This window comes from Poecilia mexicana, unplaced genomic scaffold, assembly GCF_051168715.1.
Source record: "Poecilia mexicana isolate PSO_F unplaced genomic scaffold, ASM5116871v1 scaffold_4, whole genome shotgun sequence".
In the NCBI taxonomy this organism is placed as follows: domain Eukaryota; kingdom Metazoa; phylum Chordata; class Actinopteri; order Cyprinodontiformes; family Poeciliidae; genus Poecilia; species Poecilia mexicana.
Genome location: NW_028263373.1, coordinates 25643683 through 25787861, shown reverse-complemented (window position 1 = coordinate 25787861; position 144179 = coordinate 25643683). Strand labels below are relative to the sequence as shown.

Genomic DNA, 144179 nt, shown 5'->3' with positions numbered 1-144179 from the left:
ATCTTTGGACAACAATCTTTGAAAAACAAACTGTTTAGTCAATCACTTAATGTGGATGACAGTAAATTGACCTCCAGTAAAGAAAGTGCCTACATCAAACAAGTTTCTTGAATTTCCTTCTTTCATCTCCGGAATATTGCCAAAATCAGAATTGAAAACATGTCACCCATATTCCAAAAGTTATTTCTAATTCTGTGCTTGAAGCATTTTAGGCAAGAGGAAATGAGTAATAGGAATATTTAGTAATATGTGTAATTTAGGCCAAAATTGTATTGCAGAAATTGTACATTTATTTCAATACTTTAGCTTATCAAAAAATGGTAAATTTAAATTAAAGCTACCGGTTTAGCACTTTAGCATTAGCTTTTGCTAAATATGTGCAATGTTTTAGTGTTAGCAGAACTAATGTTTAGAAATAGTGCTTTAGATGTAGTGCAACTACCTTTTTGGTTAGCGTTGCCCGCCACTGGATTGTGTATACATTTCGATCTACTGTCTGTACCTACTTTGCCATGAACGCTTACTTAGCTATTATCTCCCCATGACCTAACAGTTATGTTTCTGGATTACAGGAGGAATCTGGAGTGGACTGATCCCACACATGCAGAGAGAAAACATGCAAACTCCATGCAGAAAAGATCCAGGCCAGGATTCCAACTCAGGATCTTTTTGCTGTGCACAACAGCTACTTAATGCGACAGTGTGCATGGATACATTTGAGCCTGTATTTTGTCGGTAAGAGAAAATCAACAAATTCTGACATTTTAGAATGTTTGCCAGTAGTAATTCATATAGTAACTGTCATAATGTGGGGTTGTTGGTGAGGAGAGACGCCGAGACCCAGGTTATAGTGATGATGAAGGTTTTAATGATGAAGATGCTCAAATAGTCCAACACAGGCAGCACGGCAGAGAGACAGGCACATAGCCAAATACCGGTAGCAACTGGTAAACAGGACTTAGAGACGAGCGCTAACGTAAACCAGGACTTATCAGTTCAACTGGCGCGAACACAACACGTTAGACAATGACAACAGACTACGACGCATACGACGAGGATCTGACAAGGAACACAGACAACAGGTGGGTTAAAATACACACGGGGTAATTAAGGGAATGAGAAACACCTGGGGAGCAATCAACGGGGAGGACAGGACAGAGACTCACAGGGAAACAGGACTGAACACAGAAAACTCAAAAATAAACACAAAAACACGGATCCTGACAGTACCCCTCCCTCAAGGGCGGATACCAGACGCCCAACAAAAAACAGAAAAGTCCAAAAACACAACAACCCAACAGGGTGGGCGGAGGGGCGACGGAAGGAGGGCAAGAGTCCAACAAAAAACAACCCAACGGGGTGGGCGGAGGGGCGACGGAAGGGGCCAGAGTCCAGAAACAAAAAACTACCCATCAGAGTGGGCGGAGAACCAGGAGGCTAATCCGGCGGACGTTGCCGGCGCAGGAAGCGAGGAGACGGGTCCGGCGGTCTCTTCCGCCGGCGCAGGAAGCGAGGAGACGGGTCCGGCGGTCGGCGTCTCCGGCGCAGAAAGCCGAGACGTAGAGGCGGGTCCGGCGGTCGGCGTCTCCGGCGCAGAAAGCCGAGACGTAGAGGCGGGTCCGGCGGGCGGCGTCTCCGGCGCAGAAAGCCGAGACGTAGAGGCGGGGCCGGCGGGAAGGCCGGCTGGAAACTCGGGGGGAGCAGACTCTGGAAACTCGGGGGGAGCAGACTCTGGAAACTCGGGGGGAGCAGACTCTGGAAACTCGGGGGGAGCAGACTCTGGAAACTCGGGGGGAGCAGACTCTGGAAACTCGGGGGGAGCAGACTCTGGAAACTCGGGGGGAGCAGACTCTGGAAACTCGGGGGGAGCAGACTCTGGAAACTCGGGGGGAGCAGACTCTGGAAACTCGGGGGGAGCAGACTCTGGAAACTCGGGGGGAGCAGACTCTGGAAACTCGGGGGGAGCAGACTCTGGAAACTCGGGGGGAGCAGACTCTGGAAACTCGGGGGGAGCAGACTCTGGAAACTCGGGGGGAGCAGACTCTGGAAACTCGGGGGGAGCAGACTCTGGAAACTCGGGGGGAGCAGACTCTGGAAACTCGGGGGGAGCAGACTCTGGAAACTCGGGGGGAGCAGACTCTGGAAACTCGGGGTCGTCCGCAAACTCGGGGGGCGGAGCCACAGGAAACTCAGGAAGCCCGGGGGACTCCCGGAGCCGGGGAGGCGGGGGCCGCCTCGGCGCGGGGACCGGAGGCGGGGGAGACCGACGCCGCCTCGGCGCGGGGACCGGAGGCGGGGGAGACCGACGCCGCCCCGGCGCGGGGACCGGAGGCGGGGGAGACCGACGCCCAGGGGCCGGGACCTCCGGCGGCTCAGGGCTGCGGCGACAGCGGGGTCCCTCCTCCGGCGGGCGGATCGCCAACTGCGATCCCCAGAACGGTCTCAGGTGTACAAGCGCCCCTCCACAAAACTCGTCCAGGGAGACCGCTCCAAACACCCGCCAGGGGTCCCACCGTCGATCCCGCATCATGCGTCTCTCACCTCTTTTGTGGTCAGATCCTTCTGTCATAATGTGGGGTTGTTGGTGAGGAGAGACGCCGAGACCCAGGTTATAGTGATGATGAAGGTTTTAATGATGAAGATGCTCAAATAATCCAACACAGGCAGCACGGCAGAGAGACAGGCACATAGCCAAATACCGGTAGCAACTGGTAAACAGGACTTAGAGACGAGCGCTAACGTAAACCAGGACTTATCAGTTCAACTGGCGCGAACACAACACGTTAGACAATGACAACAGACTACGACGCATACGACGAGGATCTGACAAGGAACACAGACAACAGGTGGGTTAAAATACACACGGGGTAATTAAGGGAATGAGAAACACCTGGGGAGCAATCAACGGGGAGGACAGGACAGAGACTCACAGGGAAACAGGACTGAACACAGAAAACTCAAAAATAAACACAAAAACACGGATCCTGACAGTAACTTCTGCCTGTAAAAAAAGGGGTGTTTGAAATAAAGTATTACAAGCCAAATTACTCTAACATGGATGCAAGTTATGTTTACCTTGCATAATTCTTTAGGAAAAGATTTAATTAAGCAATTTTAATAATAGTGCACAGTTTCACACAATAGCAAAAAAGTGTTTTTTTTTTCCTTCAAAGAAGCTTTGTAGGACTATCTTTGAAATTCATGCATTAATTTTATTAGCAATCAAAGCTGTTAGTCCCAGTGTGCTTCGAAGTCTTCTTCCACCTCGCTTCAGTCGAAGCATCTGATTTGCACTCTCCTGTTTGGAAAGTGTTACCGGCAAAGTTTAACACAATCTTGTGTCTTACGGGGGGCTATTTTCACATACAATACACCACCTTGGAAAACCACAGAGGAATCATAAACCACACTCGCATCCACACGACGGGGAAAGAAAAATCACAGATCTTTTTCCTCTATGACAGAAAAGTGGCAATGATGCCGCTGTGAAGTGCTGCCTTTTAAAAAAACACAGAGATTCAGGTTGGTTAAGTAGATCTCCCAAAGGATGCCTCACAATTGTCTCTTTTTTCTCATTTTTAATTAAACACAAAAAACTAACAGCAATGCAATATGCTAAATAATGTCTAAGGAGCACACATTTTACATTCCTTTTATGCCAAATTAGAGCTGAGCTTGAGATTAGAGGTGATTCCAATGTACGTTGACAAACTGTTGCCCTCATGGTGGCTTGAAAAGCGAAACGTTAAGTCTCTTTTTGGAGGAAAGCAGCTGGCAAATTTCCAGTCCTTTTAAAACAGAATTCATAAAACAAAAAAAACAAACAAAAAAAAAAAAAACAATTTGATTCAAAATCCTTTCCAGCATATTTCAAAGTACCTGACTGAAAGTTTGATTTGGACAGACATTAAACAAAATTGTGCAAACGCTGATGATTGGCTTCAAACTCGACATCAAGAGGACCTCATGATTTTTTTTAACGTGAACTTCAAAAGCACCTTGGCAATGTTCTATCCACAATAGAATATTTGTGTGCTTTTTTTTTTTCCATTAATCATGCAGTGTTGGGCTGAAGTGTAAAAATATGTGCTGAATTATTGATCGTTGGTCTTCCGGTAATGAAAGGGGGCGATTGTGTGAATGCAAACAGAGCAAAAATGCATTCCACTTTCAAAAAGGGTAACTTGTCTGGAGAGGCAACTTTGTAATGTGGTGCTGTCTCTATCATGGTGCGTTTAAAAACATATGCGCAGTATGCTAACACACCTGCTGCCGTAAAGATGGCGGTGGTGTTTATCATGGAACTGGCCTGGTCTGAATTGTTACCAAGAGGCTTTTAAATGCTGCAGGCAGCTCAGTTAGCTCGTATGTTTACATTTAGATGATGCCGTTTCAAGTGAGCAGTTCACATCTACATATATATGCTGCGTACATAAACCACTGCTGGACAAAGGTGAGTAAGTTTATGTGTATCACTTTTTCACAGATAAATGTTAAAAATTCTGTCACAAAAAAGGGAAATCATACCGAAAACAGTAAATAATATACCCCATACATGAGTAACAGCTTGCTAGCATAAAAATGCTAGAAAGCTAGCTGCTGTTTTAAAATATCCACAAAGTCGAATCTCTGTATCAGGAGAAGAACTCCACTGTTTGGGTCCCACAGTTTGGAAAGATAGCTCTGCTCGAGTCCTGAAGTGGAAACAAATACAAGCTTCTGATTGGATGACTTCAGGCTATTGATTAGAGTCAAAATAATCAATATTATCAATGCAAAAATGATACTAATTTGAATCAGAATTGATACAAATGGATTCACTTTTGTCCTCCAAATTGCTGCCCTTCTTCATATAAAAAAGCTGCAACAGCACAGCCACCTCTCTCATCTCATAAACGTCATTAGGCATAAGTAACACATTAACAAAAATGGTGCACAACTTTGCACTTTAAAAGAAAAAGAAAATACAAATAAATGTCTGAATTGTAACGTCAACAATTTTTCGCAATTTCGCAATTGAGGAAATTCATGCACCTGCAGGAGGCAGTATTTCTTACTTCTATGACACTGCCGCCTGAGCCTTACTTCATGTCAAGTTATGGTCCGTGGTAGATACAGCGAGTAACAAAAATTGAGCTGTTTAAGTTCTTTAAAAATAAATGTTTGTGTCCAACCTGCTTTTTATTTTTCTATATGTTGATTTTAGAAATATCGCAGAGCTGCAGGGAGCCACAGCTCTGATGGAAGAATCTGTTGACAGGACAACTATTGGTCATGCTCTCAAACAACATAATGATTATAGCAGCAGTAAAAAGATTTAAACAGTCAAGGAAGTGAATAGTTTTTACAGGCACTAAATGTTAGGTTTACTCCCCCAACATCAACAGTACTTTGGCATGTGGGGAAGTTTTAAGCTGCAACATTAAAATACATTCAGTGAAACAGAATTTTTGACATAAACACCATAGTTTAATAAACATCTCTAAATGTTGCTTCAAACTGCTGCCTCTTCCTCTCCCTCAGCTGTGAGAGCCTCAGTGTTTGGCTGAAAAGCTCTGCTTGTTTCTGAACAACCAGAATGGTTCCTTCTAGTTTCCCAGTTGCCTGTGGCGTTGCCGGTGTCGTCCCTGAACTTAGCGCCACCCTCCTAAACCTTTTTCTACTCGACAACCACGCAGTTTTCTCAGCACTTCCTCACTGCTTCCCCATGGGAAAGGTCACTTTACCACCACTACTAGCTCCAACAGTTTTACGCAATTGAGCTGACTTTTTTCTTAGCAGTGCAGAATTTTAGACCGCTTGCACTTGTGAACTTCAACTTGGTGGGTCGGTCTTGTTTACCTAAAAAAAACAACAACAAAAAAAACTGCTTTTCTTAAAGCTTTCTAGTTAAAGGTAGAAAAGAATCTGCACCTACAAAACATTCTGCTTTGAGCTGCCAAAAGCCCTGCAGTCATTGTTTCCAGCATCCTTTTCTTCCATACAGGTGAGATCACTTGACATATCCACTTTTTTTCTACTGCTAGTCATAATTTTCAGTGTTTGTCAATTCTACACAAAGACAAAGGTAAAGGTTGTCTCCAAGCCACAGAAATGAATTTTTTTCTGGGTACCTTGTAATCAACTTGGTCTGTATTTTAATTAAACAAATAAAAAAAAAATCAGGCAGACATTTCTAATGTGAATGAGATATGTGAATGCGAGCAGACCGGAGAACGCTCTAAAAGCAGGAAGCAGACTGCAGAGCAGGGCATTCTAGGTAAATAATAAAAACAAATGTGCAAATCTGTGCTAATGGGAGAAGTGGCTCATGGTCTTTTGCCAAAGACAAAAGAGAAATCTTACAGCCGCTAAACTTTTGTTTACACCACTCCATCAGTTTTCATTTCGTGAAGGAGGAAGTTGCGCTCAGTGTCTTCTTCTGTGGTTTTTGTGTCTTTTCCTTCAATGGCTCTTGGTGGAAGGTAATTTTTGCCCCTCCACAACCTTACAGCCTGCAACAAGTTTTCTTATGGATTATCTGGTATTTAGCTCTTCCCATCATCGAAGACCAACTGGAGGCAAATTTAAACTGGACTTCTTTTGGTTTTCTGTTAACAGCGACTTTCAAATTCAACCTGTGGATCTCTGCAGCTCCTCCAGAGTTACAACGGGCCTCTCTGTGCGTTTCTTGGGTTTCACGATGCTTTTTGTTCACTAAAGCTCTCTAACTAACCTGTGAGGTCTTCACAGAACACTGAATTTTATTAGCGTGTGTTGCAGTAAAAGAGGACTGAATACACACAACTCTTTTCAGATTTTAATTGCAAAAAAATAATAGAAAAGGAAAGTACATTAATACTTTTGCAAGGCACTGTAGTGCATTCCTGATCCTACATTGTCTAAGCACTTCTCCTTTGTGTCTGCTGCTGGAAAAATCCATCTCAAATGAGAGCTGAACAAGGTCCGCCCTGTTTGTGAGTCACTCTGCTGAATCAAGGCCGGTGCGTTCAGGTGTGCATGCACCACATTTCATGTGCTTAAAATCTCTGCAGCCTCAGTGTAGTTGCCAGATTTTTGTGCGCTTTGGCGAACTGGTCAAGATGTTTGAGGCAGTTAAATGCAAAGTGAGTCCACCGCTCTGCTTCAAATTCAGACCTTTAATAGAACTTCTTCCTGCCTGTCTCGGTGAATAATGATTTTCCTCATCAGGGGAATTGCTATCACAGAGCAAACGCCTACACTGCCTGCATACAAAGGGCCGTGAAAGATTTCCACTGTTGGGCTGATTATGCTGGTCCTAAATGATACATCATATGACTATGGAAATTTCCTTTTTCCTTGAAATTAACATTGCATGTTCTGCATTAAAAGAAAAAGAAGATCTCGCACAAGTTGCTCTCGCTCCAACTGCTCCACTTTTGGACTGGCATTGTTTTCATCTTCAGGGTCATTTCCCTCATTACAGCCTTCCTGCACTGTGCTATAAATACGCTGCTGGGAGACTAAAGCTTTGTTCCTGGAAAGGTCTTTGAATGGCATTTCTACATATTTAATACGAGACCGCGAACCCAAAAGATGCATCTCTGTTGCCTGTGTCAACACTTTCAACATCATTACCAGAGCAGAAATATCTGCGGTTGTTGTTAACCTTTTTTTTTTTTTCCCTGAATGCATGGAATGCTTTTTGTGTGTGTTTACTGCACCTCCTGTCTGTTTGGTGCATCACTTCGGTCTCCAGCCTTATGTCACTGGGAAACAACCGTCGTTCTCGCTGAATCCCATCTGATTACTCGAGCATTATCATAAACAGCCGCGGAGCTTCCGGACCGTTCTACGTCCCGCCGAGATCTCGGCTTTTTCATTGTCTGTTTTTGTCAACGGTTGGCTAATGTGCCCGTGCTCCGCACCGTCACCTGACAGCGCCCAACAGGCCGCTTCAGACTCATTCCGTACCGGGTGAGACGGTGGCGCGTTGACACCTGGCTGTGCGGACCAGTGTTTTCCACGGCGGGCCCCGCTGTGTTCTTCCAAGCGTCTGATTGAAGCTCGCTGGGTGGCGGCAACACCTCGGGGGCTCATGTCCTTCTCCACTTGCCACGTGGCGTCCAGGACACGGCTGGGTAAAACAGAGCCTTTGTTCAGGACACGGCGTACCTCTGAGGTGGGGTGTGAACCAGGTCCATTAACAAGTGCTCCTGAAGGCAATGAATTGCCTGCGTGGGGAACAGCGGGGACACTGCTGTATACAAATGGATTCGGCTGGGTTCCATTTAAAGGGTTTTCGTGTTCATCTGAGGACAGACCTGCTGCATTGTTCTTCGGGGAGGAAGTGTGACTCTGTAATGGCTCCCGAGTAGGAACCGGGTCGTCAGACGCTGATTTCGCGTCTTTGTCCTTTTGTGCATTTGGCATTGGGTCAGACATGCAGAGAAAACTCCCAATTTACCAAACACACTTAATTCAAGCTGTAAAGTCTTGTGTTTTAAAAGAAAATGCTTGTTTATCATTTCTGAAATAAAAACATTTGCATATCAAGCCATGCAACATTAGTAACAATTTATTTTAACCATATTTTAAATTATACTGATGCATTTTATTTATGACTTAACATTTGTTCACAGGTCTGTGGCAGTAAGCAATAGATAAATTAATCGCATGATGAATCAAAACAAGCTCAATAATTTCCATTTGCATAATTTATCATTTTCCTTTTTCCTCTCTACTAAAAACTGGATCTCAACCCTTTCATTTTATTTCCAAGGACAATTTTGTTTCTAGAGACTTTATAATTCATTTATTTATTGTTTCTGTGTCATTTATTTATTTTGGATATTTAAATGTCTTCCGGTTCCTGTATTGTATGTTCATCAAAATTTAAAGCGTATTGATCTTGCATCATTATGCAATCACCGTTATATTAATTGAAAAGGGTCTCAAAACAATAACATTATTGTTTATTGCAACTAATTGCGATAAAGAAGGAGTAGCATAATCCACATTCTCAGTTTAGAACACATCAACTTTTCAAACCACAAATCTTAGTACAATACTACGCTCTCACTAAGTTGATGTATTAGTTCATAACACAACATGCATAAACAGTAGGGGTACACCGACTGCTGGTCGAACGGAGATTACCGACGTTTAAAAAGCCTGACCTGCAGATTCCGAATATTAACCTGTACCGTGTTTTTGTCTGAAATGATGCTAAACATAGCAAGAAAATCGCTGAGTTGGCAACAGATGGGTGACTTTTGTTAACTGCAAATGTGGGCCGATCTGCCAGTCAAACCCTCTGTCAGGGCAAAGCAGAAGAGTGGCTGATTTTTAGACATTTGTAGATTTAAATAAAATTGGTTTCTCAAGTAGATCGGCTGATCACTGATCTCCCAAAATTAAGGAAATCGGCACTGATAAATCGGTCTGTCTCTGTGTTGGCCTGCGACAGACTGGTGACCTGTCCAGGGTGTGCCCTGCCTCTCGCCTGGAATGTTAGCTGGAGATAGGCACCAGCACCCCTTCCGAGCCCACCAAAGGACAAGGGTGTACAGAAAATGGATGGATGGCACTGATAAATCTGCTGCCTGATAAATCGGTTCACCCCTAATAAACAGATATATCATTCTCTGCTGGATGCTGCACACATCGAACAATAACCACTGGCCCTTTTTGAACAGTATATTTGTGAATTGTTCTACATCTAAATAATTTTAATAGCTAATATTTAATACCCTTCCAAATTCATTTTTATAGTGTGGCAATAGGGTATTGTTTTTTTTTTTTTTAATGTGTTTTTCAGGGCATTCCCATTGCTCCACAAAATGAGAAAGGTATTATTTTGTGCTGCATTATGATTTTCCAACACCCTCTTATGCCACCTCTATTCACAACAAACCCTGCTGTTAGCCCTGAATACCCTGGCGAGGATGCTTAATTATGTGAACGCACCTCTGGGACACAACCTCCCTGATTCTGCACCGAAAGTTCTCAGTCGCCTGCTAAAATTGACCAATTTCCATGGGAACAAAGTACACCTCCAATGAGATCATATTGCGTCTTATCACTCCGTGATGGTGCCAACCCAGATCCCAGCGTGAGACTGTTGTTGCTTCAATCCTGACAAATTGGCAGGAACACAATCTGTCTAAAAACACAAACACAAACCCCCACAAAGAAGGCATGCTCTCCTGCACGCACATTTAGACAACATGCAGATTCGTTTAGGACGAGGGATTGAACCTTCAAATCAACGTTCAAACCAACCAAACTGATACTTTTGAGTGATTAAGTAGGATAATAAGTGAAAAGTGTACATAATCTCTGATACCCAGCTACACTATGCTGTCCAAAGCTGATTTAGTTTAAAACGTATGCTCAGAGGACTTAATATCCCGGGCTGGTTGCTCTCTACGGGAACCTGCATTGCTAACGAAGTGGTAAATTCAGTGTTAATGAGTGGCTTCACTGTTACCACCTCAGAGGTAAAGCCTCCTGAGCTCCATATTCTCCCCATCTGTTGTGGTGTTGGGAGGTTTGAAGGGAGAACAGACGCTCCACATTTAAAAGCAAACTTCACTGTTACTCCCAAACAGCAGGGTGGCAAAAACCATCAAAATATGTCGGTGGAAAAAACGTGTAAGGCTCATTAGCAGCCAACTTGCACAACCTGTGTCTATATATAACGAAGAGGGCTTGAGCAGGGAAGCGATTTTTAGAAATGTATTTGCTTCTATTTACCTCATTTAGTCAAAGTTAAAAGGCTGACTTTGCCTTGCCTGAAGATATTTACAGGGATTATGGGCTTTAATACAGCTAATCCGTATGCACAGATCAATCTGCTACAAGCTTTTACTAACCCTGCCCAGTATCCTCCCCAACACACTTTTTTATTTTTTTTTTTTGTTAGTTTGGAAAACAAGATTTATGGGAAGCTTATGCATTCATTTAGACAATGTAAACAAACATCTCTTGTTCTTCTAATGTTAGAAAGTAGGTTTTTATATTCTAACTTCCAAATCGAAAGAATCCAAATTTCATATTGTACACGTTTCTCTTATGAAGACAATTTACAAGAGTACACTAAATTAAAGTGGACACAAACAGGAGCGCAGTGATTGGTTGTTCCAGTGGGAAGGCGACTCGCCAGCAGAACATGCAGTTCCCTTCCAAAGCAGTTGGTGTCAGCAGTGATGCGGACTTTGACAGCATATATTTAGAGAGATAGATATGAGAAAATATTTCCTGTCTTTAATAAATTATTTGGAAAATAACGAATATTTGGAGTGCGTTTATCAAAATATTTGACCACTCTTTCAGAAGCTCACATTATATTATCTGCTCTTAATAATCAAAGATTTTCTGTTGGGTTGAGATCAAGAGTATATCCAGGTCATTCATGTTCTTCAAAACATATCGTTATTGACCTTACTTTGTGCGCTGATGTACAGTCATGTTGGAACACGAAGGTGTGTGGTCAAACTGTTTCAGACACATTCATTTGTCCTAAATATGTTGGTATGTTTAGGCATTAAGAGTTTCCTCAAACCCAATAATGGATAAATATCTCAGTAATAATATCAACAAACATTCTAGCCACATATGCACTATTTTGTGCTTGCAAATCAAACGTAGTTATGAATTAAGTTTTGTAACCTTGCTAAATAAAAATGCTGAGAAATTCAGCAATTTGCATGTGCAGAAATGAATGAGAGTGTAGAAAAGATTGGTACTTATAAAAACACACAAGTTAGAAACTATTTTTTGTAAAGATCTGATACAAAAAAAAATACATGCAAAAAAGATGTGATCAGTCCAACTCACAACCGCAGTTAAAAACACCCTAAAATCCTTCAGGTTTCTGTCAACCTCAACTGTGAACAATAAAGATAAGCACGTCTTTTTATTTCATAATTGTTTCACAGCAGAGTGAAATCGAGAATTTCATATGAAAGCAGGTGCAAATAGTTTGACAGTCAACAACCTGCTCCTATTACGACACGATGAGTCCAAAGATCAAACGCTCTATCAGAACAATCTGTCATCATTTTCTCTGCATTTCCTGAAAGGCTGCAACCTGTGGCGGATCGAAGATGGCATCCTACCTGCCCAGTCTTTTCTAAACCATCAATGTAAGTCACACAATGTGACTGTAGTGAAAAAAGTGGATGAAGGATTTCTATTGGATAGAGAGATAGAAACAGAAATTTAAGCTCCTACGACTTTTCTAAAAGTAGTAAATTTAGTTCCGAAAGATATTATGCAAGTTATTTCTCAGAAAAAAAAAGAAAAAAAGATGACAGTGGGTGTTTAATGTGTAGGTGAACACTACTTTCAGCACATTGTGCAGCTACTAGGAAAGAGTAAATCTGCTGGAAAAACACCAAAACTTACAAATAATTGGAGCTACAGTCGGGGAAAATAAGTATTTGATACGCCATCGATTTTTCATATTTCCTCACTGTCAAACAATGGAGAGGTCTGCAGTTTTCATTTTAGGTACAACTCCAGAGAGAGACAAAATCTAAGAAAAAGACAGAAAATCAAATTATAAGTTTTAGATCATTAATTAGCCATTTTATTCCATCAAAGTATTTAACACGTACCAATCAGCAAGTATGCTGGTTCTCCCAGACCTTCCAGTTCATTAGTTAATACTCATTATCTGTATTAACTGCATCTGTTTGAACTTGCTGCCTGTATAAAAGTCACCTGTCCACACAATCAATCAGACGCCAACTTCATCACAATGGATGAAACCAAACAGCGGACTAAGACACCAGGGACTAAACTGTAGACTGGGATTGGCTACAGAACAACGAGCAAACAGCTTGGTGAGAACACAACTACTGTTGAAGAAATTATTTCCAAATGTAACAGTGCGTTCATGCCAAAAGCGTTCTGAGCGTCAGGTGCGTCTGGTTTTCATCAGATGAGACCAAAACAAAACTTTTCACTCCACTTGCTGTATTTGGAGAAAGAATGAGGAGCACAACGCCACCAACACCGCATTGAGGAGAGGAGGGATGGGGCCATGAATCACCAGATTTTGGGTAACAACCTCCTTCCCTCAGGAAGAGCACTGAAGACGTCTCATGGCTGATGGTATGCCATCATTGTCAGCCAAGATGTTTCTCAACTAAGATGGGCAGAGCTAAAGTGTTTCTCCATGAGAAATATTGAGGTTCTGGAGTGGCCTGGCCATTCTCCAAACCTGAACCCAATAGAAGATCTTTAGAGGAAGCAGAAACTGTGTGTTGCCCAGCAACATCCATGAAAACTGAACATTCTGGAGACAAGCTGTATGGAAGAGTGGGCCAAAATCCCTGCTGCAGCGCAAACCTGGTCCAGAATTAAAGGAAACCTGTGACCTCTGGAATTATGAGCAAAGATTTCTGTACAAAACATTAACTTCTATTTTTATATTTTATTAAATACTCATTTCATGCAAATAATTAAAAAAATATAATTTGACTTTCTGGACTTTTTTTTCATAGATTCTGTCTCTCACAGTTGAGGTGTACCCACAATTAAAATCACAGATCGCTCCACTCTGTTAGAAAATTGGTGTTGTGTCAAATACTTATTTTCCCCATAGTATTTTCTGACAAACGTCAGAAACTAATGTCAGACAACTAGTTTTTATTAATTCAGTTGAAAAAAAAATTAAGAACTGGATTTAATACAGAAACATAAAGAGTGCCAACAACTCTATTAAAGCATCCTAGAGTTTGGTTTTGAAGAACATGAATGGCCTGCACATACTCCTGATCTCAACCCAACAGAACATCTTTGATTATTAAGAGCAGAGACTCGAAACCAATTACAAAATAACAATAATAAAGCTATCCAGTCGGACAGCTGAAATATTTAAAGACAAATGCATTAGCATAAAAAACTGTTTTCAACAAGTGAATTACACAAACTACTGTCTACATCGTTGTCTTTCAGAGCAGGTTAATGTTTTACATGTTGTAACTGCACATTTTTAAAAGTGAACCAAACCAAAATGAACATGGTAAATGTCTGGTATTCCAAGCCGTGTCCACCTGGAGCACCCTGGTGTTCACCAACACTGAGAACTATATGGAGACCTTAAGAATCTGGATGTTTGACTTTACTTCCATTCTTCCTGTTCACCGTTGAAACCCCGTGTGGCAGCACGTTTGTAGACCAGTCTTAAAAGCAACCGGGACAAATCAGTAAAACCATTTAAACCACTGAAGCTGTCTGTGTGGATCAAGAGCAAAACCTGAAGTTCCTCTGCCATCAACTTCACAGGAAAAAAATCCTAAACAAGCGGAGGGGGGTGGAGGAGTTGGTGGGCTGGGGGATTGGTGGGGGTCGGCATCCCTTAAGTACTGCACTACACAACTTCCTCAGTTAATAGGATCTATTGATTTATTTGACACAATGTGAATTTATGAAGCTGGCCCCTTTAGTCTAAGAGTATCAAAGCGCACCTTAAACAAACACCACAGTAATCCCAAGGTGAGGCTGTTATTTCAATGAAGAGCCACTGTGGAAAAAAAGTAAAAAAAGAAAAAGTTTTTTTTTTTTTTTTTTCCATTGTGCTACAGCAGCTCTGCAGTCATCCACAGCATCAAACAACAGAAAATTGGGTTTAAATTAGCAATGTTCACCGTCTCATTCTTCAAAGTGACCGACTGAGAACGCAAAGCCGCAAAACACAATCACACATTCATAAAACACCCAAATAGTCTTAAATTTGCTCAAGAGGAGATGGAGGGAGCGTGGCGTCACCAAACGTCTTTGTCAGGATTACGTTCTCTTTTATCCCTCTGAATCCTCGTCACCCAAAGGTCATTTCCATAATAATGGTTTCTGCTTTCCCTAATGGGATTTCGCCTGTGATTATGTATGCCAGTGCCTTGCGCCGACACCGTCAGCCATGTCGTCTTGAATTGCACAAATGTAATTACATAAGGTCTTTGATAGCTAAACAATATAATTTACTGCTTGAGTGGAGGCACATATTGGAGCCGTAGATGCCGGGTTACAAAAATAAGAATGGAAAATACAAGCAGCAGAGGTGGCATGATCCCCAGAATATTATATTCTTAGAAGGAAGAGGGGAAAAATGGGGATGCAACAACAGGAATAATCCTGTGAGCATCTGAAAGAAAAAGAGTCTCATCCAACTTACTTCTCGTGCATCTTTCAGAAAATTTCTGCAATATGGGGAAAATGCTCTCATTTGATTGGAGATGATGAAACCTTGATGATATTCTACTCAATGTAGAAGGTTGTAATACACTTCTACATAAAAGGCAGTAAAGACAGTGTTATCTATGAATTCAAGCACATCTGGATGTGATTTCTCTGATTACAAATGGTATGCGGACGTTCAAAACGTAAATTTTCCTCCGTACTTGAATGTGCAGGATGATTGTGGAGGACCCTTGTGTTCCATGTGGCTCTGGCCTCACAGGTAGACTGCACATTTTGCTGCTACATTTGTATTGTGTTTCTGGTTTTTATCTGCTTTTCATGGGCCTGCCACAATTTTAGCAAAGAAATGAATGAGATAGCCATGGGACTGGGATTATGCCATTTAATTGGGGGGTTCGGGGGGGGCATGAGACAAGCTTAAAACACAATGAAATTCTTAAAATGTAAAGTCTTTAAAAGACTTAAATTGTAGCTTATTAATGCAAGCAGCTGCCATGTTGTAATGAGAAATCGTAACTAGCAGTACTTGGAATGTCTCTCACTTTCCGAACAGAGTCTGACTTTGCAGGATGTTCCTGTTGAGTTTTCTGACTATGAAGTTGGAATTTCAGAGTCCAAACAACAAATAGAAAGCAACATTACATCATGACTGATGTCAACAGAAACTGAGTCCATTTTAGTTTTGATTGTTTTGTTCACCAGTTCCAGTGTTAAATGTTCTTTTGAAAACAAAGTGTATTTACTGTTGGCAGGATGTGCTTGCATTATTATGTCATTACCATTACATCAGCTTAAAATGGTCTTCAAACAATACTATCGTTTATCAAAATCATTTTTGAGACAACAAAAGTTAGTAAAGTTTGTTATGGTGACAGGTCTGGCCTCATCTTCTAAAAGAATTCCAAAATCTTGAATCAGATTCAACTTTGCAAGCCTGAGTCAAGCTGCTATTGTTTTTTTTAGAGAAGAAGTTTATTTCTGTCAAAGCTTTCCAACAAATTCATATATCTGTTTTCTATGCATTTCCAGTTACAAAGTGGGCCCTTATAAATACACAGTGCTGTGAAAACCTATGCCAATCTTACAGATTTTTTTCTGTCTGTTTCTTTATTACACCAACATTGTTTTCAAATTTCATGCTTGTTTAATTAGTTTGAAGTGGTTCAGCTTCTTTTCACACCAAAAGAAAAAAACAAAAAAAACTCTAAACAAACCAAACTTCTGTTCACTATAAACCACATGAGAACCTTTATGTCATTGGCCAGATGTGTCTGGGGCAGGAGGACCAAATGTGCGTCCTGTTTTGAGCTAGCAGAGCACAGGCTAATGATGATGGACTCTCATCATCAGCTTGTTTCTCAGTGCTATAGAATAGTAATTAACCAACCAAGCAGCAGAGTCTGTGGACAGGGTAAAACAGTCGGTAAGCTGTCAAAGTGTGATGAAGCTGAGGATGATGACAGAAGGTTCCTCGACGTTTATTAATTTATAAGAGTGGAGGTAAACTTAGACTGAATCTGGACCACAGAATGGGCTGTAATTAGATCTGCACAATCAAATCTGTGTCCAACTAGTACTGTAAACATCACAACTTCATTAAACCAAACACAATCTCTTCTTTGGCCAAAGTTCAACACAAGTGAAGAAGAAGAAGAAAAAAAGAAAAAAAAAACCCTCCTGAAAAACTGTCCGTAACTGGTTTCCCCTCGGCCCCCGCTCCCGAAAAAAAAAAAAGGGAAGAAGTGAAGCGGCTGTGATGGTAGATTTACTGATGAAAAAAGGTGAGGCGAGAACATTGGGAGTGATAAAAGGGGACAGGGAGCGAGTGACAGTTGGGTTAAGACAGAAGTCATGTTCAATAGCAGGTAGAAACATCAAACAGAGAGTTCACAGGAAAACCATGCAACCTCGTCTTGAAGGAGGATTTTCTGTTGTGTGGAGTAGATTATATCTGTTCAAGCTGCTGACACGGCCTCATTTGCTGCCCGTAGTGTTGGAGGGGGATTAAACGATATAAACTTTAAAGCTTTAAACAATACCTTTCAAAATTAAACGGATTAAGGGAGGGACGTCTGATGGGGATTTCCCAGGGCTTTGTTAGTTCTAAACTCCACTCCTTTTTTTTTTTTTTTTTGTTTAAGAAGAAAAAGGAGGAAGAAGGCAGCCGGGGAGGGGAAGGAAAAAAGAAAGAAAGAGAAAACACAGCAGTTAGAAATTTCTCAGGCATGTGACCGTTTTAATGAGGCTGCTCTCACGTTTGAGGAGGGCAGTGGGCACAGGAGAGCTGCCGAGCAGATGGCGCTAGTAAACATCGTCTCTGCTCTGTTTAGATACACGACTTCTCATCTCCCGACGCCGAGAGGAAAACAAACCCGGAACGTCACCGCGAGCGCTGCCCACTTGCCTGCTTTCTGGCACGCCGCGCCGGATCGTCCAAATGGTACATTTCCATTTCCCGCGTTTTCCCCGCCTCATAACCATATGGATGAGGCGGCCAATTGATATACGCAAAGCTCTAATCTGTTATAAGTATGCAGAGAGGACGCGGAGACACGGCGGCTGCTATTCTTGTTTTAGTGGCGGTTAGGATGTTGACTTTTAATAAATGTTATTATTACCATCTATCTGGAAGTAGATAAACACCAAAGCGAGACAGGAGTTGCTGCTCTGATGCTTCTCGCTGCAAGTGATGCGCGGAGGAAAAATTAAATATCAAACTTTGCTGCTTTGCCGCAGACATGTGACCATTCAGATGAAAGGGAGTCGATGTCAAACTGCTCTCCAAATTGAGGACAGGCTCCACATTACCGAGCAGACATCAGTGAGCTGAAATTTCGAGGCATGTCAAGCACAGCAGCTGTTGGGATGAAATCTCTCATTATCTGTCTTTAAAACCTAATGTGAGCGCACCGTGGCAGGAGAGAGGAGGAGAGGAGGGGGGAGGGCCTCTGTTCTCTGGAATGATAACCGAGTGATTGAATTCAACACTGGAAAAAAAAAAAAAAAAAAAGACTTTCTGATGGGACCAAATAATACTGATGAAAATGATTTTGATTTTCATTTGGCAAATTACTTCTCAAATGCACTATTCAAATATGGTTGGATGCAAATGATAATAGCTGCTTGGTTTTGATAAATATTTTGGTTTCAGTCTACATAGTCTACATTAACCACTTAAAATTTCCATCAATCAGCTTTAGAGACTTGTTAAAGGGGTAGTACTGTGTATTTTCCAGGCACATAGTACCATTTTATAGCACAATCATGTAACTATGTTACCTTCAATTGTTATAAAGATGCTATGTATAAAATATGCCTTAAAAAAATTTAATCAATATTTAGTGCCTTGAAATTGGGATCTGAAGGCTGAGTTCCTTCCTTTTCAGGAAGTTATCACAACATAGAAGTAGATTGTATAATAAGTCCAGCACATGAGCAGCTCCGCTAGGTGTTTTGCTAATTGCTCCTGGCTAGTCTGAAGGAGTTGAATGGAGCTGCTGTGCAGTGCAGAAGCTTGAAAGTTTGGAAAATGCCAGATCCACCCAGAGGTTTTGCACAGCTGAATAGTCGACATGGGAGATTAAAGGATTTCTCAAATATGTATGAAAAAATCACAGCAACATTCCAGGTGCTTTTTTGACGATGGAACAACATTATAATATGACGCAAAGCCCAAGAGTCGATTTTACATAATTCTGCTTTTTTAAAGAAGGTCTGTAAAAGATGTGCAAAATTTTTACAAGTCACTTTCAACAAAGAAATAAACTCAATTTGTCTATTACAGTTATTCATTCATATTTCTGTAAATAGAAAAGTACTTTAGGTCACATGCATTTAGGAAAACATGAAATAGTGAATACTGTGATTCTGATAAAGCCACACTTTTCTTGAAACTTATTTTTTTTACTATCATCTTTTTCCCACCAGTGTCTCTGAACTTTATGATCTTGGTCTCAGAGACCATGTTGGCAGTAAAACACATCAATAAGCAGAGTTTCAGTACATGAAGTCAAACTACTGAAATATGGAAGTGGGAAGAGGCAAAAGGATCAGAATCCATTGCTGACATTGGAAACTGTGCTGATTTGATCTCGACATGTCATGGTCAGTTATTTCTCATAAAAAAGCAGCAGTGTAATGTTTGGATTATTCCCTGACTTGTCTTGAAACGGTTTGCTTATTTCAACCACTGACTTTCCACCAAGAATGTTGGCACTATATCACCATTTACTTCTTCTACTGTTAAAGGTATTTATAGCAGATTAGTGGCAGGTTTACATGCAGAGCTGGGCAACACCGTATGGGGCCCCTAAAGTAGAATTTGACCAATGAGCCTCCACAGCACCACTAATGGCATTAGTTCAGCTTGATGGCTTTTGAGTTAACCACCAACTGATATAGCCATAAACAACACTTTTAATTTGACTCTCACGTTAACCAGATCAAAGTATTGATTAAAGTAAGACTTATTCATTCATTCATGTCCGATGTACGGTTTTTCAATTCAGAAAGAGGTTAGTTGGTTTTGCTTACAAGCAACAGAAAATCTGTCCCTAATCATGTCAAGACTCCCGTTTTGGCCAGGAAACTATCGTTTTTACCCCCCGTTCCCACCGTACCCCCGTATTATTTTCCCATAAATATGGTATAAAATTCCCTCACCCTGCTCTTATGTTAGTCTCCCAGTCTTATTACGTTACTCTGTGTTCATGTCCCCTGCTCTTACGTTTATGTCTTTCAATCCCTCACTTTTAACAAATATTTTTCTTTTTATGGTTATGGCTATTAAATTTGTCAGTTCTTTTAAATCCAAAATAGTTATAGATTGGAAAGAAAATAGTATTCTAAATAATATATGATGATGACAAACATAGGCCCCTTCTGATTCTGTGCTCTCGCTACATTAAGTTCGGTGTAAGAAGTGAATACTCTTTTGGGCCCCCTGCTGGAAGAGGAGCCTGTAGCAGCAGCTTATTGTCTTTGCCACTATGTTAGAATAGAGTTGCAAAGTTTATTAATATGTCAGTGATTTTTTATGTGTTTAATGGCATCAAAAATAGGTAAACGAAACTATTTTTGCTTAAGTGTATAGTATGGAGGTATTCTTCTATTATACAAATGTAGTCCAAACATATAGTATAGAAATGAAACTAATTTGTCTTAACTGTTACTCTTATGAAATGTCTATGCTAAATATCTTTAGCATAGAAAAGTTTACATTTTAGCAGTTTGTTTTATCAGTACACAACTAGACAAGGCGTCAGAAATCTGAATAAAAACTGGAATCAGATGTTGGCTGCAGAGTCCTGGGAGTGGCTAAAAAAAAGAAAAGAAAAACAGCATGCCTGTGATCACAGAGAGGTCAAAGACGACACGAGTGGCAAACAAAGGAGAAGAAAGCCTCTGAAGACGAGACGACAAAAAAATAAAAAACTGCGGCTGTCAAAAAGTGCAGAGGAATTCCGAAGGGCAACAAAAGGCTGTTTATCCAACTCTATCAGGAGAAGTGGACAGCTGGAGCACGGCAGCCTTGACAGCAGAGGGAATCCCCTGTCACTTCGCAAGGCCTGCACTCGTGCACACACGTGTACGCTCGCACACGCATGTGAGATGATTAGCTGGTGCTGCTTGTCAATTGCACCTTTTCTAACCTGGATCAATGAGTGGTCTTGCACCAGGGGGCCTGTATCGGCGCCTGTCATTAACATGTGAGTGGCACTCTATCAGCCCCTGCTCTGCACGAATCAAAGGGTCGGCCGGGGAAGAAAAGGCGCTAATATTTCCTCAATAACCCCAGAGAGACACCATGGAGAGATGCAAATTGCCTCCCAGGAGACCCCGGGGGATGTGAAGAAGAAACTCGCTGGGAGGCAACAGGAAGCTAATGAGTATAATGGTAAATGTATACAAGGAGAGTGAGAAAGCCCTCTCTATTCATACCAATTAATGCAATCTCATCAATGGAGGTGTACTGTAGGAGGAGGGACTGCGTCTAACCCCCCGACTCGCACCCTCGCCAGCGTCTGTATTATTCAGCGCAGGCTGGGCTGCAGTCATTAGCCCCGTGGGAGGCTGGGCTCGGTCGGGCCGGGCTGGGCCGGGCCTGGGGAGTTAAGGAGATTTTAAAAAGCACTCACTCCCAACATCAAAACAAATCATGGCGAATCAAAGGGGCTCAAAATGCGTCCCTTTCTCCGAGGGACGAGGGAGGGAAGCGCCATTGTTCTGAAAGGCTTGCTCTTCCTTGAGCGTCGCCGCGGAAACGGAGGTAAAAATGAGCCAGAAGTGGCCACATCAGTCAAGCTGAGAGGATGAAAGTCATATAGTATCACTTAAACACTAATTGTGTTAAATAACCCTGCATAGTAATAATTAGAAAATGATGACAGTGATAGATTTAATCATTTAAGTGGTGCTTAACAGCTGTGATATTTTAGCTTTCCTTTTTTCTATATCATTAGCACAGTAACAGTTTTTTTCCCTTTTTTTAACCATTGGGTAATGCTGCTAACCTGCAGCAAAAACATAAAAAAAGATGTGGGAAGGTAAAAATTATGCTTCCTAAATTTGAGCAGGAAATAAATTAGAGATGCACCGTTCTGATATTAATATTGGTATCAGTCCCGATATTGGAAAAAAAAAACCTAGATTGGGTATCGCAACAATGTGTCTATAAGGGAAGTCTAATTCTATGCTTTTTTAATTTTACATTATATCTAGAATTCCTAATTTCTCTTTCTGAACCCTTTGAAAGATTTGTTGCAGTTATTTTTTTACACGTTTCACCAAAGTAGCCTATTATTTTTATAAGTTTCAGTTTTTTTATTATTTATTTTACATTGGCTGTTCCACTTCTACATTTGTTTGTGAACCTATTGGTGTATTTAAGTGAGCTGCACTGGAGCAGAGCTAGATACATTTGTAATTCAGAATTTAAAAAAAACATTTTAAGTAAATTCAGCACTGATACCGATCCGATACCTATATTGGAGCAGTCTCATCCGATCCTAAACCTCCGGTATCTGTATTAGTATCAGAAGTGAAAAAAATGCATCCCTAAAATAAATATCAAATTCTTCTTTGATTTCTCTCAGCTATTTCATCAGTTGTTCTTAAATTAGTTGATGATATCCACTGATGCCATCAACTATCTAGCAGATAGTTAGTTATTCTATAGATCCTAGGCCCCTGGGCCCCAAAGACAATATTTTTTTTATTTGTTTTAATGTGTGTTTTCCATTGTACTTTACATCTAATTTTATAAATTGTACTAATATTTTGGGATTTATATATAATAAATAATACTCGAGTACTTGCAAATTATGACTCTATAGTGATTTTTTTTTTTAGAACATTAAGCTACATCTCAGGGGCCATATTAAACTCATGCATTGATTTATGTATAAGGCTGCCTATTAATATATTGTAATTTGCATTAGTAAGTTTTTTTTTTGTAGTAGATAGGGCACCAAATCTAGCTCCAGCCCAGGGGCCTGCGTCCTTGTAAAACCGGCCCTGGTTATCCATAAAGTGTGACAAAATTCTTTATTCATGCATAACTATGACATTACTGGTAAAAAGAAAACAAGAGAGCAAAAACAAATCTGTACTGGGATGTAGTGTAACAAAGTGTTAGAGCTCCTAAAAGGGCAAAGAAATGCTTTAAAAGCACAAGCAGCAGAAACGGCGCCTCATTTCCCCATCGAAGGTCATCGATCGGACGGAAAAACAGCACCGATTGGAGGAGGATTTACCTTCAGCAGTTCGAGCGGGAGACCGAAATGAAGGTTAATATCTATGTAAGTTTCTCCACGTTTAATCCCATACTCCAGACGTCGTCAAGCGCGCCGGTAAAAGCTCGGCGTCGGCATAATTGGGCCTAACCTGTGCCCCTCGCGCTCAAGTCTCTCAAATATCACATCCGGCTCGCAGAATAAAAGAGGCAAATTAATGAGGAAAGTGCTGAGCTCAACCTGAGAAAGGTATCACAGAACAGGTTAGGTGCTGTGCACTTCAGTAACAATAGGAGCCCCCACCATCCAGAAGTACTAGAACAGAAAATCCAGACTGTTGTGCACAAAAAACACTAATAATCTTTTACACCTGTGTGCTTTGGTTGAAACCACATCATTTTTAGACAAAAAGCTAAAAACACAGATTCATTAGATACAACTGGAAGCTCACTTAGGTTCCACCCACATTTTTGAACACAGTGACATCAATGTTTTTCCTTTTTCATTAGGAGATTTTGTTTGAATTTCCCGAGTTTACACATAAATCATTCAGTGTTCACTCGGGCCATGCTACCAGATGTTGCCTTTCAGCGTGGGAGCATCAGTGATCATATTCTGCCCCTTAGTGGAGAAAACGAGCCACATCCCGAGTGAAAGAAGGGGAGCCAGCAGAGGGCCGGTGGACAGCAGACAGCTCATGACTCGGCGCTTCACTCAGCCTTTTGATGGGCCGCGTCAAGCTCGCACCCCCACCACCCCCAACCCCCCGCCAAATAAGATTCAAGCACCTAAAAGTCTAAAAGGGAAATTTCTCCCTGGAAACAATTCACTTCTGTGCACCTTGAAGGGGGAATGCCATTCAATATATATGTAAATTTCAAATTGAGAACATGAAAAACATCCCAAAGTTGGAAAACAAACAAAGAAAAAAAACACCCGTGTTTGCATGTTGACAATCTGAATTCAGTTTAAGAAGCAGCTCGTCTGAAGCTTCTCATATAATCAAGGCGGCGTCATGTGTCAATCAGCCGTAACCTCGGCGATGTATTCAATTATGTTTCTGGGAATCCATCACAACAGAGCAGCCATTACAAATTAGGGGAATGGAAACGCGTCTTTATGCTGTTCGCTACGGCTGCAGCCATGAATATTTCCTGGAGTGTAAGCAGCAGAAACACAAAGGAAACGCCAGTAAGATGAGAGATATTTCATTCACAAATGATTTTGTCAGATATAGAGCCTTGTTCCAACCACCAGCATAATTTATTTGATTTGCTCAATTCTGACATGGAAGGAAAAGGGGGAAAGGTACAAAAAAAATATATATGTATATTTTTTAATAAATAAAAATATGAAAAGTGTGGTGTACATCTCTACTTACAGATTTTTTGCTGCAATTACAGCTGTAAATCATTTGAGGTTTGACTCAACTAGTTTTGCAGTTGAGTAGTGACAAATATTTGCTCAAAGCAACTCAGGTCTAAACTGTGAACATTCTGCCATTATATCACACAACGAAGTAACTATGCTACCTTCACATGTCATGAAAATGTCGTTTGAAAAAGAGAAGGAATTTGACTTTGCATCATGACCATATCTGACACCTTTAAGAAGCTCCTACCTTTCCTGTATCCATTGATGTTGTTTACAACCGTTCTTAGGAGCTCAGCAGACACAGAGCTCCACCAGGTGTTCGCTAATTGCTGCTGCCGCTAGTCTGGAGGAGCAGTCATTAAGGCACCTCTGAATGGTTGCCGGCAGGAGATTCAAGGAGTCCTCAAACATGCATGAAGGAATCAAGGCAACACTCCAGATATGTTAATGAGGGAATAACATTGCAACTTCTCGTAAAGCAAAAAAAAAAAGTACATTTTACATAATACCCCTTAACCCTTGTCTTTAAGGCCTATCAGAATAAAGGGAGCTAAATAGAAATTCATACCACACTTTTCAGATGTTTTAGCCATTTCATTTCTACTTCACAGTGAAGCACTACGCATGTTGTCTGCTACATAAAATGCCAATGAGTTTACACAAAGGTTTGTGGTTGCAACTTGGAAGATTTGACCCAGTTCAAGGGGTGTGAATACTTTTTGCAAGGCACCCTAATTCGTAATTTGACATTTTCTGATTGCTAAGTCAAAACATGTGCTGTGTTTTTACAGTGATCAAGCGACAAACAGAAATGTGTTTCCATTTAGGCAAAAATAGCTGCTTGCATCAGAAGGCACATTGTTGAAAACAAAGCAGAGAAAAGCTGATCGGATCGTGGAATAACGACGTTCTAGACTATTTAATGATGACACGATCCAGAGCGGTGGCAGTTTTAACATCAGAGAACAAAAAAAAGTTTGTTTTTCAATAAAAAAAGAACAAAATCAAACAAAGAATATGGCATCATAAACAGTAGCTGTGTGTCAGTGATTCGCCTTCACACTGGAATATAATCAACAGCCTGCTTGTCACTCCCCTACAAACCTGCCAAGTGTAGGGGTGGAAGCACTGACACATGTAACTGACATCTCAGGTTTAATTTGACTGGTAATCACACCCACCTTTAGTTTCAGAGCGTTTCACACATCTGAGCCACAGTTTCAGGTGTTAAGCTGGTAAGGAGGCACGCAGCCGTGACACTGAATGATAACACCTCTTCACACACAGTCACATTTTAGCTTTATGTTCTGCCATTATGGTTTTAGCAGCGACGGCAGAGGAAGAAAGTTAGACTCCACACTTTTCAGTTGAAATGCAACTGGAGCTGAGGTCATCGTTATCGGCTCGAGGAGCTTCAGCTCGGTTCAGTGGCTGCTTGAAACCAAACACAAACATGCACGCTCGACTGCCTGTCAGCTGGGGATGCTGGTAAACCGCGAGTAAATAATATCTCTTAATATGACGCTACAGTCTAATGATGGCACGGAAAATTTCCAGGTGTGGGACTGATGGTGTGAAAATGTGTGAGGGACACAAATCACAGAGATATTGTATTTTTTCTGCTACACAAATCATTTAAAAAGAAAAGCACAATAGTGGTTGCATTACCGAAAACCTGTCCAGGGTGTATCCTGTCTCTCATGTAATGGCCGATGAAGGTAGGCTCCAGCCTCCCAGGGACTCTGCAAAAATAAGCTAGTTTAGACAATGGATGGATGACTTACCCAAAGTAAACAGAGAAGTCAAGAAATCCTCAGAGCAGAAGGTGCAAAAAAAAAAAAAAAAAGATTTATTGCAAGAAAGAGGACCACAAAATAGTTTCTAATTAATATATTTAAACACTGTTTTTCTGATCCAGGACTGTTTTTTTGGTCACACAAAAACTTTCTCCCCATTCTACCTAATTCACAGCATCCCATGCAAAGAGAGAGCCCTGTTGTTAAAATGAAAACATGTGTTATACCATGCAGCTATGTGAAAACAAAATCACATTGATTGGTCGGAACAATTGGTGAGCTAATCTGCCGGATAGTTATTGATGCATGTTATCAGTTAAAATAATTCCAGACATATGGAGTGTGCACGTGTATAGTGCTGCAGCAAGAATCTTGCACTGAGTGTAACCTGCACCGTGTAAAAAATGCTGGCTCACACTGATTCTGTTACTCTGCTTTGGCCTTCTCACATTTGTTTTGTGCCTCAGTTCAAGTACTATTGGCACCTACTACAGGAATCCACAGAAACCTTCTGAAAACACTAGTTTTTTTTCTCCCTAACAAAGACTAACAGCTCATTTTCACTACTGAAGCATAAAATGTTCACATCTGCGGGATAGAATGCTATACTAGCACATATTAATATCTACAGCTCTATAAAATACTGTTCAGGTTTCTTGCCGTGTATGATATTACACTAAAGTTAGCTTGTCTACCAAATTAAAGTTAGCTAAAGTTAGCTTTTCCTCCAAGTTAACTTTAGCTTGGTGTACACTACCAAGCTAAAGCTAGCTTGTCCACCAAACTAATTTTAGCTTGATGGACACTACCAAGCTAGGTTTAGTGTAACAATTATAAAAGTTTACCTGATCCGCTCTCATCAAAGTTTTTTAGGCAATACTTAACATTTAAAACTAATGCAGCAATGTAATCCTATGGAAACAAGAGATTCAATCAAATATTTTAAATTTATGGCGTTTTATATTTCCAAAACCATTCAAAACGAGGCGACAGGGTTCATCTGACTCGCTGTTAGCCTTTTATCGCATTAAGGATTTACGCTTATTTTTAAACTTGGTGCATAACCACATAATTCTTTAACAGGACAGGAAACTGTCACTAATGGTCACTTATCAGACCCTCACCTTAAAAATCCAAACTATACCTTAAAGCAAGGGTGTCCAAAGTGTGTCTGGGGAGCCATTTGTGGTCCATGGAATGATATGATTTTCAAAATCCATATGGTTTCTCTTCATTGTTTTTGATATTTAGAGCATTTAGGTTAATTTCTGAAGTGGACCTTCTCCGTTTGATTTTACTGGCAGCTGGCAAACTAATTTAGGTGCATTACTGCCACCACTAGACTAGAAACTAAAATGAATCTGGATAACAGGCAAAAAGTGGGGGGGGGTGGATGGTAATCAATTTCAGAAATTTAATAACCTTGTTGCATACAGAAGAGGACCTCAAGAGTACATGTTCATGACCTCATAATGGGGTCCTGACCCCTGATTTGGGAACTAGTGTTCTGCTAAACTTCCAGCTGCCTAGCATCATCTGGAGCTTTCAGTGCCAGGTGATTAGTGACATGGAAACCAGGTGAGTTCAATTAATTGCATCCACTGCAGTTGGGTGAGGAACATGAAAACCCTGAACACAAGGAAATAGCTGAACAGGATGATCACAGCAGGAAAAGCAAAAGATTGAACCAATTATGGGATACCAAATATGACAAATGAAACCTATTTTCTACACAACATGAAGAAAACATTACAGTACCTGCATGAGAGAATAGTTATTAAAATTAAAAGTAAATAATTACTGTATAGCTTACAATAACTTGATGGCAGATCAGCAAAAACATAATTACATCCCCCATCTAAACAAATCAAACTGGTGTAATTTATGTAGCAGAATATATACAGTCATTTTATTTTATACAGTTAAAGGTAATTGTGCTAAACATTATTTGAAACACATCACCTCCTTTTCTTAAACATGGTGGTGGAAGCATCATGCTGAGTGGACATTTTGTTCAGCTAGAGTAGGGAAGTTATTCAGCAGGACGGGTATAGCTACAGTGAAGCTAATTATTAATTATTAATTATATGGCAGATTGAAGATATAAAGTTACTTCCATTCTGGAAAGGAGTTTCTGACAGGAAGCCAGCCAGGAGGCTCATGCAAATAATAAATCAATGACTCCATTGATTTATTCCATTCTTTATTGGCATTACATAAATCAAACCCTTCTTGTCTTTTGCATGTTGCATAGTTTTATGAAGATTCATCTTTGGTCAGCTTCACATCTTTGAGGCTGAAATACTCTCATCTTCTGCTCACTTCACAGATTCTACATCCAATTTAATTCTGGCCCTTTACTGAGTTACTGCAAATGTAAAAATAACCTCCAATCAGAAGAAACAAATTAGAAATATTCAAGGATTACTTTAAAATTATATCTGTCACAGAAAAACAGAGTATCAGACGTTTCCTCAAATTAACTGCAATACAGACTGCTACAAGAGATCCTTCCTTCCCACAGACATCAGCCTCTACATCAACTCTGAAGAAGCTTGAATGTTTCTTTTTAGGATAATTAAAGTATTTTTGGATGTAATTTAACTGAATATCTGCAAGTAGTTTCAATCATTTTGTACAATACTCACATAAAGTTTGCATCTCTCAGCACAATCCAGGGTTTTCTTGACTAATGTTAGAAATCAGTCAAGAAATTGATTGATTTCATCCGTCCAGACTAGCTGGACGGACGAAAAACTCACCAGGAATCAAAAACTATGTACAGTGAAACAGAAAGTGTTGCAAAGCTCCTGTAAAGTCATGTTTTTAGTCTAAAATCCTACTGCTGGGTGGTGAAAACAACCTTTCTCACAGATGTCTCATGGTTTAATCAAACTTTTTTTTTTAAAATAAATTTAGAAAAGAAAAAAAGTTCAAAGCACTGCTCTTGATGGAATCCTTCACGCTTGCCCCGAACCGTCTGCCACCAAGAATAATACATGTGAACGATTTAAACACGTAGTTTAATAGTGTAACTGCTCCTTTATTGCCTCACATCCAGGATATTTCTCCAGACTGTAGTGTTCCTGGTTGATGCATCTGATTACTGAAATATCTCATGGCTGCAGCTGTTCCTGAGCAGAGCTGCTAATTCAGGCCAGTGTATTTCCACTTAAGTAGTCCCAGGTGTGTTCATTTCTAGCTGTGTAAGCAGCCAGCCGGGCCAACAGAGAGCACGCTGCTGTTTGCTGTGCAGAGCTTTCAGAGACTTCAGGCATCTTGGTTAAAATATTTGACCTTGTCAAGAGACAGATAATCAATTTGTGGACAACGTGCCTGAAACGCTTGATTCATTTGGCCGAGTGGTTGGCTTCCGTCCTGTCTGTGGCGTACTAATGAAATCAGACTAATAGTGGGCGCGTAGCATGTCCTAGCCTGCTTTCAGGAATCGTCTGAGCTCATCCTCAGGACACCTGCAGAGTCAGATGGGCCCATTATTTAGGTCCATCCTTTAATTTAACAAAACCTCCACCTGGAGCATGGATAACAGGAATCTGATGCAATGCAGAGCCACAGTGTTACTGAATGTTCTGGAAAGTTATCACCAGTAATAGATCCATTAGTGGTGGAAGGCTAGCAGTCAGTGCTAACCGCTAAGGTCAGTGGCTAAGGAGCCAAACCTTTCAGTGTCTAGTGATTCAATTTAATTCAGGTTTTAGGGTCACAATTCTATTCGGAAGCAATTTTTGATTCAGAAACAATGTTTCTATTCAAACAGTGTAGAGATTCTGATTAAATTAGTGACCGAGAGGAAAAGACACTGAGAACAAGCAGAACATTTACTTGGAACAATTCTATAAGCTTCCATACTGTGTCAAATTACATCAGTTTATATTCAAACAAAAATAGGTTTGTGCATAAAAGTTTGCCTGACTTTTTTCTTAAATAAAAAAAAAATCAAAGAATTATGTTATATATTTTAACAAAAACCTAGGCAGACTCAAATTGATTTTGGAGCATCCTGAATCGGTTCAGAATTCCCAGGAATAGGAAATGTTTGGAAAACAGTGTAATGAAACTCTAACCTCAGCTTGTCTAACTCACTTCAGTGTAACATCTTTGTATTCCAGGTGAAGCTCACTCTGTCTTTGAGGGATCATATGGAACTTAAAGCTCGGGTTTGTAACTTTTATTTTTTTTATAAAAAGTTTTTATACATATTTATTAAAACTGTCACCATATCTGAAGAAATGCACTGCTCCTGGTCAAAAACAACCAATCAGAGCCAGGAGGAGGGGCTTAATGCTGTCCATCAAGCTCAGGGTATGTGCCTCTAAGTGTGCTAATAGTGGAAAAACAATTCACCATTACAAAAAAGACATCTATCTGCTGTCATCGGTTTTCATGATCACACCATACTGTCACGATATTGAGACAATTCTAACAAATATGTAAAAAACGTTTTTTGTTTTTTTTTTACAAAATTTACGGTGCTGATATGAAAGAGAGGAAGAAAAGGAAACAGAGACAGCCAGTGGAGGCGTTTAGATATCTGCATAGTTTTCTAAGAAGATATCTGACATTGTTTGGATTTATTGTAGGTATTTGGTTGTGAGAGGCCTAAACCAGAGGTCTGTGATACTGAACAAGCAGAAACTGCCAATTCAAACTCCCAGCCATCGATTTTCTTTCACAACTAAAGGTTTCTCAAAGGAAATTATGAAGGTTAAGTTCAAAGAACCTCCCTTCGAATCATTGAACCTGTCTCTATAAAACCAACTGTCTGGGTTATCTCACAGCAAATCAGGTACTGGTTCTGCCGCTTTTCACATTTTCATTCCTGCACTAAAAGTAGCAGCTTATAGTCCAGAATTTATGGTAATTCAGATTGCTATGGCTGTTGGTCAACGCCACATGAGCATGGGGACCAGCAGGAAACATACGGCCCCTAGTGGCTCCCCCCAATTTGTCCCCTGGATGGATCCCAAAATACATGGTTCAGACCACTGTGAAAAAGTCAGATATTGATTGCATGTGGGCAAATGAAATCTGATTTTGTTGCATTTACCTGCTGGGTGAACATGGCCTCGGCGTGTTTGGGAGCTAAAAACAGATCAGAAACATATCAGGTGCTGAAATTCTTGAAATGAATTTGAGAAAATAACATCTGGTCTACTTTGTACAAGTGAAGCGTTTAAACTGTGACAAAGAATGTATGCAGAGATGCATTATTAATGAGCCTTCATATAAAAACACATAGTCAATACATTTTGATGCAGATATTTAATTACTTCTTTCCATTAAACAACCCAACAGTAACAGACTTGGTGTATTGAGCACAGCCTGTGTGTGGCTGCTGCAGCGCCACTGGAGCTGATTGGAGTGGTAATTCTAATTTTCTCAAAGATTAAATATTCGTCGCATTATGCAAACAACAAACAACTCTTGTAGTGCGTCCTGTCCCACTGATTGCTGTTATCAACAAGAAGGAAAAAAAAGAAAAAAGTCTACAGACAAAAAAATTCTGCAAAATCTGTTGAATATTTATAGTGTCTGCATAATTTGACTTATTTATTTTTACTTAATTATTAAAAGTGGGGAATGCAGACAATTAATTATTAATCCCGATATATTGGAAAACTGTAAGACATAAATATTTGTGCATAAATATTCATCTCCACCACGCCAGTGCGGATTAAGTCCCGGTTCAGGTCTGTTTGCTGCGCAGAAGGTTCCCTTCAAAGCCGTTTCCGAGTCACTTACTGTATTTGTGTTGGGCTGGCTGTGATCTGAGCTCATCATTGTACTCAAAGCACAAAGCAATTCCGAGGAGCCTCTTCCGCAGCAGATATAGGGACTGACACGTTCCCTCTGTTTTCCGAGCATGAAGTAATTCTTTTAATGGCCTGCCAGCCGCGCACTCCAAAGTTTGATTTTGCTCTGCAAAATGAGAGCAAAAAAAAGGAAGATCTTGAACAATTTATTATGCTGTTTGTACCTCGCCTCACTAGTTATCGCCTGCAATTTATTTCCTACCTTGGGGTACTGCAAGCCATACCCCCCTTTCCCCCCAATTTTTCAGTGGCTCTTTTTTTCTCTCTCTCTCTCTTGATCCTGCATGCTGCTGACTAAACTCCTGCCCGCAGCCATGGTGTTGGAACATCACAGAAAACTACATCATTATGTCGGAGCTGGTTAACAAAGACGAGGCAGAGGGGCGGCTGGAATCGCAGGGGCGCGAGGCGGCGCGCGAATTACGGTAGAAAAAAATGGGCTGTCGCGTCTCGTGGATCGGCCCGTGGATCGGCCCGTGGATCGGCTCGTGGATCGGCCCGTGATCGGCTCGTGGATCGGCCCGTGGATCGGCTCGTGATCGGCTCGTGGATCGGCCCGTGGATCGGCTCGTGGATCGGCTCGGCGGTGTCAGGTGAACGTCTCGCTAATGAAGCCACTTCCAGGCCTGATACTCACTTCAAGGTCACCACCTGACCGCTCCGTGATATTTTAAATGGGATATTTTCTGTTATCAATTCTACTAAGCCTGACCTGGAGGGGTGGGGGAACCTGACCTGTTAAAAAAAAAGAAGAAAAGGCCCAGTCTTTTATTTTTCCCCATATTTGGTTGGAGTTTTTTTTATTTTATTTTATTTTTTTCTAGCAGCGAACTGGTCGAAATAGTCATAGGTAAGTTTGTTGCAATTCCATTTATTGCTAAAGTTGTCAATTTTTTCCACATTTGGTTAACTTATAAGCACAAGTTATAAGGCAGAATTTCAGACAAAGCAGAAATTGTTAAGGAGACCAACGCAAAATTTCAAGGCAAAATGGTAAATGGACTGAATTTATATAATGCTTCTCCAATCCTTTTAACACTTTAGTCACATTCACCCATTCACACTCACACATTTACACACCAACATTTATTGCTATTTATACTTGTGCTGTCTATTTGTCAGTGATTTTTTGGTTTTGTTGTTTCCCTTTCTGCACTATTGTTAATTAAAAAAATAAATTATATTTAATCTGCAATAAATAATATTTTTGCTCTCTATCCATCATGATTCTACCACCACCGTGCTTCACCAAGGGGTTGGTGTGTTCAGGATGATGTGCAGTGTTGGAATTTGGGGTGTCATCTAACCGGAGCACCTCTTTGCCGCTCCTGCTAGTTTCACAGACTATGTGAATAACAATTCTCCTGTCAACAGATTTGCCTCCGTAAGCGGAGTCTCTCTGCAGCTCCTCCTGGGTTGCCATAGGCCTCTTGGCTGCATCTCTGATTATCTGCTTCCCAGGGCCTGCTCTGCTGTCCTTTATTTTTGCAAACACAACACTGTACCATGGCTCTGTAAAGGTCAGGGAGAAAAACACGCTCACATCCAAACTGTGCTCTTTAACATGTCTCTACCACCCTGACATATGCTAATACAGTCGTTCCCTCGCTGTCTGCAGCAGACTTTTATCTCTAGGCTTTGTAGCAAAAATGTAAAGATTACAGAAGCTGAGAAGAAATCCTCCAGGGCTCATGTTGTTGTAATGACGGGGAAATTTCCAACTTGCCCTCTGACCTCCAGCAGCTGAACAACGAGTTCTTGACAAATCTAAAATGCAGTCTTCTCTCTTGTCCCCGCAGTTTGAAAAAATGACCACAAGGTGGCAGAGAGAGACCTGCTGTCTTCATCCCCTCATGTACTTCTTGTTAAAAGGGTCTTATTAACTCCCATTAAATCACTGCTCACAAATTGTATTTTGATATGCAAAACGATTTTTAAATGCATATTATATGCTGTTTTAATCCCTAAAATGAGTAAATATGGCACATTAGGGTTTTTAATATTCTTAGGAGATTATCAGGCACTCGTTGGCTGTGTGGTTATGCAGGGTTTGAGCGTTATCAAATATTAATTCTTCTAAACTTTCTCTTTTAAGAAGATCTTCTTTGATGTGGATGTAATTTTTCATCGGCTAAGCAGATCTCACATGGTGGCGTCTTTTGGAAAGCAGCGGGCCATAATTCATTGATGAGCCTAGAGTGGAGCACAGATTCACATTCTAGTGCTGGTGCGGGATCTTAAGCAGTTCTCAGTCGGAGTGAAGAGCTGCTGGCCTCACACATGAGAGGAGAGAACTGTTCTGTGTTTCTGTTTGCACAACTACCCTAATAATGCAGGTTGGCTGAGGAAACCACAATGGCCTGCAAAAGTATTCACATTTTGTCACATTCCAAGCAGGAACCTCTGTGTTTTTGTTTGGGATTTTAGGTGACGGACCAGGAGTGTTGAACTCGCTTTCATTTTGGCCCATCTCAAAAACCTCAATGTTCTTTAAGGGTCAGTTGCGCCGGAATGTACTGATCAAACCCATTAAACTGTTAATATATCAAAGCTGTTTCAGCATTCAGTAAGCATTTCTTAAAATAATATTGAATATATTTTTTATACTGATCAGTCCATCCAGGATTTTGCGAGTTATTTATTTATTTATTTATTTGCAAATCAAAATCACATATTTTGTGATGCTAATTTCGAAATATTTGTAAGTAACTTTTACAATATTTGTGCTAATGTATGATGTTAACTATGACCTTTTATTAATCGCTGTATCGGTCACAAACTATAACTTGACATCAAGTAAGGCTGAGGCAGCGGTCACTTCAACCCAATGTTTTTGGACCAATTTTGAGAAAAATTCAGTAAAAACAGAAAAAATGTGGAGATCTGTTGATTTTGTGTGAATTTGGCAGATTTGTGCAAAACTAAAGGGACTTATTGATGTAGTTTGGAGTCTAGAGGGCCACATAATAAACTATGGAGTGCCAAATTTGGTTATTAGCTTATTACAATAAAGAAGCTATTTATTTTAAGCACAAGTTTAATTAAACAGCGTGGTGAACTGGGCCAGACTTTAGAAAAGGATTACATGGGTAGTAACTCGGGGCACCAATGTTTTTGTGCGGGACCAGAATTTTCCTTGTCTTTTTTTTTTTGTAAGCTGTATTTTAACTCATATGCCCAAACAACGGGAGCTGCATTAATATTTTGGGATTTTTATGACTATTCAAGTATTTGAAAAATATAAAGTTATAGTTGATTTCTTTGGGAACAACATGGAGTTATTGGCTAGGGGACATAATCAACCATGGATCACCTTCAGTGAAAGAAAGGATGTTAAATGTATTGGGCAATACTCTGGCAATTTTTTGATATCTCCATAGTTGTTGTCTTGACTGTCCTCAGCGTCTGACTCAAGACAAACCGCGAATGCGGTTGATTCCAAGACGAAACCGTCAACGGTGGTACTACAACGATACCTGACACCCCAATGCTGTAATTCTGTAGCTGCAATAAACTCTGGTTTTAGAAAGCGTCCATGGAATGCTTGTAGTGCAAACTGACAATCATGTACTAGTTTTCCTTCCAGTTCAGAACTCTGCTCCACATTGTGCTGACCTGTCACATAAAAGTCCCAATAAAACGAATTGTCGCTTGTGGTTGTAATATGATAAAATATGGAAAAGTTCAAAGGGTTCCAAACATTGTTGCATTTTGCTGTAAATCAAGCTTTGCAAACTTCTGTTCCCAACTGAGGGTCAGAGTTTCTTTTGTCGTTACTGGGATATAAACAAGCAGCTCTGGCTTTGATCCTAATTGTGCGTTACTGTCAAGGAAGAAAAGAACAGGGAGAGCGTTGGAGTCAGTGTGGTGGAATTATTTGATTTTGACAACACTGACCTCTGGTGTCCCTGTAAACACGTTAAAGCAGGCAGGATTAAGATGAGCCGCATCCTCTCGTCGCTCCGCTTCCTACTTCATGTCGCCTCGCTTTGGGGTCAGAATGCAGCTAATAAACACTGGAGAGGGCCCTGCGCCGGAAACACACACTGATCAGTTTCTTGCATTCTGAAGATAAAAAGCTCTTTGGAGTTTGCAGTGATAGTATTTTTTTCCCCAAACATATCTGAGGAAGAGAATTAAAAAGGAAAGCTTAAAGTTTCACCAATATATTTGTTGTTCTCTTCAAAGCAGAAACAGACTTGGTGGGTTAGATGTTGCACGCCTGCGCTCATTATTTTAATAAAACCCATTTTGCCTTTCGTGATTGCTGCAGAAAGAGAATAGAGGATGACCTCGTTCTTTGGGGGGGGTTTTGCACAAAAGAAAAATACATGCTCGTTTGAGTAAAAGCGAGGTTACGGCGGGGGGAGGGACCTCTCCAGTCCTGCCTGTTATCAGAACCACCGCCTCCAGTCGGGCCCCCTCCTACTACACGTTTGAGTTAGTAAATCACACAAGACAAACCAGGCTCTTCTGCAAAGTTTTCCACTAATGGGATAATTGATTGACAGTCTTTGAGCTGCCATGCAGCTGGATTATTTACAGTTGTGCCCTGATGATAGAAACTCTTTTTAGTTTAATTGAGAAACAAATGGGTATAAGGACGGCACAGCCATGGGGGGCGCCAAGCAGCGGGACGGTTTTAATGACCCACAGTCGGATCTCATGCTGCAGCAGGACGATATCAGGGAGTTTCTTGTTTGCAGTGATCACCAGTTGTTTAAAATACCGTCCCAGTCGGGCATTCAGTTGCTGTGTGTCAGTATCAATATGACACAAACAAATCTTTAGTTTTTTTAGATGGCAGCACAAGTTCTAGAGATCTTTCAGCTGCAGCTTCAGAGTGTGGGCCACATTTATTATTAGCACCACTGGTGAAGTCGCACAATCTCACAATGACATAATGAGGAAACTTCAGCCTGATATTTGAGTGCATTTATTCTGTTTCTCTGAGGTATACTGTGTTTATAAAAAGTGCTAGATGGTTTCCCTTTTATTGATTTTACAAACCAACAATTTTTTTTTTTTTTTGACAAATAAAATGTGAGACTACCAGGACCACTTGACTGGACCTTCACTGAATTAGGTCAGTCAGTTCAAAGCGGTCGAATGTCTATGCAATCACTTATTTTATGTTAAATATTTGCATATAGTTGTCATTATTTTGTAGAACTCAGTTGTCACTTTGACAGTAAAGGGTTTTCTTTGTTTTGTCAAAAAAAAAAAAGCCAAGTTATGTTGGTCATATTTGATTTTTAATAGCAAGAAGAGGGTGAAAAAATGTCAAAAGGAGTACATGCCTTTTACAGGCACTGTGAATATGATAAGACAGTCATTTCTCTTATGAAATGATAACCCACATTTAATTTGTCACCTTAAGGAGGGTGGTGAACCAGGTGGAAAAAAAAATCTTCAAAAAGCTCACACATTGATTTTTGGGCAATTTTGGAGTAATCAAGTCTCCATAACAACCTTCAGACTCTACCAACTCTACCAGCCAAAGGTTGGGTTGTCGGCCTGCCTGGGAGATCCAAACATCCTCTCACCTGGCAACTAACAACTTTATAAAAGCCTTATTCCTTAACATGGAATATTTCCACCTCCACTGAATGAACATACTCAAACTTAAGTTTGGGCATTTGTTGAAATATCCAACAACTGAGCTGCTGAAATAAACGTCCAAAAGTGTCCTGTGAAACGATTGGCGCTCTGTTCACCAGTGGAATGTAGACTTTGGCTCTAGGATGCAGTCTGAACTCCTCCACAAACTCATCCTTCCTACTTCAAAAAAAAAAACAAAAAAAAAACTGTCTGTCTGCGCTGTAGGGGTCCAGTCAAGTTCAAGTCAAGTTCAAGTCCAGATGCATGGCTTTCTTTTATTTTTTTTCCTTTGCTGTAAAGAGAAAGCTATATTTAAACGCTGGTGCAGTTGACAACGAATCCAGGAAGTACACAATGGGATGAAACCGATTTTACTGCAGGCAAAATAGAAAAGAAAAAAGAAGGTTTGATGACTTAAATTATCACATTATAACAGTTTGAATATCGTTTTAGAATTGATAAATTTCCTCTTGTTTTTATCTTTGGGGCAGCTGTGTATGTACTGTCTCACTATGTGAAACCACAGAGTTTAATGTATTAAATTGATTCTGTTTTGTTGTCAGTAAATGTATATATGTTAAAATGATGAATGTGGACTTTAGCAGAGGCAAGAAAAATATATCTTTACAGCCTAAATAGATGAAAAGTAAACTTATCTTTCTTTCATATTGTCACCTTCCTAAATAATGACATAAGTCATTTTTTTGCCAAGTGATTTTTCGCATAAATAATTTTTTGGCAAAAAAAAAAAAAAAAAGAAATTGTTTTTATCATAGGAAGGTGATGAGATATTTCTGGAATTAAAAATACATCCAGTATCACTGACTGTCACTTCCACAGAAAAGAGAAATAATAATAAAAAAAACTTTTTAAACTGCTAAATGAAAAATAAATAATTTAATTAAGTGTTTTCAATTTATTATTAATTCCCATTACTATTATTCTTAGTTCCCAATAAAATCTAGACATCATTTTACACCAAGTGGAAGAATTTTCTATCATCTTGCTCATCGTCCCCAATATCCGTTGATGTCCACAAGAGGGCGCTGTAGGTGAGCTCATGCTTGTTGTTGCAGAGTCTGCGGAGGAAGGGGTCCTTGGTTGGGTAAAAAAAGTCAAATAAAAATAAATTTAAAATAATTAAAGCAGAAAATATTTGTCTCATTTATTCCAATCCAAACATCATACTCAACCGGACTGAATTCCAAGCCTATAGGTGGAATCTGGCCCAAAACCACCTTGTGGGAGTTCTGCTTTTCAAACACTTATGAACCAACCAGCCAAGACTTATACCACAGGCCTGACTGTTTAACTGGTAACCCAGTCATCAGCGTGCATGTTTGCTGAAAATGCCAAAGTAAACTTCTTTTGATCTCAAAAGTGAAAGCTAATTAAAGCGAATATGTGAGGAAAAGAAAGAGTGAGAGACTTCCAGCTGGAAGGACAGAGAGAGAAACAAACAAATTCAGCTCATTTCTTTGGCCTCCTTCACAACAAATGTCATCTCAAGCCACAAGTACGACAAACAGGAAGCACAAAAAAGGTCAGAGTCGTATCAGAATATAGATGACACGTTTATCGTTAAATATGTTCAGTTTAGTCCATTCTGTCCAGATCGAATCCAGCTAAATACGACACAGTTAGGTTCAGTTCATGATATAATGGTACTTAGTAAATCTTCACTTTCATTGGTTTTCCGACCCTGAGCAAGAACAGGGTGACTGCAGAGAGGGGAAAAAAACAAACTTTTTTACTAGGTAAGAAACCTCCAGCAGATCCAGTCACAGAATGGTTTGACACAGTTTGGGCAGGCTAAGAAAGAAACAGGCGAGGTGGGTGGTCCAGGATTTTTGTGTTGTTTTGTTTTGCTTAATGCCATTCCTCTGGAGATCAGACAGCAGAGAGAGGTACACTGGGATAATATTGAGTGTGCAATTAGAAAAAACAACAAAATATTGTTTTTAAACATAATCTTTCTTGCAACTCGTCATAAATCATGTTGAAATTATTTGGATCAGTTTATAGTTAAATATTTTTGAGTTTCTAAATAACAATGGTCCAACGTATAAGCGCCTGGAGTGTCACTGAGATCACATCTTCCCTGAGTATATATCACTGTTGGGTTGACTGAGCCAATTTTAAGATTTTGCTCTTAAAAAAATTAAAGAACTAAAGTTTATCAACCTAGCATTACTACATTAGTCTGTCTGTACCTGGAAACGTTGGCCTTTGAACTAGAAATGAACTCTTATCTCCTCTTGGAGCAACATTGGAACCCAACTCCAGCTTCTCCTGCCTACATCCAGTTCCTGTCCTCTCATTGCCTAAGATTCTACCCAGCATCCAGTGGGATGCATCAGCTTTTCATTCCAACAGTTTGTCTTCTCCCTTCCAGCCTCCCCCTCCCCATCATTACATAGTGCGCTCTGCCTGATGTTGTGCAACCCTCCCTTCTGGTCCCCATCCAAGACAAATATTTTCTGCCTCTACGGTGCGTTACTGTGAACTCTCACAGTGCCAATGAACACAACTGAAGAAGCAGCAGAAACCCCGCTCTGTGCCATCAGCGATCACAGGGAGCTCTGTCTGAGCAGCGATGCCTTCACAGTCTCCTTAAAATGAGAACCAGCAACTGATCTGTGAACAAGAGATATATGTGGTGATGTAGAACAAAGAAGGCTTCCTCTGAGCCTAACCTAATGGCGGTAGATAGTCTATCATATATTTTGTTTTAGGGTGTTTAGTTCACTTTAATCAAGCTCCAGCTCAATCGCCTAGAAAGTCCAGTTCATTTGAGAGGCCCTGAACCGAACTCTGATTCAGACCAAAGAAGCAAACTCTGGTCTGCTTACAAACCTGGGTCTTGGTTCGGTTGAGGTGAACTCGAATGCATATGTGAACAGCAAGAGAGACCAAAGCAGGAAGTGAACTATGCTGCAGGGCATTCTGGGTGAATACAACCAAAGCAAACGCATGCTAGTGGGAGAAATGGAGACAAAAGAGAAATCCTACAACTGCTAAAATCTGATTTCACTCAATTTTGGTTTATGTTTCGTGAAGAAGGAAGTTGCGTTCAGTGTCTTCTTCAGAGGTTTTCATATCGTTTCCTTCAGTAATTCATAGTGCAGCGCCACCACAGGCGTAAGCAAGTTTTCAGCAGTTTTGATTTGTTTGATACAGTGCAGAGTGAAAGCAAACCACACCTACTAAAAATTTAACAAATGCTATGATAGGGTGTTCAAAAGACCATATTCATTATATGCTGATGATGCATTAGTATACATGTCAGATGTCTGATCAGCTTTACCTGGACAGCTAAAGTTCATAGGTAATTTTGTGCATGTATTTTCAAAGCTGACTTAGAGAGGGAACAGTTAGTGAACCACCAGGCCTTCCTGGTCTAAAGCTTTATGCAGACATTTTGTATTAACCTGAACTGGACATGTTGTTTCCTCTCTATTGCTAGTGGAGCTTACCTTTAACATTTACAACCACATAAGCAGCATTGCACAATCTGGCCAATCAAATCACCAGACTGGTTACATTTCTGAGGTGTAGAGTGATTGTTGATACATTTCCAAATATCAGCACAAACAAATGTTGATTGATAATGCATAACATATCATTTCTGTCCACTTTCTCATTTGATTGTTCTGTGCGTCAACCGTTCCAAGAACAGTTTTTTTCTTCTGCTCAGCTATTTTGATTCATGAGGTCTTGTGCTGACTTCTATTAGTATCTAAGATCCAAATCTTGGATCAAGGAGTGATGTCATGCCCAGCTTAGCAAACTTTTTGACCTGACTAAGCACCAAGTTGGATTAAGACACAGTTAGCTAATTAAATATTTTTACCACTGTGAAAATCTTGTATGGATCTTCATTACATCCAGTTAGCCAAGTTAGCAAATATTTGCAAAATAATTAAAACATTTTGCACTGCATTTTTATGTAATTAAATGCTTTCCCTTTCTACCTGATAATAGATTTTTGTAATTAACATGATTATGCAAGGGACTTTAGAGGCATTTCAATGCAAACGTTTCCATCAGTATATATATAAAAGGAATCCTCTGTGTATTTGAATGTGTTTGTAGCCTGCTAGCATAAAAAATGTACTTTCAAAAAAGCATCAGCCTTAATACCAGTTGGTTCCAAGACTTTCCAAATTGCCAACGTTCTTCCTCGTAAATATACCAAAATGTAATAAGTCAGTACTGCACTACTCACATCAGAACCTTCTTCTGTGTTTTAATATTAAGACCTGCAGGAGAAGTATAACTGAAAACATGTGTGGTTTTGATCCATCACTTTTAGATATCATGATGTACATAAAGAAATGTAACTGGTCCATGTTTAGTAAGTACAGGGGAAGAACTGTACTGTCTGTGTTAGAGAGAGCAGAGAATTTAATTTAGAGAGAGAAATGATGTGTCAGGGTGCAGATAAAGCTATCAGGGTGAGGTTCTGAATGAAGGGTAGCCTTAAAAAACGTCTGCAGTAATCTGGTGCAATTTAATAAATAAAATGAACTTGACCCCTGAAAGGAAAGCAGGGGAATGGATGGACCATCTGTGGTCCAGAGTAATGAAAACAACATCCTTCATCTGTCAGTTTTTTTGTAGACACAAAATTCATATGGAAACGTGTTTTACTTTTGTCAACATTTTATTCCAGTTATTTTATTTTTTTTTTGTGAAAGCTGAATAAGAGCTGTTATTGCGAGCCAGATTAAACTGTGCTACTGTACGCTCACGCCGTCACTTCAGCCAGCGAGTTCAGTTATGTGAATAATGCAATCTGCATTCAGCACGAACCGGATTTGGCTAGCTCACAGGTAACACTGGCTCCGACTGCAGGAAACATGTCCAAAGCTTAAGCTGCTAAGATAAGGCTAAGAACATTTTCACTTTTAGTAGAAGCAGTTTCCAGTTGGGAAAACGAAACATTATGGAGAGCGTGAAACACTGAGCAGCAAAATTAGATTTATCTGTGGCCGATAATCGCCCATACGCAGTGACCCGCTGGCCCGAATACGATGCAAACAGGAGTCTGCAGGACCAGGGATGAATTATGCCTGTCTGTCCCGTCTGGAGGAGACTCTGCTCCTCTGCCAGGAGTTTCCCCCGGGGGACGTCTTCCTCACATCTGGATGAACGAGCTTTTTTTTTTCCCTCCCCCTTCTTCCCATCATTGCAATAGGATCATCAGCATTAGTTTAGGACACAACATCTGCGAGTCCTGCTTTATTTCTTCATGTTTTTGCCACATGCTTCTGACATGATTTGGTGTCTGCTGAATGAGCAGAAGGCAGCAGTGGCAGCCATGTCTCTGCAGGCCCCAGATGTTTTTGGTGCTCTCGTTGGGTTGAGCAGGTGGCTTCCCGGCAGCAGGTAGGCCTGGAATTTACAGGAAAACCTTAGAGTTTAACAGACATTGTATTTCTAGCTGTGGTTTGCTTTTTATATTCCTTTCGGTTATTTTTTCTGAAACAAATGGATCTCGTTGGAATGAGTGTTTCCTGTTTACTTGACTAAACACGAAGATGAAAAGTCAAATCATGATACTAGAGTTGCGTTAAATTCCTGCTTTTTGAGAATCTGGAGTGTACTTGATCATCTAGTTTGAAATCTAGAATGCTTAGATTGGCCAGATCTAAATAGGGTTATTATACACTGAGATTCTTGTGAAGTATCTGTAGACATTCCACTCCAACGCAATTCTGCTCGATTCTCATCTCCCTTCAGTGGAATTTGTTCCATTGAGGTGGATTTCTCAGGATGAATTTCAATCAGTGAACAGAGGGAGGAGTTGTGAACTATGATGTCGATTTTCTGTGTCATTTTGGAATTGTAGTCTGCCTGTAGTTTTTTTTTTCCCCAAGATAGTTTTATTAGAATTTTCTGCTATACAGACATACAAAAACAAACAAACAAAAAAAAAAATTTACAAAAAAAAAAAAAAAAAAAAAAAAATTACATACAGCGCATTCCCTCCCCCCACCCAAAAAGAACACTGAACCCCAGGGCTCACTCTATCTACACAAAAAAAGGAGAAAAATTAGCTTTACATATCACAGTATTTGACAAGATGTAAGAAAGGAAACCAAATATCCTTAAAGTCTTCAAGCTTTCCTTTTGTTAAATATGTCAGCTTTTCCATTGCCAGGTTGTTGCTCAATAGTTTAATCCATTCATTTATCTTTGGTCTTTCTGTGTTCCTCCACTTCAGAGCAATCAAATGTTTAGCCTGCAAGAGGCAAAAAGTCACAAGCTTCTGTCTCTTTGTAGGACCTTTAAATCCATCTGGGAAAATATGCAGTAAGCAAAGTTTACTGTCCATTGGAACATCCTGTTCGATCAAACGAGAGATGAACATAATAACCTCCTTCCAGAAAGTTTGAAGCTCTACACATTGCCACATACAATGGAAAAGAGTACCCTTATCTATATTACATTTAACACAGATATCAGGAATATTTGAATTAAAATGGTGAAGTTTTACAGGAGTGATATACGTTCTAAATAACCATTTGTATTGCAATAGTCTAAACCTTGTGTTAATAGTTTGCGTTTGTGCCAATAGACATGAGTTATTCCATTCATCCTCAGGGATTTCCGTTTGCAGATCAGTTTTCCAGGCTTGTAAATATGAGAGACTATTTTCTTTTGAAGCTAAAAGTAAAATATTATAAAATTTGGAAAGTAGGCCTCTACTCTGATTATGGTGAACAGCTACAGTGGGGAGAACAAGTATTTGATACACTGTTGATTTTTCAGGTTTTCCCACTTGCAAAGCTTGTAGAAGACAATAAAATGGAAATTAATTATTTAAAAATCATACATTGTATTTTTCTGGATTTTTGTTTTAGATTCCATCACTCACAGTTGAAGAGTACCTATGATAAAAATTACAGTCTTCTACAAGCTTTGCAAGTGGGAAAACCTGAAAAATCAACAGTGTATCAAATACTTGTTCTCCCCACTGTATATTCTCTATGGTAGAGAGTGGAGGTTCAGTCGTAGATTTCAGAGAGGCAAAAATAAAACTTCTAATCTGTAAATACTTAAAAAAATGCTTTTGGGGCAGGCTGTACTTATTTACCAGTTGTTCAAAGGACATCGAAACTCCTTCACTATAAAGGTCCCCTATTTTATTTAAGCCTTTATTCATCCATATTCTAAACCCCCTGTCTGCTCTTCCCGGTTTGAATCTATTGTTTCCCCAAATAGGCGATAGACATGAGATCTTGGACACCTCATCTAAAACTGTATGGGAGTAGTGCCAAACTGATATTGTGTTTTTGAGAAAAGGATTTTTGGTGTTTTTTAATAGATATTTAAGTTCAGCTGAGTAAAAATAGGATGTCAAAGGTAATGTTACCGAGTTGTTTTCTATTTGTACCCAACAGGGTATGTCACCGGTTGAAAAATAACAGGAAGCAGCACAAAGCTGCGCAGCACAATAATACAATTTAATGTTCGGCACTCTAAGCCCACCTCGATCGTAGGGTAGATAAAGAAGAGAGAGTCGCAATCTGGAGCGTTTATTGTTCCATATAAATTTGTTAAAGGCTTTATCCAAAGAAGAAAAGAAGGAAGCTGGAATGTGTAAAGGAATGGACTGGAAAAGGTATAAGAACTTTGGGAGAATGGACATTTTAATAATGTTAATACGACCTATCATTTAGATTGGCATCTCGCTCCATCTTTCTAGGGAAACTAATATTTTCTGCACTAAAGGATCATAATTTATAGAAACCATTTTCTCTATATCTCGGTCAACCTTAATTCCTAGGTAAGTAAAGCCCTCATCGGTACATGTGAATTGCGTTTGTATTGGAGGGTTATTTCTGTTCAGCATTAATAAGGAGCTTTTCTTTTGGTTGACTTTATATCCTGAGAATTCTCCAAATTCCTTCAGGATTTTATCAACAGCTTGAATAGACTTTTCCAGATTAGCTAAAAACAAAACAATGTCATCTGCAAAAAGAGACAGTCAGTGCTCTACATCCCCAATTTGAATGCCGGTGATCTCAGGGGATTTACGTATTGCCATGGCAAGCGGTTCAATGGCAAACAAGAAAAGAAGGGGGGACAGTGGGCATCCCTGTCGTGTCGATCTACAGAGGTTTATACATCTTGACAGTTGACCGTTTGTCGCAACTTTAGCCACTGGCTCAGTGTATAATAATTGAATCCATTTTAAATATTTTCCTCCTAGGCCGAATCTCTTAAGGGTATCAAAGAGGTAACTCCATTCAATCCTATCGAAAGCTTTTTCAGCATCTAATGACAGAAAGGCATGGTCCATAGCAAACTGTTTTGCATATAATATGTTAAGTAATCGGCGGGTATTGTGAAAGGCTTGGCGCCCAATAACAAATCCGTTTTGGTCATTTGAGATTAAATTAGGGATATGCGTTTCAATCCTTCGAGCCAAAGCTTTGCATAGAATTTGCCTGTAGTTTTAATAATGGCATTGGAGAAAATGAACAAAGCCGTTCAGTCCGTGTTGGCCACACTTCCAAATATTTAGCAGCTAAAGTTAGAGCAAGAGGAATGTCTAAGACATTTTATTTCTGATAAGGATGTTGTTCGGCTTGGCACTTCTCTGTTTGCAGTGGGAGATGGTTGTCTACATTGGAGGCAATTTCGGGTAAGCTTCATAGTATAGCTTTTGACACCACAGCTAAATATTAGTGATTGGGTAAAATAAGATCTGAATGTTCAAAACTTCAACTGAGTCCACGCCTCCTACAAACAATTATTGGTCAAAAGATCAGCGTCCAGATCGTCTGTATGAAGCAAAGCTTAGAACAAGTGGCTGGTTTTAACCTGGCTAGGTCTGTGTGATCTTGAAAACTTGTAAATGGTTTTTGGCTTTAGGACCATTTTCAACTGAGAGAAACATCAAAACTATAAATATAGGGGGTCAAACTTGTATTAAAGTTCATACACCGAGTGCTGAATAAGGGGCTAAACCAAGGATTTCTTCATACAAGAGTATGAGTGTGTGCATGTGACAGTGTCTGGAAATGTGGCTGATGAAACTTCCCTTCACTTTAAGCCACACGGATGGTTTAGGGTTGGAAACATCTGGCTAGCAGAAGATGAGTTACACATAAAAAGAATAAATAAACTCAACAACAACCCGCTCCGTTTTACTGTGTGACACAGATCTGCGCCAGTCAACATTTTTAACACGGTTTGATGGAGCAGTTCCTTCCTCGCTCTGTGCAAAGATTGGATTTAACAATTGAACAAGGTTTAAAGAAAACGTGTGAAGGAGCCAGCCAGCAGCACTAATTGTCAGTTGTGGCTAATCTAATGGTCTAAGTATGCTTTATTAGAGCAGGGGGAGCTTTTTTGTGCGCAGGCCACAATTTTGATCACAACACGGCTTGGATCCTAACGACTGCCCATGTGATTAGCTTTCCCCCTGGGAACGGAGATTTGGTGTTCATGCGGTTCTACCACACGAGCCGCGCAAGGGAGGTTTATTGCAGAGACGGTCCCCATCCGCCTCGAGGCCGCCATAAGCATGTGGTCTGCATTTTACACAACACACTGCATTTCCTTGGCACCACGGCGTATCGCTGGCTCCAGTCTGGGATCCAGACCTGAGCGACGCAGCGTGGCATAGCGTGAGGGCATTCCGAGTCCTGCCTGGTCATTATGGTGAATATGTCTTATCAGGATCAGTCCCATATGAATGCTGTTATTTCTTAATGTTGCCGCCCTGTACTGATAGGATCTTTCCACCGAGTCCCGTTCTCCGCTCACTGCACCGTAGGCATCCAAATAACATACAAGCAACAAGATTGTTATCCAAAGAAAAAGAAAAATCACAATTCCACTCAGCCCGGGTTTAAATAAAGGCGGCCGGGGTGAAGTTATGTAGCAGACAGAGCTGTTCTGCAGCGTTACGTTGTAAATATTCCTTGCTGTAAAAGACAAGTGTTTCATTTTAAAACATTAAACATCAAAGTGTCAGAAAAAAAAGAGGTTCTCACGCTGATCCGAGAGAACGCAAGATGAATGTTTGATGCCGTCCATGAAAGAGGTTCCTAGTGTGTGTGGATGAGCAGCAGGGAGACAGAAGAAGGACAGGAGTGATGGATTTGGATCCTACAGGGCACAGCAGGCTCTGGAAGGACCCCACTCTCCTGTGGGTCAGCTGTGGATCTGCCTGATCAAAACAAACTGTCTCCTGCCACACAGATATTTATAGCGTGGTGTACGGTATTAAATACCAGCTAACAGAGAGGCAGTTCTGGCTATTAACAAATGTTACTTCCCCTCCCCTGAGTATTTTTTCTTTTTTTTTTCTTTTTCTCCACATTTTGGTACCTTCACATAGGGTTTGACATTTATCGCATTGTTTATCATTTATCGTGACAAATTTCTTATCAGGATAAATTGTGATTTATTACTGTCTTGAAAAATCCCATTTAATTTAGTTTAAAAACTTATAAAAATGGAGTCTTGACTGAAGTTCAGTCTGGAAGACTCTAGTCGCACCTGCCTCTTCAATCAGCGCCCACCTCTCTGCAACCTGGACCTATCCAAGCCTCACTCCAGCCAATCATCGTTGGAGCTTCAGTTTAAAAGGACCTTCACCCATGGCCTCCTCTGCTCACCAGCAGTGATCAACCCACCTCCACCCCATCTCCACCTCCTGCTCCCGGTTCTCAGGCCTCATCCTCCTCCGACCGCCGCCACCAGTACAGGCCCTGGAGGGTCTACATTCCTGTGCTGCATCAGGAATGTTCATCGAGCTTATTGAAGTCCAGCTCGACGTCCCCGGCCGGGGCCTGAACGCCAAAGGACTTTTTATTTTCATGTTCATTTTGTCATTAAACTCTTTTAATCGCTTTCTTTCTCCGTTTGAGTCTCTCCAGATTGAACTGCTGGTACTGTTGGTGTTGGTATTGTTATGTTTTACAATTTTCTCCTGTACCAAATTAATAAATCAATTAATATCAATAAATTAAGAACTATATTGAGGGCATTACAGCGATACAAAATCACACTTCTTCACATGACTGATGTCCTAAGGAAGCATGTCCCAAATGGATGCATGCCGATCAAGAGCATTATTTGTTCTGGTGGGGGTATTATTGGTGAGCCACGCAGTTACCTAAAAAAAGGAATAAATATTTCTTATTGTCACATTTATCTGTTTCACAATAGCACCACAACAACTTAAATGTTGGAGTTTGTGAAAGATAAACTTACAGTAGTAACTTTTTCATCAGTAATTTTGTATTATCTCCAAGAGTTGAGTAAATTAGACTTTTTAAGTTAGGACTTAAAAAACTGAAAGATGTAAAGGGTGGGAGTTTTGCCTAAGGTGCTTTTGATCGATTAAATAATTTGTATCCCATTTCCCTCCTCTCAGCATCCTAAAGGAACAGGCAGGAAAACATCTGCTACTGTAAATAAAATCAACCTTGTTTCAGGTCACTGCAGTCACAAAACTGAGCTTTCCCAGTTTTGTGTTCTCTTGTTTTTGAAAATTAACGAGAAGGAAGCCAGCAGATGTTCCATTCAAAGATTTCTGCAAACTATTGTGGGAATACAGCAAACATGTAGAAAAGGTGCTTTGGTTAAAGGTAGGCAGACCGACACAAAATACTGATAATATCGACACCAAGTCAATATCAGTGTCAAATCAATACTAACATAGTAAGATCTATACATCAGTTTCAGACTCTGTCATGAAATCTAGTTTCATTTTTATTTTTGTATTGTAGTCCATAGATTCATTTCCGGCTGGAAAATGAAATTGTTTTGTTAGCAGCCTCAGTCTGTCCATCTCTGAAATATGGAGATGGTCAACTGAACGTGGTGGGAGCTGGACAGTCGGCATCTATGTGTAGAATTGTTTGAAAAGATTCATATGGTATGGAGGACCATAACTGACAAATAATTAAAAATGAAAGCAGGGCTTGGGAAGTGTCAACTAAATAAATCAATACACATAAAAGCACCAAAAAAAAATGTAAAAAATAAAACTTTATCTCTTGTTGAAATATATATTTGATCTTGATATTTATTTTCTCAGCTGAGGTCCAACAAATATACACATAGTACAAATTTTACTTTTTTTTTCCTTTCACTCAGATGTATTTACATATCTTATTTTATTTTTTATTTTTTGTCTTTTTTCTCACAAGTCTCTTTACTCCCATGTGTTCTTTTTACATTTTCTGTCTCTACTTTATGCACTTCTGCCTCATTATGGAAATGAGGACAGACTTTGACTTCTGCATATTGGTTGGTTAGCATTACAACTGCAGAAATAGAAGCAGCCTTCATGCAGTGGCTCTGTGAAGGTCACACAATTAGTCATTGTTAGGAGGAAGTAGCTGGCCTTATGAAGGATGTCTCTGTGACACTGCAGGGGTCAACGACCTTTGCTGAAGATTCAGAGGCATTCTGAACATGATGGCCGCCTCTGTGTCTGCAAGGCTAATGACCAGATCCACCACACATTTCTGTAGGATGCATACATGCATCAGAAACGCTACTTTGAGACACATGTTGTGAGCTTATAAATATATTATCCTTGGAGAACTTTTAATATTATACAGTTTTGAATGTGAATAAACAGCTTTAAGGTGTAATTTTCACTGTATTTTGATTTTTTGATTTTGTCATTAAGGAAGATTGTTCCTTTTCATGAGGGGATCCGTCAGTATCAGTCATGAGGCTGTAGAAGCCTTTCCTCAACCATAGGAACAGGATAAAGATGGCTGCTTTGTTCCATACAAGGCATCATTTAGGGAAAAAATAAAAGTAAAAAAAATCACTACTTTTTTGCTAAAAGATTATTTAGGTAACTAAAAAAAGTCATCTGGAAAAAAAAAATACTTAAGCTGTTATTTTAGAAAGGTGACGATAATGCATTGTGTCTAACATGTTATAAGCCAAATGCACTGCACAAAGTTTAACAAGCTCTCAGAAAAATAAAAGTAATGATTCCACTTACATCCATCATCTAATCTTCAGTAAACACTTTGATACCCTTTAATAATCTTTCAGAAGAGTTTGATTCCGTAGCCGCTTTAATGTAAACCTCTGCCACGAGAATATAATAACACAGCTGAAGATGCCTAAAAGCTGAAGGAATTTCCAAGCAGATCAGCGTTTGGTCTCTAATAGCAGAGGGTGCAGCTGGGTTCTGCATTAGCAAACCAACCCAAACACCGTCTGTGAGTCTGGTAGGCCTGTAGGCCCTACTGAGCGGGGCTGCAGTATTCTGCTCAGCTGCGTGATTTACCGCAGCGCCGAGGTGTTAGCATGCCAGTAAATCTCCCTCATTATTGGAAAACGTTTAAAAAAAACACACACACACAGTAAGGTATACACACACGCCACGCAGTGAACAGCTGACGTAAACTGACGGTGAGCAACATCTGCTGGTCTGCAGAGGTCTCACAGGGGGGAGGAATGTGTGACATTTTTAATGAACGTCAGCGCTAATCTTCTCTGTGATATATTGATCATCGGGGGTTTATAACATTGAGATGTGAGCATAAATCTGGGTGGTGAACGTTTAGTGTTTAGGCTGCTGAGGGGTAGGCGGGTTTTGTGCAGCTGGGTTCCAGCGAAGGACAGGAACTTTCGCAAAAAAAAAAAAAAAAAAGAAAAAAAAAGCGAGACGCAGTGATGTCGACACTTTCATAAACAGAGGTGCTTGTGAATAATTTGTTTGGGGTCCTAACCCTGAGTGTTTTTACTACGCTGACCATATAGGGTGCAGAGTCTCGGCAGGGCAGTGGAGCGCGGCTGGATCTGCGGATCTGTTTACACCAGAGAAATCAGACGAACTCGACTTCCAGAAGGATCAGAGGGCTTCTCTGGAGAAAGAGGCTCTCCTGCTGTCTCTCTGCCTTTGACAGCCTAAAAAAAACAAAACAAAAAAAAAAAACAGGGTGACATGAAAGGTGTTCTGTCTGCATAAAGATTTAAAGCTGTTTGTTGGGGCCTGGCGATGAGAGCTGGATTATAGTGATCATCGCTCAGCGAGCTTCGTGTCGACTCTACCAAGTTCTACCAAGATTTGCTTTGCAAATTAGCATCAGGGTTTAAAATGCTAGGAAAGAGAAGCAGGTGGGGGTGGGAGAATGAAGAGAGGCTGGAGATCTGAAGAGACGAAAACCACAGCCAGGTCTGACCTAACTGTGCTTCACGGAAGAGTCTGTTATTAAGCTTGTGAGAAGAGATGAGAGCTCCTGAGGGAGACTTTATGGCCGTGTGTCTGTGGAACGTAACTCAGCCGGGCCAGAATGAAAGCCCGCTTTAAAGGTTACCTTCACATTCGCACTCTGTTATTCCTCTTCATCAGCGTGATCAGGATTGCATACTATGAACATTTTGATTGCATATTAAGCTTCTTTAAAAACTCGTGTCGGGCTTGCTCTTCTCGTTTCAGGTTTATCCTGCGACTGTTTGACATTCAAATCCACTCACATGTATATTTCATTTCAGATATTCCTATAACTTCTCCATTATTATAACAAGTCCAGCTGATTACAGAGTTCCAAGTCCTTAAAGGGGCAAAACTTTTCAAGTGAGATTCTGGTAAATATGTTTAAGCAGCTAATCCTTACCTGCAGTCAACAAAGGTCTTCATTTGGTTTAAATCCAGATGTGTTGGTCCTTTGAGGTGAGCGTATGATTGATTCACTGAAACAAAAGCAATTATTCATTAATACTCACCTATCAAAACAAACAACTATTCACACAAGTTCAATGTTAAATAACCCAAAAGTCATGATTTTGGACTAGGAGAGGAAACCAGAGTACTCTATGAGAATTCATGCATGCATGAGGAGAACATGCAGGAATTTATAAGGAAATTAACAATAAAACACACAATCACTATCCAAACATACTTAAACAGGTTAAAGGTTCCTAAAATGGCACTAATAGCATAAACAGCTGTAATATTTTTAAGGCTGGAGTTGTTTCAAGACTATAGAAATCCATTTTGTTGCTGCTTTTCTTTCAAATTACCCTCTAGCTCAAGACAAGCTAATCTGGTTTTGTACCAAGTGATGTTATCTACTACATGTAAAAGTTACTAACTGTTCATAAGCTTTTGGCAGAGAGTTACTTCAAAAACCCAAGCTATTTCTTTAAGAGCCAGGAACTCGTTTTCACCAAGAGCAGCCAAACAGAAAAAGAGTCTCAAATCAAGAGCAATAATTTCCCAAATTGCCCCAGGCCATGGTAAATATGTCTCTAATCAGGGCCAACAAGTTTAATTGATTCAACACGAAAGATTCTTGACTAGCACACCCTTGTTCAACAGAAACATGTTGCACGTCAAAATCAATGAGACATAATATTACAAAAACAAAACATTGTGTTTTAATGTTAAACCAAGTCGTTGCCATTTTACTCCTTTAAATTGTTTTCTTTTCTTTACTGGACTAAATAGACGGGAAGCAGCTCAGATCATGTGATGTGGACTTTGGTTGAGATGATGGAGTGTTTTGAAAATAAGCAACAATGTCTTGTATAAATATTCACCAGATTTGTACCTCACCTCTCCCTCAATGGCCGCTGGATCACTTAGAATCAGACTGGAAGTCCAAACATGATTAAAAAAAAAAGAAAAATAAAAACACTGCAGTGAACATTTTAAAAGAACCAGATGAAATCCAACAAGCTCTCTAGGAATACATGTTCCCAGCAAGATTTAATGTGAGCTTTGGGATGAACAGTGTTCTAATGGATGTGATTTTAAAAAAGAAAATACCTTGTTTTTAAACTTTTTTAAACAAAGTCCTGGGTTCAATCCCGGATGAGCCCCCAATTTGTTATTTTTGTTTGTTTTGACTGGCTCCAGGTCGCAACAAAGATCATGCTGTGGTTAAGGGGCAGAAAAAGGAACTTTTATTAACAAAAGCTACAATGGATTGTGAATGTCAGTGTTAGTGGCACCATGCAAATGGTTGGATATGTTGTATATGGGCATATGGAAGTGCAGAGGTGCAAAGACAAAGAGGAGGGAAGTTGAGGCCTGACATTCCAATGGATGTGATTAAAACAGAAGTATTTTCTTTTTAAAAATTTTTTTAAATCCCCACTTTTGACAAACGTTCTACCTGATGAAAAATCTCTGCATCAAAAATAATGATGCATTTCTAAATTAATCTTAGTCTAGATGAGCAGATTAAATATTTTCAACCTTCCAGTCCTTTCAGGTCTTCTGGTTCTGGTTCTGCTCTGCATCCCCAGAACCAGAACCCAATTGGAGAAGCAGCTTTCAGCTTCTATGCACCACAAATCTGGAACAAGCTTCCAGAAAACTGCAAAACAGGTGAAACACTGAGTTCCTTTAAATGAAGATTAAAGATACTTCTTACAGTTGCCTTTGATGCATAATAATTGGAACATTGATCAACATATTTGGTGACTATTTGCCTGATAATTTTGATGATGGCATTTAACAAAATATAATATTTCATATTTGGTTAGCTTATCATGTTTCTCTGGTGTGAAGCTGTTTAACTACCTTGTTGCTGAACGTGCTACACTAATAATCTTGACTGACCTTCCACCCAACACCTTTTGTTAAAGAACACTTTTTGGACACATTACATTGATGCAATCCATTCAGTTTATCCCAAAGCTCAGTCACCTCTGGTTAGAAAACACCAGTGAGTTTCCTGGTGTCAACATCATGCTATCAGCCTCAAATTCCCCCCATGTGTCACTTGGAATCTGCAGCAGTCTTGAATAGTAAACTTGTCTGGAACCGTCTGTGTTTAATCTCTAAATCCAAAATCAGCATTTAGAATCCAAATCATTAGAAAACGGGAGGAACAAAGGGTGGAAGACCTACGGCAGGTTAAAGGAGGTGGAGGAAAAGCGGTGATGATGGCGTCTGTCAGAGAGCACATCCCTGAGCCTCGGCGCTGCCTCAGGCTCTCTGATCAACTCGGTTCCACTCCCAGCTGATCCACTGCATCTGTTCTTTCACTTTAATCACACCTAACCTCCATATCATTAATGAACATGATGAATCCGAGGGTTGGGGTGACATATTTCATCATTACTTCTCATTGAAACACTAGATGTCTCATTTTTCAGCCTTGAATTCTTCATATCCATACTGTTGTGTTGTGCAACAGCCTGACTAAAGTCCAATCAGAGTCATATTTACATGAACACGTCCTACAGTACATTTTTTAAAAAAATGGGAGATCCATTTTCCTCCTGGTTTCTGGAGTTCTGCTGTTATTTTCCTTCAGCTAAACCTCTGCTCCGTTCACCTCGGAGCCGTGGCCCCGGGCTGCGACCGGAGCCTCCGCACGCGGCCCTGCTGCACATCTGGTTTTTGGAAGACAGCTCCCGCCGATCAGCTGGGGCTGCATACGCTCAGCCAATCGCAGCGAAGGTGTGTATTTTCTCTGGGCCCTAGCAGAGGGCAGACATCTGCTAGTGGTTAGCAGTGGGTATTTGGACCCAGGTTATTTGATTTGGTTGCAGCGTCGATTTGAACTCTGGGGGCCTATCGAGGAGGCTCCTGGATGGAAAAACACATCTTAATGAAGTCTCCTCTCATGCTGTTTGTCGCTCCTCAGTGCTGGCAGAGAGGGGAGATTTTTTTTTTTTTTTTTTTTTGCAAGTAAAATTGAAGAAACTCTTTGCAGAGATCAGATTTTTTTCCTGTGGTTCTATTAAAAACCTGCTTCCATAACTTCACTTTATTACTGCCCACCGTGTTGTGTTTCAGAAAGAGTGTTTTATTTTATTTAATAACTAAAGTGGGTGGAAAAAAAATCACAGATGTTAGACTTGGCGCTCTCATGGCAACGTGAGATACTATATCATTTTTCACAGCTGCCCTGCTGCCTTCCAAACAACGACATTTTTAATTCTTTGTTATACCAGAAGATTTCTTTTCGAAAGTGTTTACAAGGAACAGCACTCGATTTATGATGGCACATATAATTTGAGTTAAGTTACATACTCACTGACATAAAAAAAAAATAGTCTATCCACTGTAATGGAGATGTCTAAGTTGGATGTAAGTTGTTCCACATGCAGACCAGGACCAAACGATTTGATTTGGAAGCACCCACATTTAGAAGAGGAATCCAGGAAAATACAGTTTAGACTAATTATTAAAATACATTATATGAAAAGAGACACAACCTTTTTCTTTTTTTTCTTTCTGGCATCAAATCAGACTAAAGTTTCCCTGTTTAAGGTCAGTTGGACGACCAACATTTTTCATTTTTGCTAAATGCCAGAATAATGAGACAGAATTTTTATAACTTTCTTCATAATCAGAAGTTCACACACATCAAGAGTTTAACTAATAGGTCAAAGACATAGAACATAGGCTGGACTGTGGTATACAGGGACAAGTCTAGTGGTCAGATCAAACTGAAGTGTCTGACCTTAAGGACCATTGTTACATGTTGAGTCTGAGAATATTATTCCAGCTGAAGCTGGTAAGAAGCAGCTGAGGACAAGCAGTTGATGAACCTTCCTGGGTTCCAGTCCTGGTCTGATGAGCTTTGCTGCATGTCTTTCCTTTCTCTAACATAAAGCCTTTAAAAACAACACAAACAAAGGCTCCAGCATTATGCATCTCTATGAGACACATGAAATCTGGACTTGTTAAATTCAACTATTGAACACTTTTTTTTCTTTTTAAAAGATTTTGGGGCTGTGCCTGCACCACCACCGCTGAGCCCGATTGGTCACCGTGTTAGGATAATATATAAATATATAAATGTATAATATATTCCATTTAAAGATGACTTTTTAGAAAAAATATATCTCTGTCTAGATTAGGAAACTAGATTTTTGCAGAAAGAGACAAAAACTGTTTTTCTTTGGTTTGGCAGCTTCTTCTCTGTGAATTTAATATGAAAAACCGAGGAGCTGCTAGCACGGCAGTGGCCACCATCTGCTGCATGAGGATCATCTGCAACACAGATGATATGATTGTGTTGGCACAAACTCAAATGAGTGCACCAAAAGGTCCCAGTGGTGAAAATAAATAGCAACCATCCTGCTCGAAATAGGTTTTATTGCTCAAATGTTGAATCTCTCACTAGGTTTTAATTGTCACTGAATGCCTATTTCCCCCCAAACGAAACAAACCAGAAGGAGTCTGTTAGCTCCAATATGTGTCCACCACTTATTCCTGTCGAGAAAAAAAAAGTCAGAATACGACCAGATTCTGATCCATTCATGCAGTTCTGTGTGTTTAAGAGCGCCTTCCAGAGCGCTCAGAGTCACTTAGTGGTCGAGGCCACAAGTTGGTCAAGCGTAAAAGAACCATGTGTCTGTCCAGGCCACGCGCCTCCTAAAGAGCTACGACTTCAATCACACCAGCGGAAACATAAACTCTCAACTGCTTCCAATGAAAAGTGAGCTATTTTCACAGAAAACGAGCCGGCTTGATTGAATCTGACCTCAGGCTAAATTTAATAAAACATGTAAATATAAACGGCGCTCGGATCCTGGATGAAACAGCTCTGCCTTAATGAATCTTACAGTGAGTCTTTGAAGAGATTATGTGACGTTCTTTAAAGGTTTTGTTGGCCTTTATTTGAGAGTGGACAGACAGGAAGGAGGGTAATGAAAGAAGGGGAAGATATGCAGCAAAGGTCATCAGTCTGGGACTCGAACCTGTGGCGGCCATGTTGAGGTTTACCCCTACACCACCACAGCACCCCGATCATGTGAGGCTTGATTTCACTGCCTGGACTTGAGGAGTGCAGGAACATGAAGAGGTCTATTTCAAGTCTAAGATATTTGCACAAGAAGCAAGACAAACACTTAGATGGAAAAAAAGCCATCTAAAGCAGTTTGCATCTATGTGAAAAAATATAGTCCCTGCAGAGGGACTAATATTGTCATGTTATAAAATGAAATTTGCATTTTGTATTTATTTATTTATTTGTTTTTGTCTGACATTATATTTTGTTTAAGGATTTGAATGTCTCTAAAAATAAATAAAACGAGAAATCTGTGAGGGTGGGAATAGTTTTGTTTTCTGAATAAATATGCCGTCATATGCATGAGTCCGTACACCGCTCCATTTTGGATTCTGAAATGACAGGCAAGAATAAAAAGATGCTGACGTGAACTGACTGGGAGACGTTTGGGGTATGAAATTAATTATGACTGAGCTGTTTCATTATAAGCAGGGCCATATGGAGAGGGTTTTTCTTTTTCTTTCTTTTTGTTTCCTTTCTTCCAGCTGGAGTTCTTCCAGAGTGTTCCAGCAGAAAAAAAAAAAAAAAAAAAAAAAAATATATATATATATATATATATATATATATATATATATATATATATATATATATATATATATATATATATATATATATATATATATATATATATTATTACGCACATGCAGCACCCATGTGCCACAATCAAAACAGAATTTGCAGCTCGGCAAAATCAGACCTGCTTTATGGATTCTGGCAGCAATATGAAACTAGTTCTACTTTTGTGCAGCATAACAACGAGCTGCGATGTGAAGCTAAAGTTTGCACACCTCACCCAGGGGGTTTTAGTTTCAGCGCAGCTGCTAAATGAATCCACCCCCCCACCAGGAGAACTATGCTCCCCACACCTGATACACACTTTTAATGCTCAATAAGTCCAACCTGAAACTTACTGAAAAACTCCAATGTGTTTTGCGATAGCAGCAATGTAGACGTCTGGCAGTCTCCATTTAACGACAGCTCTGTGGGAAGTCCTTCTAGATGTAATCAGATGAATCGTTATTTTTGGGGAATGCTCCAATAGTTCAGATCCTACAGCATTGATAGGGTAGAACCGCCTGATTTCTGTGGCTGATAGAAGTGAGAAATGACCACTGACATCAGCATTGGTCGCACCATATCTTAAAAACGCGTCTACAACAAGAAATGGAGCACATTTTGTAGAACATCTACTTCTAGATTGATTTTTAAACTCACCTTTGGTGCACATAAGTTTCCCATATAGACTTTTTATTTCAATTTCCCTCACTTGAATCTATACAAAGTTGATAAGTGCACCCATGTAGTGAAAAAAATGGATAAAGTAAAAAGAAAGTCAGCCTGTCATGAGCTGGATCTGCTCCAAGCTTTTGTCATGCTGAGGTGAGCAAGTAGTCATCAGCATACATTGAGTGTTTGTGTAGTTTGAGCTAAATTAAAACTCTTAAGATCTAACATTGAGGTTACACTTTATGAGATATAAATGAGTCATGATAGCAGGCTTGTGGGTGGACTCCTTACTGAACATACTGAACGTAGCACCATGGGACTCTTGTTGAGGTCATTTCCCAAGCTTAGCCAAGGCAATGCCTCATCAATGTGTTGTGAATTAGCAACAGTTCTACTGGATAACATGCCCCTCACAATGATGAACCGGTTTAGGAATGAAAGCTGACTCAGCGCCCAGTGACACTGGTTCTACACAACGTAAAAGCCTGACTAAGTATGTTTTTACTCCTGACAGTCTGGTAGACTCGGTTCAATTTCTAAATCCATACTTAACTTATAACTTAACGTACACAGTATCCAAGTGAAAAACAATTACCTGAATGAACCAGAAAAAAAGTCAGGCCTCATGACAAAACCTGCTCTAAGTCATCAGCATACATTCAGATGTTGTGTGGCTTGAGCTTAAAGCTGTTATTGGTATGCAATATATTAATCATTGCAACATTTATTTCAGAGCTGCAAAGTTTGTGTCGATCTTAAAAACAACTCCAAAACACTTTTGCAGTATGTCTTACATGGTCTCTGTTACAAACACAGATTTCTGAGAAAATAACTACAGAGTTTTATGTAGACAATGTTTAATTCAAGACATTGTTTACGTATATAGCTAAGATTTATAAAACTGAGTTGGCAGAAATTGCTGGAGCAGTTTTGAATTTCATATGATAGTATGACTCCTAGCTATAAAGCTAATTGGTTTCAAAGGGATGAAACTAGAGGGGTTATCTATGGCTGCTATGATACTGACTACTCATAGCTCTTCAATAGAGCTCTATAAAAAACAGAATTTATCCTTTTAACTCCTAATCTCTTAAAAATCATGTGATAAAATGTTACCTGGAATTAACAGAAGTAATTCCAGGTAACATTAACAGTCATTAACAGTAACAAGTAATTAACAGGTAAAGCTGTTAATTACCTAGAGTTGACAGCATTAATTCCAGGTAAATTAGTCTTTAACATTAAAAGGAAGGGGAGACACCTGAGAGAAAAACTCCACTGTGACTTCACTGCACACATAGACCTACTATAGTTGGGTCATGTTTCTTTTTCTACCTTCTGTTATGTTTTAATCAGATGAGTCAATTTGTACTGCAAATGTCCCAAACATGAAAATAAACAATAACATTCCCTCATGACAAGCAGTTGTGTCAGAAATCTTTAAGTTTATACATTTTATCCACTAAATGCAGCTGTGGACAAATGCTCATATAAAAAATATTGAGTTGAACATTTTTATGTCAACCTTGTGCTCTTTTGCAGTGAAATTAATTCAGTTAGTTGCCCCATTGTGGATAAGAAATGTACCGTAGAACTTGCATTTTATTACATATAAATGAGTCATGATACCAGGCTTATGGGTGGACTCCTTATTGGACATAACCAAGGCCCCCCGGACCTTTGGGGGACCATGTTGAGGTCATTTTCCAAGCTTAGCCAAGGCAATGCCTCATCAATGTGTTTTGCAATAGCAACAGTTCTACTGTATAACATGCTGCTCACAATGATCAACCAGTGAGGATTGAGATCTGACTCAGTGCCCACCATCATTAGTTCTAGAGAACTTAAAAGCCCTGCTAAGTCACTCAGTTTGGCTTTTCCTTCCCACCCACAGATCCATGGTTGAAATATAAGAACCAAACAGGGAGCGCTAAAGCTAGCAGATGTTTACACTGACCAAAGCTCAGAACTGAGGAAAATATATGACAATACATGTTGCTTCATACCTGGATTTCTGAGGACAAGCTGCGCCTCAAAGGCGGGGCTAAGTCCCCCCAGCCGTTTTGCACAGCTGAATGGTTCCCATGGAGATTAAAAGATTTCTCAAACATGCATAAAAGAAGCAAGGCAAACTGTAAGTATGTTTTTGATGAAGGAATATCAGTATAATATGATGTACAGATCATTTTATATATTTCTGCATGGATGTAAACCACAAACAAACCCGGGATAGTAAGTGAAGCAAAGTTACAACAGCAATGTTTAAACTAAAACATTATGACCAACTTCTGAAAACTAAATAAATCAGAAATATGTAGTAAATAAATACAAATGTAACTACTTTGTCACATCCACCTAATTTGTGACATAGCTTCCAATCTTTTAGCAAGTCAAGTATTAGTTCTGCTATCCATCTTAACCTAAGAGTGGCAAAAAAAACTCCCAAAAAACTGTAAGCTCACTTTGCGGTTTTCCAACAATCAAAAGATACGACTCTACTCAGTCAAAACCAAGCCTGAACTCTTTGGTCAGCAATCCAAGTCTGGTCTTATTAGTGAAACAGTCCTGAAGCAGCAAAGTCCTGCCAGTTTATGTTATTGTCTGATTCAAATGGTCCAACTACCACCTCAATATCCCAGTGTTCTGCTAATGAACCATCATTTAATTCAGATGTGACAAACCAGGGAGCGAACTGAAACATGCAGGGTATTGGGTCATTCAGGAATGACTATGGACTCCCCTGGTTTAGATTAATGTATAAGAAAAGCCCACGCCAATCCAGGCCTAAAGCCGATTCTGAATCAAGCAAAACTTTAAGAAAATGTTCAAGGAATAAATGTAAAAAAGTTATAAAAAATGTACTAAAGTTTCAAGTTGTAATGTGACAAGGTATGAGTACTTTTGCAAAAGACAGTTACAAGAAGAAATTCCCTTTCTGTAAAACCCTGAAAACCTTGAAAAATAAACATCTGCAATAGATTCCAGCACGAAGATAGCAGAGCTCCTGCTGGACGTTAGCTGCTTTACAGGTATAAAGGTGTGATCAGAAAGCTAGTTCATGCTCATCTGTCTCTACTTTTGCACAACTCGCAAAAAAGTATTTCACTTTACTTAATTCACGTAATCAGGTTTATGACCTGAGGGCAAATTTAAACCAGGCGCAATTCTTAATGTCAGTGTTGGAAACCTAATTATTCTTTTAACTTTGATCCTGTGTTTATCTCTGTCGTCTAGGGTGCATACAATCAGTGACTCAATGAATTAGCAGTAGAACAACAAATTTCTGGCAAAGGTAGCCAAGGGAGGCAGAGGGGGGAGAAGCTGGAAATGAAAATAATGACATCACATTTAAGGGAATGATGAGGTCTGTGATCATTCGTTGAAAAAAAAATTCTAAATATTACTCATAAGTTGGACGAGCTCCTTATGGAAAACAGAAGAAAGGGACATGTATGATATCACAATCGCTGGGGATGTGTCCAGAGGCGCCGGGACATTCACCCAGGGCTGCTTCACGCCAAGGCACGCTGCTGATGCAGACCCAGAGGACGGATAATCATAGAGAAAAATGCCAGTTTGTGTGTGTGTGTGAAATTTTCCTAAGTGTGGAGCCCCTTACTTACATCTAACCCTTACATCTACACCCTCCAACCCTCCTGGTCTGTATCATGTTATGAGCTCACCAGAGACGAGTCATGACTTCACGGCCACAGAGCCGAACCTAACACTTCATCACCACTGATCAGAGTTCTAAACCAACTCCATATACAGTAGGGGAGTGTGTGTCCATGATCAACACAGGAAATCATCAAACAGACAGGAGTCTCACTGTAATTATTGTAAAATATTTATTGGTCATAATGGGAGTACAGGGGTCATGCATATTTACAGCATATAAAAGGTTTTATGAACACAAAGAAAGTCAAATGATCAACTTAAACGTACAAAGGCTCACAAAAGAAGGGTTATCATAACGTTAATGTTTTCTGTCAGATTCATTTAAAATGACAAAGTGTGATTTAAAAAAAAAAGAATCATGATCGAGCTTTAAATCTTAAACGGCTGCTTAACCTATAGCACTTCCAGACATACAGGCATACAAGCTCAACATTCAAAAAACATATGAGGTAGTCAGATCAAATAATAATAAAAAAATACAATCAATAGATCCATGGATTTGTGCTCTAATTACCGTGTCCTCCTTATATGTTGGCAAAGATGAGTAAAAAACATTAAACTGAACACAGTTTTTATTGCAGGATAATTCAACACTGTAAAATTTCTTAAAGACAATAATCCAATCTTTAATTTGATATAAAAATACCACATTGAGGAAAAATGTTTTCATTGAATCAGTTTGGACACATTCATTGATATATTAAAGTGAGTGTAGCTTAAGCTTTTTGATCATTTGTGCTTTACGTTACTAATTTTTATTTTTTTTTTTCAATTTTATTACTTAAAGTGCAGAAAGAAAAAGAGAAACTTTCTCTTCCAAGTTCAACGAATCTCTGCCAGACAAATTGGCAAAAGCAAAGGAGGTGGTTGAGTAGAACCACTGTTACAGAGGAATATTGTCTCTGCTGCCTGGAATTTGAGCAGTTAGCATGTCATGATGGCCATGAGACTGTCGTACAGTAACAGTCTTCAGTCAGAGGCGTCTATAGATTGAACAACGCTACTGCAGATTCTAACTGCAAAACAGCAGGAACAAATCTGAAGACACTTAAATGAATAAAGACAGCATTTATGTTCCCTTGAGGACAGACACATTGTTTTGGAAAGACAAAACAACATGCCATTTTGGTTCTGTGTGAAGATCATCAATAAAATAGTTACGAGCTTAAGCTTACAGACGATGGACTATAGACAACGTATCTTTAAAAATCTGCAACAAAATTATGCTACTGAAATAAAAAATCAATTTAATGCTTTTTTGCTCATCTTTACCAAAAGTTGATTATTGATGATGGGAGGCTGTGGCTTAATATGATGCAGAATCATTTTGTACAAACTGCGCATGACCCAAAGGTTACGAACCAGAGCTGGTTTCATGTTTTACTACATGCTACTTTGGAGATGGGATGCTATGAAGCGTCTAAAAGCTTCAGCTTTAAAATGAACGTCGTGTCTAAACAGCATAGCTTAATACAGTTGGAGTTGTGAGTCCTGTTCTTAGTTTTAAACAGCTGGATGGGGTGTACAACATCAGCAATGCCTGCACAGATTATTAAAGTTTCACACAGAACAACAAACGTGAAATGTGTCTAGAAATTTGTTAAGAAAAGGCGTCTCCTACCGACAACTTTATAGTACAATTATTTACTAAATTGCATCTTATTCGATAGCGTGCAACACTTTTATGTATGCTTTACAAAGAATTTCCCAAACCATATGTTATATGAGCAAATCCACAATTCACAGTACTTCCACACACACATCACAATAAAAATTCTGTCGTAAATACATTCCAAAATATAATCTTATACACAAATATATTTATTTATAGCATCTGTAGAAAGCTGTACATAAGTTTACACTGAGAAAGGAGAAGAAAAAACAAACAGATACAAAGCATTGTGTCCCCACTGCTGCTTCAGGGAAACATCTCTTCTTCTATCCCACTCTAGGCCCCTGCTTGTCCCCCTACACACACTCTTGACACTCACACACACACACACCCACGCACACGCGCGCACACACGCACACACTCACACACACACACCTACACACACACACACACACACACGCACACGCACGCACGCACACACACACACACACACACACACACACACACACACGCACACACACACACACACACACACACACACACACACACACAGAAAACATTCATATTCTTGTAAAGCGGTGGAGAGCTTACAATGTTGAAGAAAATATATGTGAAACAAAGAACTTTGGCCACAGCTTATACAACACACTGAGTGCCAAGATTTACACAAAACCAAGTGGGATAAGGAACTCCAAACACTGGCCGTCTGGTGTCTGCAAACCATGGAAGAATGCCTCATGTTTTGTCTGATAAAGATTACAAACAGGGAGCGCTACTCCTTTTTATCATCTGACGCCTTTCTATTCCTGTGACAATGTGCTGCATGCTGAAAGGACAGACAGCAAGACCTCAGCTAGCGCATGCTAACCATGATCGCTGGGTTGTTCTTTAAATATGGCCGTCGTTAATGCTATCAGTCAGTCAGTCAACACTGTGGATGAGATTCCTCAGGATATAAAAGAAGGAACTGGCACAGATGAAGCAGAAAAGAGAAGTTTGCAGATGTGCTTCCCTTAAAACACATTTGCCTATTTACAATTATTCACATAAAAATACAAATCAACAGTCTGGAGCAGAAGTTTGCATACAGTCACCATTAGCATGAATGTTGCCTTAATTGGGTCTGATAATATAAAATAATTGATCTGAACCTTTTTTTCCACCATGGACTGATTTATAAAACACTACATGCTCAAATATGCAGAATCCTCCCAGCAGGTTGTTAATACAAAGATCTCCCTGCTGGCAAACATTTCTCCAAGGATTCGTGGCGATGTATATTTGAGACTGTTGCGTAGTTCATAGTTGAGGTTGTTTAAGATTTTAACAGTCATCAAAAAATATAGTTGAAATACATAATTTCAATCCCCAAATTATAAGGAAATTCATTTCAATAAGCGTATGAAAACTTCTGACCAGAACTGTACACCAACACTTCAGGAGATATAAAGAGAGACAGCTGAGAAGAAGACTGAGACCTCTCTTGTGTCTGAAGGATAGTAATGCAAACAAGAGAATGACTTGGCTTACAAAGTAATGGCTGGAGTGAGTGGAAGATGTAATGTGAAATACTGAGTTTAAAACATTTTCAAAGGACTTTAAACCACACATGATAACTTAAGGTACTTAAAGGATCACATTGGAATGTATGTCAATGACCTGATATATATATATATATATATGCAAAAATTGAGAGACCAATAAACAATGATCAGTTTCTCCGATTTTACTCTTTATAGGTATGTTTGAGTAAAATTAACATTGTTCTTTTATTCTATGAACTACTGACATCTCTCTGAAATTCCAAGCAAATACTTAGTATTTATTGGCAGAAAATGAGAAATGGTCAAAATAATGACAGAAGATGGTGTGGTTCAAAACATGCAAAGAAAACAAGTTCATATTCATTTAGAAACAATAATACTGATGTTTTAACTCAGGAAGAGTTCAGAATCAATATCTGTTGGAATAACCAGGAAGTTTTCAATGTCATTCAGTGCTTTGGTCTCTTAATTTTTTCCAGAACTGTATAAATAAATTTATTTTTTATCCATTTATGTTGTGATTGAAGATGATGATTATGATAAAATGCTATATCCCATTTACCATGTATGCCAGCCTGAGCACAATTCTCTGGCAGGGGCAACATCTTTCAAGTGGCCCTCCCCTTGGGGGCGCCACTTATTTCTCTATATAAATTGCATGTTATTTTTTAATAAATTGTCTTGAGAGACTACATGTATTGTGAGTAACCTGAACTGAATTAAAACGCCAGGTCAGATTTTGAGGATTTCTTCCAACATACACCAAATGTTTCTAGCTAAATAAAACTGACTGATTGATCCAATTTGATCAATCCAATGATTGATTGACTCCATGAAGCCAGGCCAATCACACACAGACACAAAACAAGTATCAGTCTTTTCCTTTAACTTCAGCAAATTAGTATGCTTTAACTCTGAAAATGTGGTCATTTTAAACTTGCACCTATTGAGCCGCTCTAATGTACTACTATATCTACTGTTTACACTTTAATCCAAAATAAAGAAAAGTCTTCTTTTTTCTAAAATATGGAGGTCTACCTGCAGATCTTTCACATTGTTCTTTCACATTTGCTGGTGCTTGTTCTCTCATACATTCAACACCTCTGTTGTCTCTCTTCGTCAGGATGATAACAGATCAGTTCATACTGCACTTTTGTCCTCTTTCTAATAGTGGTTGTGTTGTTCCTGTGCTACTTTCTAGGTTGTGTGTGTTAAAGTAATGTGTTTACGGTCCAGCCATCAACATATCACTTCCTAACCTCTGCTAATCTTGCCATGTTCAATCACCGATGGAGCAAAGCGACTGAATTCAAACCATTTCAGGACGAAGCAAAAAAGGCTTAACTGTGATCAGAAGAGCAGCATTTGGATTTGAAAAAAAAAAAAAAGCCCATCTAAACAGAACTTTCTTTCTTTCTTTCTTGTGCTGAGACGCGTCTCAGAATCACTGCAGCACATTTGTCAGTGTTTTTTTTTTTTTTTGTTTTCTGCGTCACACTTTAGAAGACCAACGAACCGGTTTGGGTGAAGGCGCTGTGGCCAGTGCGTTCGGGGAGGCGTCCCGAGCTACGCCGTGCTGCTGCTGGAGCACGGCGTGCTCTGCGTGCTGCCTATGCTGTGGGCCGCGCTGCTGTTCTCCGAGACGGGCTGCGGCTTCTGAACGGGCTGCGCTCTGGCGTTCCCACCTGGATGCGGGGCAGGAGAGGGGTGAGGTGGGGATGGGGAGGTCGGACCAGAGAAAATGGGACTGGATTTAAAATCGGCCAAAAACATGACAAACTGATCTGGCTGAAAATACAAAATGGTCAATGTATGGAGCTTATTGCTTGACATTTCACATAGTTTCAATTTTTTATTGTCCTTTGAGATCTATCTTTCATAGGCAAAGGAAAACATATAGAGAACAAAGCATAAAGAGAACAAAGTGTAAAGGAATCCAAGGCGAACCCTGGCCAGCAGGATGAGAAACAGGACGTCCCTAAAGATGTCCCCTGAAAGGTCCAGAGTCAAATGGTCACATCTTTTAGGAACAGGTTTTGAAAGAAATGTTTTGCTCTTCACATGACTTTGTGCCTTTAGCTATCTGGAACTAATTAGCCTTTATTCAGGACAAAGCAGGAGAAACAGCACAGGAACCGGTTACTGTCATCCAAGCATCTGGGTTATTGTTCTTTGTCTAAAAAAGCATTTCCTATCATAAACTAACTCGCTCCAAAGCTTAAATTACTTATTTTGTCTGTTTACAAAAGACATCTCCATCAGACATTGCTTAATGGAAAAACATGTCAATTTCAAAAAAACAAGGTTTTTGCTAAAGAGTTAGGATGATATGGTTTTTCAGCTTTATCGCAACATTTTTTTCACATCATATGAGTCACGTGATCAACAGCTGGATGTTACTACTGGCGAAAATGATGAAGACGACAACAGGAAGCAGTAGGAGCGTGACAGTTTGTTTTTGGTTTTTTGGACTTTGCACAGCTGGCTCCACCAGAGCTCTCACAGCATCACAATTAAAAACACTGTGTCATTAGAACATGTTCAATCCACAGCTCTTCTGTAAAGGAGACTACAATTTCAACAAAACGTTTTGCGGGGCTTGTTGCTTCTATGCCTGAATAAGATGCCTACGTCTCCTCTGATTGGCTGATAGATGCATGCTAGCAGCACCATAGCTGAATTGTGAATATATCTCATGTACCTGCTTCTATCTGTTGTCTACATGATTTTCAACAACTTATCGCATGACCAAACCTGTGAAATTTATTTAATTTCTTATTTAACAGAAACACCGCAATTGTGAAATTGTGTCCTTTCAACATCAGCAGAATAGCAACAAAGATTTGAGCACATTTGTAATGGCATGCAGCCTTGTGGGAGCGAGTGCCTCTGTATATGACAGCTGTATGTACCTATGGGTGAAATGGAAGCTCTCTCCTGCTGTCAGGCCCCAAAGCTCTGCTAATGATTAGCAGGAGAGGGCTGGGTGCCAGCAGACCTTCACTCACAGGACTGACCAGAGCCCCGCAAAAACAAAGGGATTCACCTCAGCTGTTGGAGGAAACTAGAATTCCCATGTCTGATATTATCTCTATAGATGGGAAAGATAAAGGCACATTCTTTTTGTTACAAGAGCACTTTGTGCGTGCATAAAAACCCCTAAGTGCAGCGCTTGCAACAGATGTCTGCTCAGGGACATTTGGCCTTTACTCTTTAGGTGTAGAAATTATTTCTATAAAGATAAGAAAGCCCCCAGTGCCTGTGCAGGATAAAACCAAGAAACAAAGAAGCCTATAGCTGCAGTATGTAACTTTAATAAAAAATAGTTTTTTTCCATATTTGTTAAAACTGTCACTATGACCCAGCTGTATAATATGAGGGAGATAATATGTGGAAAGAAAAATGAAGCTCTTCTGCCTCCTCCCTGTGGTCCTACTGTCATCTGCAGTAGGTTGGTTGTTTCTGACTTTTAGTCAGAAACAACCAATCAGAGCCAGGAGGAGGGTCTTATTGCTGTCAATCACCTTATGTTGCCCTTACTGTTTGAGTTCTTTTGACCTTCTAATCGTGTCAATCTAAAAATTACTGTGTTCCAGGCCTTAGAATACAACCAAATGTGTACCTAAAATTAAGTCAAATGTCTCAAATCAACCTATTGGAAGTTTCTAAAGCTATGACATCATCATTTGAGCTTTTCCTCAATGTCTAAAGAGATTAATCTGATTCTAAAGACAATAAGAAATACATCCCTGACATATTCTCTCATTATTGTGGCATTTCGCAAACAGAAAATGAGTAATTCTAGCTGACCTAGCAAAGGAAGTTTGGTCTGATTTAACATCAGACAGTGAGAAAAAATGTTGCATATGTCTCTTATTCGGTGTATGTAAACTTCTGGTGTCAACTATAACTCCACAATCCATTGCATTAGGATGCAATCTTTACACAGGATTAGACAGCTGAAAAGGTTGCAACAAAAACAAAAACAACCTTAAAAAATGTGACGAGTTGATTTTGGAATCTTACTGTAACTTTAGGAAGTTTTTGTTTGATATCTTGTCTGTTTATCTGTTGCTTGGATCACATTGTTCCACACTGAAAATTGTATCAAGTATTTTTCTTTAGTTTTAGCATTTTGACAGCCCTAAGCTTTATCATGACGTGTAAATCTTCTCTATAACACATACTATGAATTTCTCTCAAAACAGTGAAACTATTAAAAGTTTTTAGCTGTGCTGATTTTAGACCAACTAAACAGAGGAGGATTTCATTTTTCCACAGAATAAGAAAGTTTAGGCCTGGCTCACTGTAAACTGCACATGTTGTCATAATGAGCAAAATTCCAGATATTATGATGGTATGTGGCTTCTTTTTAAAGCAGCTAAGTTTCTATTTTGCTGAACAGAGACTGTTCAGTAATTGTCATGTATTCATAAATGACATGACCATCATGACCATCAGTAAATAAAAGAGGGGAGAAATGACTTTTAAAGGCATCTCTGAATGCTGCTGGAACAAATCCAAAGTGTTTCCATGCCTCATCACTATGAACGCTGGTTGAAAATACACTCAGAACGTGATATTTTTGGTTGTTGTTTAGGGGATCTACGTTCTTGGGGTTAACTGCAAACATTGCCATATAAGGTCATCTGTAGCTGATACAGTTAACACTCCCATCCAAAAGTGGTCTATTTTCATAACATCAACAGAAATGTGCCTTTAACTCTGAGTCTTTTCATATCATCTATCTTTAAACCTGCTGTGTGTGTGTGTGTGTGTGTGTGTGTGTGTGTGTGTGTGTGTGTGTGTGTGTGTGTGTGTGTGTGCATGTGTTTGTGTGTGTGTGTGTGCATTTGTTTGTGTGTGTGTGTGTGTGTGTGTGTGTGTGTGTGTGTGTGTGTGTGTGTGTGTGTGTGTGCGTGTGTGTGTGTGTGTTGACTTTTTATCTGGAATATACTATCTCTGGAAAAGCAGATCTGTTGTGTTCTTTTGTTGGTCACTCACTTGTAAATATATAAAGCAGAAAAGATGACTGTTCCTATAGAAAAGCCAAGAGAAATATTTGGAGAATGATAAGGGGGCTCAGCTTGGTACAGGGGATGGTTACTGTGGCAACAAATCCTCCTCAGAAATGTAAAGGGAGTATGATGACTACGAGAGTTCTTTAACTGTAATCCCTCTGATAGCGGTTTGGATCTGGCCAACTAATGCAGTCATTTCACACTAAGCGAGCTCTTTCCAGAACGCACATGCAAACTTCCAAACAGTTTTACTGAAGAACCGCCACATTCCTGCAGGTCAGTGGCCCAGTGGATCAGCACTGAGACACGGAGTTCTATGCAGTGCTGAACTCGGTGGGCTTCCTCTCAGGGGTCGGCCAGGGTCAGCGGGCTGGGGACGATGGGGAAAGTCTTGGCATCTAATAGACAGATTGTGTGTCTCTTCCTGTGAGCGCCCACTAAACCCAGCGAGGGGGATTTCCAGCTTGTCTCCAGCCATTGTGCTGTGAACATTTGCTGACCGCCTGCGGCCCCCCGAAAACATTCAAAGGGAGGAAAGAGGGGAGCTCTTACTGCTGACCAACAGGATATATTTACAGTGAAGGAGTCAATATGTTATTGTGAGGCGCCCTCTATCAGCTACAGGATGTTTGGTCATCGCTGCGGCATGCTGGGACATTCCTCTGCTTCTTATCTTTTTTCATTAAAGAGTCGAGGTGGGTGGGGTGGGGTCGGGTTGGGTGGGGGTGGCGGGGCGGTAGGTGAGGGACCTACCTGTGTGTGTGTAGATAAACCACAGGGCCCCAGTCAGCAGAACCCCAATAACAAAGGCGGCGAAGGCGATCAACACCACCGTGGTGGTGTCCAAGAGAAACATCTCAGCTGGAACATGAAACAGTTTATTTAGTTAACACTCAGTCACATGGAAATAATGGAAACACAGGAAAAAATAAAAACAAAAAAAGTTTGCTTTTTTTTTTACCTTCTTCATGTTTTTTTGGAGGATAATCTGCAAAAGAACACATCGACAATGAAAACTTAAAAACATGCTTCCTCACATTGATACAACTGCACAGTATTAACCTAAAACTATGAAGATATAAAATGTAACATGAGTCAGTAAGTCTGTTTCCATCACAACTATTTACAATAGTTGTGAAATTTGAGATTGTAAAACTAAATTTGCTGAATGGAAACACGGCAATTCTGAAAAGAACTCTTGTTTTTCTATTAAAAAGTTTTTGCACCGGGATGAGGTGTTTTTTTTAAGTAAAACTTTACCAAAACAACTACAAGCAAGAATGGCAATTCACATTGAATAAATAGCATTGCCAGACAAAATATCAGAGATGAAGTGGGTTTTTTGTCATATCAAAAAATTAGCTTTTTTTTCTCGCAAATCTGCAAAGAAAACACTTTTTTCGCATCACACCAGTCACATGGTCAACAATCGGATGTTGCTACTGGCGCAAACCATGAAGAAAAGATGACAGAAAGTAATAAGAGGATGATGGTGCTGCATGATTTTTAATGACTCATTGTGTGAACAAACTTATTCATGTATGATTTTAATTGTGTTTCTTATTTAATGGAAACGCCACAATTGCGACATTGTTTCTTTTTCAACGTTAGCAGAATAACAACTGTTCTGTGCACGCTTACAATGGAAACATGGCTACTGTGTCAGCCACATGCCACAGAAACAGCAGATTACAGATACTCTCTAGTGCTGATAAGCAATCCACTGAAGAATTCGATGCAGAAACCTGAAGCAGAACAAATCTCGAGAGCACATCTACGTATGAGGTGAGAGTGTCCCCTCACAGATGGACCTGTTGACTCCGCTAGGTTCTGCTTAGCCATTTGTTGAAAACCCATCTGGAAGCCTTTCAAAAGTGAAATTAGCTGTAATGATGTCTTAACTAACAAAACAAAGGCGCTTGTGTGCTGCAGAGAGGCAGAGCTGGTAGGTGGCCAGCTCTCCTTCACAATGGCTGCTATTCCTGGAAGGAGCATTCGGCTCACATAATGGATGGTGACAGGTCATCTGAGAAGAGTTTAATAACAGAGGAGATGACTGCCACCCCATCCCTTTCCTCGCAGCACTCCATGTTATCTGACCTAGGAGACTTGCTATGCTAAGAATGCTCAGGAAGGCCGGTAACACTTGCAGCAAACTGAGGATGACATAACAGGAAGAGGCTGTCTTAAATTTCAAATTTGTCACTGCACTGGAAAAGATTATCACTTTGTGTTGGATCTAACATTTTTGTCAGTAGATTTAATTTAAAAGTCATGGTTTTGTCCTAATTGATTTCGTTTATCCTTAAATTGTGGTCCAGACGGCAGGGGGGCCATGAATGGCCTCCACTTTGAACGTTTATTTCTATAATTTCTGGGCCAGTTTATTGCCCATCAAAATTTATCATGACACGCCTAATGGCAGCATCATTCTGTGGGGATGCTTTTCTTTAGCAAGGACAGATTGCAAAAGAATTGATCGTGGAGTGGAGGTTCACCTTTTAGCAGGACAACGACCCAACAAATACAGCCAGAGCTTCAGAGGCATTAGACTGGCTTACTTATCTAACTTATAGTTTCAGTTGTATTTACTTAATTTTGTTTGTTAATGAACAAACTATGTCATTATTCATACTAAAACAATTTTTTTAGTTGCAGTCATACAATTGATGGAGCATATTTAAGGAATTTGACTGGTTTCCAATTCACTCAATATTTTTTTATTTAAATTTGTAGCACCAAACCTTTTAAGAACACATTAGTTTTAATTTTTAGAGTGGACCCTGCAGGTGCAATGGCAGAAACTAAAAAGTTTTAAACTAAAAACTAACAAACTTAAAAAAGTATTGACTCAGAAAGCCTGAATATGAATGCACAGGAAACTTTCCAAACTTTTCCTGCCAAAGTGCTTAAAAACTTTATCCTTTAACTTTCAACGTGTGCAACGACAACATGTGAAACTATTGAGGCGTCATGGATACTTCTGCAGAGCACTGTTATAAAGCTGAGAACCCACTAAGCCTTCTCACACAGTGTCCTGATGCATGTTGTGGATAACCATGCTGGACGTCTTCCCGGCCGGCCGTGTTTGCTGCTTTAACAGAATCAGATATGATCAGATATGAGAGTGTGGTCAGCGTTAGAACAGCACTGGTATCTCAGCAAACGTCATTTGTTTGTTAGAGCTCCTGCCACGGAGAGAGCGCCTTCCCGCAAAACGACTTACTTTGGTTGAACCCTGAACTTTCCTCAACCTCTGAAGACACGACCACAGAGGTCACACCACCAAGACTCCCTGACATAGATGGTTCCAGATTAGACGCAGCTGAATTTCACAATCATTACAGAAAAAACCTGCTCCATAAAGCTGCCAGCGCTACAAAGAACATTACCATAAAACATAACTTCACACTATCTGTCTTCTTCACCCTAATCCAGCTGTTAACATGCTGTGGAATAATTCTGGATTTAAGCAGTGAAATACAAATTAAGTCTTAACATTTGTTTCATATTATTTTATGGTAATTCTGTCAATATAGTAGTCAATTTGACTTTTGGAGGTTTAATAGAGCAGTCAAAAATGGAATAGGCTTTAAGTTGAGGTGTTATTGCTCATATTTCTATCAGAAATCTGTCACTTACAGAGATAAATCACAACAACAGATAGCAGAACGTATCTCAGTTCTACAGTTTTATGTGAGATAGGATATAATTTTTTTAAAAATGTCCATCTTCAGGTTTTAATATTTTAGTAAATTTATATGGAACATCATAGAAAAAAATACATATAGTAGATACATTCCAAAAATGACAGTAAATCTACAAACAAAATGGCTGCAAAGGATTTTGTTGCACTGTTGCAACAGCTCTGTTATAATTAAGAACTCACCCTGACTAACTGAAGAGTTGTGGTGGGTAAAACCTCAATGAGCGATAATAATGTTGGAGAGAGGAGTGGGTCAAAACTCTTCATCAAGACTGATAAGATGATACAAAGTATGATTTATTTAAGTTAGTTCTTCATTTTTTCCACACAGTGCCTCTTCATTTTGGCTTAGCTGTTTTTATTTTACATAAAGTCACAATATTGTATATGATATGTCTGTTGCCTGGGACTACATTTAAATAAATCTACAACACACTGATAATTACTGATGCTGTAAAGAAGTAAATCTAACTTTCACCAGAGGGATTTGAGGTCATTTTCTTCTTCTCGTTTCTTTCCTCTCTCCATGAAAACATTTGGTTTGCCATCACAGCACAGAGGATCTGTTTGCATTAGAAAACATGGCGTTTGGAACAGAATCCATCTGCAGTGTTTACAGTGGGTTTGTTTGCTTAGTGTATTTCTACGAAAACTGAGCCCTCTCCATGTTAGTGAGCAGCGCAAACTAAGTAGATGAAGTCAATGATAACTGAGACTTCAAACTGATTACATGTTTGCCCAGTTCTAAGATCCAAAGTATAATGAGAACCATTTCTGCCCCGAATTATCCCAAACAACTCTGACTCAGGATATTTTTTAAAGCTGAGATCCATTACATTATTATTTTAGAGTTCCAGAAACACCAACATAGTACATCAGGAACATGCAACAGCGTGGAAAAGCTTTGATATTTTACAGCCAATTTCTCTTTTTTTAATGGATGTTAACATAGTGAGACAATCCTCCATAATAATCCCACCCAGTTGACCACCCCTTAGGGATCAGGGCAGTGCTGTGCTGCCGAGTTCACAGAAACAATAATCTGATTTTATCCACAACAGCTCTAAATTGGCTAAAATCTGCCAAGATGACATACAGTTCTGCCTAATGGAAATGATGCAAGCAATTTCATATCATGAGTGAACAATGATGAGTCATTCTCACTGCAGTTCTCATGTAATCGAAGAAGGGATGCTGATTTAGAAATCCCCAACAATGCACCGGAGAACACCTCATGGCATCAATCCATCTGAGCTTAGGTCATAAATGCAACAATCTAATTACAGTTAAGTCATGAACCCACCTCCCACAAGCGCCTGCCTTGCTAAGCCATGACTCGTAAGGCGCTGCGAGTGGATGGATGAGCGAATGCGCAGGCCGTGACCAAGGGGCCTTCAGTCTTTGGCTGGCTTCCCAACGTCAACGAGAAGACCACTAGCCCCCGTTTCTCCCCCCGTTCTGGTGGAAAAGGGAGGCCGCAGAGAAGGGCCAAAGTGAAAACAACTGGTGCTCAGTGCCGCATGACTCCTGTTTTTCCACATTTTCCTCTTCTTGGTCTGATCCAGGAGGCCAGAACCGGAGCTCACTCCTCTTTGCTGAAGTCAACTCTGTGGTAGGATGCATTCACTGCCAAAAGCCCGCGCTTGCGTACAGCCGTCAGCGTAACCCGAGGCACGTGCACAGCTGTCACGTGTGTATACAGGGTTACATGTAAGCCACGCATACACACGCTTCGGAGGTAATGATTACCAGATGTGTATAGTATAATGTGGATTGATCTAACCTTTCTATGGCACCTCTAGAATGAGTGTTTGCCTCTGTCTAGCTGTTTTATCTTGTAACACCTTTGGTAATTGTGTCTTCATCACACTAACCTTGAGACTCACTGTTATCAACCACAGCGATCGGCTTCGTCAGAGACCTTTTGTTGCTCATCAATACGAACATTGTCTCTCCCGTCAGAGAAGAACAGTTTCTGAGGTCCGGGCACTGTACAGACAAAATGAGAAGATAAAAGACATTTGCGAAAGCTAAATTTACAACGCATGTGGATTCTTGACCTTACATAAAAACATAGAACATAAGTGGAAGACAGAGCTTGCAAGAGAAAGTATTATCTTAACCACTTTTTCCCAACCTTGAATGAATAGTATGTGAAAGTGCTGCCAAGTTGCACAAACAATATTTTTTTTTCAATCTGGAAGTTGCTACTTTGAGGAAAGAACTCATTTACTATATATTTTCAGGAAACTGCACCGATTGCAGTTTCCTGTCCTATCACTGATCTTTATAAAACTGACCTGCTGATAACTATGTTGGAAAAACATGGCAACAGTGGCTGTATTTGAGTAGCGGTAGGTAAAATTAGTAGATAACATCTGTTTGTCATGTAGATATCAGCCAATCAAAGATTTCCCAAAATTAAGGAAATGGAGATTGATTTATTGGTGAACCCCTATTATTTTCATTATTACAGTGGTGTTAAAGATGAAATCAGTAGATGGACAATTATATAAGGATCTATTTAAAAGAGAACTGTATTTTTACTATGTTCATTAAGGCTGTGAAAGAGCAAAGGAGGCTAAACACTTTGTAGCAAAGTATCTTTTGTCCTTCTGTCCTTGGGCTACAAGTCCAAAATAATGGCTGTGTGGCTGGACACCACACAGCACAATCGAACCCAATCGAACTGTTATACCTAGGATTTCTGCCGGCTAATGTGTGGTCTCAGGTTTTGAAAATGCGCCGACAACTCGTGTCGTGTGCGCTGGACATTACACTAAGGAAATGAGGAAGGGAGGGTGAGTGGAGAGCACCAGAGTTGAGCCTTTTTTTCATTCAGTGTCATCAAGAGAAAGAAAAAAAGGCAGGAAGAGACGATAAAGCCGATAATTAAAATGAGGTCGATAGGTTTAATTTATCTTGCGATTAATTGATTTATCGTTTATCGCGACAGGCCTACTTCTAAGTTTGCTGGATTTGGAAATGTGGGTTGCCTTTTGGTAGTATTGGAAAGGCAGAATAATGGAGATTGCTGTTTTAGATATGTTTGCTGCACCAACTGCTAATACATGGTCCTAAAGATACTTTCAAACCTCTGCTTTGTTTTTTAAAAAGAAGTTGGAATCAGTCAAAATCAGTATCATAGGCAACATAGGCAGTAAAAACTGCCTATGTCTTTGATACCTGACATGTTTCCAGCTGAGTTGATCTAACGTAAAATAGTCAATGGTAATATGAATAAACAAACTACTAATTCTGCATGGCTCTAGGGAGAACAACTCATCAGACATGAGCAGAAACAAAGGTCATGAGAGGATTTCATGCATACCTGTGGCAGTTCCTGGTACCTCTGAGAATTCTCTGAGCACAGAGACATCTCACAGTGAAGAAAAACAAGTGTTTTGTTCAACATTTTGGAGTTGAAGGTGAAGCTAAAAGATTTCCCCTTCTTTCCAGAAGAAGACAAGAAGTGCCCCTGAGAGTTCTGGGTCCACTTAAGTGAGTTATCCTTGGTACAGAATGTCTCAATAAGGCTGTAGTCAGAGGACTCTGAGGGGCTGGAGCTGGGGGAGATGAAGCATGAGGTGATGGTGAGCCCAATGTCAGGGTTTGATGCTGTTGTCGTGATCTGGAGCACATAAGAGACAAAAGAAAAAAGGTTGTGAGCCAAATATACACATATATTAATATAATCTACTCATTGCTCTTTGTTGTTAGAAGCATCTTCAAGAAATAATCTTAATGAACTTGTTAAAAACACCTGTTTACAGAACTGAGTAAAAATGGAATGTAGCTTTGACTTGTGTCATGGTTATCTGCACACAGATTGTGGAAAGAAAATTTGTCTTGCACTTTGTTTTCAGAGTAGTATCATTTTACATCCATGCATTCATTCATTTTCTTACACCCTTATCCTATTGGGGTCGGGAGGGGTGCTGGTGCCTATCTCTAGCTGTCAACGGGCGAGAGGCGGGGTCTCAGGGCAACACAGAGACAGACAGGACAAACAACCATGCACACACACACTCACACCTGAGGAGAATTTAGAGAGACCAATTAATCTAACAGTCATATTTTTGGACTGTGGGAGGAAGCCAGAGTACCCAGAGAGAACCTGTGCGTGCACAGGGAGAACATGCAAACTCCATGCATAAACACCCCGGGCCGGGAATCGAACCCAGGACCTTCTTGCTGCAACAGTGTTATCAACTGCTCCTCTGTGCAGCCCCATTTTACATCCAATTCCATGGTATTCTCTTCTGTATTACTGACGTAAAAGATTATACACGATTGGAAAATTTGTTTTTTGAACTAATAAGAGTACCGATTTTGATCATGAACAATTGGCTTATTCTCACTTTGTCCCTCCATAAATGGAAGTTTCACATGACAATTATATATGATTTAAAATGCTTACTGATGCTAAACCAAAAATCTAGAGGGTGTTTTTTATCTGCACATTTACACTTTACACATTTAGGTAGATCTTTTTTGTCAGAACATTAGCAACTGTTTGTGCTTGTTAGCACACAAAATGGGAATGCTTTCCAGCAATAATTTGTGAACGCTACTATATTTATGGAGGTGATTACTGACAGTGATGTTAAGTTTTTTTGTTTCTTTATTTTACTTAGTTGCTTTAAGTTTTTGTGAATGTAGAATATCTTTGCACTACATCATGTTTTCGCATTCTTCTGAAGTTGCTTTGCCAGATGTTAATTTTTTTTTTTTTTTTATGCCATGAAATCTAAAAGTATTTACCATAACTGCATTGGATTTCCACAGTGGGTAACACTGTTACTTTGTGGTTATTACTGAAGTTAACTGTGTGGAGTTTCTGGCCTTTGCCTGAGGTCAGGTCTCAGCACAGTGTGAGCTCTAGAGGAAGGTTAAGCCATAGCATAGACAGGCAACACTTTGTCCTCTCCGCCAGTGAAGAGTCTCCTGCTGACAGCATCATAAATCACTTTTTCAAAGGACTTTTGGACCATGAGCTTTCACCATAAATGAGGACCAAAATTACTGCTTCTAATCAAATATGTTAAGCTAGACAGACAGGATAGCAACACATGCAGAGAGGGAATTAAATGAATGTGGGGCGCTCAAAGTAAGCTGAGCATCTTGGCCCCAACACAACAAAACAGAATCATGCATTGTTGATGCCACTCACAGAGATCAAAGAGAGCCTACAGTAAGGTCACACAGCATGTTTCACTCAAAAAGTGATTAAATTTTAAGAAAAAAAAAATAAACAGTGGGATATGAATGCAAAACATTACCTGCACAACCACTTCCATTTGGTCAGAAACTTTGAAGATGCGCTGTTGCAGAGGATTGTTGAAAAACTGAGTCTTGTACAGCTCCATCTCAAAACTTATGCTGTTGACTGGCTGTCCTGGAATTGCCCCAAAATCAGGTTTAGGATTTGGGACTTCCTTGGATTTTCTATATGTGCAGTTGAACTAGAAAAAGAACAAAATACAAAAAAATAACAATTAGGAAGGACCAGATGTTAAACTGCATCAATGTTTGTATTTGTTAGAGAACAGATTAATGAAGGTCAAAAAACACAGGAGACAGGTTAGGGAGAATGTGGTGGAGAAATTGTTTTACACAGCCTGTAAACATGGCTGTGGGGGATTCAGTTGACACAGTAAATATAGGCTGTCCATCTCCTAAATCTGGCCTTTATGGAGGAGTAATAAAAAAACAGTTTGAAAGAAAACTGTAAGACAGTCAATAAGGCAAGCAGTCAAATGAGACTAACCCTGAACTTTTTGGCCGATGAAAAAAACAGAATAAATGGCAGAAAACTAACACTGTACTTCAACCTGAACACCCCACACTCACTGCTAAACATTGGGGTGGAAGCATCAGCTTGTAAGGATGCTTTAATCAGCAGGGAAATTGAAACTGGTAAGAGTTGTTGGAAGAGGTATGAGATAACACAAGCAATGGCAAGGAATTCAGAAATGGATTGATGAGATAAAGGAAAATATATTTGTTAAGTTTTGGAGACATTTCAAAATGGAAAAGTCAGGTCAGGGTTATTCATGGATATCATGGAAAGATGGGGAGTCTGCTGTGGTCAAGTAAGTTTTACAGCCACCAAGGGGTTCTGAGACATAAAATTTCCTCCAACTGTCCACTCAAATATTCTTTGACATTTCAGTCTGATTGCAGCTGCTGAGGAGAACAGCTCTCGTAGAAAAATGCTCAGACTTACGTTTATCAAAGGAGCTGGTGGATTTGGTGTCCTCCCTTCAACTTCTCCAAGTCTGGGGAACCAGGTGGAGATTGGATCATCATCACCCTGAGCCTCTTCGGAAATCACTGTCACCTGTAGTCCGCCGAGAAAACGATTACTTTACATTCACAAAAACTATTTTCAGACCTGACGAGCACCATTCTGTGAAAGTTGCCTAATTTTAGCAAATATTTCAGCACTTTGGATAGGACTCAGCTTAATATTACTTTGTAAATTGTAAAAATTTAGGAAGCACGATAGGTGCAGACTTAAAGGAGAACACAAAACATATTTACAGTATCTCAGAGAAAGAGGTCACAGATAAAGCATGCTGCTCTAAAAGCATGCGATTTAATGATGAGAAAACAAAATTGGTCATACAAATGAGGCTGTTTTGATGTCTGGACCAAATATTTGCTGACCCAGCATTGGAGCCATCAAAGAATTAAGTCAACACACAACAGAAGATACAATTACTATAACTGATTATCTCTGATATGTGGGGACCCCGGCAATGAAAATGAATGTCTTTTGAGCACAAGTCAGAGATGGCCCCAGCGCTAATGCACTGACACAAAGGATGACCTTGGACAAACGCCCAGGTTTTCAATCTGTGACAGAAGAAAGTGTTGTTCCAAATTTCCCCTCACAAAAAGATTTCAAAAGGCCAGAGAGGAAGTGATTCATCCTGACTTGTTAGAACAAATGCGCTGAATGAATGCATTCCCATATAATGATGATAACTAGGAATGTCAGACGTGAACAATGATTAAAAAAAATAAAAAGTTCAACATTATATAAAACTTTAAAGTAATCATATTCTACTTCCAAAATGTGAAGTATTATCCCTCCTCAGTTGTTTGTATAATGTGTTTAGATGAACCGTTTGTAGAGTCTCGACATGAGCAGTTCTTATCAAGTCACATTAGGGAGCATAGCTCTTCAAAATCTAGATACACAGCTATCTAATCTGTTTAGTTACAAATTTATATGATTACGTCATTTACTAGATGGATAAAGTAAACATTGTGCTCCCTAGTAAGCAACAGTGGATTTTGGCACCACTGCTGCTCATCACATGGCTCTCACCAAGCAGATGTAACAACCAATCCTTGCTCATCAAATGAAAAAAAAAAAGCTTGTTATATTAAGGCTCCTAACAAATCACAACAGTATGTGCTATTTGTTATTTAAAGAGAAGGCAACAAAATTCACCAGGGATATGCTGATCCACTTTTTTCACATCTGATATCGATACAGATATCTGAGGTTTAGTATATTATCCAATATAATCTGATACGATACGAACTGATCTGATACAAACTGTGCAGAATTGACTTAAAATGTTTCTTTTTTTGAACACAGACATAAATGTACTGAATAACAAATTTAATTGATAACTCTTTACCAGTACAGCACTCTCAAATACACCAATAGCTTCATAAGCTTGGTCAAACATGTAAAAAATAAACTGCAACAAACCTTATTTTAAATAGTTCATAAAATACAATTAGTAATTCTAGACATCATGTAAAATAAATAATAAAGCATGATGCTGCTCAGTAAACAAAGCATAGAATTAGACAGAGCAGATCTACCCTTATAGATCAAGTATACTGTCACCAATACCGAATATAGAATTTTTTCCAATATCAGGACCGGTACAGATCGGTGTATCTCTAGTTTTGACAGAGGAAATAGAGGAGCTGGTGATCCAGCAATAATCTTCCAGCCACTTTAGGTGTTATTTGATTTTGGTCCCTGTCTGATTGAGTTATCTACTTCAGGTAAGATACCAATAGCTTTTAACTTTATAACAGAAAGTCACTTACATGTTTTAAAATATCTGTTTAAGTAACAGTACAAGCAATATCTATTAAAGACTTAGCTAAGGTAGTATGAAGTCAGTACAGGTCATTGAAATAATATGCATTCCCCATTGTTAGGCCTTTTATTAAGAAAAAGAGACATGGCATATACTCACAGAGTTGATATGAAGGACATCTTGGGTATTATGCAAAGGAAACACAATGGTGCCACATTCAGTCAGAGGTGTCTCCAGTGTGTAGTGGGTTGCATTGACTTTTGCTTTGCATTCTGGATTTTTCAGCATGAGGCTGGCATTAGCAAATCCTTTTGCCTAGGAAAACATTCAAACACAGCAACACTGGATAAAGATCAAGTACAGTATGCCTTTATGAAGTCAATTTCAGAATTGTATAAGTAAAAAGCAGGATAAAAACGCTAAAGTGGTGGTTGTGTAATGGAGTTCTCAGGAATAAACAAATCCCACAAGGTGGTCTGGCTCCAACTATTAATTACAGAGTGTGCCAGTTTCCATTCTGTGATGTGGACTGACTGAGCTGTACCCACGTATCGGCGCCAAATGTTTGCTACAGCACTGCGTAGCTCAGTGTAAGCCTATGTGAAAACAGTTCGCTTCATTACAATTTAATATTTCACTTCTTTATGACCAAGACACTCTTTCACATCGTTTTTGCACAGCAGATGAAACACTGAAGTAGACAACGGGAATTGCTGATGCATTGACATGTCACACGCAGTTGATGTTTGTCATTTTAATAACTCTCATTTGGAGATTCTATGAGCTTTTGAAGCATTGTCAATAGAGTTTTGTTGTTAATTACTGTGGAGATGACAATCAATAAGGTTCATAATTAGTGGGGAGATCATTCTTTGTTGGGTGTCTGCCATTTAGGCTGTTTTTGGTCCTTCTATTCAAAGTTTGTCAGATTAAGTTTGTGCTGCATGAACAAAAACTTGACAAAAAACATTTATTAGGTCAAACCTAACTTCAATATAATTTTTATTACATTGCAGTTTGCAAATTGGCCAGAAAACTATAACAACTGTTGTTTTGTTTTAAACATGTAGCATTATTTAAAGTGCTGTCCTTGATGAAAAAATTGAATTGAACTTATTTTTCTATGTGGGGCGTGTTTTTCTTGATAGAAAGAAAAAATTAAAATATGCAGTTAACAAGGTATATTTAGTCATTTTGAGGCATTTCCTGTACCAAAATATATCAATGTACAGATATTTTAATTGTATTTATATCTATATTTGTTTTTCAGGATGATTTGTCTGTTTTACAAGGTTTTGCAATGCATGAATAATAAATAATACCAAAAAAGCTGTTTTTAAGTAACATCAGTAGCTAGTCCTGTGAGGCATATACACTCACCTCCAGGCTCTTTCTGTCAATGCTGACGACCATCCTCTTTTCTTCACATTGAACGATGAGTTCAACATCCAAAACGTTTCTATCCTCAACGGGCTCTTCGTTGTCATAGTTCAGGTTGGACAAACTGATGGGCAAGTGTGCAGGAAATGGAAAGGGCAGACTGGAGCGTGGTGCCGCAGGTCCTTTTTCTGGCAGAGGGCTGACATGACGCAGGTTGAACAGCTCAGGAGGCAATCTGCTCTCCAGATGATCTGATACATCTGGAAGACACACACAGCATGGTGATGATGACTTTCACCAGATAGAATAACTCTTCGGTGTGACTGTGACCTTCAGGTTACCTTGCTCTCGCAGTCGGATGTTGAAATGGTTTGCCATAGGGGTGCTGGTGTAAGAGGTGACTGGATTATAGCCGTTCTCTACTGCCCACTTGATCAAGGCTTGTGATCCTGATGGCAAAAGCTGTCTGGGGGAAGTCGTCTCTACCATCTGGGAGTTAATGGTCACTGTATCAGAAGCCTGTGGAATAGTCACTTCATCAGCTTTTTGTTTTTCTTAATCCTTACCCTAACACCCCCCACTCTCACCCCCTACCACTTTGATCATCTCTTCATAGATCATAAAAGAAAAAAACTTAGTATATTGGCATCATTAGGATATTCATCAAGTACAGTCCTGTACTTTTTCTGTGGTGAGCGTGAATCATGTGAATGCAGCTGAGGTAATGGGCGTGTAACAGCCTGATCAGAGCTCAGAAGTCTGTTAGTTTGCTCTTAAAAGTTAGGCTCCTGCCCTGCTTCTCCCACCGTGTGAGGATTTGTTCTTTCTCACAGTCATTTCCCACACAGTCAAGCCTCTTGGGCAACGCCAGCAAAAGTTTATTAGGCCATCAAATGACTTGCATAGCTGAGCATCTACAAAACAGTGATTGCACAAGCACAGCATCCTGTCTACCCTCACTGTCAAGTGAAAGTGTCAGCAGTTTGTTATTGGGATTAGGACAGTAGTTTACCTGGAGCCTACAGTGTTACACTGGCTTTACCAGCTGTTTGTAGCCGTTCTGGTTTACAGGAAGACTCCTCTGTGAATATTTCAATACACTGATCAGAGACATAACTACAATAACAATATCAGTCTGAGTGGTGTTCATGCACAGACACTGGTGTCGAGTTTGTTACGAGAATGTCACTAAGGATGTGATTTAATAACAGCTGTGGATAGTGGGGAATGTGTTGACACACTGTGTTTCTGCATGGTACTCCAGCTGCAATATGGCACCACTGCAGGAACATGACTCTGACCATCAGACTCGTCTCCATGAACTTCATGAACCACTGCTACTAGGCAAACGGAACCGCAACATCAAAAGTACAACTGTTAGAGCTGTACAGACCCTGAACATGTCAAAAATGTCAAAAAATAATTACACTTATTTTATGTTTTACCTATATTTGTATATATATTGTGTGTGTGTGTGTGTGCGTGTGTGTGTGTGTGCGTGCGTGTGTGTGCGTGCGTGTGCGTGTGTGTGTGCGTGTGTGTGTGTGTGCGTGCATGTGTGTGCGTGCGTGTATTTTTTATTAATATTACTCATTTCTGAAATGGAGTTCTGAAATCTGAAATTAGTAGATTTTATTTTACAGATAATGTGGCTCTAGTGATTTTTGGCCAGGAAACTATCGAATTTTACCCCTCTGTCCCGGGATTCTCCCGTATCAGTATTTTCCCGTAAATTTCCCATATTTGACTAATTACGTCGCACACCCCCAGTGATAGCACATCTATATGGTAGCCTTCTTGTCTTCTTCATACCTTCAACCCCACAACAACTCCCTCCCTCCCGCTCCTATGGTACTTTGTAATACAGCCAAACAAACCTCTGGTTCCTCTGGCATTTCCTCAGACATTTCATGAAAATGACTTCAAACTGTACATGAACAATTCAACTTTAGTGCTATTAAAACCATATATTTTTAAAATGTTACCTAGATAATGCTGACTGACAAATGGCTATTAAATACGCTATAAGGCATGTATTCACCAAAGCCACCCAAATTCAATGTCTAGTTTTCTAAAGTAACAATATTTCAGATTGAAATGAAAACTTAAATAGCTAAAGATTGGGGTTTAAGAGTCCGGTTAGCTCTGTGCTACATTTTAAGGTCAAGAACTAAACACAATAGCTGCTGATGGTAGAGTTTACTCTAGGTGGCAACAATGAGTCGCAGTAGTAACTGTAAATAAACACAAATATTCACCTTTACACAACTCTACACTATGTAAACATAATTGTTAATCCTATATCACCTTTCTGTCGACTGTTCACCCATTGACACGTGAAGTTCTAAGGGTTTGACCTGGATTTACACTCAGACTGACTAATTTGATGTAAAGCAGCCACCAAACAGCTGTGCAAATACAAAGCGCCTGTGAAAAGTGTGGTGTCATGGCTGCAGCAGCATTAGCTTTACCACACACTAAGGAAATGTTGAGCCACCAGGACCACCTCCTCTCAGATGAATACTGGAAGAAGACAGCCTAGAGGTGCATGCGAGACAGTAGCACACTGACAAGCAGAGACAATCCATCACATAACGAATGCCTCTGCCAACATATTTATGAGACATTTTGAAAAGCAGAATACTGATGAGGCTCTTCCAGTTTTTTTTTTTTTTTTTTTTTACACTGATTTACACGAGAGACTAATTCCAACTACAAGTTATGTATCAACATGATATACGGCTACACTCTTCTTTCTGTGTAGGTGCTACATTTTTAAAGTTGCCATAGAGACTTGAACGGCACAAAAATATTTAATAGCAATTCTGCTGTACTCATGCTGTGCATAATTAACATGCCACTCAGGATCGTGTGCTGAAGTTTTTAACATATGGTGAAGTTAGTTTTGAATTTTTCACATGTATGAAGTGACATCAACAAACCTGAACATAAATGTCTGGGATTTTAAGTGACATATCAACACCATATAGTGTATAGCAGTGTACTGGAAGGAAAATGACAAAAGGTTTTCATTGCTCTGAAAAATATCTGAACTATCAAAAAAGTTAGCATTTGGACTAAGACCCCTTTATTTTGATATCCTTAAAACAGAGTCCACCTTTTTGTCATTTGATCTCAGTATAAATCCAGCTGGTCTATGAGGGTCTCAAGGTTTGCTAGAGAACAATAGAAAATAAACAGTATCATGAAGACCAAGGAACCCTAAACATATGGGCAGACCAACAATGAAATGGTTTAGATTGAAGACTGAATATGTTCGCGTTCTAGAATGGCCTAGTTAAAGTTCAGACAAAAGTCTAATTTGTGCCAAGCCTTGGAAATTGATGTTCACAGATGTTACTCATCTAATCTGACTGACCTTAAGCTATTTTACAAAAAGAAAAAAGAAAAATGAGTGGCTTTAATTGATTAAAGGTAACACTTTTAATTGAAGGGGGTGGGCTTAAGACTGTCATGACACTGTCAAACATGACAGAACACCTGTTATAAACATGATGGAGTCATAATCAATGCTTATGACTGATGTCATGAAGTGTGATTTGGTAAATAATGACATGTTTAATGCAAATTTGACCATTTCAAATGACTTTTAATGCAAGTTTTAATGGAACTTTACATTAAAGGTGTCATTAATTACCGAATAATGCAAAGTTTGCACTTTTAATGAACTTTTAATGCAACTTTTAGTACAATTTTGTATTAAAAGTGTCATTATTTACTGAATGACACTTCAGAATAACAGTCATAGACATTTATGAAGAGTCATTGATGTTCATGACAAGTATTGTCATGGTTTTGACAGTGTCACGTTGTCTTATGCTCACCCCTTCAAATAAAATGTTACGGGGTAGTTAGATAACTAGGGTCAAATTACAGTATATGTAATTTACTCTTTATGACTGAATCTGATGGTTTCAGTCATACAGACTGAATCCATTATTAATGTATGTAATTAGGATAATTAATTTGTCATTTTCTATGGAGTGCCTTAAGATGACATTTGTTGTATATTTAATAAACACATAAATACATAATACATTATGTTGCAATGCAACGCAGAAATCGCATTTCTTCTAAACCAGTTGTGCCATGAGGACAAGGTGCCATTTCAAACACGTCTTGGTGTGACAAATCTCTGTTCAAGTGGTACACAAAGTAAAGATTTCTTCTTGTGTAACAACTTGTGAGCCAGAGTAAATTTTTCTCTTACCACAACCTCCAGATTCCCCCGCATATTGTGGGCTTTGACAACCCAGTGGACAGACTTTGCACATCTGAGCACCAATGTGACATCTCGCACCACCAAGTCATCGTCCTTCAGAGGCCTTAGATCCACAATGACATCCACCTGGAAAGCGCTACAGAAAAAAAAGCAAAAGATGGAAAAGAACCACAGTGTTATCATGCTTCCTATGTCTATCCAACTAATTAAAAAGCTGGGTGCACTCCCAGAAAATAAACAGACATGTGCACCACAGATGATATAGCACCAAGGAGAGATACTGAACACATACTAAAATGTTCCCAGATTTACACTCTTGTGTTTTCTGAATTCTGCTGCAACAAATACTGAAGGCATTGTGCGACAGCTTGGTCTTTGAGAGCTTGTTTTGGAAAACGTTCCTCAAAGGAACCCCACTGTGTGGACAGCTAAGCCCCCTCTGTCGTCATCTTTGCTCGAATCCAAAATAAACTCTACAGAGATTACTGAGAGCATCCTGCCCTTAAAAATAGGCCATGACAGAATGTACTTTTGGCTTTGGACATGTTGGCTGCTTACCTGCTGGAGTTCGGGGCTTGCAGCTCAATGATGTGTACTTCTCTGTTGGGCACAGACAGGATGCAACCCTTTGACGTCTGTGGCTCCTCATAGCTGCCCAGGTAGTTCAGAGACAGGAACCTGGTGTCAATCTTGCAAGTGTCAGAAAACACTGAGTCTGAGAAGAGAGAAATTGTTTGTGTTATTGCCTGGGTCATCTACAAATGTATTCTGATCTAAACTGAAACAGATTAACAAACTATAAAAGATGCCAACCCTGCCAACTTTAAGTCCAAGCTAAAGCCTAATGTCTTTGGCACACACCAAAGCTTCATCAACCATGGCTAGACCTATTTTAGACATTGATTAGACCTTGGCTAGACCAAGCCCTTAGGTACTGAGGAAGACTATGTCTATGGGCCCCGTTGAGATGCCCAGCAAGAACCTATCCATCCTCATAAAACTCCACAGAAAATGTGAAGGAGTGGAAATTTACAGCTCTCTATGTGAAGTATGAATCATGTCAATTGGCGATTTGCCAAACCACAGCGATACAAGGCAACTGCTTGAAGGCAGAAAGACCATTCTGCTTACCACAGGCTCACAAGGAGAGAGGACTAACTAATCAGCTAATCAGCAGCAATAATGCAGCCAAGATTTCCTGCATGCTTTGCTTAATTCGCATGCAAAGATTGTCAGTAAATACAAGATTCTTTGTCTGAGAGTTGATGAACTGCAAACCTCAATCGGACGTCTGATTACTGTACAAGCAGCATATGAACGGTAAAACAGCTTCTTTAGCTGTAGCTTCTTTACTGATTCTTTCTCTCTTTTGTCTGTATGCCTTTCACAGGAAATGTTAACATTTTGGGTTTTTCTCTTTTACAAAGCCAACCCTCCTTAATCAAATATAACAATGGTATTTTGTAAAGTGGAAATGATTCATTATCTCTATCACACTGTTGCATATCCATCTTGTATTTCAAAGAATAGAATATGAGATCTTAGTTACATACCACTTTTTCCTGAAGCATAAACAATTTCATCTCCAGCAAAGTCAGGCTCCCACAGAATGTTTATGTACACGTCAAAATAAATTCTGCTTTGTAATGCTGCAACACCACATAAACTGTAGTCTTCATAGAAATGAGAGGACTTAATGTTTCAGAAAAAATATTTATTTTCCCTGTTTTTACCATTTATAAGACAACTTTCAAATATGCCAACATACGGGGCAAAGTAAAAACAAAAGAAATGTAATAGTAGCTGAAAGACTGAAACTGTTCTTCTCTTCCCCCTGGGAGCCTCCAGTGTCACAGATTCCATGTTATTATTTTCCTCTTTTACACCATTTCAGCATATCCTCCTTCACTACTTGTCTACCTGTCTATCTGTCCAATAAATCTGACAAGCATGTGATGAACCAGAAAACTCTGAGTAGCATACACATCCAGCCTAACGTTAACTTACTTAGTATTAGCTGCAGGAAGTGGAGGTAACACTTCCTGTCTGTTATTTATATTTGTTCTCCCTATTTTTTCCCCACCCATCTCACCTTGGAGCACAGGACGCAATGTCAAAATTTTCAAAATAAATCATAGATTTGATTTGAATGTAGCTAGGCAATCCAATTGAAAAAAACCTGAGTTCTTGAGAATAAATTCAGAGTCTAACATGTTGAAGATCAAAACAAGACAGAGTAAAAATGCAATCAGGACTGAGACAAGGCAAAGAGTGAAAATGCGGTCTCAAACCAGTCTTGAGACTCAGATCAAGACCCATGACAAATAACAGCATGAACCTTCTCTGTGGTCTTCCTCCCTTCAGGCAGTTTTCTATCCAACATCCTTTATTCCATATATCAACTATCCTGCTTCACATCTCCAAACTCAGGCTTACCTCTCTAACCTTGTCTCTCACAACTTGAGCAGTTTCAACAATCAAATCCCCCTTGACGTGTGTCTGCATTTATTCCATCCTGACTGCATTCTTCTTCACCTCTCTTGTGTACTGCCTGTTGCTTTCAATGGTTCATCCGCAGGTCTGAAACAATTCCAACTTGAGTACATCCAACTCCCTTCCAGCTTCACTGCTCTACCTCTCTCTCTTTGACAAGGACATGCACTTCATATTTGCTATAAAATTTTTTTTCAGATTTTAGCTTCTCTTCCACATTGTCTTTATGAGACTACAGAACAAACATGGAAACACAAATAATTTATTGCAGATATGGACAAAAATATTGTGTACAAAAACAAATGAGATAAATTGACATTTTGTTTCAACTGTGAATGTATACTAAGCTCTGATCTGTAGTTGGCATGGGGGTAAATTTGCATCTGAAGATACACTGATATATGTGTGGGTATACTATGCATTCACATATCTGTGTACACAACACAGTATATGTATACACAAGTGTATACATATATATCTCAATCAAAATAGTATTGAATCATTATTTTGATTGAGAATTTGTAGACAGGACTGGATAAGCTATTGCTTCTTCCTGTTCTATTTTTGAACATCTTTTGTTGTTTGTTTGAAATTGTATGTTTTCACCCACGTTTCGTTTCCTGTATTTATGTTTGCTTAAATTTTTAGGTTTTTGAAAACAACAAACAAAAAAAATAAAGAAATATTATCATATTATATTGATTGGAAAATCAATATTACTTTTGCATTTTTAATGCACCACATGTGGTTTTTAATGCATACTGTGGTTTTAATGCACCACAGTATGCAGTAAGCACATAACTCCTTTCTGTGGATGTTGTTAGTTTGAAGAATTGCCAGTTATCTATTTTCAGTATCCAAGAGTTGCTAATTAATCAAGGAAAAGCAATATGTGAGGATCACTGAAAGACAAACTGCAGTTTTCATTATTCAGACATGTCCAAATACAGCAAAGTTGTTCAATTTTATTCTTCTGAGTTATCAGCTTCTGTCTGTTATGAACCACTCTGGAGTTGAAAAGGCTTTTTGTCTTTTTGGAAATCTCAGAGGTAAAAAGTCAGCACTCTCTAGAACATACAGAGACCGCTGTTTTACGTTTTAATGCTAGTTAGCTGTGTGAATCCCCAATATAAGATGCTAACAATCAGACTTTTTTTCTGTCTTACAATCATAAAATGTTGTTTTATAGCAGGTTATATCACCTCAGATCTTAAGAGTCAAAAATTTAAAAAATAAACCTCTGATGGTCTTCAACAAATTATAATTATACATGTTACATGCTTTGATTTTTCAATAAATCTTTTAAGATATTCAGACAAACCCAAAAACATATTCATTTCATCAAAATATATATTTTTCACAAATTTTTACTTTTCATCTTAAGATAAACAGCTGAAAATAGTTTATTTTATATAAATATTGTAATATTTGCTAATAAATTCCACCAGAAACCTAAAAACCAGTGTAATCATACTTATTTATTTTAAAGTTGCTGTAGTTTTGCCAAATTCAACCCTCATTCCTCACAAGTCTAATAATTCGTAACATTGTAAAGAAGCCAAACTAAGAAAAACCACAAATGGGCAATAAAACAGTGTGAGGAGGTGAATTCCATTTGAGGGAAGGCAGTTCTTTTCTCAAGTGCAGTGAAAGTAAACCTCTAGGCTGGGCCACAACACAAAAGCTAAGAAAAGTTACGCAAGCTAAAGGTCAGTGGGGTCGAGGGGCTGCTCGGGGGCCCAGAGCTATGTTTGCGAGTTTACTGAATCTGGTGCGCACCTTCTCCAACTTTGATGTAGATGGCTTGAGTCATCCTGAGCTCAGAGAAAGAGGTGACTGCCCTGTACTTCTTCTGGGCCCAGTTGAGGAGATGTTCATTGCCTTGGGGAAGGTTTTCCTCCTGGATCTGAGTGTTGAAGGAGAAGTTTGCCTGTTTAAAGAGGACCTCTGAGCCCAGTGATACCTGAAGGAGGAGAAAAGAGAGCAGTGTTAGGAGACAAAGGAGCTGTTGGAAAAAAAAAAAAATCTGTTGTCAGTTCTATTCTACGTCTGTCTTCAGCTAAGCAACAACACTTGTGTCCAAATGAGGAATTTACAACAAAAAAAAGCCTCTGTGGTTGTCGTTAAGAGATAGTATTGTTAATTGAAAACGATAGTGTTAATAATAAAGTTATTTTTTTGACTTTGATCTTTGCTTCCAGCAGGACGACGACCCAAAACGTACAGCCGAACCTACAATGGAATGGTTCAGATTGAAGTATGTTCAAGTGTTAGTCATAGTCCAAACCTAAATCCAGTTGGGACTCTGTGGCAAAGTTTGAAAATTGTCCAAAGTGTCCTCCATCCAATCTCACTGAGCATGAACTGTTTTGCATAGAATAATGAGCAGAGTGTTTACCATATAGATGCATAAAACTACTAGAGTAAAGACTTGAAGCTGCATTGGCATAGAAAGTTGGTTCCACCTCTTACTGAATGGAGGCTGAATGAAAACGCATGCCACTGGAATTCTGGATTTTATTTTTGAAAAATGTTCCTTCACCTCATTATGCACTACTTTGTGTTAGTATGTCACATAAAATCACAGTGAAATACCTAGAAGTTTGTGATTGTAATGAGACAAAATGTGGAAAATTTTCAGGGATATGAATACTTTAGTGCACAAAATCTGGATGTGAGGAGTTAGTAGACCAACTCAACATGGCTGCTTTAGGTCTATTTTCATCTGAGACATTTGGGGCTAAAAAGAACATGGTGAAGGTCTGTTTTGAAAATTAAGCCACCTCTTTAAACATGGCAGAAACCAATCCCTCACTCTGCCCAAGCTATTACTGCAAAGCTTCCGCAAATATGCTCTGCCTGTTTTCTACCCACGTCCCTGAACTTGGTGTGGTGTCTGGTTTTCACTGTTTACACCATAGTAGAATGTCGTAGGTGCGTTTTCAAAATAGCCACGAGAGGTCGGGGAGCACGAAAGTACTTCACAGCAAATAAACCATTAGACGGAGCCCACCGCCAGAAGAACACAGACCCGCACGTTTGTGTAGCAGGTAAAAGTGTTCCAGTCTGATTTGTAAAATGAAAAACAAAAGTAGGAAAAGTAAGACTGGCCAGAATATATTTAGGAAGGCCCACCTTTGGCATATAATGCAGCTCAACCATGTGCCTTACTGCACAGAGATAAACATTTCCATGTGCTGGAAGGCTACCTAACAACCAAATGATTCCAAGAGTATGGCGTAGACAGTCTACCTCATTTTATTTCTGTGCTTATTTTTCTTTCTTCCAGTGTAGCCCAGTCTGTGTGTGTGTACTCAGACAGTCAAGGCAGTCCCAATTAAAACATTAAATGCATTTCACTCCAAGCATATTATGCAAGACCTTTTTATAGCAACGCAACAAAGTTACCCCTTAATGGTCATCAAGTTTAATAATAATATAGCAATGAGTCTTTGTGGTGTTTAAGTCAAGCAGATGTGTATTTCTTTTTTTTTAATCCTTGTGGGCAACATCTGTCTGACCTCTGGACGTTCCTCTCCATGTTCCTGACATTGTCACCGGAGGCTGTAAATCCTCCACACAGACTCTGTCGCCAGATTTGCTTTTACTTTATTTTTAGTGACTTTACTACAACGAGAAGCTGCAGAGAAGAAGATTACAAAAAGCGAATGGGTGGAGCCCGGAGCTGCTGAGAAGCAGGGGTGGAGTTTCTTCACTATTCTTGCCAAGCTCAGCAGAGTTTATCAGTTTAATTGCGGGAATACGACCATAATTAGTCACAGAGAATTACAGGGGGAAAGCCTGAAAGCCAAATTAGCTCCAGGCCTTCCAGAGAGCTGAAAACCTCAGGAATCTGAAACAGGGAAGCGAGGGACCCACTCTGGGCTTTAACTAACTTTCTCTACTCGCATTCCTTCTTGACTTAGCTGACAGATGAAACGGAGCTGAAAAAAAGAAACAAAGAGCAATTTAAGCCACTTGCTTAAATAGAATTCATAAATATAAGTAGGCTATATAGCATATTATTTACTTAAGCTGCTGCAGTTTTACGTCTGTTGATTGCACACTCATAAAGTAAATTGCCTTATTAAAATCCAACTATTGCCTTTTTGTAGCATATGGACCCATGTTGGCAGTATAGATAACGACAGCTTGCTGAAAAATTCAAAGGTGAAGACATCCAACTTCTGAAGCTGCATTTCTCTGAAAAGAAGAACTTCCATAAATCAGAGCCCAATGCTTATAAAGCAATCTATAGTGATCACTCCCAAGTCTTTTCTAAATGTGGATTATTTTTAAAGGAGCAATGTGCTATATAAAATCTGCAGGCTGCCTTAAATTGAGAGGAATTCTTCCAAGGCACTGCAAAGAATCAGAACAGGGACTGAAACCCAACTATAAAGGATTGTAGAAATTGTTGGCGGCAACCACTGAATTAGCAAGTAATGACATTTGTTTTTGCCTTATACTTTCCTAATGGGAAGAAGTACATCAAACTATAATTTCAGGATTACAAACCTGTTCCAAAGTATTGTAAGTGAAATATAGTGAGAAGACAGATTATTCATAGTTTCCAAGCAGTTAGCACATCTGCTGGTCTTTCGGGAAGCAGATTTCACAATAAGCTGACGTCAAGATCAAACTGTTGAATCATAAAAGGTGCTGCAAGAAAGTCTACAAACTCAATTTCAGACTTTGGAGGCTTGAGTGGTCATGTGTTAAAGTTCATGTCAGTTAAAGTTGAGAACAAAAGACTGAACAGGTAAGACTTAAAGTGTTGTCAGAACATATCTTCGTACAAAACAGAACAGTAGTACCGGTGTAGTTTGTGAAGTAAGGTCTGAATGAACCTTAAGACTGGAACATCGCCCTTTGGACCCATAAGACCAAAGTAGAAATATTTGGCCACAAAACACAGCAGCACATTGGAAGAAATCTAAAGGACAAACTCCTCCACCCAATGATGGTGATGGTGATGATTTGGTTTTAAGGTCACAGGATGCCTCACATCCCTTGAGAGAACAACAAATTCCTCTGAATAGCAAAACACTTTACAGCAGATTCAATATTTACAAACCTGATGACAATTACAGTCTGTAGTCCCAGTATTCAGTTTGTGTTTTTCCTAGTTAATGCAATACTGTAAGCTGGTTTGCTTAGCTTCAAATTACATTTTTAAGGTTTAGAGAACTTACTGAAGAAGTTCTGTCTTAGTTAATTTTCTGTATTGGTGCCTTTAACAAAGGACATGCTTGTCAAGCTGCTTAAGGCAAATAATCTTCTGTTATTTTGGCTGAATCTGGTGCGCAGTGTTCTGCTTGTAGAATATAAGCAGAACACTGCACATAATGCTGGTAAAATACATAATACATAATACAAGTAAATCTGAAATGTTTGTATGAAGGTACCCAGAAAAAAGACATACTATTCTAAACCTCCACCTAAAGGTTACACTAACTAACATTAGCCGCTAGGTTGATGATGGCAGAAAACTGTGTTGCTTCCTACTGTATGTTAAGATCACAAAACATCTTCAAGAATATTTTAAAGTACCTTCCTTTTCACAGTTACCATTGTCTCGCACATTTGAATGTAAATTACATTTTGAAACATCTTATAAATCATTGTAACCTGTGTTTTCTCCCTACAACAAGAATGCCAAAATAAATACACCAGATATATTCAAAGTGTCAAAACTCCATTGGTAATAAAAGTTTAAAGATTGGGATTTCAGGAGGTTTTTAAAGATCATCCAACAGTTAAGGCACATCCACATTGGCAGAGTTATTAATAGCATTAGATAATTCCTTGTAATTTTATAAAAGGTAAAATCTTTGACTTATGAGAGAGAAGACCAAATTATAACTATAGCTGCACATTCCACTCATTGTAAAGTCATAATGCTTCATTAACCTCAAGAAAATTTAAAAAAGAAAATAATAATCTGTTGACATTATCTGTCTTGTGTGGTCGAAAACATGTAAGCGTATATATCCTCCCAACTCTTCCAACATAGTGTAGCCACATGTACATCAAAAAGGAGAAGTGCATACCAAATGTTTGAGATCAATTACCCAAGTGCTGGAAGACTTCACTGAGCAACACCCAGAGTCTGGGAAACGGCAAAAAAAAAAAAAAAGGCAGAAAACATGAGGTGTTGCAAACAGAAGAGGGTGGTGGAATGTTCAGAAAGGGCTGATAGATGAAATGAACACGGAGTAACTCTCTGGTGGTACTAATGTGATGAAGGCCTTTTTGTGACTGATTCCATCCTCTTTTTCTTGATGAGATGTGGGGGAGCCAATGCCAGGGCTCGCTGTTTTTGAAAACCGGAGGGGCCCCCGCGGTGGAGAAAACAATACCATATGTCTCTGCGCCACTCTGGAGCGTTCTTCTGACGTCTTCATGTCTGAATCAAACCCAGTAGTGAATACCCATGGTTTCCATTAACAGTTACAGGGAAGTGCTCATGCGAGAGTTCAGACTACAAGCTTTCAGCTAATGAAAGAAACACGGGAGTAAAGAGGCGAATCTTGGCAAACAAACAATGACCAACACACAAGCCAACGACCAAAATTTACAGTGTTGTTCCATCAAGAGGCATAAAACATTTGCTTCAGATTAAGTCTTTCAAAGATGCAAGTGAGCCCCCTCCCCAGCCACCCAACAAAACCAAACCCTCCAAAAGAAATACATACATTTGACCACAAAGTCAACACAGCACACTCTGCACATGTGTGCCACTTCAGATCCTGCTTTCCCTTGATAAAAATGAAAACTGGCTGTTATTCAGTCTTCATATTTCATGTCATTCCATAACCAGGATGATTCCTGGCTGCTGCTGATTGACAAAAAGAACTGCCGAGAGCATGTTTTACAACAAAAGTCTGGATTCTGGCATAGTAAAAGCTGGCAGGGTCCAGTGGCCAACAGCAACAATGTACTCAACATCTATGAAGCTTTGCCAGTGAGTCAATTACGTCTACAGAGAACTCAGACCAGGAAAAAGGAATAGCAGAACTTATTCCAAGTTCTATTGTCTTTCTTTTAGAAGGTGGAGTAACAGACGTTAACTGGTGGGTTGAAATATCCAGCATAAAGCTCAGACTTAGCTCTTCTTTTCTTTCTCCCACATGTTTGCTGCCCCACCTACAAGAGGTGATCAATGGAGATCTGGAGCTTGTGGATTTGTTGTAGCTTCAACATACCTATCAAATAATCAAGTGATCAGCAGCAGTCTCTGATGAACATAGCTCCATGCTGAGGAAGCAATCGAGTTATTCGATTCGGGTATGTTGGAGCAGAGACACATCTAAAAGTTGCAGTACACAAGACTATGAAGACTAGAGTCTGATGCATAACAGTTTATATTTGTGGTAGCCAAAGTCGGTCCTTGGTTTAATAGACCTGGATCAAATGATGTCTCATTAGAAGCCCTAAGAAGAACATTGACGTGTTGAAAAGGTTGTTACTACTACCAAGGAGAGAACTGAAACCTGCAGGATGCCGGTCCTTCAGGACCGACTTTGGCCACTACTGGTTTATATAGAGTCTATTCTTGGGTTAGAATGTCAAAGGTTAAATATAGAACTAAATCAAGTTGAGAATTTGTGGCAAGACTTGAATTTCAGAGCTATTATGAAGTAAAAGGGTGGGGAGAAGTTTGAGAAAATGCACAAGGTTCTTCTACAAAGTATTGACTCAGCAGGCTGAATACAAAAACATAGGGCTGGGTGAAACGGCTTCAAAACAAAATCTTAAATTTTTTTTACACCAAATTTGATTTCTTTCCCCTCATTTTTTTCTTAAAACTGTTTTACAAATGACCAAAATATCTTAAAAAACTGGCTTTTATTTCCATCATTCCTTGTGTGAGTTCACCTCAGTGTCAAAATAAATAGAAGTTGTAAAGCATGCTTGTCAAACAATATGGTAGTTCATGGCCGGGCTAACATCATTCTAAACTTTGAAAACCCAGAGTGCACTGGTGAAAAAAATCCTAATTTTTCCAAACGTTGCATTTTTCTGCTTAATCGATAAATTCCAGTTATTGCCAGGCCTACAAAAACACCCCACTATTTTGAAGTTTTCATAGTAAAAAGAAAGAGGATAAAAAAAATGCAAGGGGGTATGAATACTTTTGCACTGTGCCGTCAGTCAAAGAAAATTAAAAAAAAAAGAACTCTCAGAGTGTCAAAAACATAATCCTGTGATTAATTCAGTGTTTCAGTTTCTTTTTTTTTATTTCACTTTAAGTTTTAATAGTGTTACTGTAACTTTCCCAAATTGCAGGGATAATTTGGGACAATATTTTTTTCCACAGCAAGGAATATTGCTATGGGCAATATTTTTTCATGGCTGTCACATCCCAGAAATGAACAACTTTAAATGTGATGTAGGAGTTTGAGTGTAACTGTGAAACAAAGCATGTCTCAGTGGCCTTCTAGTTTCTAATATCACCGGTGAAGTGCAGAGCAGATTGTTCCGTCAACAATGTGTTGCGAGGTGTTCCAAGTTTGTGGCATGTTAAGGAGCTGTCACAGTGGAAAGAAGCAGAGAAGCAGATCGGTGCCTGGGACTCCTCTGGCTTATATTCCAGCAAGCAAGTCAGGTGGGTGAACAAGAAACCGGCAGCATCTAATACCAGAAGCTGTCACTCAAATATGAAATAGTTAACACCTAATTCAGTGGGGGCCCGTGGAGTCAGTAAAACCATTAGCTCAGCTTTGTCTGACTGCAGGGGCCTCTCGCTCCACTGTTAAGTTTCCACACTTAACGACCCAGCTTTTGTGCATCTGACAAATACCAGCAGAAAACACTAAGAGTGAAAGCTGACACTTTGGCTTTCACTCAGTGAATATACTTTTGATTGTCAGATATGTCTGATAAATATTCCTACAACACAGAGACGTACAGTGCGCTGCAAAACTATTCATACCCCTTGAGCTTTTCTCAGATTAAGTCACGTTTCAACCACAAACGTCAGTGTAGTTTATCGGCATCTTCTGTGACAGACCGACATAGGCATGGCAGCAACAGAGATCCGAATTAAATACAGATATGTGGTTCTTCTTAAGCCTTTTTTTTCTCCCTTGGAGCTGAAGCAGAAGTGAAAACCGATGACTTTGCTGGGGAATGATGTTCAACACTGTTAGACACACAGCAGCAGCAGCTCTGCCTGCACTACATGTTTTAATGACGCTTCTCAGCTGTTTTCTGTCTGCCACTACCGACAAGTGAAGGCATTTACTTTGACACTGGTCTGCTGGTCCCCACAGACTCCCCGGCCAAATGCACATCCATCTGCATTGAATGCATCATTCTGTTAGACATGAGAATATTTACATTACAGAACGTAGAAGCATATGACGCTCGGCCTTTAAGGCTGTCGTGTATATTGTTTCGAAAGCCATTTGCTTTAAAAGATTTTATTAAAAGAGCTTAATATTAGATGAAATGCAGTTAAAAAAACATCATAGCTACTACACAGAAGCATTATTGTGCAGGAAGCACTTTAATGTGGAGGTGAAGATTACTAATATTACTGAGTGATGAAAACCCCAGTCACGCAAGTGGAAAGAAGTTTCATAAGGTCTAGTGGAGGCTTATTAATACTCTCCGCTAAATGTCAAATAGGCTGGGACACACAAAATATGTGGGTGGAACACAGCTCTTAACGTAATGAATGCGTTTATAGGCGAGTCGCTATACAGTGCACCATTTCTGCAGCCGGTACGTGTCGCGCTGGCTTTTACAGCAGGATGTTTTGCGTTGGAGAAGTAAGCAGGAAACACTTGAGCACATGTGGAAATCATTTGTGTACCTGATGCTGCATTCCTCCACAATGCCGTGGTGTTAAGATGCAATTGAAAACGATATGATTGCTTCTGGGAAGGCCAAAACACAGAAAAGCCTTTAGACCACAGGAAGGCAAAAGCAGAGGGGGAAAAAAAAAGATTTTCATATAACATAATAAGGGCTTGGCCTAGGCTTCTGGTTTGCATTCTGTGGTAATTCTTCTCGTGTGATACACAGGATTTCAACGAGAGCACTAAAGAAGTCCATTTTTAGGCCGTTTTCTATTAAATTTCCCAAAGAGGCCCCCTGGTACCTTTGCTAAATATTGCTGGCTCCCTCAGGGACCCGGTTCTGGCTAAACCCTTGCTAAATATTTTTATTTTTCTCAACCAATTGTACCCTGATTCTAACAATAACTCCTCTTCAGCTAAGGTACAAAAAAAAAGGGCAGGGAGATGCGGGGGGGTGGGGGGGGGGTTAACTAATTAACTCCTACAAAACAAGACCTAAATCCTAGAACATTTACTGCCACTCCTCAGGAGAATAATAAACATATTCCTTTTGGGATTTTAATTTTAAATTCTTTATATACTGTAGAATGATTTACCCAACAAGCAACTGTTTCTTACGTAGCAAGATGCACCTCAACCACATGCTTTTTATAGCCATCAGCAATATTCAGCCATAATTCTGGCTGAATATTTGACCACTCTACTTGGCAGAATTATTGGGGCTCATTTAAACTGATTTTATTCCTGGAACAGATTGAGGATACAAGCATAACCCACAAGCTGTAAATATGTTGAAGAGATCATCCTAATGGTAGTCTGCTTTGATCACTGCCAAACCAGTTCTGATGTGTGTTTAAGGTCAATGGACCTTAAACACACATCGAGGTTTTGGCTGTCTAGCCAATGATGTGAAGTGAGGTAGTCTGCCCTCCTCATGCAGACTACCTTGACACCTCCAAACATCCATCTTCTCAAACTGATCAAACCTCTCAAGGTTTTTTTTTTTTTTCTCTCTCTCAAAATCGGTTTGGTTTGCCAATTGGGTTGTTGCAAATTTCAGTTCAGCTTCAAAGTGTTTACTTTGGTTCCATCTTGGTAGGAATCATTTCCATGCAAATACAAAGAATCACTGGTTTCCAAGCTTTTTACAGTTTATGGCAAGCATGGTGAGTACTGGATCGCTGCTGAGGGTGGTAATTTGGGCCTTTATATAGACCCTGGCAACTTGGTGATACATCAGAAGAACTTCTATTTATGTAAAGTTGTTTGAACTGATGATCTAAATTCACTGCTGTTTAAAATGACTTTAAAAGACTTTCCCTGCTTGTGTGAATATACAACTCTCCTTTTAGGATTTTGACTGTTGTTTCCAATTGTTCTAAGAAGCGGTCACTCCTAGTGCCAAATAATATCAAATATGTTTCTTTCATGCTGGCAAAGAGAAACGAGAGCCTGCCAATCAGTTGTTGACCTTTGCAGAACCCTCAGAAAGATTAAGGTGATCTTGTAAATACTTAATCCTGTGTGAGTAATTATGATCCTCCACAATATAGTCAAGCATGTGTAAGCAATTCTTATAAAAAATATTACAATAGTGTGTTTTATAGTCTTTCATATAAATCAAAAATAGCCTTGATGTGTGGAAAAAGACTACCTTTTTTAATGTTTTTCTAAAAGCATTTCACAATCTGCTTGCAACACAACTGAGCATCGGAACAACCTTAGAGGAGCCTGGAAATCTGGCTGAAGACTGATACATCTTCATCTTCCTCAACAAAATGATTTAGACATTAAAATAATAGATGCTATAAAATAAGAAATAACTTAAACATGACATGACATCATTTTGGACTAGTTTCTGGTGAAAATATCTTAGTACACTTGAAATACGTACAAGTAACTTGTCAGCAAGATATTATTTTCAGCAACAATAATACCTATACTACAGGATTTTTTGTTTTAAGTCAATATTTCCTATTGCATAATCCTACAATATTGATGAAAAAATACTAGTTAAGTTGAAAGATAATTTTAATTTTAACAAGACATTTTTCCCTTATTTGTGAAATAATTTGCCAGTGGAACTTGTACTTTTTCATAAAAACAAGCTCCCATATCTCACTGAATAGTTACATCTAAGTTATTTTTGACTTATTTTAAGTGTACTAAGATATCTGCACCAGAAACTGTTTTTGCAGTCTTTGTATTAGTGCAGTGAAGATTTTATGTGTTTTTGCCTTTTTGTTGTATGAACACAAAATGTAGGCACCAAGCCATCTATCATGTTTCTGGACAGAAAGAGCCATTATTCACAAATGAAAAAGGAAAAATACTGAACAGTGGTGAATTTTTCAAGGAGTGACTGGCCAACCAAAATTACTTTAAGAGTGTATTATTAACTCATCCAGGAGTCTACAGAGGAATGTAGAGGAATGTAGAGGAAGCACTGCAGGTCACATCTGCCTCAGTCAGAGTCAATGTTCATGATTCAACAATGAGAAAGAGTCTGGACAACAATTGCATCAAAGAATGACCAAAACTGCTGTGGAAAAAAAATTAACCCAAAGACCTGCTTGAATAAAACTTGTTTAACTGTGACAAAAAACAATTACAAAATTACTTGTAAGAACTGCAACTGTAAATGCCCAAACAAATAAAAGAAGATTGATAACTTGCTGCACTGAATACGCCTGTCATTTTCGCATCACAGGCCAACCTCCTCTGCAGATTTGTGATGCATCAAATATTTTAGTCATAGACATAGGCAACCGGGAAGGGAAGACAGTGAGGAAATGAACACAAAGCTTGAGGAAGAGGGATTTAAAGGCTTTAAGTGATGCAGGACTCACATGAAAGGTATGATGGATGAACGGGGCCAGGTTCTCTGCCTTAACATTCCATATCACAGGTTGGGGGGAGTTAAGCACAAAGACCAAGCGCTTCTGGTGCTGGCGCACGGACTGGATGGGCTTGAGATGCAGCTCAACCTGGTGAGAGGAGGAAATAAGAAACAGAGAGGGTTCCCATGAGAAAGACAGCAAGGTTTCCTTTTCACAGCGGTGGAACCAATAGTGCACATCATGATCTCTTTTCAATTACAAATACATGACATCAACATCAAACCTTTGGATTTTCTCCTTTTAGCAAGAAATAGGCAAAACAAAGGGACTATCATTGTGTAAACACAGATTTATTGTGTTGTAGATTGTTCCTCTTTATCTGGCTTTTGGGGCTGTTTCTGAACTTTACTGATAAAGTGGAGAAAGACAGCACGCTGGGTTCTCCCTAAAAGGATCTTGCTTTGCTCTGATATGCATCCTCAGAGGGATCTGAACTCTCACACAGTGGAGTCTTTGTTAAAGGCAGAAAGCATAGTAAGTGGCTGGTCTCTGTTGTGATCTCTACAGCAATGCAACTATGTGTTTGGTTCTCATAACGCTATTCAAACAGATTTTCACTGCTAGAATGAAGGAAAGAAAACAAACTTTCATGTGGGACCTTATTCTGTTTCCTTCTTCCCTGGATCATTTGGACTAAATACAACTCAGCATGGAAGTCCACTGAACCCAAACCCATCTGACACAAATCTGCCACTTTGTTCAGTTATCTTTCTGAACTTTTAAATTTAGACTTTAATTTGTAAGCTTTGCACCTCCAGAGTTTTCTTTCTCTCAGGCTGTTTTGGGAACTTGCTGAAAGATTTAGTGAGCTGACAGTCACACTCTTCGTCTTAAAAGGCTCCTTTTACTCACGTTAATCCAATTAGCCCCATCCAGTGTGTCAGCAGAAAAAACCAGTAAATCACAAACCCAGCCCACATTATGGGACTTAACGACCCTTGAAGTAATTTAATCAGTTACAGCTAACACAAATATTGGTCCTGCTTCTTATGACAACACTACCTATCATGGAGACTATTTATAGGCAAATGAAGTGATCTGATTTTTTTTTTTTTTTGAGAAAATCAACAACTAAACTTTGCTTTTCTTTAATTATTAAAGATCACGGACAATCATTTGAATGACTGATGTAAAGACAAGTTAAAGCAATCTGCACATCTGCCTTAATTGTATTAACATTTTACAAACTACATGTTATTTACTTTGCACTCTTTTTCTTTCTCTGTTTGTGTAGCAAAGATCTTACAGGGCAATTTTCACCATGGGAGGATCAAAGCAAAGAGGAGAAATAATTAACTTTCATGCATGGACTAGGTATATTATTATTCTAGTTCCAGCGTAGTGGAGGAAAACAGTCTGAATCTGCTTCAGTTATTTTTGCTTTACTTTTAATATGGTATGATTGACCTAAATAAAGATGAGCTCAGTCATAAAAGAATAACAGCCTGTCGAAAAAACTGTATCCAAAGCTCCGCACATCACATTGATTACTTATCAATCCATGATCACAAAATGGAAACCTACAAAAAACTAAGCCACAGCTCAGGTTGGAGAAACTTCTACCAGGACAACACTTAGTTGGACATACGTTATAAGAAGAAAGTAAGAAGTTTACCACATTTTACCATGGCAAGGCAAACGTGTGGAAGAAGGTTCTCTGGTCTGAATAAAAATATCACACATTTTTTATTTTAAATACATTTAACAAATATACACTGGTTTGTGTTGTGCTATGATCTAAAATTCAAAAAAAGTGTGCAGAATGTTGTGGTTGTAAGGTGACAAAAAGGGAACATTTCAGGAGGTAACATATTTTTGCAAAGTTCTAGATTCATATTCATACATGAAAGTGTTTGTATAATTTATTAGCTGTTTTGTATCACTGAAATGTGTAATCATATTGTGAAGGAATGACATTGATATATCAATAAATGCTGGAGAATAATCTTAAAATGTGTACTCTGTAAAGCCAGGCTGTTTCATACCAAGTGGTTCAGAGTCTTAGAGCCATTTGTCAGTTTTCAATTTTTCAGTTAGAGCAATCACATTAATGAGGAAAAATAAGAATTTCATATTTTCTTGTAATCACTAAAGATTCTGGCTGAAAATTAGGATCAGATGTTTTCTACTTAAGAACGTCAGTGTTTTTTTTATTATTATGAATAAAACCACTACTGCATTTACAAAATCTATCCCTGATAAAGTCATTTAGAAGGAGAGAGCAGCACTGTGAAAAGAGAAAACAGAAGCATCAAAGCCCAAATATTTTACCCCTGGAGTAGAGGAGCACAAAGCAGAACGTTTAAAAACAGCAATGCTGCAAGAATCATTGAGATGTTCCTTTGAGACAGGAAAATGGAAGAAATTACCAAACACTTATCTATGAGGCAATCTGGATGAGGATCTAAATAAACAGATCACAGACTCGCTGTCTTTCCTCCAGATGCCCCCCCTCCACCTCCTCTTCTTCACGCCGTCTTTACTCCAGACACTGGGAAAAAGTGTTGTTCCTCTGAGAATAACAACAACCGAGATATAATCATACCTGGCTTGGCTTTGAGGTCCTGGCTTTGAGAGATGGAACAGGGGGGTAAAAGAAGAATGAGAGCGAGGGGGAGACTTGTTAAAAAAAAGGAGGAATTTTAAAGCCAGACAGAAACATTTCCAGAAGACGTGAGTCACCTGAGCACATAAGCATAAACAGAGCACTGAGACGGGGACCTGCCAGGAAGCAATGAGGGTCGAAAAGCGTGAAAAGTGTGATAATTCTGGACAATTTCTTTTTGAGAGATTAGGCAGATAGCAGGACAGGGCTTGACTTGAGGTTGCTAATTAGTATCTAATCGCACTGAAGTGGCAAATAGAAAGACTTGACCTGGGCTCGTATTGGGAACCAAGTCTTATGAGTAATCTTTTTTTAATTTAAAGTGATAAAAGTCTAATCAGAGGTGTTATTGCTGTTATTTGATTAATGTTAGCCCCTCTGAGTTACAATAATGTATTCTAAAGAAAAATGCCTGTAAAAGGAGTTCTCAGAAGCTTCCAAGTTTGTCTGGTTTTATTTAACAGATCCATTAAGCAAGGATTTACAGAATGAAAGCCACAGGCCACTACTCTGACAGCAGATTCTCCAGTTAAAGGTCCGTTGGATTTATTAACCTGGGACATTCAAAGACCCTGAGCTACTATGAGCTCATAACAACTTGTTTACAGCTGTAGTTTTAGAATAATGAGCACACAGACATTTCTGACCAAAACAAACTTACCAAAGTCTCAACAAATAATTTGCTGTTAAATTACCATCATAAATCAGGTCACTTCTGGTTCTTCATATTAAATGGTATTTCCTGTTTGACTCATTAAGAAGACCATATTTGACCAAGAGTCGTTTGAACATAAATGCATATTTCTATGCATTTATAAATATTTTTTTAAGTAATTAAAGTATGGACAGAGAATGGACATCGGTGCGTCAGAAACTGACAGCAGACTTCTAAGCCAAGGTTGACAGTTTCTGTGAGTTTGTTAAAAAGCAAATGATCACAAAGTGTCACCAGAACCTTTTATCAACATGGATGAGGTCCCTCTCACATTTGATGAGATAAATAAATGTTACTAATAGTCTGGAAAATATGGTAAGCACAATTCAAGGCCAATTTTTGCAAGTTGAGTTCAACGTTCAAAAAAAACGTAAAGGTGTTAAAAGTCCATGTTTTAAATCAGGTCTAGGAATAACTAATAAATAAGTAAATAATCCACAGCAAGTGTCGGTTCCAGGCAGAGAGAGGGTAATTTCAATCATTTGAGACTTGATATTTGATCTGCCCTTGGAAAAAATGACTTGTAAACATCAATGGCAGACAGAAGATGAGTCCAGCAATCCACAACATCAATGGTTTGCAAGTGATTGTTGAGGACTCAGGAGCAGAATCAGCTGGTGTTAACATCTCTCCCCATAGATCTGCCATCATGAGGCTCTGGCATAGCTTATGGATTTGGCATGAAACCTCTTCCTAGCAAGATGAGCCTGGGAAGAAGAGGTGCAGAAAGCATGGGAGTACCTCTTGTGATTTCTGCCAGGATCAGCCATATTTGTTTGGATACAGGAGGCTGTGGCTTATGGATTATGAGGAGGCTGGGACTGGGATTGAGAGGGTCCTGGGGTGTGTCTGCCAGCAGCCACTGCTGTAGGTTTGTCCAGGCATATCATGTTACTGAAATTAGACTTCACACGGGGGACGACAGCTGGAGCTGTGCAAGCATGGCAGATCAAGAAGGCAGCATATAAACAATGGAGCTATACAAGAGAAACAATAACCAAACCAGAGAATGTTGACTCCAAACAACAAACCCTACCAACTGAAATACCAAAATACATTAAAGATGTGTTGTATCAACCTTCCAGACCACTCAGGTCTTCTGGTTCTGGTTCTGCTCTGCATCCCCAGAAACAGAACCAAACATGTAGAAGCAGCATTCAGCTTCTATACACCACAAATCTGGAACAAACTCCCAGAAAACTTCAAAGATCCTGAAACAGTGAGTTCTTTTAAATAAAGGCTAAAAACCCACCAACTTAGAGATGCCTCTGATTAGTAGTAAGTGGAACATTCATCAACATATTTGACTTATATTTGCTTGATGATGGCATTAGACAAAACATAATGTTTATTACTGGTTTCATAATCGGTAACTCTGTAATATTTTTATGCTGTAAAGCATTTTGAACTGAATTGTTGCTGAAATATGTTATACAAATAAACTTGACTTGACTTAAAGACACTAAAAAAGATTTCTCCTAGATGTCTCTTCTTTGTAAAACAAACCCACATGGGTGCTTTTAAATCCCTCTAGTGATCGTGTGCTGTAATTGTTGTGGGTGATTTGCTTCCCATGTCCTGAGCATGTGGTTCTAATTTTATGATCTTCTGAGGCGAGTAAATTACACTACCTTTCAAGAGTGTTTTACAAAGAGTGTGCATCAACACGGTCATGTGATACCCTTTTAAGTTGAACACCATGCCCTGTGGTGAACATGGCACTCGACCCCGCAGGATCAGCTCCACGTCAGAGTGGTCTCGCAGGAAAAGGGAGTTTCCTTTATTGACAGAGGTAATTAAGTGCCTGATGAGCCTCAGCAATTCAGAAGAAAACCCAAAACATCCTATAATTAGGCAAAAAGTAAAGCTAATCTGGCAAAACACTCTCCCTCCCAGGAAACAATTATCAGCTCAAGAAAGAATGAAAGCACAAGGTGTCCCAAAACATGAACATCAGGAGCTCACTTTAAGAAATCGGTAAACACACAGACAACTGAAATTACAACAAAAACCTTTAAGAAGGATATCACAAAGGAGCACTGCTAAGGTTAGCTTAAAATCAAACAGCTTCGACCTGCCAAGGACCAATCTGTTCAGTTATCTGATGTGTGTTTGTATATGAGGGTGTATCTTGTCTGTCTACATCTTGGTTCTTTCTGGATCACTGCAGTTACACAAAGGGAGGAAGGAGGAACATGGACCTGTAGCCAAGGAGTTCAGTAATGGAAGCAAGGAGAACCAATGGCTCTTATCAGCCTGATCCAAATTTTCCAGCATGATAGGGACGCTACCTGGAGCCTTTCCCCATGAACTGCGATGCTTATCAGTCTGCACTCTGCTCAATGTCAGACACCGGAGAAAACCAAAGGAGAAGAAAAAGCCCAAAAGACGTCAAAGTCAGATGGAGCATTTGGATAAAAAACTTTAAAAAGACTGCATCAGATCTACAGATCCTTGCAAAAGTATTCAAATCCCTTAAATGGATCTTGTTGTCTTTGAAACCACAAACTTTCATGTATTTTATTAGGTGGCTAATTGCGAACTGGGAGGAAGTCTTACACGGTCCATTGCAAGCATTTAGATTCAGCCCCCATCACAGAGTTAATACTTTGTAGAACCCCGGCTCACAGCACTAACAGCTTCTGGTCCATTGAGGGACGTCTCTGTACCATTTGCACATTAGAAACTGAATGTTTTGCTCATTTTTGGAATACCAGGAAAATGGCTTTGCCAATGATTCTACTACCTGAACATCCTTTGATCTGAACTATTCCAGTGCAATTCTGGCTGTGTGGTTTGGGTCCCTATCTCTATGTCCACTGTCCTTAAAGCTGTGCAATTTGACATTTCGAAAATAAATTTGCTTAATGGAAACGCGACACTGTTGAAAAACCTCTCATTTTTCAATCTGAAGTTTTGGTGTTTCGAGGAGGTGGTTTTCTGGCCGTATCAAAATGAGTGTATTTTGCAAAACTGCAAAGGAAATACTTGTTTTGCATGACACTAATCACATGATTAGCAACAGAATGTTACTACTGCCGGAAAAGACAAAGAAGATAACAGGAAGTGGCACAAGATGATGGCGCGGCATGATTTTTAATTAGTTATCCCGTGAGCAAGCTTATTCACAGGTGACTTTAATTGCAATTTTTTTGCTTAATTAAAAACACACAATTGAAAAATTGTGCTTTATCAACATTATCGGAATATCAAAGTTTTGCCCACATTTGTAGAAACACAACTATTTTCTTCCTAGAAAGAGAACAGGTTTTCTTTCAGGATTAACCTGCGTTTAACAGTTTGCAGCTGTGACATGCTCTTTTTATTTTCTGCTGATGTACTTAATCGTACATCCTAACCAACTTTTTCCCTAACCTGTGCCACTTTCTCTTTATGATGCTTTTGGTTCACTAATGTTCTCCATCAATCACTCTGCTGACTCTGCTGACACTCAGCAAGAGTCAGCAGAGTGATTACACTTATCAGGGGTCTTGTAAGGGAAGTCTTAAAGTAATGGGTTGCGATGAGTCCATTACACTTTTCAGTTTTCCGTTTGTTAGAAATGGTGAAAAGTAGATATATTCTACCTCCACAAGGTGGCACTACTTTGTGCTGATTTATCACAAATACATGGTATCTGCATGGTTTGGCAGAGAAAAAGTAGACTTTAAAACTAATATTAAAGCCAATACATTTATTTGTTAAGGGGATTTAGAGAGTTATGATTCCTATATTAACCAAGAAAATTCAAAGCAGAAGATGCGAGAGCCAAATCTTGGATTCCATGTGTGCATGAGTGAATTGAATGGGCCTCTGCTGATGTGCATGTGGTTCTACTGCTTAAGCTCCCCATAAATGGACATATAATGAGACCGCAATCCTGGTATCTAATGGAGCATTGTGGAGGTGTGGATAACTGTGTGCTTTTCTTCTGTTCTTCAATCTACCATTTTCATTTTAATGTGCTTTTCTTAAAGAAAAAAATGGATTTCTTCAGATGCATAGGGAGTGTGTGCATTGTTGCCAAACTGTTATAACGTCTGTAGGCCCACACAGTTGGCTGCACCAGCTGTGTGGACTTGCTGATTAAATTTGCATCAGCCGAAGCTGAAACTGCACAAGGTTCAACCAAAGTGACAAGCTTGCAGGTTTGTGCTACCAACATAATCTAGTTTACGTTTTTATCGCCACAAAAACCTTAAAGGCTTAAACAAAATCTGGAAAAAGCACAGTCGCCTAAAGGGAACACGATGTGGCAAAATCCTGGCTTCAGTGGTTACGAACCACTGAGAGGAGGCCTGAGAGCAAACTTTGCCGGCTCCCAATGTGTGTGTTTTGTTTAGTGTGTGAGCTCAGCTTAGCTCTGTTCTCACCACTTGTTTGTGCTTTGTGAGTTCCTCCAGCCAGTCACTTACACAGTCTATGATATCTGTGAATTCCAGCTGATAAAGCAATCATCTGCTCTGCCTCACCCTGATCAGGGTCTGCGGCCGCATTTGATGTCTGTTGTACTGATTAGAGAAGGAGGAACGATTTGAGATATCACCGGCCCGTCTGTTTATGCCCCCCGCCCCCACGGGACTCTGTTTTGAAATGCTGTATTTTGCGCCAAGCTAATACATGTTTCCAGCTCGTCGCCATGGCGCAATACACTGCTTGAAAGCAAATGCATGTGGAAAAATGCTATACCTGGATCTTGAATCCAGAGCAAAGGAGCCAGAATGAGGCAACTGTTCTTTCTTTGGGTCAACCTGTAAAAATATGACTACAACATCCCTGAAGGATTAAAGCTCAGATGAAATATGAGCAGGCCACTCTGCCTGAATCTCATTTTCTTTAAAGTAAAACTCACTGTCATTCCCTGAAACTATGAAAGCGTTTCATACTTCTTTTTAGGAAACCACAGTGTAGTGAAGCCTTGCATTTCATCCAAGCGCTACAGCTTTCACGCTAACTCTTACTTGGCCTATTTATAAGTAATGCTTTCGAATCTAGTCCGTCCCCGCTGTCTTCGGGGGCCTGCATGCGTAAAAGAGAGGAGAGGGGTTTCTGTTACTCTGTTCAGGGCCACTGAAGCTGAAGAAAACATCACGTCTTATTTCAGACAAATGCTAATAACACAAGGGAAAGATAAAAAAAACACGTCTAGACATGCTTGTGTCAGAGCTCAGAACTTTATGAAAACAGAGACTTAAGAGGGTATGAAACAAGAAGTCTCATATTTAGAGGACGCAGATATTAAAAAGTCAAGAGTTTAAGAGAAGAAGAGAAAAAATAAAAAGGTTAAATCTACATGTTTCTATCTGGCAGAATGAATTCCAGATAGTCTGGTGCAGCCATCAACACGACTCTTAACTCTTAAGAGACCGTAACGGAAAATGAATTACATGCCACTACTCTTAAGCTTTGCTTTACCATAATCACTTAGAGAAATGACATTTCAGTGTGAAAGAAACACAATGACATGGATCAACAGTAGAAAGAAATAACAGGGACATCTGATAAATTGGGTGCCATCAGTTAAACCAGTAGGCCGGTCACCACAGCAAATTTTGCTGGATGATAAATTATCTCAGAAGTTATTACATTAAGTGATAATGCTGTTGTTTTGAGACCATTCCTGTAATATCACTGAATGCCTTTTGAATGTAAGCTTATCCCAGACCATGATGTATGCACAGTGACTACTGAGTTACTGTGTTGCACGTACTGATAGAGTGTTGGTGTGAAAAGGACTGGGCTGGAGCCAGAATGCTGACTCCGAGTCATGTTCACCTGTGGCTAACAGTTCAGACTCTGCAGAGCGCCTTCACTGGCGCACGCAGGAAATCCTTCACTGCTTTAGAGAAAGCGGAGACGAACCACAACTTTCACACGAAGCAGGCCTCACACACTGCACCAGCAGGGTGTGTGTCTGAAAGTCTCCCTTGTCCTTATTAGCCCATAAGCTCGGTGTGAAAAAGCTGATTTGCTCCCCGTAACTCATCGAGTCTCGGCTGTGCAGTCGCTCGCTGTGACTCAGAGGGTCAGTTTGTGTTTTCATGTTGCAGACGGCCAACACTGAGCCACAGGCGTTCCCCGTGCTGCAAGGCTGTCGCTCAGAACACACCAGCTCAGCCTGCTCTGCAGCCAACATGCTACTTCCTCTCTCAGAGGTGAAGAGGAGAGAAGAGAAAGAGAGAGAGACTTCTTCAACTGCACACTGACCAGGTTGAAAAAAAGCAAAGTGATGCCAAAGGAGGAAACTGATTTATCACACCTCAGAGTTACGTGAAATCTGTTCAAAGCAAAAAAAAAAAAAAAAAAAAAAAAAAAAACATCCACTGTATCTCTGCAACAAGTGAAACTTTGAGAAATACCAAAACAACTACCGAATACGAGCATAAACGGAAACTGGCTGATCACTAAATAAGAGCACAACTCTCTTATGTGATGACACCTTTGGTACAGATGTGCAAAAACTGAATGAATAGTTTCGCAAACTAACAAATAGCAGCCAATCTGAGCCCGGTTCCTCTTCAATAAATTTAATCACAGCCGTTATTTAGTTTCCTGTGATATGGTGAAATATTTTAGTAGGAGTTCCAAAAAATAGAGAAAAATGTCTCAGTAGGGTGTGATGTGATTCTTTCTAGGTGTGTTTAATTTCTGCAGACACCTCTATCTGAGAACCTGGGCTTTATTTTCCCAGGAAATTAATGTTTTTCTTAAAAAAAAAATACACTTAAGGAAGTTCAATTTTCAATGTATCTGTAAAGCAAAAAAAAAAAAACAAAAACAAAAAAAACAGATTCAATAATTATTTTCATATCAGTATTTGAAAATTGGCAGACAAATCTCTGATCAGTGCACCTTTAACAGTAGACAGGCTGGACTATAACTGGGTCAATCTGGAATGGACTGCAGCACAACCATAAATTATATAAAAATCTGATATACACCACTAAACCCAACATATTTCCCAAAGCAGCCATTTGCAATCCAAAGAGTCATTTTTCCCCTCAGTCCAGCAAAACAGAGCCACAAATGTTACGTGAACTGTTCTATTTCTATTTCTATGTTTGAAATACAGAAAAACATAAAAGTTGGTAAAATAAAACAAATGGAATTGATAAACTCTTTTCTGTGGGATGCTGAAATAATGTTAAAAAAAAAAGTTTCAAACCTAGACAAAAAAATCAATCCAAGAAAAGTCTTCTATTGTGGAAATTCAATTCCATTATTCCATAATAAAAGAGGAAAAAACTACTAAAAACTTGCTTTTGTTATTTGAGCTATACTTAATTTAGCTAGTTCTTGTCAATTTTTAGTCCAAAGTATTAGGAGCCACTGTAGAAGGTTCAAAGAGCCACTTGCAGTTCTGAAGCCTCATGTTGCAAATCCTAAAGGCTGCTGTGTGGGACAGAAAGTTTGTGCTTGACTAACTTAATGATAGTTAATAAGGTTTGTATTTGGAACGCTGGTGATCTAAAAACATTATCAGCTTTAAGGTTTGGGAGAAACTCTTTCACAATGTAATCTCTTGATCGCAGGACAAACTGTTTACTTGGAGCCGTCAAGGATAAATAATGGAGAACAAAGTGGCTGTTTAGCTCTGCTCTTTCAAGTGAATGTGGCCAAGGAGATTTGAGATCTCTTTATCTCTCTTTATTTACCCATAATTCCTTTAATCTATCAGACAACCTCTTCTTCCTGTCATGAAAGATCAGGGGCAGATTAAGCTGGTGACGGTGTATCTCCAGCACACTCCTGCTGAAGGCTGGCGGAGGAGGAATTTGAGTCCAAACAGGGCACTGTGCTCCACAGCTCAGGTGGACCAGACTGAGTAGAGGCGCTGGTTGTCCTTCAGAGGGTCTTATCTAATCAAAAGCAAAGATCTTGAGAACCACAGTGAGCTTCAGCATGGTCAGCTGGTGCCAGAGTGACCTTCTGTAGCCAAGGATGGACTATAGGGACGAGCTGAACCTACAGATAGGAGAAGATGACTCGACTCCAAAGCAACATACCGAGCTCACTGCTAAAAGAAAACATTCTGTTCATTTTTGAAAAGAAAATATGAGGCTCCTTGGAAAAAAAATATAAACTTTAACTCTAAGGAGACTTGTAGAGTTTTGAGGGTTTATTTAAAAAAAAGAAAGAAAGAAAAACAATCAAAAGCTAAGTCGGGTTAGCCTATCAGTGAAACTATTCAAGCTTGAAATAGCATCTCGATGCTAAACATGTAGCAGAAGCACAAACGTCCCCAACACTAATGTCAGCGATCAATCACAGTCCATATTTCTGAAGAAGTATTTAAAAATGCTAAATGAGTGATCAGGGGTTTGCACCAATTTGATGGACGAATAACCTAAATAATAGATGCAAAACAATAGATATATTTGTTGTTTGAGCCCTTTTGTCAATTTATTCAATAATTTACCAGGAAGAAATGGTTTTAAATTGAAAATACTACTTTTCTTTTACATGGTTTTCTATTAAAATACAATTAATTGCAATTATTTAATTGATTACAGACCCTGAAATTAATTCCATTAGAAATTTTTCGAGTCCAACCATTAATTTGTAGATGACAAATGTGCTTCAAATCATTGCCTTATTATTTTATCAGTGGTTACATCCAAAGAATACGAGGGACTCACTTTGCAAAAATTATTTTCCTCACATGCAGGGAAACTGCTGCAAAAAACAGTTTTCTGGATCATCATGAACTTTAGGTTTTGTTGCAGCCAAGAAGACCAGGCCAGCCCCAGAACCGTCTGCTCCTGAGGAATGTGCTGTAGAATTATGGTTGACAGGGCTGGCTATACATCTGCACATAGACTGAGGCCTTTACTTTTCACAGTAAAGTATCCTCATACAGTTCATGTGTTTGGAGTGGGCTTCCTTACATTTCTATCCAAAACCATCACCACGAGCAGAGTATAATCAAATTATGAAATGAGCACAATACTAGCCAACATGATGAAGTACCATGTCACAAGCCATGTGACATGGTACATGTAAATGAATATTTACATGAACATTTACATGTAAATGTTCATGTAAATGATGAACATTTACATTGTTCATCAGAACAAAATGTAAATGTTCTGATGAAAGATCAGAACATTTACATTTTGGATGCATCTCCAAAAATTCTCTGGATCTGTCAAGCCTTCACATAGAAACTAAACTCAAGCAGGTCAGAGTGAACTGCAGACATTAAGAGGAAGGGCAAATTGTATGTTCATAAATATGGTGCATTTGCTGAGACTAGCTTTTGGAAAATTGAAAGTGACTTTTAGTGTTCTACAGAATAGCCTAGAAAGAAGCAAAAAAATTAAAAAGCTGAAAACTGTTGTTGACTATAAAGGAACATTCACAGTTTAAAGATGTGATATCTAGGTTTAAGATACATGCAACAAAAGCAAAACATCAATCTCTCAATTAAAATAATGGAATTATTATTTGCAATTATCATCTGTATGAGAGAGCGATTATCAAATGGGTATTATTATCATTATGTTGTAAAACGCCTCAGCAGTGCAGGAACAGTTCTTCTCCTGCAGGTACTTCAAAGCTGCTTTCTGGATTCCACTCAGCAGCTCCAAACTGCAAGCCTGCACATGCTACCCTACACACGGTGGTGACAGTTAAAAATCCAGACGTGAGACTTCTTCACTCATGATTCACGTTCAAGGTATGGCTGACGAGTCGCAGTCCAGCCGCAGGATCTACGGCGTAAACCCTGAAGATGGGGAGGGGCTTCACTATCAGGAGATATGAAGAGGACCAACAAAATACTTGATCCTTTTCTAAAAGTTGAAAAAACTTTTAGGTTCAGGTAGAGAAAACTGATGTGATCGGGTTCAGATAATAGTCGCTTTACTTGGTGAATCTGTGTGAGTTCGTCACATACTGCTGTGTGTTAAAAGGTCACACCAAGGTATCAAAATGCACAGAGTGTGTGGATTTTCTCAGAAGCTGGTCATGAGAGGATGGCCTTTTTCAGGCGCTAGACAGATGAGGAGGCGGAGCTAATTCAGATCAAATGGAACAAAGTTGAACTTTAGTCTTTAGAAAAAGATATCCTCAGACGTTTCTGAGCTTTGTTTTTTCAAGTGTGAATGACTCACTCTTGCAGGCGTGCTGTCTGGGCCCTCTGCAGCATGTCCTCTCAGGTTAATGACGTGGACCTCCTGAGACAGGCTCATGGTGCCTTTGCTTGCACAGCCTGACATGGCGGTGAAGCTCTTCAGGATGGCCTGCACAGGGTGTCCAGTCCCAACCGGCAGCAGCTCACATGGACTGCGAAGCAATGGCCCTTCGAAGAAAAAAAAATCACAAAGAACACATACATCACATGTATATTAAGGGAATATATATCTGTAATTTTTAATCAATTTGATAAGCACGTATTGGATAGTATGAAGCTAAGCAATAAATAACAGCTTTATACAACTATTCATTCACCTTGAATTTTTCCCACTTTTTGGCAAAAAAGATTACAGGAAACTGATGCTGCTCATCACCATGAACATATCATGCCTACAGTGAGACATGGTGGTAAGATTTGATTCAAATCCCAGTAAAATACTGAGAAGTTTGTGGTTGCTTTGGTCAAAAAGGGCAAGACACCTTAATCAGGGCTCCTGCAGGTTTCAGCAAGTCAAATTTAAGACTGTTTAATGCCTTTTAAATGCCACTTTGAATAAGATTTATGACCAAAATACAATAAATATAGAGGATGATGGGGAGATTCTGCTACACTACAATCAAGCATGGCAAAAACTAACATTTTGGAGGCTGCTTGCGGATATCGGGAGAGTCTGTGTGCTTCTCACAGTGCATATGGCTCTCTACAGTCTTAACTCCTGTAGCACCAAGCTTAAGGTTTTTTACAGCCTTGTATTGGTTGGCAACAGAAGTGAGCCAGTAGCAAAAATGAACATCATCCAGGCAACTAGACAAAAGAGGTGAAGTTATGATTGAGTTGTGTATACAGAGGGGAGCAACCTAAATAAGGACAAGATCATGTTTTAATTATGGTCTATGTCAGGGTTCACTATACATGAAACTACATTTAAGCAACAAGATTTATGGGTTGTTTACAGGCTGCACTGAAGAATGAGGGCATGCCACACTGTACACTTCCGTTCTGTCTGCCATCTGTACGACCCACTTACTCAAAGCCAGGGTCTTTACTTTGTCACCCAAAGGCAGCGTGGTTCATAACAAGATTCAGTTGTTGAAGCAAAGCAGCACACTGCCCAGCAAAATGTGGCTTTGACATGGTCAGGTTTTCACCTCTCAGTTCATCCTTGCCTTGTACCAGTCAGGGAACGCTAACATTTCAAATGCACTGCATTAAATTAAAAGCTTGCCAACGGCAATCTGATGGAACATGTGGAAACAATTAAAGTTTGAGCGCAAGACAGTTCGATGGCAAATGTAAATTTTTCCCCAACTGAAAACATCGTGCCTCAGCAGAGGGATAAACCACTGGGGAAAAGTCGGCTTCTTTTTCAACCTCGAACACACAGCCATTGTTTTCTCTTTCTGTGCTCTCCAATAAGTCTATGTTAGATCAGCATAAAGCTACACATCACACATGGCACACCTCCCCTGCGTTTGTTGTGAGAAAATCAGGCACGTTTTATTGTTCCCATACTTGTCTGACAAGGAAAAAAGCTATCTCGAGCTGAATTTTGTGCCACCATTTATCCAAACACAGGGAGACAGAAGCTTATTAGGAGCTTAAAGATCATGTTTAAACCGATTAAGACAAAGTAAGATCCCGCAAGGCGATAAAAACAGAAGGCCTAATGGCAAAAACCTGTGATGGATCAGTATTTCCACCCTCTGCCTTTGACCCTTATACCCGCTTCCTCCCAAAGGAGCGCAGGCAATTCCCTCCCTGAACATGTCATCACGTCTCACTCCCACAAACACATCCGAGGGCACTCCGACTCACTTTTTCCCCCCTACTCACATGGAGAATAACAAACAACCGCCAGACAAACAAAGAAAAACGCAGCTCCTTGTCAGAGACTTCCAAGAGATTACAGCACCAGCTGGAGAATGATCTGATTTTCTAATTGTTTAGGAGCACAAGAGAACAAACGATACAAAGAAAGGGAAAAAAGTAAGGAGACTACATTTTTTTGCCAGTACACATTTAGGTAAATAAAGGGATAGTTTAGAAGTTTTAAAGAAAGTTGCTCCTTTAAGACTTTTTAATACCTTTTTAATACCATTTTAATGCCACTATTATCAACTTTTTAAGTTGATAATAGTGGATAACTTTATTTTGCTGGTTCCTGATATTTGGACTAGTCTTAGAGGAACCAAGATTAGAGCAAATTATTTATGTTTTTTAAACTTCTCAGGAAAATGTCTCAGGAACTTTATTTAATGCTATTTTGTAGATTTTTATAATTCACTGCTTCTATTCCCAGAGAGTTACTTAGGGCAGAAACAACCTACGTGTTTTGTGGCCAGTATGTGTGTCACACAGGAAGATAATTGGTGGCCCACCATCTCCAGCCCCCATTTCCTGTGTGCAATTACCATTGGACTATGCTCATAACCATCCAAAACAACTGTGACAAGCTAAGCTTCATAAAGTACTGCTCACATAAGTCAACAGAATATTTTTGAGCTTCTAATTTGGTGCAACCTCATTTTATTATTAGACATAGACACGTTCTGTAAAAATTTGGCAGCTTCAAGAGTTTCAATGAAAATGTATAAACAAAAGCATTTTCAGTTATTCCTACTCTGGCTGTAATAATTAGGGGTGCAACAATACATCAGCACCAATTTCTTTCATTTTGGGAGATCTGCAATCAGCTGATACGTGCTCAGTAGCAGGTGGGGAAAGGGAAATGTTTCACTATTGCATGCTTCATATATAACAAAACTTAGTTCTGGCCCCTCTTGTTCCAGGGACCAACTAATCTGATTTATACTCAAAGAATCTGCTACGAGAGTTATCTACAGGAGGTATGGTCTGAACTGCCTTAACCCCTTCAGAAGCCCTGAACTGTCCCTTTAGTTAAAATCCCTGGTTCTGTTTCCATTGCATATGTCATTTCTATTAGACTAAAACCAGAAGACACAGGAAATAAAGCTAGCATCTGTTGGTTCCACCACATAATCCGTCTGCTTCTCTCCCCCGCTTCTGTCCTCATTTTCAGTTATTCTTCTTTTTCTTTCATCACTGGTTGTTTTCTATCCAGGTCAGGCTTTTTACGCCAACCGCAATAAGTCATAGAGGACACACAGTAATGGCCACAGGCTTTTAAATTTGGTTATTGACATTTCATTGCTCATATTAGTCAAAAGTGAACCTTTGTGAGATAATCAAGTAAATTGGTGCCAAAACTTTTAGACAAAGTTCTATTGCAAATGTATTTAGTAGATACTATTGTATTAATGTAACCCTTTTAAGTCTGTAAGTAGGGCATATATATAACTAAGAGATTTCAATGAGTCGATATACGTTTCTTATTTTTGCCAAATGAAACTCTGCACGTTTAAAATTGTGTCAAAGAAAAAGCTCTTTGAAGCCATTTGAAAACGGCTGCTTAAGCTTTAAACGCTGATGCTGACTGGATTATTATCAAGAGAAAGATCTGAAACAGTTCAGGTTTTGATTCTTGACAGCCACTGTAAAATGGAACAAACAAACAAAGGCTCAGAAATAGATTAGTTTGTTTAGATTATGGAATCCAGAAAAAACATGGCTGCTGTCCAGACTGCTGTAGTTCACTAGAGCCACAGTGGCCTTATTAAAAAGCCTAAGGGAAGCTTGTTTTGAACGTTAAAATAAGCTACATAATAGCTAAAAAGTGGCACACTTCATTTCAGACAGGCATCAGGAAAGGCAACTTTCAGTGACAGTCGCTGGTGTAAAAACCACGTGTAATAGCAAAATAAAACCTTGTGGCTTTAGCTCTGAGGCTGAGAAGCTAAAAGCACTGAGAAACTTTCACCGCCTCACTTATTCTCCCTGGTAGTCGGTGGCTACAGAAACAAAGCTACCAGGACTTGAGCTGAGTCTCAAACTGAGTTAATATGCAGGAAAACCATCTCGCTGCCGATTAAAAAATCAGTCACCTTAAAGCTCGTGGCGACAGAGAATGTGCACCAGTAGCTATAAAACATGTGATGTTCAAATTGCCGCCCCTATTCTATTTCTTATTATTCGTGTTCAGAGCAACAACCACAAAGAGAAAACTGATACCTAAAACAGTTTTAGGTATCAGTATGACTCACTGACAAGTGTGTGGAGGTGTCGGCATGCAAGCTAAAAGATTGGCTTTTTGTTGTAAGGCAAGATGATCTAAAGAAAAACTGAACTAGGGCTGTTGTAAACGAATATTTTAGTAATCGAGTAATCTATCGATTATTCTTACGATTAATCGAGTAATCGGATAAAAAAAATTATAAAATGAAATATTGGTAAATCTGGCATAATACCGGTGTTACTATCAGATATCAATATCAGTCCAATTTTTCATATATGAGCTTCCCTAACAGTTGCTTTTTTGTAGTTTAGAAAACTAACCTGTAACAATAATAGCTCACTTTCTAAGTTAACCAGAAGAAAAGTTATAGAAAAATCTGAAATTATATTGAATTTAATAACAAAGAGGCAGGCTCACAAATATGCTTATAAAAAATGTCTACAATCCAGCTTTTAGTTTATGTATTCATCTTCAGTGAGTTTAATAGATTAATTAAACTCACCTTGCCACCTAACCTGTCACGCTTTGGGTTTGAAAATACGGGAAATGCCGCCTGGAGTGGGAGGAGAGGGCGAATGAACGAACGTAAGATGGGGTGGAGGGGAGGAAATAGACCAGCGGACTGACGAACCGTTAGACCGGGGGACGAACACGGGGGGAAGCAATACGGGATATTTACGACACCTTCACTGGTCACACTCAGAAACTCATCTACCAGCCATGTACGATGCGCTCCGCCACCCGTTTCTTCAGACCGGGATATGAAATTTATTGTGCGGTTCGTCGGTAAAGCTACATTTACACGGTAAGCATCAGCTACTCAGCCGCCCGCCCTGTTCAGTCTATCCGCTCACCTCAGCGCTCTTCCCGCCGTTCGCTTTCAACCAGCAGCCCCGGAGGAGAAATGCTGCCGTACTCCAGGCATCCCCCAGTCATTTTAAGGATGCTTATTGGTTCCCCCAAAACGATAAAAAGTCGGGCATTATTATCAATCAATAAAATCCCCACGGGCCAATCTTGAAGATTGGACTTTATGCCGCTGAGACTTAGCTTTTGTCAACAACTCAGAGGCGGAAGTGAGAGCTCCGCGCAACGCAAATGAAGTCCCGGCCGGAACACGGTGCGCTAACTAATAAAACATAAATTAACGAAGCTTCGAGGCAGGTAAATTTTCCTCGAGGAATTTTAGTAATCGAGGTACTCGAATCATTCGAGGAATCGTTTCAGCCCTAAACTGAACCCTTAATTTCATCAACCCAGTAAGCTTTGTTACTGTTCTTTGGATATCTTAAGAGGGTGTCATGAAGTGGTGTGGTTGCGGTGAGGAGAGACGCTGAGACCCAGGTTGTGTTGATGAATAAGATTAATTTAATAATAATAATAAGCTCTCAGTCCAGGACAGGCAGCACGGCAAACGAGCACACAGCTAATACCGGTAGCAACTGACATATGGGACTCACGGGAGCTAGCACAGACCAGGACTAGGCAGTTCAACTGGAAAGTACAAACGGTCTACAGAGAAGCGGGCACAAAACAGGACTTGGCAGTTCTACTGGAATGTCCCAGAAACTTCACATGAACGACGTTAACAGAGAAACAGAAGACTATAGACATGGACACGACGAGGACCCGACGAGGAACACAGACAACAGGTGGGTATAAATACACACGAGATAATTACGGGAATGAGACACACCTGGGGAGCAATCAACGGGGAGGACAGGACAGAGACTCACAGGGAAACAGGAACACATTGAAAAACTCAAAAACACACAGAAAACCACGGATCATGACAGTACCCCCCCCTCAAGGGCGGATACCAGACGCCCACAAAAACAGAAAAGTCCAAAAACCAAAAACAACCCAGCAGGGTGGGCGGAGGGGCGACGGCAGGAGGGCCAGAGTCCAGAAAACAGTCCAAAACACAAAACAAAACTACCCATCAGGGTGGGCGAGGAAGCGAGGAAGCGAGGAGGCGGGTCCGGCGGTCTCTTCCGCCGGTGCAGGAAACGGAGACGTAGAGGCGGGTCCGGCGGGCAGCGTCTCCGGCGCAGAAACCGGAGTCCCGGAGGCGGGTCCGCCGGGCCGGCAGGAAGGCCGGCTGGGATCTCGGGCGGAGCAGACTCAGGAAACTCGGGGGGAGCAGACTCAGGAAACTCGGGGGGAGCAGACTCAGGAAACTCGGGGGGAGCAGACTCAGGAAACTCGGGGGGAGCAGACTCAGGAAACTCGGGGGGAGCAGACTCAGGAAACTCGGGGGGAGCAGACTCAGGAAACTCGGGGGGAGCAGACTCAGGAAACTCGGGGGGAGCAGACTCAGGAAACTCGGGGAGAGCAGACTCTGGAAACTCGGGGGGAGCAGACTCTGGAAACTCGGGGGGAGCAGACTCTGGAAACTCGGGGGGAGCAGACTCTGGAAACTCGGGGGGAGCAGACTCTGGAAACTCGGGGGGAGCAGACTCTGGAAACTCGGGGGGAGCAGACTCAGGAAACTCGGGGGAAGCAGACTCAGGAAACTCGGGGGAAGCAGACTCAGGAAACTCGGGGGAAGCGGGCTCGGACGGATCACTGGGGGGCGGAGGCTCGTCCGCAAACTCGGGGGGCGGAGCCACAGGGAACTCCGGAAGCTCGGGGAACTCCGGAGGCGGAGGAGACTGGCGCCGCCTCGGCGCGGGGACCGGAGGCGGAGGAGACTGGCGCCGCCTCGGCGCGGGGACCGGAGGCGGAGGAGACTGGCGCCGCCTCGGCGCGGGGACCGGAGGCGGAGGAGACTGGCGCCGCCTCGGCGCGGGGACCGGAGGCGGAGGAGACTGGCGCCGCCCAGGGGCCGGGATCTCCGGCGGCTCAGGGCGGCGATAACGTCGGTGCCCAGGGGCCGGGACCTCCGGCGGCTCAGGGCGGCGATGACGTCGGTGCCCGGGGGCCGGGACCTCCGGCGGCTCAGGGCGGCGATGACGTCGGTGCCCGGGGGCCGGGACCTCCGGCGGCTCAGGGCGGCGATGACGTCGGTGCCCAGGGGCCGGGACCTCCGGCGGCTCAGGGCGGCGATGACGTCGGTGCCCAGGGGCCGGGACCTCCGGCGGCTCAGGGCAACAATAGCGGCGGGGTCCGACCCCTGGTGGGCACAACGCCAATCGTGTCCCCCACCAAGGGTTAGCCCTGGCGTCCATGCTGCTGGCACAGCTCCTCACCGTAGTGTGGTCGGGTCCTACTGTCATGACCGTAGTGTGGTCGGATCCTTGTCGTGTGAAGCCTGTTTTTCCTGTGCAGTTCTCTGTTGTTCCGTGTCTTGGTTTCACCATTAAATTAATCATTTTCACTTCATCCTGGGTCTACCTGCGTCCTCATCCTCACCTCACCAAACCGCAACGTGACAGAAGGATCCGACCACACTACGGTCATGACAGAGGGACTCAGCTTTTCCTCAGCATAGCTGTACCTTCACTGTGTTCTTCAGTAAGCAGGGTGGTTTTCCTTGTGACTGATTTCATACATATTGAAAGAAAATGACGTGGAATATTCATATACAGCTCTGCTGAGGTTGATGTGTCCTCACCATAGTAACATAGAAAGGCTGAGATGCAACACCAGCTCAGCAAAAAACACCACTTTGGACTCTTTCAATCTCTATTAAACTGAAAATGTGGATGAAAAGCTGCAACTTTTTTTTAAACTGAACTCTACATCTCATTTTATGTTCTTGCTTAAAGTGTTGTTTTGGGTATTTAAGTTTGAAAACATGCTTATTCATCAACATTTTCCACCCCAAGAGCCCTGATTCGCTTGAGCAGCCCTGTTTTCTGTTTGATCGCTCTACTTTGGTGATTCTTGTTACTTTGAATTCAAACTTCCTTCTATCAATTTTATTGTCATTATGTTTAAAGTTCGGGCACCCTGTCTGATTCTGCGTCTGATTACATTCTGAACATATCCAGTATAGTTCTGCAGGGACGTTCAAGTTGAAGCATCTGAAATCAAGGCAGACGTTTCCACTGTTAGAGGTTAAAATATCCATTGTAAAAATCTGAAGCTGTCATCTTCCATTGTCCTTCATTTTAGTGAGCGCAACACTCTTTTCAGTTGTGGTCAGATTCTCCAGAGTTCATGAGCGGGATTTGCTGCAGAATGACTGATTGTTCACAATGTGTTAAACACATGGACATGAAAGACTAAGCACCAGTGACTGACGTTCACCTTGACCTATGCTTCTATCCACACAGTTAAAAGTTTATTTGTTCAATTTTGGCTTTGGTATCAAGTATGCATAACACGAGCCTAACAGAAATCTTGAATTTGCCTCCTAAGATCACTGGAGGCTTTATTTATTTTTGTAGAAGGACATTAATTATTCTACTTTTATTATTCTACTCTGCTTAAAACGCCATTGAGCCAGTCTGATACAGTATTAGAGGTAGGACAGGAAGTAAGACGGAGAGGGAGAGGGACAGAGATAGACAGAGAGAGGGACTGTGCCAGCAAACACTTTTGATATATTTGAACAGTGTGAAATCCAGCCAGTGATGTCACCAGACACTTTTCACAGTCCCTGGCAGGGTGAATTTGAACCCCAGCTTCATCTATGATTTAAACAGTAATATTGTTCAGATATTCTCTTTGAATGCATTAGCCATTCCATAAACTTTCAGTGTGTTATAAAATAAAACGGATTCAAAGATCTGTTTTTATTATTACAAGCTACTCACATTTCCTTCTAATCAATTTCAGTGGCAGGGGAAAAAAATTCCTTAAAGAGACAAAATAAGAAATCAGCTGGTGAATAGACTGGTCAAAAACTCAGAAGTCCAACCTTCTTCCTATCAGCGAATGCCCCAGATATTTTTCCTTTCTTTCTTTTTTACAAAAATCACTAAGAAAAACTAAACAAAAATGCTGACAAAATAACATAATGTTATTTTTTCCCCTTGTCCCCATTTTGCAACTGATACTGCTCTCATGAAGTGAGACTTTCACTGATTCTTTTAATAAAAGATTACATAAATATTACCTTTTACAACCCCTTATTGTGACAAGCTAAATAAAATCAACCTCACTTTTGAAAAGGAAGCAGCTCAGGTCCACTTTCACAGCAGCAGGACGATACATTTTATCCTCCACTATTGTATCCAAAATCTTTGTCTCGTCTTGCTCTCATGAAGTGAATATCATGTTATCTCCTCTCTTTAACTGAACATACATTATTATCTGTTGATCTATCGCTTTGATCACTTTGTTTCTTGGTGTGTTTGAAAGAAACAACAGTTGTTTGTTGAATCATTCATCCATTTGGTTCATAATCCATTGGAAAGCCTACATGCGATAAAATGTATTCTGAAAACTTGGTCAGTTTCTAACATCAGGAGAAATACTTTGTCAGCACATATTCACATTAAAGGCTGGAGCAGAAATTTCCGCTCCACTGTTCGCTTACACTGTTCTATCACGGAGATACACGCCTCTGCTTCCAGGAAATACACTTTATTTTCTTCAACACTGTAACGCCGAGCCAAGAAAAGGGTACAGGAAGTGATGTCAGCCTGTGTGCCAGTTAGGGACAAGGCTGATATTCCCACAAAGCCATTTCCGAAGACAAACAAACAGAACTTTTCCCTTGTGTGTGTACATGCAGATATAACCCGTTCCCAGTATTTCTAAAGTTTCTACTAAACAATAACAGAGAAGCAGACAAGTCAGCCTGAACATTTTTAATAAACAATGTTTATCCAATATTAAGATAATGGAACAAACAAAAAGTTACTCAATACATCTGCATCCAGAGCAAAATGAAACTGTAGGCATTTGAGGTATTGTACAAATCCTCTTCTCTCTTTCCTTTTTGCTGATGGACACAATTCCCATAGACCACTTCAATTCAGCTAGAAGTACACAATATTCTACCCTTTTCTGTTTTCCTAGGGTTTGGACTTAAGCTCTGCAGTGTTGACATTATAGCACAGCCCACTCACCCCTGAACCTTGAGCCACTACGACAGGAAGTAACTAAAGCCTTTCATAAGGGTAGTGTAAGTTCAGTTCACCAGCATGCCTATGAAAAGGATTTATCTCTGGAGTGTAAAACCGAAGGCGCAAGAGAAGGAAGCTGGAATGGAATGAAGTGAGGAGGGAAGGGGGTCGAGCAGACACTCCATTAGGGAAGTCGTAAACTCCCAGATCAAAGTGTGAAATCTGAAGTCAAATATCCAACAAAACTCTCTTTGTAACTTAATATCAGCCGCAGGCTCCTATTTGGCGAAGTCGTCTGCATAATCCCATCAGTTGGCATATAATTGACGAGACAGTTTACAGAGAGGAAATTCTACAGATTGTTCTGACTGTCTGAAGGAGATGCGACACAAGACTGGATATCCAGACAAAGCCTCTTTCACTCACAAAGTATGTTAACAGGTGGTCAGATAATAAATTACACTCCTGTGAATGGTAAAAAAAAAAAAAAACTATACAGACAACATAGAAACTAAATTCAAAGTAAAAGAAGGAGAATCGCTGTCATTTTAATGGAAAACTCATAGGAATGGAGCAGAAAAAATAACAAAAGCCTACATCAACCCACGAGAGATCATGTGTTTTACATTTAAAAACAACTGAGCAACATTCACATGCTGACAACTTTTCAAGATTCTCAGAATGACAGAGTGAATGGTGCACATGAAGAGATTTTCAATGAAAATACCTTGAGAATATCACAGTATTTGCTTAAAACTTTAGAGCAGCATTATGTAATATGGTGTAGCTGCAGACAAGAAATTGTTCTTACTGTTGTTAAAATAGGTTTTGGATTTCTGTAGTTGCAAAAATGTTTAGTTATTGTTCTTATAGGAAATACACTTCTGCAAAAATATAGAATAAACGCTACATTTAGTATTACTTTTCAAGAACTGATTGCAGAATAATTTCATTTTTTGCCCTTATTATATGAAATAACACAAGTATGGCAAGCTGATATTAGCTTGCTAAATTAGCAGCTCTCTCTGCCCTGGCAGACAATGCAGCTGGTTTGGGTGGGGCAATGTTGTGTTCCTCAAAGCAACATACAACCAAAAACAACCTCCAAAATCAGTTGTTTCAAACATCATTCCTTGGAATTTGGAATTTGTCAAGATAAATTTAACACGTGATTTTTTTGCTCACTTTAGCAATAAATTATCAGATAAATGCCTATCCCTAAGTAATACACACAGTATCAAAACTACTTTTCTGTTGCTAATGCTGTCACATTAGCTAAAACTACAGCAAAGTTGCTAACACAATCATTTCTACAGCTACATCATTATAAATAAGTGACTTTTGTCCCTTTACACCAACCTTTTATCAGCCTTGTCACTGACAGTAGCATCACAACAGCACATGCTAATATTGTGCTTTGCTTTGTAATGAATCGGTCAGCCTTATATTCTAGAGAATGGGTGGAACGTAACACATTTTATTGGTACTGACAGTAAAGAAGCTCCCTGTGAATTAGCCCTGACAAATGTCATGGGCACCTGTTCGTAAACCATCAAAGATGTTACAAAAAAAAAGACTACATGACCAATTACACAGAGCATATGTAGCCACAGGCAAGCAGTGCAGATAGAAAGTGCTGCATTCCTCTCTGCTGCTAAATACAGACGAAAAATCAGAGGGCTTTGAAGAGATGGATGACAAGGCTGATTCCCACAGGAACACAGGAGCCACTGTGGAAAGTGAGACAGCTGGCTGAGAACAGGCCTGTGTGCGTATGACTAAACACTTTACTAGCTGTGTTACCTTCATATGTCGTTACTGATGGGTGCTGACATGTGCTGTCTTGACCTATAATAACAAGACTAAAAAATTTTGTCGGCAAGGGAAGCGACATAAAGGAGAAAACGGTCAAACACCATTATGAGTCATTAGATAAATTACAGGTCAATGCACTTTTCAGGAAAACAAAAAACAGCAGGAATGCTAGAGTAGCAACAGTGGTGTCACAGGATTAATATGCTTGAACTGGGAGACATCATCTAAATCAGGCAACTGCATGAAAAGTGAGACACCAGAAGTCAAGTGCAACTGCTCTCAGTTAATCCAATGGAGTTTGATACTAAAAGTACCTAGGCATAACAGCCTGTGCTTGGCAATATGCAGAAAGGGTTAGAGCTGCTCGAAGGACATCTCTCTCATCAGTCATAGAGGCCTGAAAAAGCCATTGTATTTGACAGCAGCTTGGCGGAGGTTCAGCAGGAGCCTCCTACTATTAACTTTAGGATTTAAACCCAGTAAGGGAACCAGGGAGGTGTGCCGTGGGGCAGTTTGTCTCATCTCGTTCAGTATCAGCTCTTTCATTTCTGCTGGATTATCTGGCCTCCTCAGATATAGTATTAATAATCCACAAATACGTTTGCCAAAAAGTGGGGATGCATTAAACAGATGCATTGAATTAAACAGAGGTCTGCTGGCCAGTATTGCAACATTTTAGCTGAACTTGTTTGAGCTCATCTGACCAGTTAGTTGGAAACTCAAAAACCCAACATCTATTCCCATTATGATCAATAAAGTATTTCTGAATTTAATTAAACACTCTTCAGTGTGGATATTGTTACTGTAGGAAGAAAATTCAAAATTAGATATTTACAGTATTAGTGTTGCATGATGTAAAAAGTTTAAAAGTAAGAAGCTATAAAAGAACAGTATTTTCAGTGGAGGCATATAATCCTTTTATTGAGTCTGCTATCAACAGATTTTGGCATGTAGCTTTTTCTGCCTTTCATGTCCTAGAGTTTGGCCCTTCTCTACCAAACTTTTTAGGATAGATAAAGAATCATCTGCCAAAGAAAATCACTAATGTTTTGTCTACCTGAAAAAAAGGGCAACCAACTCAGAGTTTCAGCATTTTTGAAGTTTTCTGGAAGTTCGTACCAGGTTGGTTCTGACTCTGGGGATACAGAGTAGACTTGAACCAAAAGATCTGATTGGTCTGCAGGTTTGACAAGATGACAGCAGGTCTTTAATGTATTTTGCTGCTGTTCAATAATTTATAAACGAACAATTTATGAATAGTAAAGTATTTTAACGTTTATTCTCTGAACTACACAGTTTGATTGATCTTTTATGTCAATCTTTGAAGAGACTGTTGCCAAAGAGACATAGTCCAGATGACAGTGACAATGTTAAAGTCTGAGACAAAATTTAATTCAATTGATATTACTCTCTAATATATTGCTTTCAACTCCATGCCCATTTATTTTAGTTCTTAATGGCAAGCTGACTCTTTTTAAAATGCGACGTATTATGACCCATGACCAAGCCAAAATAACTTCAGTTGGTGCATGTTACTAACTGGGGCCATAAAACCATATTTCCTTACAATAAATTACAAACAATCAGGAAAGAAACTGGTATCTCACACACAAAGTGTGATGTCAAATCTGCTTCTAATGTAACTAATGGCTCACAGTAAGAAAACCTGAAAAAAAATCCTTAGAAAAACTGAAAATTATTGTGATTAAAGAGACATTGAGGTTACCCAAAATCTTTACTGGGAAACCAATAGTAGCTGTTTTTAAAAATTGAGATTGGAAACTCCCCACAAATGTCTGGTGTATCTCTGCTAAAGACAAATGCCCATCTTTAGCTGGGCTTTGAAAAAACTTTCATAAACTGTAGACATGTTCCTAGTTAGAAATGTCCCAGTTAAGTAATATTTTCCTAATCTGGTTTTACTCAGATGTCTCTGGCTTGTATGTATTTGTATTGTCTTTGTATAAACAGACATTGACCAACAAAGTTAGGTGAAAGTATGCAGGTTTGGATCACAATGATGGTGCTTCTAGGTATAGACATATTTTCCTTGTTTTAATTGTGCATGCAAACTGACAGTCTCTTCCTTTTAAGCTCAAGAAAAAAAAATCTAGGTTACCATAAACAGAGAGCAAAAGCTGAAACAATGCCGAGTCTCTGTGCCAGTGAGGAAGGCCAGTGTGACAGAGCCAGAGGTGAAAAGGGCCAAGGCAGACGCCACTTTCACACACAGACTGGAAGAGGCTTCATTCCACGGGGCTTCCTCAATGAAAGGGAGGGAAAAGAAGAGGAATGACTTGTCAAATGCCATTCTGCCTCAAGTATTAACATGTACAGAGGAGCTGGGAGGACTTCTTAACTGGACAGTTAACAAAATGCAAAGTGTGATAAATAGCAGGCGGGTCAGAACAGGCACCAGACAGCAAATAAACCCAGAAGAGTCTTTCTGACCAAAAAGAAAAACACATTATATGGCCAGACAACATGCATTATGGAAAGTGCAAAGTGGTAGCTAGATTTGTTTTAAATGATGTTTTTATCAACAACAGCTCCCTTAACATTAATAGGCAGATGTCATTCTGATGTATGTTTGGAGTTCTCAGAGTGTTGTACCAGTTTCTAACCATTTATGTTAACAACATTGCCAGTCTACAGTGTGCATATTAACCATCTATATTTCCACAAGAGACAGGGACCAGTAGAAATCAGCAATGAAATGAAGCAAGAAGGGGGAGTAAATACACTTGAGTCGTGTGATTAGTTGGATTGTGATTCAATGACTGAATGGAGACAGATGAGTAAGCATTAAAAGATTACTAAGAATCTGATAGGATTCGGTGGCTAACACTGAGTCCTATCCATGTGTTAGCCATGGACAGGACTAAACCTAACCAGCTAAAACCAGGCTAAAAACCCAAGTTTCTGTTGCCAAAGACAATTTGACACCACTCCATTTGTTTACATTTTATGAAGAAGGAAATTGTGCTCAATGTCTGAGGTTTCTGTGTTGTTTTCGTCAGTGGTTCTTGGTGCAGCGCCACCACAGGTGAGGGGATAAACTGGTTTTTCAAAAGGCTTGGTTCATTTGACACAGTGCAGTGTGAAAGCAATCTGTGCCAGCTGAAAATGTAACAATTTTGGTCCCCTATCAAACCGAGTCTACCAGACCATCAGGTGTAAAAACACCTGATTGGATGACTTGACCCTCTAATTGCTAAAACTAGCAAAACAGTGGCCCCAGATTCGATGTACTTTTCCCTGTCCTGCTCTTCTCTTTTCAACCAATTGATGACTTTCTAAAATAAGTAAATGAACTTTTAATTATAATAACTTCTCAAAATCTTCCATCAAAAAATTTGAGCTATCAAATTTGAGCTAAATAAGAAGATTTAACTATTTTAGCCAAGCACCGGCCTATCTGATAACTTTCTCAAATATTCACGGCACCTGCGAGTTCTTTTATTTCTTCTAAATCTACTTTCTTACTACTTTTACATCCAAAATCAAATTCTGGAACACAAGTGGAAAAAGAGTGCACTGTTTTTCTGAGAATGTATTTTGTTATCTAAAGACATCTAATGGGGACAACTGTCATTCATTGGACAGACATTGTGGTTTTCCAAAGAACCATTGCAAAAACTTGGACCAGGTCTTTCAGCAAGACTGGTGTGGTAGAAGTGGAGTGGGGAAGTTGAGGCCAAAGGAGGGGGCTAGTTTGATGAACGATACCACCCTGGAGGCCATTAGCTCACACCCCCTAGAAAGACCTTCAGAGTCATTCAGAAAGCTGAAACTATAGCTGATAATAATAAAAGCCATAAGTGCCGATGTAAACACCTTCCTTCCAAGGTTATCTCACAAGGAACATATTTTTTTGTTATTATTTTTCATTTTACTATTCCCCACTCTTTCTTCTATGAAGTCACAGCACATGTAACTCTACAATTCTTACTCTACTATGGGCTCGGTACTCACTATTTTCCACAGAGCCGATGAACATAATGGAAAGCACACTATCACCCCAGATGTCTCCTATTACTGGCTCCGACCAAAATTATTTACACATCGGCTTACTGGAACCATGGAGAAAAAGAGTGAGACAGAGAGAAAGGGGAAGGAGGGCGGGATTCAGTTTACTCCTTTGGATTTGCGTAAGCATCCTCTTATCGGGACGCTGACAAGACATGGCAGACATGACATATCTATTCGGAGGAATGCATGCGCAGTTTCCTCTTCTTGTGTTGATGTGCTTCTGCAGTCGGAAAAATGTTTGAGTAACGAAAAACACAGTAAGTCATCTGTCCTTCCATCTACACTGTGTTAATTAAAGTTGGTAATGCAATGTTAAAGGAGCACTAAACAAAGAGGGCCAGAATGAATCCTCCTTCTGGACAGTACTGTTAAAATAAAGGCCTCACCATGGGGGCAGAGCAGACCTGTAATTAGACACAGTCAGGACTCCCGTTGCTATGTAAACATCCCGACCACTATGCCTAGAAGCGCGGCCTCTTCGCTGCACTGCTCCGGTTCCTCGGCATGAATCACACAGCAACATCTGGTTTAGCGTGCTGGAATGGACTTTGTCGGTTTGGCACACCGTCCGTGTGTGGAGTGTGTCGATCAGGACCAGACGTCCCACGCCTGCGCCTGCCTCTCTCCTCTTCCCCCCGACTACGCCGACTCTCATATTACAGTGGTTGCACAATACATTCTGGCAGTGCTGACTCTCGCTGGCCCTAAGAAAGCATTGTGGATACAGCGACAAACCTTTTGCTCAACTGTGGTGGAAAGAGGGGGGAAAAAAGTTACAACCACTTCTGGCATTGCAATGACTTGTGTCTGCCAATAATATACAAAAATCCAGACAGAAGGAACTTGTTTACTTTACTGTAAAGCTGAAAGTAAAGCATGTGGCCTAAATTCTGAGAATGCATTCAGTGTCTTTAATGCTTAATCCTAGGGAAATGATCATTTTGACTTTTAAAATCTATAGAGAGTCATATGCTAAGTTTTACTTTTTGGATTACATGCAAAATACTATCTGCAAAAACCTAACACTTAACAAAACTAATCATCCCTAAGGTTATCACTTTCCTAAAATAATGGCCTGCGTCTTTCCCCCCAACCCCCAAAAGTGAGTTGTTGTTTTATTTTTCTTAAATTGTCTTCACAAAAAAAAGGTGGTAGGTTTGTCCAAACATCACTTTTGGCACAAAATGACATAAGAAAGTGACGATATGAAACATGGTGGTGACAAGGTCATGCTGTGGGGAGGCTTGTCTTCAAGGAGAGAGAAGAGGGAATTTGCTCAGAATTATAGGAAGATGGAAAAAGCTAAATACAGCACAAGCCTAGAATAAAGAGGGAAATGCAAATGCATGCCACACTTTTTTAGATTTGTTATTCCACAACATTTTTCACAAGTTTCTAGTTGCAAAGTTACAAAATGTGACCAAATTCAAAAGATTTGAATACTTTTGCAAGTCTCTGTAACACATGGCATGGCTCCTGAAAAACTTCATTTCCTTGCAAAACACCAAGTCAGCACAAATATGCCTGCACATCCCCTCCCAAAATGGTGGTAATAGCAATCTGGGGAGAGGCAACCACAAAATGGTAATGATTATATGGAAGGAAAAAATATATATGAAGATGGCAAAAAGCAACTGAAATATAGATGTCAAAGGTACACTCTGAGTTTTAGGAGCTTTGGGAGGCTCAGACCCAGGGTTACATTTCACTAATAACAGATTCATTATAGGGTAATCTAAACAATACCCAAGAGCTCTTCCAACTAAAGACAGGCAGATCTGAGTGTTTACACAGACGCAACAACATAACAGACATACAAAGATGAGAGGTAGAGTCTGATGTAACTATGCTAAATTATTTTAAATGAACGCAAGCAAGAAAGAAAAAAATTACGTATCTCTCTGTTCTGGTAACCTAATTGGTATTAAAGAGGAACATCTGAAACTTTGTCAGTAAGCCGAAACTGCAAGCACGCTTGCTGCCAGTGCACTTTGGAGGGAAGGGCACTTGGTTGTCTGACTCTAAATATCTGCCCCTTGTGAGACGATACAACAATGCTTTTTGCATGAGGTATGAGGAAGAATTTAGAGGAAAACTTCATATGGGACTTCATTGTGTTCTAGATCCTGGCATTGTGGGACAGATGATGTTTTCTCTGCCCACAACACAAACTGACTACACTGCTTTTGTTTTCCTTAGAGCAAAAGTCAGCCACTCAAATCCCCGGAGAACGGAGAGGAGTTTTTAAATAACAAACTTTGGCGGCAAATAAACTGAAAGTCTGAAAAATACAACCCAAAATTTATTTGCTTTGTTTTTGGGATAATTTTTTATTTTTATTTTTTTTGGTAACTATCCCTGTACTGGCAAAGCAAAATACTATGATGTTGCAATATGAAACCAATCTTTGTGAAATGGACATACTTCTGTCTAAGGTTACTTTGCAACATGACCGTAACAGATTTTTCATCAAAACGTGGGGCTGAGTGCCAGACTGATAAAGATGGTCGGGTTCCCAAGCAAAGCAAAGAAAACCACTGTTGCTATCTAGAGCGGTAATGTCTCCACAGCTTGCATCAAGCTGAGGAGACACCACGGCTGTGGTTATATCTTTCATGGATAGCCATGAAAGATATAACCACAGTCTCCAGAACCAATGTGCAGCAAAGTCTTCTAACTAACTTCTGGAGGCAGGAAAATTGGTGGAGATGTTACTAGTGGAGACAAGATGAGACCAAATAGCTGTGGTCTTACCCTGACTATTCTCTTAGCATTACAGTGTAACCAGACAGCGTTTTATGTAACCCAGCATCCTAGACGTTACCTCAAATAAAGGGATATTTCAAGTTTGCTGTGTAAAATGGACAAAATGTTAGAGTGGTTGAAATTAAGTACTTTTTTATTGATTTATACTCTGATTTATCTATTGAGCAGTTGCTCTAGACAGGTAACTTTAACAGATTGTGTTTTGGAAAGTCATTGTTGAAAACCACAAATCAACTAGGTCTACATTAAAAACAACCAAAGATTTTATATAAAATTTGACACAAGTGTAAGCATTGCATTCTCATGTATCACTAAGACTTTGATAGCTCTAAAAACTGAAACTCAGAGTGTTGTACCAGTTGAAATAAATAGCTCTGTTTCATCAGAACAAAGATGTTAGGCACTGGCTCTTGTCCAGTTTCAAGGTATAGCACCAAAATGTTCTATCACATGGTCTCTGCAGTTTAACTTCCTGCACACAAGATTTTAGAAAGTGCCAAAATGGCTAGCACTGTCTTTTGTTGTAAGTAGAAGAGAAGCACTCTTTTTTCCAACCTGTTGCTGCTTATTTTTAGTCAGCTAGTTGAAGGAAGTCGCAACAAAATAAGACCTAAATTCAATAACTTAGCTAAAAAAGCATAATTTAATTGTAGTTTTTATATTCATGTTCAACTTTTTATTTTTTAACGTGTTTTTGCTTTTAGGTTAAAGTTTTTAGAGATACGGCAACTTTGACTACTTTATTCTACTTCTGTAATTTACAGCAAAACAAAGCTATGCTTCACTGAAGCAGACCTGGTTTGAATAAAAAGGTAAAAAAATTACTTCTAAGTGCTGTCAGACAGTAGACTGATATTCTCAACAACTGTTAGGATTCCTTCTATTTCAGAAAATGCTGGAGAGAATACAGACATGCACATTTAGCAAAACAATGAACGACAGTTTGATAAATTAGTTAGGATTAGTAGCTTTGGTTGGGGCATTTGATGATGTCATCCAGAGCTAATTTGACATAGCATGCCAAAGTTCCTAATTTTCTCTTTTTGCTGTGGTTGCTGTTCTGCTTCTGCATAATTGGTAGCATTATGGCGTCATTCCGCACAATCTGACAAGTACACCTGCTGAGGCCTGCTGGGTCTTTTCATTCTGAGATTCAGTTTGTCAGCACTTTCCAGAGTATTAATCCTCCTTACTCACGACTCTGACATGCACTGTCAAGAAAAGCTTGCTGGGAGATAAAAGTGGAAAATCCCACAGCATAGCCTAAATTGTGATTGACAGGCACCGTGGCAGAGCAATATGGAACTCCAACGTGCTCATAATCAAATAAGTAAATGGATCATTATCAAATAGCTAAATAAGTACATAATACATTAATTCAATTTGAATGCTCCATTTATCCTAAATAGAAATTAAATGTTGCCGTAACTCATATCATTAAGTATCTTCAGATTCATTGTAGATAGTGACGCCATGGGCAGGAAGTGTGGCAGTCAGTCTTGCAACTAATCTGAAGACGCTGTTGATTGATGACAGTTTCATGACTGTTATAATGGAGACTTTTTCTGAGTCCTTTTTAATTAATTCTCAGTTTATTTTCACAAAGTAAGCTTGCATTTTTCATCACAGTGTTTTTCCTGATGATCTATGTATTCCAAACTTACACTTTTAAGCAGAATGACTTCATATTTCAGTTAGTATCAGTGGTTGTAGTTCAATACATTTTCTGTCTGAATGTAAATACAGGGAAGCTTTGCAATCTAAAAAGTCTGAAAAAGTATGTTTTTTTTGTTTGTTTTTTTACCTGGTCTGGATAAGAAAACAAAAAAAATCATTTTTCCATTTCCAAAACAAAAGTCTAACAATGCTTATTAAATTCATTTTGTTTTACACTCATTTATATTAAAGAGACATAACATATATTTGATTTGTCACATCACATCTTCTGTGTTTTGACTTTGAAGTGAAGGTACACTTATTCTGAAATCCAAAGGGGTAATTTCTTTATGTGTTTGGTCTCTGGATAACTTATCTAACGGATCTAAAATAGCAAAGATGCTTGCCAACATCTTTGGAAGCATAATGGAAAGCTACAAGCCAAAGGCTGAAAGGAAGCATGATAGAAGGTGCCATTTAGCCTCCGTTTCATCCAACATCTTCCATTGCTTATTTGACAGGTCAGATTTCATCTCAGTTAGTCCAGGTGCCACAAAAATAGTGAAATAGCCCTTTACTACACATTAACTGATTTCATTATTATATTATTTGTGGTACTTAAGAATAATAAGACCAAGCAACCATTCAGGGAGGTTCAAGAGTAATGTTTTCCACTTGAATGTACAAATTGCATAGAAAAAAACTATAGAAATTAGAGTCTAGAAAGTCAGAATATTGAAATAGAAATCCTGTAAACTGATGCATGTCGTGCAGGGCATACGCAACACCCAGGTTCACATGTTTACTATGATCTCTTGAGTAAACTCACCTGCTGACGTCAGGCAGCATAATGCAAGAAGCATCAAAGGAATGCGGGATCTTTGACCCATTTTGTTTTTTCTTGCAGCCTCTGATGTGATGTCAGTGGGTTGAGTTGCAACTCTCTCTGTTTTTCGCAAAGATTTTCTTCCCCGTAAATGGGCCTACAGGAAGCCACCTTCCAGCTCCAGCTGCATAGGGAACAGAAATAAAAGATGTCAGCTGGGGAAGAAAGTCAAACCTGAGCATGAACAAACAGCGGGGCAGTGCTTTGTCTGCGCCGTGGGAGCAATCAGATGAGACAAGAGGAGCAGCCAGTTTGCAGACCAAGGGATTAATTTGGGGGGTTAATTTGGGGTAACACACGCTTCAAAGGGCCATGCTGCAAACAACTCTGTGAAAGGTCACAGTGTGTAAAAAGTGCAAGAGTGACTTAATTGGAGGGTGTTAAACGCTCTACAATATGCCACGGATTATAAACACACTTTCATTAACGGCATCAGGACATACTGTGACTTGCCAGTGGGGTCTTGGAGTAAGCAGCTCGATACAATCACACACATCACTGTGAACTTGTAAGCAGGAAAAATTAAAGTTCAGTATTTTGTACAAAAATCACAAAATCTTATTTTTCTCTGTACAAATACAAGAATCAAACACATGAAGCGTTTACGGATCAATGACAAAAACTGAAATTTATTGCAATAAACTTTGTGTATCCTAAAACTTCAAAACACAAAAAAAATTACTCATTTTTAGGAAATCCTACAGAAAGCTCAAACCAATTACAACTCTTACACACTCTATATACTGTACACATTTCTCATGAAACATATGGTCCAGATAAAAGACAAGCACACCGCTACCTTAAGTGCTACCTGTTTTCTTCATGATAACCAGACTGTAACTGTACCCAAGTCAATGTAAAATCCATGTGTGCAAGGTTCTGTAACAGGAAGCCCACTTGTTCACAGCTTAAAAGCACCGCCTTGGACCAGAATGGAAGCCGCGAAGAGCAGGCACATGTGCACACATATGTGCACTGCAGTGAACCCGAAAAGTGTGCATGGGAAGTGATGCACAAAGCGCTTAGGTGCATCACTCTGCAGTGCAAGCAGCGTTCACAAGACAAAAGGGCCTTTCAGTGTGAGGCAGCTGCATGGGCTAGGAAGTCTTTTTTGGAAGATCTTGACAAATATTACACCGTTAGCTCATCAGGAAGGATTAGTGCCCTTCTGTTTGATTTATGCTCCTCCTTGACATTCACCTCCTTACTAACTAAACACGGTGAGGCCGTGTTGCAACACTTTTTGGGAAGCAGAGACCACAATCAAAGGCAAATTGCTGTCGTGTTCTTCTCTTCTGCTGCGCTGCAGATTAGCTGTGCTTTACCCAGGTATACGAAAAGATTTACGGAGACGTTTTCAACCTGGTGTGAGATAACTCTAGCGGTTTTCCACCTAAAGCTTTTGATTTTCTTGTGGCAACATAAAGAAAATCTGGCAATCACATCAGAATACGGAGAGCTTTGAAGGAACTACCAGATTCTCCTGAACACTGTTGAAACCAAGCGACATACTTGTGGTGGCTTCAGTGTTAAAGTCCTGGCTTCCATCTATCATCACGACTGCCTCCTGTGCATGTTGTGTTGCTAGAAACAGAGTAGAGATGTTGTTATAGTAATCACAGAGGGATATCTTAGCAGACTGTCTGTATTACATGTTGCATCTGGACGACTAAGCTACTAATCTGAAACAAGCTTGCTCTATGGCCGCCTGCAGTTAGCGGATTCTCACAGTATGATAGTATGGGTACAAACAATTCGGTAACACTTTATTTGAAGGGGTGTGCATAAGACTGATATGACACTGTCATAAACATGACATAACACCTGTCATGAACATAAAGAAGTCTTTATGAATGTTTATGACTGTTGTCATGAAGTGTCATTCGGTAAATAATGACACTTTTAATGTAAAGTTGCTCTAAAAAGTTGCATGGAAAGTCCATTAAAAATGTCAACTTTGCATTAAATTATCATAATTTACAAAAGCATGCAATGACACTTCATGACAACAGTCATAAACATTCATAAAGACTTCTTTATGTTCATGACAGGTGTTCTGTCATGTTTTGACAGTGTCATATCAGTCTTATGCACACCCCTTCAAGTAAAGTGTTACCAGCAATTATTTCCATATCAGTTATTACACTTATACATTTATTGTTAACACTTATTGTTATTTTAATTCTGATGCACAGTTGAACTGACTTTTGTTGTAGTTGTTGAGCAATCATGCACACTTTGTTGCATATTACCTTTTGCAATTTTGCTTTTAAAAATATGACACTGTGATTTTAAGTAGCTGCAAGATAACCGGCTAGCTAGCACAGATAACCAACCTGCAACTGGCTGCTTAACCAGGCCTGTCACAATAACAAATTTTGCTCAGTGACAAATTGTCCCAAAAGTTATTGCAATAACCAATAAGATAAACAATAATATTGTTATATTACAATGGTAATAATAGCATTATAATGCAGGTGCAGCCTCTCAAAGATTAATAAACTTTTATTTCTAACAAATAGTTAACACTTGATGTCTAAGACATTTTAAATGTCCAAAATAAATAAACAAAATCCGCTGAAAAACAACAAATAAAATCGATAATGAAGTCTCTAAGCAAAACTGATATTCAAACCAATGCACCAGGCTGAAACCATTCATCATCCAGCTTTTGATAAAAGAGAGAGGGACACAAGAAAAACAAACAATTGTGTAAATGGAAATGATCAAACTTGTTTTGATTTATCATGTGTTTAACTGATTTATTGCTGATTGCGACAGGCTTATGCTTAACAGAAATGAGAATGGTAGGTTGTACTAATTCCCAATCAGCTGAGCTGGTGGTGTAAGGGATCGAATAGTGAAGAGGCCTTCTTTCAGCCAGCTGACCAGCAGTATGGAGCGGGGAAAGGACATGAGTGCATTACAGTGTGCTTTATTCTGCTGAATAAAACTGCAATCACTTTTCAGATATCTTAGCAAGGTGGCGTCTCACAGTCCTCTGTGGTTAAAAAAAGGTATGTGCCACCTTAGAGATTTTTTTTTTTTTTGCTTTGCTTGGTCACCTCCACATGTTTTGAAATGGCTTTTATTGTCAAACAAAGATTTTTTTTAAGGTAAATTTTTTAACTTGCCAAAACAAGGCCTCATTACTGCTAAACCTGCAGAATAAAAACCAATGGCTGGAAGACCTCAAAAAGTGACACATCAGGTCAGGACCTAAAGAAATTCAAAAACAGAAGGGAAACAGAGTCTGTATATATATCAGTCTGGGAAGGGTTGCAACAACATTTCTAAGGCTGTACGACTCCAACGAATCACAGTGAAAGCCATTATACACAATGGAAGAGTGGTGCACCTTCCCTGGGGTGTCTGGACCAAATTCCATTGTTCCAGTGATTTATTTTATTTTATTTATTTTTCCAAGACTGTTTCTTATTCCCACTGTCCATATTTAAAGCAAATATTGATGTTGAGAAAGAAGTGACAAACTACAAAAAGTCTCCTATTAAAGCTGGGAAAACACATTTCAAAGGCTGACATAAAACACTGTAAATTTATTATTTCACTACCAGCTGCTCAAATGTCATTCCTTACTTTGTACCACACCACATATTTTTTGACAACGCCTACTTTTTGTAGCAGACCAACATGTAACGATATACCAACATGACTAATAAACTGTGGAGAGGTTTCACTAAACAACATGAATCCTAACTGACTTCTTCATCTTTTTATCCCACATATCCGCGTGTACAAGACTAAGCCCCAAATCCCCACTTTTATACTAATCACAATGAGTAACTGATTTTGTAGAGGTGAGCTTCTTTGCTTTACATACGTAATCTTAATCCTGCAAGCACAAGTGCTAGTTACCTTCATTTACTTAAATAATGCTAGTTAAGTAAAAGTAGAGTAAGAGAAAAAAACAAATATTTGTACATGGCACAAACATTCTAAGAAATACACACCAGGTTCCTTCTTTTCTAACTTTAATGTGCTACCTCATGCAGAAAAAGTAACAATTCAGACAATAAAGTGAGTCTTTTTTCTTTTTTTGCATGTTTTATGTCTGTAATAAGGCAACACAACACTGTGGCAAACAGTGATAAGTAACAAGAAGCATTGTTAGGCAGGGCTGGTATCTTCAACATCTACTCTGGTCTTCCTTCGCATGCAAAGCAACACAGTGACTGCAAGATAACACACTATGTGGAAAGAGCCATCTTCTACAGAATTTAGCCACAAAATACACGACTGCATTTATTGCTATTAGGGGTTTTGGAGAAGGTATGCCCAGAACCTGACAACCATGAGGAGAAGCTGTCCAGGAGTCTGCAACTCAACCTGCTGCTGGCAGATAAAGAGTGACCGTTTGATTTCAAATGACTGTGCCTGTCTTCTGCTGTGAACATATCAAATAAAAGATGCTTTGAAAAATATGGACAGTTTTTTTTTGTTATTTAAATTACAAAAAAATCGGTACAAAAAAAATGGTACCGTTATTCCATGGTATAATCAAACTGATCTATGATTCAGTTCTTATTCAGTAATTTTATGCCAGTTATCAGCCCACTGACAACACCAAGGAAATAACTCTAAATAGCATTTTAGAAGTGATGCTCATATTTACAAAAACCATCCCCTATATTTAGAACCTGATGCAAATTTTTATCATACAGTAATGACTAAGCATGAAGCAATTATTGTGATATCCAAAATTCATGGTTTCAAAACCAGTGAAAGTTTCCTTCGTACTTTTCCAATGGTTTAAAACTCTTGTGATGAGATGCAAAAAGCCAGACAGGTTGGTCTTCTCTCTGAATAGAGAACTGAATGGAATGAAATTATGGCTATTTCGCGTTTAAAGTAGCCAGTTAGCATCCCCAGTGGTAGGTTTATGGTTGATGCACTGAACCAGGCGTGAAGCAGCATGCACTAAACACGCTGTTGCTGCCGCTTTTGTTCCATGGAACAAAAGAACAAAACTAGAGCCTTTCTTAAAACAACAAACACATGAAATAAATGTAAAAAGATATAAATACATAAAGATCCAGACAGAGTAGACTTGCTAAGGCCAAACTAAACCAGAATTATATATATATATTTATATATATATGTGTGTGTGTGTGTGTGTGTGTGTATTTAAAGATCAGGGAAGTTATGTATTAATGTATTAATGTATACATTAATACATAACTTCCTTGATCTTTAAATCTCAGCTGGTTTCTTGTGTCTCTTGTGATGTCATCAATCCAAATGCAAACAAATCAGCATCTGCAGGATTTTTCCCGGATTTGCCTTGTATTTTGCAGTGAAATTTATACATTATAACTCAAATATGATTTTAAATTGGTAGTGTATATTTTTAGTGAAATAAATACAGCAGAGGGCAGTATCTTTAAGAACAGATTACTTTTTGTTTCTATTATAACAGATCTAAATACAGATCAGAGGCATCTGCTGCTTAAATTTGCCAGACAATTCCCTCTTTTTAACGGAGTTGCAAATACTGTATATTTATTGACCGATTGGAAGTCCTTATCCCAAACGTTGCACCCATGTTCTGTCAGTCACGTTTCGCCCCACAACAACGGGTGGAGTGCCAGCCTGACAGCACACTCACAGCCCCACTACCTCCTCTAGATATCTGAAGGGAATATCACATTGGCTAAACATTCTCTTCATAAGTGTTTGGGTTTGTTATTGTTTTCATAGATTAGTAAGAAAAAGTTATAAAGTGGGTGTAAGAAGCCGTGTCTTAATGTAATAAGCTAGAAGCGCTTCAGCGAGAGAGAATGAAGAGCTGCATGTCAACGGACGCACGAGACAGATGTTCAGCTGGATATAAGTTTCCGCAACAAGCTAAAACCGGGTTCTAATACACCACCAACAGACGGGAGGTGTTGAGATGTTGTTTTGAACAACAAGGTGTTTCTGAAAACGTTATTTTTTAAAAGTAAAACAAAAAACACGCCAAACCTTTAGCTTTAAAAGAAGAGCGGACGTACCACGAAGAGTCCTCACAAAATGCCCTGAAAAACTTAGTGGAAGTCACTCCGGTTGATGGGGAGGGGGGGGACATGAAAGTCCTTCTTCTCTCTCGTCTCTGCCGTCGGAGTGGTAATTTTGTTGAAGGAAAACGACTGTTCGCAAAGTTGTCCCCTCACAACGCCCCGTACTAAAAGTTTTTAAGTTCACGAGCGTCTATCTGCCTGTTTTACTGCAAGGGTTTTCGAGGAGGGGCGGGGCCTGAGGGAGGAGGAGAGCTGCTGCGAGCGAGAGGAGAGAGTCCCTAAGCAAAGCGCGCGGTCCCTTCAGACGGCACTGGGAAGCTCTAAAGAACAGATAGGGCGACCACTTTCCTCAGATGTCATGAGTTTGATCCGAATTTGGCATACGGTCTATTTGTCACAGGCGCATGTGCGATACCATGCAAAACGTCAAGTATCCAACTACATTCTAGGTCAGTCTCATTGCATGGGGATTCAGTGATGTGCATCTGTGTACAGGTTATGGAGATGGCTGACTAATTAAGACTGCTGCTAGTGATGACGCA

The 144179-nt window shown here is 39.7% G+C and overlaps 1 protein-coding gene across 2 annotated transcripts; it reads right to left on the bottom strand.

Moving 5' to 3' along the window:
- Positions 1-62322: 62322 nt before the first annotated feature.
- On the bottom strand, positions 62323-143852 carry tgfbr3 (transforming growth factor, beta receptor III). Of its 2 annotated transcripts, none has more exons than XM_014980026.2 (17): positions 143603-143852; positions 137564-137744; positions 116390-116577; positions 102904-103041; positions 92025-92208; positions 88311-88467; positions 87741-87888; positions 83851-84028; positions 83510-83769; positions 82289-82444; positions 80284-80397; positions 79337-79519; positions 77386-77685; positions 75929-76043; positions 71310-71336; positions 71102-71209; positions 62323-67012 (listed from the first exon to the last, which is right to left on the bottom strand). In XM_014980026.2, the coding sequence occupies exons 2-17, from the start codon at positions 137622-137624 to the stop codon at positions 66894-66896; spliced, it is 2436 nt and encodes an 811-aa protein (XP_014835512.2). In that variant the 5' UTR covers positions 137625-137744; positions 143603-143852; the 3' UTR covers positions 62323-66893. The 2 variants fall into 2 exon arrangements, with proteins under 2 accessions (XP_014835512.2, XP_014835507.2); XM_014980021.2 differs by having other exon boundaries at positions 143632-143852.
- Between the last annotated feature and the right edge of the window lie 327 nt (positions 143853-144179).

Coding starts and splice junctions, on each gene's coding strand:
- tgfbr3 (XM_014980026.2), bottom strand. CDS start 137,624: ATGGGTCAAAGATCCCGCATTCCTTTGATGCTTCTTGCATTATGCTGC. Junction 77,686..79,336: donor AAATGGAAGTGGTTGTGCAG/GTAATGTTTTGC, acceptor TATGTGCTCCAG/ATCACGACAACAGCATCAAA. Junction 76,044..77,385: donor GGTACCAGGAACTGCCACAG/GTATGCATGAAA, acceptor TTGTCTGTACAG/TGCCCGGACCTCAGAAACTG.